The following is a 144,179-nucleotide window of genomic DNA, read 5'->3' on the forward strand; positions in this document are numbered from 1 at the left end:
CTCCTTCACTAGTTTTGACATAAACCTGCGCAATACTCCCACTGCATGTGCAATGTCTAGTCTAGTACAGACCATCGCATACATCAGGCTACCAACTACACTTGCATATGGAACACGGGACATGTCCTCTTCCTCTTCTTGAGTCTTGGGACACTGTTCAGCAGATAACCTCACACCTACAGGAATAGGAACCTTCACCGATTTACTATCTTGCGTATTAAACCTCTGCAGTATTGTCTCGACATACTTCCTCTGGTTTAACCAAAGCTTCCTCTTTTCCCGATCTCTTTTAATTTCCATGCCCAAAATATAGTTTGCAGCACCAAGATCTTTCATGTCGAATTTGGAGAACAACTGGGTCTTTAAATCCTGGATAATTTATTTGTCATTTCCAACCAGCAACATATCATCCACATACAAGACCAGATAAATAACACGGTCACCAATTAATTTAAAATACAAACAGTGATATGTTTTGCTTCTGGTGAAGCCAAGTCCCCGTATAAATGTATCAAATTTCTGATACCACATCCTTAGTGACTGTTTTAACCCATACAGAGACTTCTTTAACTTGCATACCAGTTCTTTCTTACTCTTCAAAGCAAAGCCTTCAGGTTGCTTCATGTAAATTTCCTCTTCCAGATCCCCGTGAAGAAATGTTGTCTTCACATCCATTTGTTCTACCTCAAAATCAAAAGCAGCAGCAATAGATAAAAGTAATCTAATAGAAGTTACCTTGGCAACAGGAGAAAAAATATCACCAAAATCAATTCTCGGCACTTGTGAATAACTTTTTGCTACCAACCGAGCTTTGTATTTCTCCACCTTTCCTTCTGCATTTGTCTTCCTCTTGAACACCCATTTGCTGCCAATGGGTATCCTTCCAGCCAGCAACTCCACTAGATCCCAAGCTTCATTTTTATGAAAAGATGTCATTTCATCAACAGAAAGTAGATGGACTATACCTTTCTAGCTTCCTTCTTTCTCGAACTGATCTTCTCACACCCAGAGTTTGTGGCTCTTCATCTTCTGATTCCTCCTCTGTTGTAGAGTCTGATTCTTCCTCCTTAAGCTCAAACTCTATCTTCTCATTGTCCTTTAGTTGGACTACATTTTTAATAACATATTTCACCTCTCTAAACACCACATCTCAGTTGTACACAACCTTCCTTGTTACTGGGTTCCAAAGCTTATAACCCTTTAAACCATCCTTATACCCAATAAAGATGCACTTTTCAGATTTACTATCCAACTTGGTTCATTTCTCCTTTGGAACATGCACATATACATCACATCCAAATACCCTTAGATGTGAAAGAGATGGTTTCTTACCAGTCCATACCTCTTGTGGAGTCTTATCCTCCAACGCTGATGAAGGTGATCTATTGACCAGGTAACATGTTGTCTTCACCGCCTCTGCCCAGAATTCATGTTCTAACTTAGCACCATTGAACATGCTTGTTGCACTTTCCTTCAACGTCTTGTTCATTCTTCCTACAATACCATTTTGCTTAGGTGTGTATGGAGTAGTCTTTTGTCGTGCTATACCACACTTCTTACAGAATTCTTCAAATTCTTTACTGCAAAACTCTCCACCATTATCTATCCTCAACAGCATTATCTTCTTCTCTGTCTGGTTTTCCACCAGGGTCTTAAATTCTTTAAACCTGTCAAAGAGTTCAGATTTCTTCTTAAGGAAATATATCCATGTATTCCTTGAGAAGTCATCTATAAATGATACATAGTACACAGAATTACCCAGTGATGAACCTTCACGGGTCCAAACACATCACTGTGCACAGGTTTTAATATGTGTTTTGTCATTTTACCACCAGAGGGGAAACTCACCCGATTCTACTTCCCATATACACAATTTTCACATAAATCAAAATCCAGAGAGCTATTACTCATACCTTCTACCATACCTTTACCATAAGTATTCGAAGGCCCTTCTCTCCAATATGTCCAAGCCTTTGATGCCACAGCATGGTCTTCTCTATAGAGACCACTAGATTTAATCTATTCCACCTTCAGGGACCACAAATCTGTTGCACCCATCAACAACAATGTTACCTTGCATCTTGTACAGAATTCCAATCCGAACTCCCTGCATCAATACCAATGCTCCCCGAACCATCTTACAGGTATCCTTCTCGAACACTGTTTTTACACCTGCATCATCCAGATTTCTGGCTAATGCAGCAATATGCAAAACACCCAGAAATGTAACCCTTCCACCTTACAACTTCAACTTTGCTTTTCCATGACCAATGATTCTAGCCTTCCTGTCATCCCCCAAGAAGACATCACCACCATCATATTTCTCATACTCGCAGAACCACTCTCTATGGGGAGTGAAGTGAAAGGATGCACCTGAGTCAATCAACCATGCCTCGTGATCTACATGTGTATTTGAACAAGCCAAGTACACATCCCCACCTTCATCTGAGGTGGTTTCCGCGTCTGCAGAAGGGGCATCATTAGATCTCTTTCCTTTATCAAGAGCTTTAGATTTGCAGTCCCTTTTGTAGTACCATTCTTTTCTGCATTTCCAACACACCACCTTTACAGGTTTTCTGGGAGATTTAGATCTCCCACTCTATGACTTATTTTTGTTTCTATTTTGGGACCATCCTCGTACAGGCAAGGCATCACCATTCTGGCTCTCCATATTTTTCTGTCTCATCTCCTCCGTCAGCAAGGATGAGACTATTTCATCAAACTACAAGGAAGTTGTATTACTACCTATTGCAATAATCAGACTATCCCACGAATCTGGTAGAGAACACAACAAACTGATGCACTTATCTTCATCTGAAATTTTAATATCAACAGATAATCACTGACTTACCACAATGTTAAATGCGTTCAGATGCTCTGTCACCGAGTCTCCATCTTTCATCCTCAAGTTATACATCTTTTTCTGTAGAAACAGTTTATTCACCAAACTTAGATTGGCACAAAGTCTCTAACTTGTCTCACAAAGCCTTCACCGTAGCTTCCCCTGATACATTCAGCAATACTGAATCTGAGACACACAATCGTATTGTGTTATTTGCCTTCCAATTCAACTTCCTCCATTCTTCATCGGACACTCACGTCGGTTTAGCACCCGAATCTATCACGATCCATTGATCTTTATCCACCAAAAAATCCTCTATCTTGAGTTTCCACAACTCAAAACTCTGACCATTAAATTTCTCGATCTCTATCTTCCCATTGCTCACCATCTTCTTTCACCACCAGAATCGATCTCGCAGATCTCCCACTAAACAGGGTTTACCACAGGCCCGAGCGAAACCCCTCAGCAAGAAAGGTGACCCCTTGAAGCCAAAACAACTTTGATACCAAATGTAGGTTTTAACCCTATACAGAAATTACCTGCATGCGAATTCTAAAACACAAAATAAACAATGCGAGAGCATAACACATAAAACACATATACAAAGAGATTTTTCCCTGGATCCCAAAACCAGGACTACCAGCTTGATTTTTCATTATGTTCCTTTCAATGTTACAATACATATTTATATATGCCGAAGCATCCAATACCATGGACTGAAAACCATCGCGTCCAAAACCATGGACCGAAAACTATCACGTCCAAAACCATGTGCGAAAATCATGCACAAAACCATAAGTAGGTCCGCCCAACCTAATATAGGGTCCAAAAAACAAAATTTTCCGAGACGCTGCCCTAGACCCCATAAACCGACTGTGACCACCCCGCTACGCAATCGGCACAACAAAGTGGGGGCTCCGGCCCCCCTCTAACCCCTCGGTTAACTACGTGGGCTAGTCGTGGAAAGAATATAACACAACCCCACAGTCGGTGTATTGTGTCATTTGATCTCTACTCCTTCAATCAGTCATATGTACCATTGCCCATATGTCAAAACCATACGTTTGAAGGTGGGCAATCCATTCCTAAGGGTATTTTTTTCATTGTGCAATCAGGTCCTTATGCTTGTTTTTCATTGGGCATATTGGGCATGGATTATTGTGTGACTTGGAAGAATGAAGGGTTTTGACTATAGTTTTGTTCTATCACCTTAAATTGGGGTTTAATTCTTAATCCTAGTCCCATGGGATCTCCCCTATTGGCATATGGCTTCAAGAAGGGCACTACTCGGGAAACCTCGATTTTTGTAGCATGGTCTCATTTTCCCATTTTACATTTTCCACTCATAAGCTTTATTTAATCATCTTCCCTCTCTGGGTCCACATGACCACTGAGTCCACAAGGCACTGGTACACCCCTTCCCCTTGTCCACATGTCTAGGTCGACCCTAGAACTGTTGTCCTAGAAGTTGATGCGGCGAAAAAAAATGTTAAAAGTGTATCATGGCCACAAGCAAGAAACAAAAGAAAAGACTATCATCATAAAATGCAAAAGTTGGTCGGTATATTTAATATAGCATGTGGGAAAAAGAAAAACATGAGCTCTAGCCATTCGTCATGGCCATCACCCTGGCTCCTAGGGCCTTTGAGTGCCCCACACATCATTAAGGAACCCATGCATATCCCAACCCCTTGTGGGCAATAGAGTACCCCACCTTAACAGGGTAATAGTTGTTGCATATCTTTCACAACATGCTCTTATTTCTTAGAGCCCTGAATAGTAATACAAAGAAAAATCATAAAAATCCAAAAGGCAAATAATGAATGGTGCAAAAACAAAGGTCAGGGTAACTCATATATTCACGATTACTCCCTCTTACATCTATACACCTGATATGTGAACATCCCTCATCATTACCATCACTGAACCCATGGCATTTGGCTTTGAGGCCCTTGGGTCCCCATCCATCTCATCATTATTCACACGACCCCCATCAATTAAATGATGTACCTTGGATCTGTGTTTCCCTTTAGGGGATGTGAACACCTAATAAGATTGTTTATTATTCACTTTTACATAGGGAGGTAACATTATTACAAGCTTAAAGCCCCAAATTTTGAAGGGAAACCCATTACGAGATCTCAACGTGCCCCTAATTAACAAGTTTGGTTCATTTAGATGCACTAATGAATTATTGTACCTGATGGTGAGGAAACACATTGGATCTTATATGTAATTGGCAAGTGGTTTCATCATGCGCTAACCAACTTAAATGTGCCCCAAGGGGATGCGTTGAGAACCAACATCATTTCATGCCATGGGCACCTTCGACAATTTGTTCATTGCCCCACATTATTCACGAGATGATGCACTTGGACCAACATGCTCCAATTGGCTTAGTATGATTATGGCAATTGATCCAAGGCCCATAGGAGGTTTGTCTCACCTTTGAGACTTGAGAGGGAAAGCACCATCATTAGAGCCCTCATCTGGAGCAATGCACAGGCTTTTCTTTTATCTAGAGACCCATGAGACCATTATTTGTGCCCCAACCCCACTTTGAAGCCCCAGATGGTGTATTGCTTGGAAACCAAGGAGCCATCCCCCTGTTCAAGATTTATAGAGACCTCTCTCACCTCTTGGAACAAAAAGGACACAACGTGGCCCTCCTATGGCCTTACATCAACATGACATCACCATTTCAACTAGCTTTTGGAAGACTAATTCATAATTTGAAAAAGCTACTTAGTTAGCGTGTGACCAAGGCATGCTCTTGCACATTATTTCAATACTTTGGGGGCTAATTAGGCTAATTCGACTTAGTGAGACTCATATAAATAGAACTCACTCTCATTTGTGAGAGATCATCATCATACTTGATTTAGTTATCTTGTAAAAGAACTCACTTTTCCTTTGGAGCTATTATAGACTCTTTTGATGCATTTTGATGTGTGGAAGATGATTCGCTTTTCTTCTTTGGAGCTTCTTCTTGAATGATGGATGGATATATTGCATGTCTCTTTTTAAGTGCTTGGTGTTATGAATTTTTTCTTTGAAAGTTGTTTAATGTATGGAATTGATGCTCTAGAATATGTGAATTTGTGTCCTAATTGTTGAAGATTAAATTCAAAAAGCTTTTCTAGTAGAGTATTGTATATGTTATCCAATGCAAGGCATGTAAAGAATGTTCCCTAGTGAATGAATGTCTTTGAATTCTTCATGAAACTCCATTATATTTTGAAGAGGGTAAATGTTTGAAATTAGTACCTATGGAATCGACTTCGAGCCTCCTTAGAAGACATTTTATCTAATCTTAAGCATCTCAAGGCTCCATTGCCCAAAGGACTAGTGACTAGTCCAAGGATTTTGGAGATCAAACAACTCTTTCTCCATATTTTCTCCTCCTAAATTTCAGTCCCCTAAAGGTAAGGCTGAAATCTAAAGCTTGTAGTGAAATTTTAGGGAACTCAGGTTCTAGGCTACCTATGCTCCAAGTTTGGTGGACATCCGCCTGAGTTTCATCTATAAAATCTCTTGTCATAGGTGCTACTCCAAGAGTGAAAACCTACGTCTTTGTCTCTCACCGTGGGGACGTCTTTGAGGGTTGTACAAACCTAATATTCATTGGAATAAATCATAAGAAGCCTTTTCTTCTCTTGGGCCTTGACCTTGTGAATACCTATGAAATTTTAGGGAGCTCAAGTTCTAGGCTACCTATGCTCCAAGTTTGGTGGACATCTGCCTAAGTTTCATCTATAAAATCTCTTGCCATGGTTGCTACTCCAAGAGTGAAAACCTAAGTCTTTGTCCCTCGCTATGGAGAATTCTTTGAGAGTTGTATAAGCTTAGTATTCATTGGAATAAATCATAAGAAGTCGTTTCTTCTCCTGGGCCTTGACCTTTTAAATACCTAATACCACCGAAAAACCTCAAAATCCTAGGCCTTGTGGCTTCATTTCTAGGGTTTTTCCTAGAGAGCGGTTCCCTTTTTTGAAGCCTCGTACCTTTATTGAGCCTCTCTTCGAATGAACTCTAGTCCATCACCTTGAACCTTCAAGCCTAAAATATATATTATAGGTGATCATAATAATACCAAGACTCCTCCCAAAATATATATTATAGTTGATCATAATAATACCAAGACTCCTCCCATCAGTGAAAGTCCGTAAAGATTAGAGGGCTTTTGGCTATGGTGATAGTGGGTCATTGTCCCATTGTTGTCACTTAGTCTAATAGCACCATTTGGTAAAACAATCTCTCTCTCGATATATATATATATATATATATATATTGAATATCACATGTCAAATGCAATATCAATATTATTTTGAAATATATCTTGTCAATTTTATATTGAGTAATAAATACAAAACAATTATAGATAAAATTACAATTTTTTTACTTTCAATTACTTGTATAGATATAAAATTAAAATAAAATTTAAAATATTTTATTTATGACTTACAATAAAATAAAATAAAAAAAAAATATATATATATATATATATATATATATTACCATTTTTTAATGTCAATATAAATATCATTTTATTATTTTAAATGTTGCAATACAATATCTCACTTATTAAAGCATTATTGTTTCTTTGGTTTATTTAAAATTAAAAAAATACTTTACTGCTACAAACCATACTTAATTTGAAAGAAAAAAAAAAAAGTGCCTTGCTATTTCATAATAGTTTCCCAACTTAACAATGATTGAGAAAATTTAATTATAAAGTAGTAGATTATCTCTTCACATCAAATTTAATTATAAAGTAGTAGATTATCTCTTCACATCTTTTAAATTAAAAGGTAATGGATGGATTTTGTTAATTAATATATACTCAACAAAGAAACAAATAAAACATTCAAACATCAGATAATAAAATAAAATAATAAACAAAACCCGGAAAAACGAAAAAAAACCAAAGAAAAGATATTACCAAAAAAATAATTAAGAAAAAATAAATAAAAAAACATTCAAACATCAGATAATAAAATAAAATAATAAACAAAACCCGGAAAAAGAAAAAAAACCAAAGAAAAGATATTACCTAAAAAAATAATTAAGAAAAAATAAATAAAAAATAAAAAATAATCCGATGTAAAATATTAAAATTGTATATTAATGATCAAACAGTTAATTAATATCATTATATTCCGTCATTTCGGATTATTGCCTCGAAAATGTGATAAAAGATTTGTCGCTTAATATCTTTAATACATTTTATTTGAAATAATATTTTAATTTTTAAGTTTGATAATTAATATATACGTATATGTTTTTGATAAGCTTAGACAGTATCACTGGCTGGATTTTTTCCTGCAAAAATGAGTATCCATAATGGTAAAGTAAAAGAGAGAGGATTGATTACGTACTTAAAGAAAGAGATCTCAAAGAAGAATTCCATTGGAAAAAAACATTTCAAAAAACTAGCCAATAAAGGTAAAAGATCTGAGACTACAATCTCTGATCGGTGCTTATTCTAATGCGAGGTAACCTGCTGCAGAACAAGACAAAAACATGATGACAAGCTTCAACCACATTTACAGAACTCTAATAATGCCTCCTGTATTCATAGTAGTAAGTATGCAACATCTGAGAAAAAAAAGATGCCCTCTGCGATTCTTACGAAGATTGTGTCCTCTTCACAAAAATTTGGCACTATAAATAAAGAGATATTACAAGCTTCTACCACGTGTACAGAACGTTAGTAAAGCCCTCTTGTATTTATGCAACATCTGAAGAAAAAATAGATGACTTCGGCCATTCTTACTTAGAATGTGTCCTCTTGCAAGTTTAGAGTTGATGCAAGTACTCACACTAAGTACTGGAACCTCGAAGCCACAATCCACTACCAGAGACGAAAACTGATGACCCCAGCCAATCCAACTACAGAAGGCTACTGCACCATCCATCAAGTAGCTAGTAGCCATCATTGCATTATGCAACAATGGGAAGCCGACTGTCAATTCAAAGAAACCGCCAAAAATAGGTTGGATGAAACTCTTCTAGGAATTGTAGAGTTCAGTCATGGAAGGAAATACCTTGCAGCAGAACTCTATCAGACCCCATTTCACAACAATCCATCTTACCAAATATTCTTGCTTTTACAAGAAACAGCTTTCCTTGATATACGGAATACCAACACCATGGGTTTTGTATCGTATCTGCTTGTTTACACTGAATTCTTCCAAGAAAAAAAATCAAGTTGAATTGAAATAACATTCTAATCACAGTTTTTCTACAGTTATAGCACCATGAAAATCTTTTTCCTGCAAGTTACGCAGGTACTCCATATTGTAGCTCAAAGATGCCACTCCAAGCTGTTTGTCAACATCAACATAGTTGTGTTCTTCCAAATGAGGTAGGCTCAATGTCGATTCCCCACCTTTCCGATATCTTTTCAAACCACAATTCTGTGTGTTTATGCAGCAAGCCCGACTGCTAGATTCATTTCCTGAATAATTAATCCTGGGCATGCACATCTTGCCTTTAGTTCCTGATGCTTTCACTACCTGTACATTTGCATTGTCAACAGAACCCACCTCCGATTCGTCATCGTCACTGTCAATCTTATCAGGTGTAACTCTGTTTTGAATGCCTCTTCGTCTCAAAACAAAAACATTAAAATAATAGCTAACCAACTCCTCAATCTTTCTTGAAGGTAAGCAGGTTGGCAGATAGTTCCAGAAATTCTTTTCAAGCGAGGCCGGATTTAATCTGACCAAAGCCCAAAACTTGCGCTCCTCTTCCGAGCTCCATGATTTTGAGACACTTTCTCCCATATCATCAAATCTCCATGATGAGAAAGCAACACCTAATTCTTCCTCAAGTTTCTCCCTCTCCTCTTCCACATGCAACCTAACACATTCTATAGAACCTTGTACGGAACAAGAGCACCTATCAGATCTCCCCTTCCCAATTCTCTCCTCATTGACTACTTCACGGTCTTTCATGGGCCAAATTGGGTTAGGTAGCCACCTAGAACCATCCATGTTCTCATTGAAACTGTAATCTTCATTCATGGCTTGAATCTGTGACTGCTTTGGGAGATCATTCCAAACAGGTACCTCTGCCTGGAATTCTGGTCCTATTGAAACCTTTTTCCTCGAGATGTGCTCGAAACTGCTAAATCCATAACCTGCTGTGACATTGAGAATAGTAGGCAATTTTTGAGAATGTTGTTCCATCTGATGACGGTCAATAGGGATTGAAGAAGCCATGCCGCACCGTGTATGAACACCAAGCAGAGATGAAGCTACACAAGAAGAGGGACAATGTGCTAGTTGATGGAAGTCATTTACCGGCACAGGCATTTCGTTAATCATTTGTATATCCAAGTCTTGGCTCTTGGCCTCTGCAGGCTCCTTGTCATAGGTTGGATAAATCTTCTGTTTCTTCTGTACAGAAAACAATGTGAAAAAATTATTACAAGAATCAAATAACTAAATCTCTTAAGTACAGATTTAAAAGAACTGAAGGTAAAAAAATTAATAGCACATATTTTTGAAGCAAGAACTGTAACCCCTGCAAAAAGGTGCCTTGAAATCCTCAAGATCAGAGAGGATATGTAATCGCAGAAATCCGTATCTTATCTCATTAGACTCTTTTCAACTTTAAACAATGTAAATGTCTTGTGATTTAAAGGCATGCATGCTGCCTACCAGAGGTTTGAGAAATTGCTCAGGTTGTTTCCCTAATTATGAAAGACGAAGATTATTAAAACCCATACTGAGGCAGAAGCCCTCTGTAACAAATGTTAAAAGTCCAGGCCTTAGAAGGGATTACCATCGGGTTCTACAAAACGGGAATCAAAACTGTCTTGGACATTTTCAATTCAAATACAAGAAACTGGGATCCATGGCCTACGCTGAAGGAGAAGTTTTACTTCAAGCTGAATAACACAGATAAATTAGTCCTTGATCATGTAGAGTTTATTCAAGGGAGTAGTCTTTAACGCGACTTTTTGAAAGCCTTTTCGGCGATTTTTTCCGGTGAAAATCCGGCAGTAATTTATTGGAATCCAAGTTTGATAGCTAATTTCTGCACAATGAAACCGTCCCAGGGGTTTTTCAGGGTGCTGAATCCGAATATGCAGTTAAAAAACCATTTTAACTGCAACAAATCATGATTTCATCTCAATTTCTTCCGCCGGATTCCGTCACCGGAATCTCAAAAAGTCGCATTATAGACAACTCTATTCAAGAGCCTTTCTTATGAATCGGAATTTTTCTAAAGCTTTTAAAAGTATAAGCCATCTCATGGATATCAGATTGGCAGAAAAGCTCATTTGGGATGTCCACCTAAATAAGCTATGGAGGCTTTCATCCAAACAATCAACCTGACCCTATAGATTTAGAACAATGTGGAGCAATTTTTCCAAGTCTAAGAAGGCTTTCCCTCGTATCTCATCTTGGGAAGCTTGGCTATCGGCCATTGTTTCACTCACCTGGCATCCCCATTCAAAGTGCCCTTTCTCCAGTGAGCTAGAGCTTGTAAAACAATTGTTTTGGTTCCATCTTTCAACGGAACTACCAGGCAATTTGAAAGTAAGGAAACAGGTTTTCTTTTTTTGGGCTCCTCCCTCTTATGAGGCGCATTTCTATGCCATCAAAATCATCCAAGATTTGCACCCACCCTCGTCCACATCCCACTCCCAGGTGTTGAGAAGGGGTATATTAGAGCCAGGTTTCAACATTAATACAAGTCCTGATCTGTAAACTAAAGTCGATATTCCACGAGACAGCTCAAAACAACCTATCTTAGAATGCTACAGCAAATACTATGAGTTAACACTCTTCTGTGAAGTGATTGCCTATGATCAATTATAATAATAGAAGCATACTGCTTTTAATACGGAAAATTGAGAAAATAAGAGAAAAGCTATAACAGTAAAAATAACACGTCATTAACATTATAAATACAAGATGTACCCCGGAGAAGCCCTTGAGGGTGTAAACTCTAGTGAGAAATAAGGACTGAGCATTAAAATAAGAAACAAACTAAACAAAAAAAGGCTCACTATAAAGCAAATGGGCACTCTGGATTAATGATCTGGATTGCATCATTATACTATTTGCCATCTATCTTGATGTTTTCGAAGTAGAAAAAATGGAGGAATCAGCTTGCAAGGTCATTTTGACAGCAAGACCCGTTTTGGGAAAATGGGGATTGAAATCATCCAAAGGCATTTTGAGGCACCAAAGAGCACTTTGTGGGGTCAAAACTTTCACTTGCTTTAGCTCAAACCCCTTAACACTGGCTTACACTCAAAGACATTTCCAACAATGCAAAAATCATGTCAATCAAAGCTCATATGCAAAAATTATGCCTCCCCGTTAGTTGACCTACCATGTTGACCACCATGGTACAAGAGGATGCCATGTCAGCCCCCATTACTCACCCACATGGGGTTAGCCACTAGAGGTCTTTGAATAAGATTCTAGAAAGCCCAAAAACATAATTCTAATTGAAGGTTTGGGAGGTCAAAACCGTACCCCTAGATGGCTATCGAGCTACATTAAATATCGAGCCACTAGAAGAACTCGGGGTTCCATTCTATGTCATTGTATTTTGTTCCATAGTTGAGCAGAGCAATTAGGAGTCGTAGTTTAGAGAGCAGAACAAAAGGAGATAAGATTTTGTAGTAACCTTACCAGCCACATACAGTACCTCTTTCTTTATATTTGCATATTTCCATTCTAGAAAAAAAAGAGCAGTGGCCTCACCTTCTAAGTGGGTTTTCTCCTATATAGATTTCCCAAGGTAAATCTTATGTTTATTTGTGCATGGTGTGTGAATATTTTTCTATTCTCTAATTTTTGCATTTTAGCAATTTCATACATTTAAGCATAAAAAAAGTAATTAAAAAACTTGAGCTCTAAAGGAAATTAACCTTCACAATAGACATTTCAGTGTTTTATCATAGTTGTTGTGACAAACTATTTCAGTGAAATATCCGTAGTAATTCATTGATCATATTGGTATCAAAGCAGTTTTCTTTGGGGTATTTTGTGGGAACCTGTAGGGATCCAATAACCAGTTTAAGAATAAAGTCACAGAAGCCTATCCATGGTCAATGAGTATATTCACAATAACCATCAAGATCCAGAAGGAGAGAGATTTGTGAGGGTCGAAGCACAAGTTTCCCACATCAATCGCAATATGAACCTCCTCATGGTAGCTCTAGCAAATAAGCTTGGACCCTTCAAAGAAGTCAAAGATTCCAATGTTCCACCAAGGTTCCGGGACGAGGGGGCGAGGGAGCGAGGGGGCGCGGGAGCGGCCTATGCAAAAGCTCCCTACCATTTTTTAGGAAACGTGGGGGAGCGTCAGGGTCTTAAAAATTTATAAATATAAAATATAGTTTATTAATTGAGTCCACTATGACAATTTGGGTTGAATTGAAAAGCTGCAAAGCATGATGATTGATATGAATTCCTGGAGCAAGAAAGCAATGAATTTGAAAATTTACACAATCCTTCTTAGAAGAAAACTTAAACAAAGAGAGAACCGTCCTTCTTAGAAGAAAACTTGAACATAGAGAGAACTCAGAACTATAGTGGATTATGTATAATGATTTTGAGAAACTGGACTTCTAAGTTCTTGACATATTAGTTAGGCAGGAAGTAGATTTGCAACTGATAATATTAATATATGAATAGCCTATTTGGCAATGCTTCCATAGGACTAGCCCATAGGTCTGATATACCTTCACAATTCTGTTTTAGATACTGCTAACCTAGAGAAAAAGTATAAAAGAAATCATTTTTGGAACTTGGACTAAACGGAACTTGGATGCTTTTTCCACAGGTAAAGACCATAGGCCTAATATGGTAATAGGCTGACTGTCTATTGTTTATTCAGTTCCCAGGTAACCATTGCGACAGCCATAACCTTGTGCCATAGATTTTTCCATCGGCAATAAAAATGATAGACATGTAAGTGGAAGTTACTTTCTTCTTTTCATGTTGTTAGATTGCTTAGTTAGTTTCCATTTTACAGATCCTGCTGGTTTCTTTCTTTGAGCGAATGTTTATTTTGAACCCTTTAAGTTCTCATGGGATCAAAATTAGATGTCAAGGCAGAATTTTGAGAAATCATATAGGAAAGTAGTTGGGTGGCTGGTGGAATATTAACATTCTGTATTTTAATCAGGTCTTATTAAGTTATTATATCAACAATATTATATTTCAGTCAGGTCTCATCAACACAACGCATGGTAGTCAAGGAGGCAGTCTTTCAAGTTTTTACAAGTCGGATTTTTCACCCATACTTGTGGTTAATTGGTTCCTGGAAACAAAATAGTCAGATCCACTTTTCAAAACATGTGACAATAGGCTCTTTTCCTAAACCTACTATCACCATGAACAGGGCCCATATTGAACCGATTCAAGTTCTTGGTTTTCCTAGCTTGCACTTTCAACAAATTGTATTAATTCACTGACTTTTTTTAGGTAATTTACCTTTTGTATACAATTCCTAATACAATCAATAATGATACAGACACTGTTTATTAAAATCTGAACAGTGAAATCCAACGCTGTGAGTGGAGCGCTCAGCGAACTTGCAAAGGTTGTGAGTGTGTTGTTCATGGTTCAAGGTGCCGTTTTTATAACACGAAACAACGATTTTCACCCTAAATGTTAATTAACTCTTAATTAAAGATTAAGTTCAACATTTAGTTAATTAAAATGGTTTTTAATGCATTAAAGGTGTGCCACGTCCCCTCACGTCCCCTCTCGTCCCCCCACGCCCTCCCACGCCCCCCCACGTCCCCTCTCGTCCCCCCACGTCCCCCCACGTCCCCCTTTTTGGAAACGCCCCCTCAGGGAAGGGAAACGTTTCCCTGGCACGTCCCCCCGAGTTTCCTCCATTTTGGGAGCGTGGGGAAACGTCCCCTACTCGTCCCGAAGTCCCCGGAGCGCGGGGGTGCGAGGAAACTAGACCCCTAGGGGGGGGGGGGGCGAGTCCTCGTGGAACACTGGAAGATTCTAACTCAAAGATTGGATTAAGGGGAAATGCAGAGATAACAAAGACCTCGAAAAGGAGTTGAGGAAAGAAATTGAGAAAGAGAAACCTAGTTCCAGTGCCATTAACCCTTCACAATTCCTACTCAACATAAAAGCGAAAGTAGGCATAAACCCATACCAAGGTGAGATCGATGCATTAAAAGTGAATCACCAGTTACAGCAACTAGAGGTTAATTCTAGCATTCACCATACAGATGAAGAACAAAAGATATCAATTGCCACACGAAAGTTAGAGGGCCATGCTTTAATATGGTGGGAAATGTGAAATTTCCACGAATTCGCCACTTGTTAGCAATTTATTTGCTTACGGCAAATAACAATTAAATCAATTACGAATTCTTCACAATAAAAACGATGTGGAATTATAAATTGGAACTGAAAAATAGATGCACACAGACAATAAAATTGCCACCAATATTTTTGGACTAAACGTCCACAGAAAATTCCTAAAAGGAAAACTAGTGCATCAGATGAGGGTTTATTTTATTATGCAACAAATATAAAGAATTACAATTGTTGACCATCTTGGCTTAGCTCAAACAATTTTTCTCAATTGGAAAATATACTGGGGAAATATTTTCCATCACAGCAACTCTCCCCAACAAACTTGTACTTCCCAGTTAATTCACACAACTAGACTGGAAATGCGCACTAGCTGCTCAGATGAGGTTGATATGCCTCTGGAACTCCTCTAGATTAGTCGTCCTGCCTGTCTCTGCCTTTGCAAACAATTTGCTAGGCATCCTGTGACTTTATCCCGTTACTAGCATCTGAATCGATCCCTCCCCTGACAACTTGCACTGTAAAATTGGGCAACTCACATTACAGAATTCAGCCTCCCTACAGGATAATTTAGCATTCCTTCCTTGATTCTAGAAACTAGAAAACCAACTGAGAATTTCTCCAAATATTCTCCCTTCTGCAAACCCCTGCTACTCTCCTTTCCCTGGCTCAAACTGCGCCCTCACTAAAAACTGCAAATTGAATACCTCAATCTACCTTACTCACAATGATCATGTTGATGTTATCCCCAAGCTCTTCGTCTTGCTCTTATAATCTTCTTGTTGGAGTCTCAATCGCCACGATTTGATCTCCATCGACGGCTAAGATCAATTAGACTTCATCAACAGAATTCTCTGGAGAAATCTCGAACAACTTTAATTAATTAACTTTAATTTACGACTTTTCCAAAGTTAGACTTAGAAAATAATTTGATTATGGCAAATTAATTTAATTAAAGTGTTTCCCAAGCTTATCTCTCAAAACCTTTTCTGGGTTTTGGAGATCTCAAGTTCCTTGGCCTCTTAGCATCAGAAACTAGAACACATGTCCAATGCTACCATATCCATCACTAAAACTAACACTCCCTCTTAGCGAGGAAGGTGTTCTCCACTCTCAACTCCATTATCCATTCTACTCATCTCTCTTGATGAACAGCTTGTAGTTGGACTGGGCCACATCGCTGATGTCTGACATCTGTTGTACCTCCTTTCTTCACATCTTAAGGTGATCGAACTCCCTGTCACTGAAAATCACTGTGAACAAAAATATTTTGGCAAAAATTGTTCACCATGCTACTGTGCATACTTTGATTCCCCTGCTAACTCTGTAGCTGAATCAAATCTCGGATCTCACACTGTTGATACCCCTGCGTTGTTGCCACTATATTGCCTTTGCGTTGTTGCTACCATTGCAATTGTGTACTGATCTGCTCAAAACCTAAAGATCACGCTGCCATAGGGTTGCTCTCTATGAAGCTAGACTCCTAAGTCTCAAACTCATGTTGATCTACTTTGTCCCTGCAGATGGCTCTACAATTGTCCCTTGATTCTATGACTGCAACTAGTTCTGCACTGTCTCTCGAGTACCTAACTGCAACTAGCTCTGCTCTGCACTATCCCTCGAGATCTGACTATGCCTTGCTGACACCTTAACCCTCTTGCTACTCTGACTGTGAGCTCCCATAGCAAAGGAATTGATCCAAGTGAGCAACGACTAGATCTAATCTAGACTTCTGGTTGTTTTCCCATGGACCCTGCCCCTACTGTTAATCTAAGGCATCATGCTCCTCCTCCATCTAGAGGTATAGCTACTATCAATGCGAATTCCTCCAATTTGGAAGTCAACTCATCGATCTCTGCCAAATTTGTTGTCTGTTGCCCCTTCTTGTCCTCTTCTTCCTTCTTGGACACTAGGTGACGTAATGACCAAACTCACCACATCTGAAGCACTTGACCTTCCACAAGTCCTTCTTCGTCTTCTCTCCCTTTGAGTCTTGTCCCTAACTGGGACCCTTCTTCATCGTTCCCTTACTTCCAAGGGCTACGTTTTCTTCCTCCTTTTCCACTTTCGATCCCTTGCTACTGCTCCTTATGGTACCTTCTACGAGACTAAGCCTTAGCTACTCCTAATTGAAGTCTCTCCATAGGCGCTCCCATCCTAGAAGTGTGTCTCGCCCAGAAATAACTTGGATGAATGTACGCCACTCCTTGGAGAACCCGTTGAGTGTTGTGCAGACCAGCTCACTATTTGAAAGTTTCTCTCCTATAGCTGCAAGTTCATCTCTAATTCCTTGAATCCTGGTGAGGTAGGTTGTAAGTTTGTAACATCCTCGCCCTTTTGCATTCTGACAGACCTAAGCTTCTCCTTGAAAATTATTAGATGGATCCTCATACAGCTTCACAACGACATTCCATATGTCCTTTGTTGTATTTTTCTCTGCAATATGTGGGACAATGCTATCCCAAACTCCATCTAGGACCATTCTCTTGGTCTTGGCCATCTCTTTCTTGAAGGTTGCAAGTTGTTATGGATTTGGCGCCTCAGCCATGACCTTTTTCACGAGCTCCTTCAAGCCATGCTCATTCAATAGCAATTACATCCTGGCTTTCCATTTGCCAAAATTAGAGGCTCCATCAAGTTTGCCCTGATCTTTGAGACCTGTTGTGGCCATCTCTGCGAAACTCAAATAAACTAGAGAACTCCCTGCTGGAAATGCGCAGATCTGCTCCTACAATTGCCTCTGGTGTCCTTCCCAAGATTCACACTGCCTGTTGCTTCTACTGGGTAACTTGCTCCACCTCCCAGAAGTCCTCCGAAATCTGGCACACGCACCGCTAACCCTGAAACACATACTTGTTGCACTGACAAGTCATATGCGATATTCTGCTGCTAGGAATCACAACCTCCTTTCCTGCTACTAGAAAATTGGAAACCCCCTCAAAAATAAACTAGAAATTTTGCTTGTGTGCTTCTCTCTTCTTGCCTTGCGCGGATCTACAACTACAAACCCCTGCAAATTTCTGTGCCCAAATCTACTCTACAAATCACTGATTTGCTCACGAGAAACCTCTCTTTGACAAATCCACTGCCTGTTGCTACTGCTTCTAGAGCAAATCGAGCTTTTCCTTCACCTTGAACTGGAAATCGGTTTTCTTGCCCCAACGATTCGCGTTGCCTAGTTCGCCTGCGCAGATTTGGAAAAATTATGCTCAAATCTTCCTCTAAAACTACACAATTTCTCTTTCCTCAATTCTAAGCCTCTAATCTGATAAAAATGCTCTAATACCATGTGAAATTTACACGTATTCACTAGCTGCAATTTAATCTTCTGACTTGTTAGCAGTTTATTTGCTTAAAACAAATAACGATTAAATCACTTATGAATTCTTCACAACAAAAAAGTTGGGGTATTATAAACTGGAACTTAGAAATAGATGCACGCACACAAAATAAAATTGACACCAATATTTTTGGACTAAACATCCCCAAAAAAACGTCGAAGGGAAAATCAGTGCAGCAGATGAAAGTTTATTTTTTTATGCAGCAAATATAAATAATTAAATTGTTGGCCTTCCTGGCTCAGCTCCGATAATTTATCTCAACTGGAAAATACACTAGGAAAATGTTTTCCCTTAGCAACTCTCCTAGCCCCTCCCCAGCAAACTCGCACTTGCCAGCGAATTTGCACAGTTGGACTAGAAACGTGCATTGCTTTCTCAGATGAGTTTGATTTGCCTTTGGAACTCCTCCAGATGAGTCGTCCTCCCTGTCTCTCGTCTGGAAACAATTCGCTAGGCCTCTCGGGACTTGATTCGGGTACTAACAACTAAATCGATCCCTCTCCCAGCAACTCGCACTGGAAAACTAGGCAACTCACAACTCGCACTGGAAAACTAGGCAACTCGCACCGCATAATTCGGCCTCCCTGCTGGAGAATTTGGCCTTCTTTCCCTAATTATGGAAACTGGAAAACCACCTGAGAATTTCTCCGAAAATTTTCCCTGCTACTCTACTTTCCTTGGCTCGAACTGCGCCCTCACTGAAAACTGTGAACTAGGTAGCTCGATCTACTTGACAATGATCATGTTGATGTTATCCCCAAGCCCTTCAACCTGCTCTTATAATCTTCTCGTTGGAGTCTCAGCGGCCATGATTTAATCTCTATCAAGAGTTAAGATCAATTAGACTTCATCAATAGAAGTCTCTAGAGAAATCTCAAACATCCTTAATTAATTAACTTTAATTTACCACTTTTCTTAAGTTAGACTTATGAAATAATTTAATTATAGCAAATTAATTTAATTAAGGTGTTTACCAAGCTTATCTCGCAAAACCTTTTCTAGGTTTTGGAGATCTCATGTTCCTTAGCCACTTAGCATCATCTGCGACTAGAACACTTCTCCGACACTACCATATCCAACACTAAAACTAACAAGAAAGTCATACAAAAACACTTACATTGGAGAGTGATATGCAAGAAACAAGGTGGGAGGACTTCAAAACCATTATTAAGTCCCAATTCTATCTTATCAAGTATGTAGAGGTCCAATAGATCCGGTGGCACTACTTCAGCTAGAGGCAAGAGAAGAATGTACAAGAGTACACCATGGAGTTCAAAAAGATGGTTATGATGCATGGTATCTCTCCTGAGAACCCAGGTGTGCTCCTTAAATACCTGGGGGTGTTGAGAAACCAAGTTGCTAGAAGATAATGATTGATTTCTCTTAACTTGATAATTACTTGTGAATTGTGTTGGTTTCTTATTTATTATATTCTTTTATTCAACAAGTAACTATACAAAACTTCAAATCATAAAAATCCCAAAGAGAAAGAACATAAGAAATTAGGCTCCAAGCCAGGGCAAAACCCCACAAAGGGAAAACACAAAAATCCTTATCTTATAGAAACATATCAAAATGAGATATCCAAGACCCAAGACCAAGACCAAGACTGCTACAAAGACCCAAGTCAGCGCTCCTTCAAGTCAACTCCTACAAGTCAAAGTCTACAAAAGTCAATGTTGGTCAAATTCACTGAAATCTGGTCAAAATCATAAAAAATTTGAGTCTATAGTGGAGGCTGAATTTCAGCCCTGTAATAGCCTCAGAAAATTGCAAGAATTTTGCACATGTGAACAAAATTAGGGCAAAAAACTTATATTTTCTCTCTCCTTTGACTTTGGTTGTCTTTCTTTTCTTGGCACAAAAATCGATGTGTTGTGAAGATGAATGAACGTATCCCTAAGAGGTCGAGTTGACTCATATATATACATGTCCAGGAACGTCAAATAGTTGCCTCTTAGGCGACTTGTCCAAGGAGAGCCAACTTGGTCTTGTGTTGACACTTCGACTCAAAAATAAAATTCTTTTTCTTTTTCTTTTTCTTTCAAAAATCCAAATGGGACTTGACTCAAATACATTACTTTTCTATAAGCATGAAAAACATGCTTTTACCAACAATAAAAATAATAATAATGAATATAATAAATATGTTGATGATAAAAATTACATTTTATTACATTATGAAAACCAACACTAGTTAGATTTTCAACACTCCCACTTGACTAAGGAGGTATTCATAATGACACAACAGGTACTCTCAAGTTGAGATATTCATATAAGAACGGATTTGGATTGAAAAGCATCAATGATGATTTTCATCATCATAGCCAACATTGTCAAAATAGCAAGGTCTTGACTTACAAACTCTATCTCTCCATTAGGTCAAAGCACAATGTTGGGAGGCATAAATTTGGACACCACAGACTCTCTAGGCACATACCCCACCCAGGTGTTCACCAAGTATGTCCTCACAAGACTATTTCCTAATCCATTGTCACAATATTTGACACCAAGAAATATCGGTCCTCAAAACTATTCTTATCTTGGATTAATATACTTGACGTACGGAAGTTAATCCTAGTCAAAGTACAAATCCTCAAAGAATATCGGTCCCATATGCTTATCCAATCCACCATTCTCTCTATCAGTGCCTTTACTAGGCTTATGGTTGTTAGTCATGGCAGTAGTACATGACACATGGAGAATATGGCGCCCACCCTGTAGGAATTTACAGAGTAAGTTCCTCAAATAGAACACCAAAGGACACCACTCACAAACAGATCACAGATCAATACACCAGTATTCTTGATGTGGTTAAAACCCTCAAAGAGGGAAACAGTGCACGACCTGAGCCAACACGGCCACTTCAGGCAATTTATTAATAAAAGAATAAAATTTACATAAGCTTCTCTCATGAACGGTCACCCTACAAATGACCCTCCATGCTCTTTAAATAGAGATCATGGACCAATCGGGTGTTAAGCCACAGATCAAGTGTCGGTAATACCGGGGAGAGACTGAAACGTCGGATCACTACATATCGTGACCGTCAGACTGTAAGTTACAAAAGTACATAGTAAAGAAACACACTTTACCTTACTTTACACTAGACCAAGTTATACTTAACTATTTCCTATGTGACGGAATATCTTAACATCCCCCCTTAAGAACAACTTGGGATAGGATTGAAGGATGTACAAATATGACACAATAGGAGAAGGAAAGAGGCATTAGAGCCTATCACCCCTTAGTGACAACTTCCTGAACTCCAACCATAAATCGAAGTTTAGTAAACTTCGCCTTTGTAAAGATATCTGCAACTTGATCATCGGTTGAACAATATTGCACTTCAAGAACATGGTCATGAATGAGCTTTCTAACGAAGTGCATGTGTAGTTCAATGTGTTTGTTGTGTTGATGTTGCACTGGATCTTTGCATAGTTGAATGGAACTTTGATTATCACACCAAAGTGTAGTCGGATGTTGCTGCTGAAAGCCAAACCCTGACATGATCTAACAAAGCCACAGGGATTCCTTACTATCTTCTACAGTGCCACGATACTCTGCTTCTGCTGAAGAAAGAGAAATGGCACTTTGTTTCTTGCAAGACCATGTAATAGGTCCAGAACCAAGAGTGAAGACATAACCTGCAGTATACTTCCAATCATCAGGGTCACCAGCCCAATCGAAATCAGTGAAACCAACCAATAGAGGAGATGCTTTTGCATTGTAATGAATCCAAAATTGAACTGTACCTCGAACATAACGAAGTATTCTTTTAGCTGCTTTCCAATGACTTCCATGTGGGTTTTGCATAAACCGAGCAATAAGGAACGAAAGGTCAGGACGAGTATGGGTCAGATACAAAAGTTTTCCTACAAGCTGACCGTATAATGTAGCATCAACTTCAGGGGAAGTACAAGTGACTGAAAGTTTGGCTCCAGACTGAAAGGGAGAAGGGGATGGCTTACAGTCTTCCATGTGAAAGTGGCGTAGAAGATCACAGGCATAATTGGACTGGGAAAGGGACATACCATCCTTGGATTGCAAGACTTGAAGACCAAGAAAATAATGCAAGTGTCCTAAGTCTGTCATTTCAAACTTCTTTTTAAGGCTGGATTTCACATCACTTATAAGGTTGGGATCACTACCAGTAAGAATAAGATCATCAACATAAAGAACAAGAATGATAAGAGACTTACCCACTTTCTTGGTGTAGACAGTATTGTCAGAATGACACCTAGAAAAACCAGTATCTAAAAGAAAGCTATCCAGTTTGGCATACCAAACCCGAGGGGCTTGCTTGAGACCATAAAGGGATTTCTTAAGCCGACATAAAAGGCTGGAGTCTGTTTGTATAAAGCCAGGAGGTTGTTCCATATAGATTTCTTCATGCGAGTCCCCATGCAAGAAGGCAGATTTAACATCCATCTGATGGACTTCCCATTTAAAAGAGGCAACAAGGGAAAGAACAAGGCGGATAGAGTTCATTTTGGCAACAGGTGAGAAAGTTTCAGTATAGTCAATGCCTTCAACTTGTAAAAAACCCTTAGCAACAAGACGAACTTTATGTTTATCAACTTTTCCATCTGGTCCAAACTTGGTTCTGTAAACCCATTTGCACCTAACAAGTTTTCGTCCCTTTGAAAGAGGAACAAGATCCCATGTATCATTTGCCAATAATGAACAATACTCTTCATTCATAGTTGCGTCCCAATCTAGATGGCCTGAAGCTTCTGCAAAGGTGTCAGGATCATGATTCGCTGAAGCTTGAGCTAGTAAAGAAAAGGCTCTATCGAACTGAGAATGTGTACGTCGCTGGTCTATAGGATCACCTGCAAGAGCACCTACTGCATCCCGAGTAGCACGGACCCATTTTGGAAGCTGATGAGCTTAAGGAGGATCCTGAGAAGGTGGTGGAGGATTGTCATCCTCGCTGTCATCATCTGAAGAAGAAATATTTTCAAAAGTAGAAGGGATGGAGAGAGGTGGCACATTCACCGAACTAAGCTCGTAGGCCGATATATTTTCAGCAAACTTTACATCTCTTCTAATGATAACATTTTTGGACTTAAGTGGAATAAGTCTATATCTTTTAACATCTTCAGAATATCCAACAAAAGTACATTTTTCACTCTTAGGTTCTAAAGCTTTATGTTTCTCATCTGGAATATGGGCCCATGCTTCACTTCCAAAAACACGAAAGGGACTTACATCTAGTTTAATTGAGCTCCATGCTTCTTCTAGAGTGATATTCTTTAAAACCTTAGTAGGAGTGCGATTTACTATGTAATTTGCACAGTTAATTGCTTCTGCCCAAAAATTAAGACTAAGTCCTTTAGATTGAAGCATACAATTAGCCATTTCCTTTAAGGTGTGATTCTTCCTTTCAGCTACACCATTTTATTGTGGAGTATATGGAATAGTATGTTACATTTGAATTCCATGCTCAGTGCAAAAGTTGATGAATTTGTTGTTAACATATTCTTCGCCATTATTAGATCTTAACTTAAGAATTTGATGTCCAAATTGTTTCTCAACAAAGGCCTTAAAGGCCAAGAACATGTTAAATACTTCACTCTTGAGTTTTAAGAAGTATACCCAAGGGAGTCTGAAGAAATCATCAATGAAAGTTAAGAAATACTTGTAGCCAGAGAATGAAACAACTGAAAGTGGACCACATAAATCACTATGCACAAGTTGTAAAGGGGTTGAGGCGTGCCAAGAGGCATGTTTTTCAAAACTATCCCGATGATGTTTTTCGAGTACACATCTGGAACAAACACCATCTCTGCAAGATACCATAGGAAGACCTGTCACCATATTTTCTTTACATAGATTTTGAAGGGAGCAATAGTTTAAGTGACCAAATCGCTCATGCCAAAGTTTTCTCACTTCATCATTATGAGGAACAAATATCGACGGAAGTGTTGATGACCCAAAGTTGTTAAACTTATACAACCTTGTAGAATCATCAGCAATGTCAGTAGCTAAAATCTGTCTAGGATCTCCTAGGTCCTTAATTACAACATCGTGAGGTGAAAATTCAACGGTTTTACCTTCAACTGAATGAGTTATCTGATATACAGATAGAAGGTTGCAAGATAAGGTTGGAAAGCATAGTACATCATTAAATTGACCATTGTCTAGATGAATAGTTCCAGTCCCTACAACACTAAGAAATTTGTCATCACCAACATATATATTTTTTGGTGTTACAATCATTTAAAGAAGAAAACATGGCTTTGTTTTTGGCCATGTGATAAGAAGCCCCACAATCAATGAGCCACTCATGAGAATGAGAAGAAGAAGATACATATAGTGCATAACCAGACCGAGATGCTTGACAACCACATGCAAAAAGTGTTATTCCTGAAGATGAAGTTGAAGTTGAAGAATGATCTAAATGGATGTTATGCTTCTCCATTGTTGCTTCCAAGGCTTCCATCTTCTTAAAGCATTTCGATTCTAAGTGGTCATCTCAATTACAAAAGTTGCAATGTCTATCAGTCTTCTTCCCTTTGTTTTTATTTGCCTTATCATTTTGTTGAAATGATTTTTCATTTTGAGAGTGAAATTGCTTAGGACCCTTGTTTGGTTTAGGACCATTCTTTTTAAGACACTGCTTCTTAGGATTCTTTGAATTTGGTTGCTGCTGGGCGGCTAAGGCTTTCTTAGAAGAGTTTCCAAGATTAAGAACACCAAGATGTAAGAGTTTTTCTTGTTTTCTTATTAAAGAATCACAAAAGGCATCAAAAGAGGGGGACTTGTAGTCTTGTCCTTAAGAGATAAATGCTTTTATAGTAGAATGGAAGGTGGAAACAAACACAGAGTGGGTTGGTCCCAACTTAGTAAGAATGGAATAGATAAGACTATCATCTTCTTTCTTAACCTTAACACCTTCCAAAAGAAGTCCAAGGGTCTTGAACTTGGAGAAAAAATCTTCAATGGAAGAAAAATTATTGGGGTCCAACATAAGCAACTCATTTTTGAGTTGATGGGCTCTAATCTCATTTTTAATTCAAAAAACTTTAGTAGGTGTTTCACTGCTTCATTATGGGTATCAACTTCTGCAATATGGAATCTAAGGTCTGGAGAAATAGACATCTCTATTAACCCACGTGTTTGATCTTGCCTATTTTCCCATTTGGCTGCATTATCTTCATCTTTAGGTTTAGTTTCTTGGCCTGAGGCTATTCTATAAAGACCTTTACTTCTAAGTAAATCCACAATGTAGAACCACCATTGGAAGTAGTTGGCGTTGTCAAGTATAACTTGGCATGGACTTTCCATTTTAACATAAATTGAAGCTGTAGATGCTGAAACTAAGTGTTCCAATGGAAAGATCTCGAAAAATTAGGCTGATTCAAAAAAAACGGCTCTGAAAACAGCTTCCAGATGAAGAAGTTATGGCTTTTCGAAAAAAAGTTGTTGAAGATGTCGACAAAGTGCGTGAATGTGCGGAAGTGAATGATAATGTTATATTTAAAAAAAATCTCCCCCTTTTCCAAACTTAATCTAATTAGCTCACTTTAAAAAAAAAAATTATGTGACCCACTTTTATAAATAAATGAAAGTCACTTTTATAATGGCACTTTATGAGCTACCCACTAAATTGTAACTTAAATAAAAGATAAAAGGACTTTAGAATTATAAGTAACTCACTTTTTATAATGGGTGAAACCACTTTTAAATTTAACTTTAAAACATAAGTTAAATGTGCTTTTTGAAAAAGTAACTCAACAAAAAGAAAGACTTGAACTCAAGACCTCTATTCTCATAAAGTAACTTTGAACCAAGTGAGCTAGTTTAAAAGGTTCGTAATTTTTGGAAAAGAGGAAGGGATTTTATTTTTATTTTTATTTTTATTTTTATTTTTTAGTCACTGAAGCTTTGGGGTGCGTGCTTACTTGAAAAAACTCTTTTTCCCTACAAAACAAAAAACCACACAACCCAACACGAACATACAAAAAAAACAAACCTTATGGCTTGAAGTTAGCTTTTGCCAAAAACTAAATATTTTCCTCAATGTTTCAGATTTTTCGAGATCACACTAGGGCATGGCAGAAAAGAGCATACGCATGAGAAATATCCTTCCTTTTTGTTTCTGATTTGCCCAGATTGCACAAAGTCATGGGGCAAAGAGCATACGCAGAAATGAAAGGTTTAGATCCAATAATAAAAAACAGAGAGATAAATAAACCGATTTAAATAGAGAGATAAATAGCTAAAACTGCAAATAAAGAATGTATACCTCCAGATCTTAAAATTGACGTAGCTAGGCCTACTGAAAACCTTTTCGCGTGAAACGAACGGGGTTCCTCACTGGAACAAATGCTCCTAACACAATAGTGCAGTCATCTCCGCCTAAAAGCAGTGAGAAACAGTAGATCTAGGAAACGACAGTCAAATGCATTTGTACAGACTTCTGATTTGGATCACCAACGGATACGGCCCTCAAATAGCTCCGATACCATGTAGGAATTTACAGGGTAAGTTCCTCAGATAGAACACCAAAGGACACCACTCACAAACAGATCACAGATCAATACACCAGTATTTTTGACGTGGTTAAAACCCTCAAAGAGGGAAACAGTCCACGGCCTAAGCCAACGCAGCCACTTCAAGCAATTTATTAATAAAAGAAATAAAATTTACATAAGCTTCTCTCATGAACATCCACCCTACAAATGACCCTCCTTGCTCTTAAATAGAGATCATGAACCAATCGGGTGTTAAGCCACGGATCAAGTGTCGATAATATCGAAGAGAGAATGAACTGACGGATCACTACATATCGTGACAGTCGGATTGTAAGTTACAAAAGTACATAGTAAAGAAACACACTTTACCTAACTCTACACTAGACCAAGTTATACTTAACTATTTCCTATGTGTCGAAATATCCTAACACACCCTCACTCCCTCTCAACTAGGGAGGAGATATCCACAAGCTTAAGCTTGTCTCAAAAATACCCATCCTTTTTCATAGAAAGGAACATTACCAATACATCAGCGATTTGCTTCGTCAAAGAAGACATTACTACTTCACAACTTCATCTTGCATTATGTCACGAATCATGATGCACTTTAACCTTCCTGGTTCTCTGACAATCATCACGTAGACTTGATTAATATCAAAATTGACTCCAACATGTCATTAAGTAGTTCTTCAAACATTATACAGAGTCATACTACTTCCAATTGATCGTACCAATCGCCACGTCTTTTGCCTCTATTGTGCTCAAAAAATTGCTACGAATTCTTCTAGGAAACCACACCAAATCTAGTAGTATCTCTTCTTGTTACCAAATCAATCAATGTTTCTGTAGATCCCAAGATGTAAGGTCCTTCATGTCAATTTCTGCTTCTAGCTCCCTTTGATATCAAAATTACTTCTTTTGCATAACAAAATCTAGCTTCCAAGAAATTGTTTATCAATAGTGTCAATATCTGTCAATGATGTGATCAAGGATTCGAACCAATCAGTTGTTGGATCAAAACTCTTTAGGGATGTTGCCATAAATCTGTAAACTATCATCCAACCTTCTTAGAAGAAATTTTTATAATAAGTATCTTTTAACTTTCTGCCCAAGTGTATATCTGAATCTTCATGTATCATGTTCTTCCTCCAACTCCCTTTTAAGATATCATCTATAATCCATAAGTCCCTTTTAGACAAGGGATTGCAAGGTGTTCATGAAACTCCTTTTTCATCTGAGGTAAGTGTACTTCTTCCTTCCACACTGCCATTCAATTGATTGTTTACAATATATACCATTAAATTTCCTAGATTCTTCTTGTAGAAATACTTTTGCTTTGTCCTTCTAGTTCTTCTATATGATCTGCTTTTGAAATGCCTTGTACTAGAAATATTACTTGACTTATTGTATGAAGTCAACCTTTTTTCTCAACTGAAGAAATCGTGCCTGGAGCAGCGCTCAGGCATACATAGTCCTGCCCAGAATTGGACCACTAGACCTGTGTGTACCAAACCTCCCCACTTATCCATTGGACCAACTTATGAAGTCAACTTATCTTCAATGAAATTTAAACGAATATCATGTTGGAGAAAAGTTGCATATTGACCTTGACTTTTCTATTGTTCTGCTTCTATCTATAGCCCTTGCTTGCTAAATGATATGATGATTGCTTCTAAATCTTCATGATTTTAATTGACTGTAGAACATTGTGACTGTGGAACACTGTGTAGACAACTCTATCTCTTCAAGACTATATGCTTCCTCTTGAAAGTTCATCTTCATGACTTCATAATTTACGAATCCAAAAAGCCTTTCATCCTTTAAATGTAAGTGTGAATACTACTCTAACTGCCATCTTCTAATAAGAAAAGAAAATGAACTTGCTTGCAAACCTGGTACTTGTTGTATTCTTCAATAGTAGAGGTCCTTCTTGTCTTCGACCTTGGGTTTCTTTTCAGCTCCTTCATCTTCTGCTATATGTGCTTCATTTCTTTCCTTCCTTTTATTGTTCTTATTATTCTTAGGGTCCTTGGGACAATCTCTCTTATAATGTCCATATTCATTGAAACCAAAACATTGAACTTTAGACATATCCCAGTTACCACGAGACTACTTGTTATTCTTGTTCTTGTGATGAGATCCAAATCTTCCAAACTTTCCAAACTTCTCCTTCGATTTAGCAGCAAATGCTTGAGAATGTTCATTATTGGGTTTTGCATCATCTTTAGCCTTCGACCTTGTTTCTTCTAAAACACATAGAGCCCAAAGTTCTTCAAAAGATGGAGCATCTTTTCTTGCATAAATTCCACTTGCAAAACCATTCCAAGTTGGAGGTAGAGCATTGAGCCCTGAAGTGATTAATTCAGAATCTGAAATGATTTCTCCAAGTCCTTGAAGTTGATCCTTTATTTTTTATATTTTCACAAAGTATGAGGCCACATCTTCATCTTTTGACATTCTTGTTCCATAGAGTTGATTCCTTGGAGAAATTTTTGGACCAGTAGTATTGACAAAATATAGTTTGACCCATTTATCATAGACTTCTTTGGATGTGGACGAATCTGAAACAAAAGAGATGAGATGATCTTTGATAGATTCAAAGAGGATTCTTTGAGCCCTAATTTCTCCCTTGTTGTATTTGGCTACTTCTTGAGCAATATTCTTGTCTGGTATTGGAACACTTCCTTCAACAAATTGCATGACTTCATATTCTTTAAGAACTAGATCAATTATCTTCTTCCAAGCCTTGTAGTTAGAAGCTCCATCAAGCTTGTTGCCTTCCTTACAAATAGATGTCATTTGGCTACGAGGATTAAACATAGAGTATAGTAGAGTACTTACTTGTCAAAGAAGGAGAAGTTGAAGTAAGAGTGCCTCCAAGAATGCTAATGAGAGGACAAGGGTGTTGATGAGAACTTGATGATATTTCCAAAAGCCTTCAATAATATCCTTGAGAGAGAGATGGTTGCTATGAGAATGTTTTCAACAAAAATATCTTCAAGCCTTCTTTGGAGAGATAATTGTTGCAATAGAGTCTTCAAGTATGCCAACAATTTGTGATCTTTCAAACTACCTTCCTTTCACCTTAGCTCTGATACCATGTTCAGAAACCAACTTGCTAGAACCTAATAATTGATTTCTCTTAACTTAGTGAATTTTGTTGGCTTCTTATTTCTTATATTCTCTTATCCATCAAATAATTATACAAAAATTCAAAACATAAAGATCACAAAGAGACAAAGAACAAAAGAAATTCAGCGCCAAGACAGGGCGAAAGCCCACAAGGGGAAAAACCTAAAAATCCTTCTATTATAGAATCAGATCAAAATGAGATATCCAAGACCCCAAACCAAGACCAATACTGCCACAAAGACCCAAGTCCGGCCTCCTCCAAGTCACCTCCAACAAGTCAAAGTCAACACTAGTCAAACTCACTGAAATCTAGTCAAAATCACAGAAATTTTGATTTGTAGTGGAGGCTAAATTTCAGGCCTGTAGTAGCCGCAAAAAATTGCAAGAATTTTGCACATGTGAATAGAATTAAGGCAGAAAACTTATCTTTTCTCTTCCTTGACTTTGGTTGTCTTTTTCTTTTTTTCCTTGGCACAGAAATCGATGTGTTGTGAAGATGAATGAACCTATCTCCAAGAGGTCGAGTTGACTCATATATATACATGTCCAAGATGGTCGAACCGCTGCCTTTCAGGCCAACTTGTCCAAGGAAGGCCAAGGGCCAACTCAGTCATGTGTTCACACTTTGACTCAAAAATAAATTCTTTTTCTTTCAAAAGTCCAAATGGGACTTGACTCAAATACATTACTTTTGACTCATAATAAATTCTCTTTGACTCAATTGACTCTATAAGCACGAAGAACATGCTTTGACCAAAAATAAAAATAATAATAATAAATATGTTAATGATAAAAATTACATTTTTCTACATGATGAAGACTGACACTAGTTACATTTTCAAAAGGGGGTCTACATGGCCATCTATGAAATCAAGTGATTCTTTTCAAGCCAAGGGCAGTGAACAAGGCATGTGTGGCACACTAACTGGAAGACATAAGCCACAAGAAAAGGTATCCAACACCAGGAAGCTTCCAAGGAGGGGAATAAGAAGCGGAAAGGAGGGGGATGATAAGAATACGGTAGCCGCCACACATTAATGCAAGGATCCCAACAACCACTGTACCATTGCAATATTGATAGTCACACTAAGGAAAAGTGATGGAAACTACATCCAAAGCTAAACCTGTAGAAACGCAAAATGCAAAGAAAAAAAATCTTCTAGCCATAAATTTGAGCTGTCAAGTCAAACGCAACTCCAATGTGGATGAGAAGATTGTCTACATATCAATGCAGAAGGAGGTGAATCTGAGTAGCCTTCATCACCAAAAATAAGAGATGACCAAAATCTTCCACGTCAAGATCTAGGTCAAGAAAACCATGGTAGATGCTCTATTCGACTTCATTTCATTGGCCAATCTCAGAGCAGTGAATATGGTAGGCAGGCTCGGATTGGAGCTTTGTGATCATCCTAGCCCATATATATTGGGATGAGTAAACAAGGATGCGGAAATCAAGGTAATGAAACATTGTAGGATTAAACTTACAGTGGGTGTTGAATTATTGATGAAGTGGAATTGGACATAGTACCAGTTGATGTGTGCGGAGTAGTGTTTGGAAGCCCCTACATGTATATGAGGGATGCAATCTTCATGTGGAGAGTTAACCAAAACCGCCCAATCAAGGATGGGAAGTCCTATATCACCAATGTGCATAAAGACAAGTAAAATATCTCATGGTAAGTTCCAACCAAGCCAAGAAGTTGATTAGTTCTAGTAATAAATATGTTTTCTTAAGAGAAAATTAGTCTGATAATCAATAGATAAGAGTAAAGGCGTCCCTAGAGGAGTTTAATAAAGAGAAAAAGCATCAGTTAGAGGAGTTGCTACAAGCATACAGCGAAGTGTTCCATGAGACTAAAGGAATACCACCCAAGAAGGAAGTGGAGCACAAAATACAAATATCGCCAAACTCCCCAATGTCTAATATTGGATTGTATAAAGAGTTCATCCTAAAAGCAAATGAGTGAACAAATAGTTGCCACAACTGCAAGGTGTGATTCGTCAAGCACCTCACCTGGTAGGTCACCTATCATAATTGTAACAAGGGAAGTGAAGCACGAAATACAGTTATTGCCAAACTCCCCATTGTTTAATATTGGATTGCATAAAGAGTTCATTCTAAAAGCAAATGAAGTGAAGAAGCAATTGTCACAACTACTAAAGCAGGGTGTGATTCACCCAAGCACCTCATCTAGTAGGTCACCTATCATAATTGTACCAAACAAAGATGGGGTTTGACGTATGTGTATTGACTATAGAGAATTGAACAAGATTACACCCAAGAATTGGTATGCTTTTCCCAACACCTATGATATGTTAGATCGGTTGCAACATGCAAAATACTTCACCGAGTTGGACCTCATATTGGAATACCACCAAGCATGCATCAAGGAAGAAAACACTTAGGAGATTACCTTCAAGACAAGGCAAGGTTGGTCATTCCATTTGGTTTATGTAATGCACTAGCTCCCTTTATGAGACTGATGAATGATGTATTACGCTTATATCTAGATTCATTTTTTATAGTATTTTTGGATGGTATACTAATTTACACTGCCAGCTGGGAGGAACACATCTCACATCTCATGCAAGTGTTAAATATTTTTAAAAGCAACAACTACCAATTAACATCAAGAAATGTGAGTTTGCTTGCTCATCAATCACTGGTGTTTTTGGGGTATGTGATTGGTGGAGGCGAAGTCAAAATAGATCTTGCAAAGATGGAGGCCATCATGAAATTGTCAATTCCTACATGTCACTAGAGTTCAAAGCTTTGTTTCAATAGGGCAGTACTTGTGAAAGTTCATACCTTCATTTCCAGCAATAGTTGCACCATTCCATGCCAGAACAATGAGCGGTGAGAGTTTTCGGTGCAGAAAGAATCAACAACAAAATTTCCATGAGCTAAAAAGTAAGATTAGTCAAGCACCAATTCTTGCATTACCAAATTTGTAAAAGCATTTCAAAGTGGAGACAGATGCAAGTGGATGTGCTATGGGAATAGTCTTGATGCAAAGAGGAAGGCTTGTATACTATTCTAAAATATTTCACAAGGTAGCTCTCAACAACAATACTTATGACAAGGAACTCTATGCCCTAGTTCAAGCTGTCAACAATTGGAAGCACTATTTGATGGGCAAGGAGAGCAACATCCACACACATCACCAACTACTATAGTATTTGCAAGGCCAGAGTAAGCTACAACAAACTACACATTTTTACAATAGTTTCATCTAATCATCAAGGATAAGAAACGCAGCACAAATAGGATAACAAACATGTTTTTAAGGTCATCCACTTCCAAGATTATAACTTTGAGAACTGTAATGCACGTGAGGTATTTTACCGAAGATGCATACAAAGAGGAAAATACAAAAGATGGGGACTTCAAGGATGTGTTTCAACAGCTACATGACCAAATTCATATAGAAGGTGACATCAAGGATAACTATCATTTCCAAAATGGGCTATTATACAAGTTTGACAAGCTATATGTTCTTGTTTCCACAAAAACTAGCAAGCCTAGTGCAAAGCCCCAATAGGCAAAACCAAACCTAATGGCAACAAGATAAGGGGTTATCAATGCCACTTCAACAACCTTTCTCCTGCTCATTAGTGGTATTTCACCACAAGAGAGGCTTCCCTAAATCACCTAAAGGATAATTAATTACTATGGCTCAAGTTGATATATAAGAGGTCTACAAGATGCGACAAAATATCAGCGAAGCCTAGAAGGCCTAGATGTTCTATGCCAAGTTTCAAGTACTCTATTCCTAGATCAAATAAATGGTTGTTATAAGTTAGGATTTTGTTGATTTGCAATACGATGTCACATAACAGCCAAAGAAAAGGCCTTTCAATGGATAATCAACAATGGGAGTAAGGCTTTCTAATAGACACCAAGGATTAGGGTTTCCTGATGGATTTATAGGTCTGAAAACATGCATAAAGAACAAATTAGGGATGACATCAGCCTTAAAGAGGAGGGTTTCACCACGCAACGATGCTAGACTCTGCTTTTATATTATTTATTGATGTGATTCCTACTTTATGAACCATAAACATTAAAGATTAACTCACTTTTTAGCAAATTTTCCACATAGAACCCTAGCTGCTAACCCTATGTATCTAGGAAAAACAAAGAAGGAAAAATTTAATAAATAAAGGGGGTTGATCAACACAGCAATGACTAGTTCCTTGTCCTAAATGGGAAAATGGAGTCTTCTAGGGCTAAATCTATGAAAATGGCATATTATAAAGGGGGGATGACTAGGACATCACTTTTAAAACTCTTAACTATTTTCCTTGTGAGGGAGAATTTAAATATAAGGAATGCACACTCCAAATTTCCTTATAGGTTTCAAAGAGAACAATTTTGCATGCTATAAAGGAGCAAGAATCAACACAGATTTAGCATTTAATCATGGCACAAAAAAGAAACCCTACTACATGAATACATTATGCCAAATATAGAAAATAGGCATGAAACTTACAAAATTCTTCAAAGCAACACTTACTAAATCCCAAGAAAACATCTCCATGCAAGAAACCATCTCCAAGAGAAACTCACACCATAAAAAGATCACATTTTTCCCAAGTTGAAACAAGGGGATTAATTCACACTCCTTTGAAGAGAAAAGTAAAGAAATGTGTGATCATGAAAATGGAATAAGGGAGCCACTATTTTTATGAGGCTTGCAACCCTTATTTTTACAAACTTACAAGTAAAGGTTGTAATACAAGTGTACTTTAGTGTTCAACAAGTAAGAGGTTATAAGCCAACCTCATAATAGCTCACAAACATAATACATAATGCCAAAATAACCCACACGTGTGGGAAAAAAAGCTCCTCCACTATGATGTCATCCTCCCAAGGAGATCGAAATGCCACAAGCAAGTGAAGAATAGGTCATGAGTGCTCCATTCTCCCAAAGAATATCTCGAAGTCAATGGGTACATCTCCAAAGGGCCTCCAAAATGATGACATCATCAGCGTGCCCTACATCGCCCTTCTTAGGGAAAAAGGTGTAATGTGGCGCCACTATGCTCAAGAATTGGGATCCATCAATGATGTGTAAGCCCTCCCCTGTCATCTCAATGATAACCATCATCATTTGGGCTCAAGATGATAACACCACCTGAAAAACACTTTCAAGATCAAGTGAAATCACCAATCATTAGGGACAATAACCATAAATTCATCATAGTTGACCATGCCTAATGTTAGGGGCACAGTAATACTTGACACAAAGCTCACCTTCAAATATCTAACTAGATCAAGTTATGCAGACAAGTTACTGTTGAAATTTCTAAGTCTGACACGTCAAAAATTCCTACTACATCATCTGGTTTATTTCACCTACTTGTTTATTCCATTAACAAGTTATTTATACATATAAATACTGAAAATAAACACAAATGTAGCCTCAACTCATATACATATCAGCAACTGAAATACTAGACAAACACACAAGGGACACTGTTATTTTTGGACAATCGTCCCGAAAAAACCCAACTTAGGAAAACCGGTGCAACAGTTATAAGGGTTTTGTTATTATGCAGATTTCTCGAATACAACTAGGGTGTCAAAATGGCTCACCCAACAGAAATTGTTACACGGCAATAATACCTCTTCTCGGAGACAAATATCCAGCCTCTCAGCTCTAGTCTACCCCACGAAAATGTTGAATTTTCTAAGTATATCCATTAGAAAATTAATTTGTATTATGTTGGTTTATTTCTTCTACTTGTTTAAATTCGAACAAGTTATTTAATACATTTAAATACCGAAATAAACACAATACAGTCACAACATCTACAAATCATCAACTGAAAGAAAACAAGCACACAAGTGACACCGTTATTTTTGGACAAATGTCCCCGGAAAAACCCAACGCAGGAAAACCAGTGCAACTATTCAGAGGGTTATATTATTATCCAATCTATCTGAGTACAACTGGGTGCTTAACCGGCTCACCCAACAGAGAAAATACACAGCAGTAATACCTCCATATTCGGAAACAAGTATTCAGAAAACCTGTCCCACGAAACCCTCTCTAGCACAGCTGAAGCTCAGAGATGGCCCTTTTGGCCTTCTGTTGACCTGCATCAACCCCGAGACTCCTTGCGTCAGCCCTATGAGGCACTGCGCAGCCTCTAGAACCCTCTACGTCACTCCAGCAGCCTCTGCATGGATTACGCAATCCCTCTGGCCTCTGTGTTGTCTCTGTTGGACTCTGCGTAGCCTACACTAGCTGTTGCTCTCGCTCTCTCTGCTTTTGCATTGGTCTCTCAATATTGTCTCTGCCTCTTTGCCTCGTACTCACTGCCCCTCATTGTTGATCACTAATTCAACTTTTCTTAGCAACCCCTCTCTAGCAAAATGAATAACTGATCACTCTGGTGTGTTCTCCAATTGACCCTCAAGCCTCTTATACTTTTTTCGTTGGTCCTTCAACGGTCGATATTAAATCTCTAATCAACGGCTAAGATTAGATTTGGCTTGATCCATGACTTTTGGAACCTTCTAACCCAGTTTTATATTAATATCCATTAATATTTTATTTTTCCCAAGTTTAGACTTAAGAACTCCATTAAAAATATTAATTATTTTAATATCTCCCAAACCAGGTACAATCTATCCAAACCATTTCTGGGTCTTGGAGATCTCATGTGCTTTAGCCTCACCACCAATTTTCATGGCTAGAGCACATCCGATGCTACCCCAAATCAAAACTCCCCCTTAGCGAGGACTGTGCTCTAGTAATACTCCGCACTGAGCATTACTCTGATTACATGGCACCGGTACCTGTGCTGATGCTAGGCCTCCCCGCCCAACATCCTCTGCACTATTGCATCCTATACTGTTGCCCATGGCCCTGTCACTACCACTGCATCCGTACGGCAGCTCCCGCTGAATTCGTGTTGTTGTTGGTCCATCCTCCCAGCACTGCATCTGCACTGCAACCTCTCTCATCATGCCGCATCGTGCTACTACATATTGCTACTACACTGCAACTCAATTACTGAGAAGTAAGTAACTGATCCACCCAACTTCTGACATCCCTATCAGGCTAGAAACACTCATGATGCTAAAGCTCCCTATGCAGCTCACAAGTGCTCCCTCTACTAACCTCTGCGATGCTGCAACAACTCCCTACATCTCGCACTGTTGCACACCTCTCTGTGCCATCCTGCACTAGTGCAACACTCCCGTGCTTCTCGCACTGTTGCAGCCTGCTAGCCTCGCGCTGCCCAGAGACTCCTACACTGTAGCAATCTTCGCCGCTTCATCCGCATCTATCTCTACCGACATCCGCCAATCCTGCTACTCCTCTTCAGGGCTCCTGTAGCAAGGTATAATCCAAGAGGTTGGGTACCTCAAGGATCCTGCCCCTCATCGCCTGTAGTCCTCCTGACTACAGCTCGATGTCTCCTCATTTCTTCTCAAGTGGCACATGAGCACTCATGGCACAATCGTCATCCTCCTCGACTTATTTCTCCGCCCTCGTTGGCACTACCTTCAAGTCAGAAGCCTCTCCCTTGTTCTTCTTCCTTGGACATTGGTTCGCATAGTGACTCAGTTCCCCACAATGGAAGCACTTGACCTTGGAGAGGTCCTTCTTCTTCCTCTTCTCTTGCCTCCTCGCAAATGCTAGAGTCGCATCCTCTTCCTCTTCCTTCTTGATCCTGACCCCTCTACCACTACTCCCTGCCTTGGTCAGCGATCTCTGATCTCTTCTTGACGAAGAGTCGCCCACATTTCTTCCCAATCCAAAAGACTCATCCTGCCCAGTATGCTTTGGACAAATACCTCCCAATCCTTGGAGACTGCATTAAGTGCGGTCCTCACCATCAATTCCTCATCCCGCGTGGCCCCAGTGCAAGTTAGTTGGTCACAAATCTCCTTCAATCGACCAAGGAAGACATTTTGTTGGAATTTCTAAGTCTAACTGTAAGAAACCCTTCACGTACTTTTTTGATTTATTTCTGCCTACTTGTTCTGATTAATTAACAAGTTATTTACCATGTAAATATTGAAAATAAATACAAGTACATGCTCAACACATTACAAATCATCAACTAAAGGAAACAAAACAAGCACACAAGTGACACTGTTGTTTTTGGACCAATGTCCCTGGAAAAACCCAATGCAGGAAAATTGGTGCAGCTATCTGAGGGTTTTAATTATTAAGCAGTTTCAAAATACAATCTGGGTGCCAAGACAGGGTCACACAACAGAGAATAATCTCAGCATTAGTACCTCTCAGTCAGAGACAGATGTTCTAGCTGAAACCCCAGATAAACACTCCAACAGCTCCCAGCTCCAATCTGCCCCACGAAAACCCCATCATCAGCCTCTAGGGACTGTGCCAACCCTTTCTGGCCCAACGTCAGCCTCTAGGGACTGCGTCAGCCCTTTCTGGCCCAGCGTCACCCTAGCTCGCCCTGCGTCACCCACACTAGCTCTCTGAGGCATTGCGCAGCTCCTGGCTGCCTCTTTGTGAACCTCCTCCCTTTCTCCCAGCTTTTGCGCCGATCCTCCTGGTACTATCTCTACCTCTCTGCTTCTATATTCACTGCCCCTCAACTGCAACTCTGATCACTATTTCGACTTCCTCAGCAAATCCTGCCCCAGAAAATCGAAATCTTGATCAACTCAGTGTGTCCTCCAAGTGACCCTCAAGCCTCCTTTTATACTTTTCTCGTTGACAATTCAACAGCAGAGACTAAGTCCTTAATCAACGGCTAAGATTAATTCTGACTTGATCCATGACTTTTGGAATATTCTGACACAGTTTTATATTAATACACATTAATATTTTATTTTCCCTAAGTTTAGACTTAGGGACTCCATTAAAAATATTAATTATTTTTATATCTCCCAAACTGATTAGAATCTGCCCAAACTATTTCTGGGTATTGGAGATCTCATGTGCTTTAACTTCTCCACCAATTTTCGTGGCTAGAGCACATCCGATGCAACCACAAATCAACAGACGTCTATTTGCTCTCCCTTATGCATCTGGTATGACCTTAGTTGATTCTCCAAGAGCATCTTCCTTTGCACGAAAGTATGCTGGTACAATGTGTCCTACATCTCCTTTGTCTTTTCCTTCTCGGCAATATGTGGTACCACATGATCCTTAACCCCATCAAGGATGATGCACTTTGCCTTAGCCATTGCCTCCTTGTACCTATCATTTACTACCGGGTCAACTAGGATAGCCATAGCTCTCAAGGCGAAGCCCTTGATGCGATGTCTGTCTAGAATGGACAAGATCCTGGCCTTCCAAACCACAAAGTTGGACGCTCTGTCCAACCTATCCTGATCTCTCAGCCCATTCATGACCATCTCTCTGCTCTTCTTTGTCGACTCCTCCGAGTCTCCCTTGGAAGTTCTCGGTTCGAATCCTACTGAGTCTATTTACTTCCCGTCTCGAAGTTCTCAGTTCGACTCCTCCGAGTCTCTCTACTTCCCATCTGGAAGTTCTGGACTCCCTCTGAGTCCTGATTTCCCTCCTGTAAATCCTTCTCCCAACATCAAGTTGCCCCACTCCAATCATCTGTGCAACTGCAACACTGATCCAGATTCCTTGGCTAGAAATCCGCCTCGGCAGCAACTCCCTCCACCTTGGTCTTGCCCTGTTAGGTATTGTTCTGACCACAGTACCCCACCAGCTTTGCTCCACAAACTACCCACAGCCTCCTATGCCCCAACAACTGAAGGATTGAGCCTCTTGGCTCTGTGCAATCCTAGCACCAGCAAAACAGCTCCCTCAGCCAACTGTGTTAGCCCGCCTGACCTCTGCGTGGCTCTGCGTGAACTTGTTTCTGCCCTCCTCAGCCTTTGCGCTACCTTTCTCTGGCCCAGACTAATGACGTAGTCCCTCTACATCACTCTTTCCTCTATCATTTTCTGCAAGGATCAACTCTGTCACTCAAGACAGCGGAATCTGCTGCAAATGCTCTGCTAAGTTGATGCCTTCAGTTTTCCTGTGATTTGCAACCACGCTCTGATACCATGTTGAATTTTCTTTGTCTCTCTATTAGAAAATTAATCTATATTTTGCTGGTTTATTTCTTCTACTTTTTAAATTCGAACAAGTTATTTAATACATTTAAATACCAAAATAAACACAATACAGTCACAACATCTACAGATCATCAACTGAAAGAAAACAAGCATACAAGTGACACCGTTATTTTTGGACAAATGTCCCTGGAAAAACCCAATGCGAGAAAGTCGGTGCAGCTATTCAGAGGGTTATATTATTATGCAGTCTATCTGAGTACAACTGGGTGCCTAACCAGCTCACCCGACAGAAAAAAATACACGGCAACAATACCTCTATATTCGGAAACAGGTATTCAGAAAACCTGTCCCACAAAACCCTCTCCAGCACAACTGAAGCTCAGTGCTAGCCCTTCTAGCCTCTACATTAGTGTTCTATTGACTTGTGTCAACCCCAGGACCCCCTGCGTTAGCCCTCTAAGGCACTACGTAGCCTCTGGGACCCTCTGCATCACTCTAGCAGCCTCTGCGTGGATTACGCAGTCCCTTTGGCCTCTGCGTTGTCTCTGCTGGGCCCTGCGTAGCCTGGACTGGTTGTTGCTCTCCCTCAATTTGCTTCTGTGTTGGTCTCTCAATATTGTCTCTACCTCGTACTCACTGCCCTCGCTGCTGATCATTGATTCAACTTTGCTCAACAACCCTGCTCTAGCAAAATGAATGACTGATCACTGTGGTGTGTTCTCTAACTGACCCTCAAGCCTTTTCTTATACTTTTCTCGTTGGTCTTTCAACGGCCGAGATTAAATCTCTAATCAATGGCTAAGATTAGATTTGGCTTGATCCATGACTTTTGGAACCTTCTAACCCAGTTTTATATTAATACCCATTAATATTTTATTTTTCCTAAGTTTAGACTTAGGAACTCCATTAAAAATATTAATTATTTTAATATCTCCCAAACCAGATACAATCTATCCAAACCATTTCTGGGTCTTGGAAATCTCATGTGCTTTAACCTCTCCACCAATTTTCATGGCTAGAGCACATCTGATGCTACCCCAAATCAACAAAAATCCTTTCAGCGCATCTCTTAGGCTCTGTGTCAACCCTGCTAGCCTCAACATACCTCCTGAACCCTCTACATCAGCCTTCTGCCTCTCTGCGTCAGCGCTCTAGTCTTCTGCGTCACTACGCAGGCCCCTCAGCCTCTACGTAGTCTCTAGTTGCCTCTGCATGGCTCCTGTTGCTTCTGCGTAGCTCTGGCTGCCTCTGCATCAGCCTCTTCAGGTACTGCGCCGACCCTCAGGTACTATCTTTGCCTCTCTGCTATGTACTCACTGCCCCTCGCTACAACAGATCACTTGTTCGAATTTTCTCAGCAAGCCCGCTCCCAACAATCGAACTCACTGATCAATCTTGGTGTATCTCCAACTGACCCTCAAGTCCCTCTTATACTTTTCCTGTTGAGTCTTCAACGGCCAAGATTAAGTCTCTAATCGACTGCTAAGATTAGATTTGGCTTGATCCATGTCATTTAGAACATTCTCACCCAGTTTTATATCAATACCCATTAATATTTTAACTTTCCTAAGTTTAGACTTAGGAATTCCATTTAAACTTAGGAACTCCATTAAAAATATTAATTATTTTAATCTCTCTCTAACCAGGTGGAATTTTCCCAAACCATTTCGGGGTCTTGGAGATTTCGTGTGCTTTAGTCTCTCCACCAACTCTTATATGTCCCAATCTTGATGAGCAACAAACTCCCTCATCTTAAAGGGGTAATGGAAAATATCAAAAACAAGCTTGGGCTCTTGGGCTATGCACCCAAATAAAGACAAATCAATAAATGTAATAGGCGCACCAGAGGGGTGCAACTCCCTTTTCCCTACTTGGGTGATGGAGTCTTAGGAACTTTAACCATAGAGTTATCAAAGTTTTGCATGGAGTAGGGGGAAAACCCTAGTTTTCACTTTCTAACCCTACTTATATTTTTATGAAAGGAGAAATTAACTAGAAAAAGGCTCATTAGAAGGTTTTCTAAGGAGCCAAGGATACTAGATCTAACATGCAATAGTTACCAAGAATTTACAAAAAACATTTGCATTTAGACAAGGAACAAAGTAGAAACCCCAACAATATTTCATTACATGTAAACCATAAAAGATATGCAATAGTATACTCACAAATTATCCAAGAACATGCCTTCTTTCAATCCTAAAAAGATGTCTCCACAACAAAAACTAGTCCCTAATAGCCAAAATCCACATAAGATTACATCTCCTCAAGCAGCAAAGTATAACAAGGCTAAGTTGAGCTCTTCTACAAAGGCTGAAATCCACAAGTGTGATGATGACAAATGAAAAGAGGTGATACTCCTTTTATATGAGTTCTATCACCTCCAGTAATCCCACTAAAATCCCCTAAACAAGTTTAATTTTGAGTATACATAAAGTAAAATTGGGTTACAAGCCAACCCATTTGCTCAACAATAAAATATGCCAATACATGGCCAAACATGAGCTGTAAGCCTCTAGAAAGCATGATGTCATGCCCTTTTAGGGCTCAAGATGCTCCAAAAGTGCACTAGAAGGGCTTAAAAAGTCTCCAAGTATCATGATCAACCTCAATCTGAGGAACGATCCTCAAATCAAGCCTCAAAGAATCTTCATGTGTCCAAAAGCCAGTGGCAAGCAATGTTGCACAAAGCAACAACATAGCAGGTGTGTTTTTTGGACGCGAAGAGTCTAAAGTGTCATTTTCTAAAAATCCTCAAAAATGAAGCATCCCGTAAGCGTGTGTATATGCATTTTGTTGGAAATATTGAGAGGGGGTGAATCAATGTTTCACTTACAACTAGTTAATATTTTCTTTTCAAAGCATTAATTATTTTCATCATCAAATTAAAATCATAAATGCACAAAATCAAAGACAGTAGACACCAAAAATGTTTAGGTTTAAACCCTTCCAGGAGAAAAACCACCGAACACTTCACTAATAATTTTATGAGCACATGAATGCTTCAGCTCCAACTGAAAATGGCAGCCCCAACTCCTTAGTACTCTAGAGAAAGAGTCATAGTTTTATGAGGGACCTCCAACTCTTGAAAGGATATTTTTACACCCTGTTTTACCAGCACCAACTGGAAGGACACTCCAACGCCCTACAAGCTCCAACTTGCCTTAGCACCACCCAACCACCCTTAAGTATTTTCAGGCTCCAACCTGAACGTGACTTCAACCACCTTCCTAGCACCACCCAACCACCCTGAAAATGATAATTAAATGAAAAAAGAGTTGTGGGCTCTCTCGTACCAGAGATAATGACCCACTTACAATAATCTTCAACAGAGCCCTTACAACCAATTTTCTTCAGATGTACAATGAAACCCTTACAAAGAAAAACCCCTTACAAATGACAAAACCCTTACAAAATCACAAAACCATACAGCAAGATTTGATGATGAGAGTCTTTCTTCCAGATAGTTGTGAAGTGTTAGAAGGAATAACACTGTATTGTTCTTTTGTCCCTTACTGCTTGTTGATGCCAATCTGAGACTACTGTGCAAAAGCCTTTACTTCAAATGATGAAACCTTTTCTTCAACTGATCAGTGACTTAAGACCACTAGTGTCAAATCACTTACTGCTGCTACAGAGACTTCTTTATACAGTAAAATTTAAATGCCAAGAACGATGAGAGTCATGAGACTGAAACTCTTCTGCCAAACTTCCTTCAACTCAGAAATCTTACTGTAAGTTTGATGCAATGTACAACTTGGATTATAACCAAACCTTGTACTGCAAAACTGATTTCATGCTTCTACATGATGGTTGCCAAGTATGCTGATATCAATCAGTGGATCAGCTCATAGAATTCTGACAACAAACCAGACTGCTAATTGATATCATACAAAGATCAGATTTTTCTTGATAACTGCCAATGATGTTGATATCATGTTTGCTCAAGGAGTTAACCCACCGTTGGATATAGTACCTCTTTGTAATTTAGAAACCCTCGTTCATACCTTCAGTGGTTTGTACACAAAGATACTCAAATTGTTCATCATCATAAGAAGAACTGAATAGGCAAGTCAAGGTATACCATAACTTCAAACGAAAAGAACAAATCTTACTTTACCTGTGTTAATTCCTCCGTTTAGGGTTGTTGAATTGTGTAGCTTGGGAGGTACTCCACAAGCCCAGATCTGGGGTTTGTGAGAAGTTTGGTCACAAAAGAAGTTGTGGGCAAAGAACCCTAGTGAAGGGGTTTTAGACCCAGATGGGGTTTAAAATTCTAAAAAGAAAATTAAAAAGAAAAATTTAGTTCCTAATTCTAAAGAGGTCAAAACCCCTAAGATCTAGAGGGTTCCAAAAGAGGCTTAGGAAATCTATTTAAGAGAGGCATTAGGAAAGGGCTAGATAATCGAATGAGAGGGAGCTCATTTGATAGCAAAGGCTAGAGAAGATGTAGCCAAGGAAGGAGGTCTGAGTACCTCAAGACCTCAGACATCTAAGGAGGCTGATTGGGAGCAAGAGAGGTCAGACCCAAGTCTGGAAGAAGGCTGAAATGTTCAGATTTATGGAGGAGGTTCTCAAGGACACTCCTCCTCAAAGAGAGGTCAGATCTGCACAAAGATGAGAAGACAGACCAGAGAAGCCAAATACCTCAGGTAGCCAAGTTGACCAGGAGCAGGATAAAGGTAATGTTTCTTATCTTTGTGTCTCATGGTTTGCGACAGGTTCAAGGAGGAGATTTGGACGAATTTATGAAGACAGATTCCGAGCACAAGAAGAGGAGACAAGGCCGAGGTCTTCTGTGGGCAGATTCTGGGCATAAACAGGATCAGATTCTCTGAGTAACAATCCCAAGAATTTATGTGTGTTTGCAGCTGGAGAAACCCTTGTTTAGGGAGGTCGAGTAGCCTAGGAAGCTTCCTAGAATAGGTCACATTCTCTGAGACAACTACGCAGAAGATAAGGGCAGTTTTTGAGGTTTTGAAGAAGTTTAAGTGCTGCTCCAATATGCCCTAGATAGGGCTGTCAATCTCAGAGATTAGGTGCCCAGATCTGATGTGGATTTGAGGCCCTAGCAGGACGTCTCCAGGGAGAGATAGATTGATCTGTTCTGAAGTGTTTAGGACAGAGATTTACAAGCCTAGTTTAGGGCAGATTTGTCATAAAAGAAGTGCATATGATCATTAGATAGCCACAGCATTATAGGAGTCCTTCTATGATTTAAAGAAAGCCAAGACAAAGAGCAGATGCAGGAAGACTAGTAAGGGCAGATCTATCCACAAGTTGATGGTGCAATCTCTAGTATCAGGCAGCATTGTTTCAGTACAAGTTTGGGTGGGGCAGAGCCCAAATTAGGCTCTGATCTGAACGTGTTAGTCTTGGATCAGACCTAAAACAGGTGTTAAGATCCCTCATGGAACAGCGCACAGGATAGAGGCTCAAAGGAAGGGAATTGAACAAGTTTAGATGGTTTGACGGGTCTCTTTCAAGGTGTGGAACACCAGAAAGACAAGCACAAGAACAGTGATTTTGAGTAGTAAAATCACTATTAGGTTGTGTTAACCACCAGTGGGGGACCCCCATAGAAGAATTTTTCTTCTACATATGTCCAGCCACCAGATAGCTCGATGTTCCACAATTCTCCACTACCTGAGCCAACCATTATGTGCCCTCGCCCATCTGTCACGATCGTATGTTTGAAGCTAAGTTGCACGAAACGGGGAAATGGCTATGAGTTTCCCAAACGGGCACGGGTACAAAAAGTGACCCCCCCAAATTTTGGAAACGGGGAAACACGAATATATATATATATATATATATATATATATTAGGACATTTAAGAAATATGTGCAATCATAAAGCATATATGATACATTCTAATTTATTACATTATAATAAAATTGTCAATTGTCAATGCATAAACTATAAGTCTCTAAATTTACATCACATTTACTCATGAATGATCACATAATGAAAATAGAAATATCCAAAATCAGCCACGAGAAATTTCTAATTTCTTGTCTTGTGCTTGATTGGGAGCCTCCTCCTACATAGTTGAACAACCTTAGTGCTCTTGATTAAATACAAGTTTCACACCCTAGTACCCTACATGCTCTTGATTATTGGGAGTCTCCCCTGCATAGAGGGCTTGGTTCTCTTGATTAAATACAAGTTCCATATCCTAGTACATGATAAAATCCAATGGAAACATTGCAATCCCCCCCATCCTGAAATTTTGAAAAACAGATAAGTCTGTTGGATTTTGAGTGAGATCTAAAATTCTACTTTCTCCATATGAAATCCAATGAGGGCGAAACCACTCTCAAACATCCTGAGTCATTTCATGATAATGTTAAAAATTTAAGTACAAGGATGAAAATGAAAAATAAAGGAGAACATCAGTTTAACATTACCATGAACTGCATATGCCTCAAACTTCCTGATGAATTGCATATCAACACTAAGGGCAAAAGTTCACTTTTATAACTTTAGACAGGCATCTAGAAGCAACTAGAAGGCATTAGAAAAACCTAATTAAAAATTAGAAGACAAATTAATAAAATAAAAATAAGTCAAGTTGCATGTGGAAACGACATCGTACAGCCCAGAAACGCGTTTCAGGCCGTACTGGCCACGTTTCCACCTCGAGAAACGTGCCAATACGGCCAAAAACGCATTTCTGGGCCGTACCATACGCGTTTCCATTTCCGTACGAAAACTCCTCCCCTGCCAGCGTTTCCTGCGACTTAGGTTTGAAGGCAGGCCTTACAACCCCGAAGGTATGGCTTTCATTATGTAATTAGATATATTTGCTTGCTTTTGTTGGACACACCTGGACATGGATTAGTGGGTGGATTCGGCAGAAAGAATGGGATTGGTTTGTACTCTTGCTCCCTTGTCCCAACTTGGCAGTTAATCTTGCATCCTAGTCCCTTCACATCTCCTCTATTGGCTACTAGTTTTAGGAGTGGCTCTACATGGAAAACTTTAATTTTGGTCGTGTGGTCCCGCTTCCCGACATCATATATTTCACTCCCCTCCGCTCATTATACCCCCTTTCCACACTTTTCCCATCTACGACCACATTTTTCCATTGGGTGCACAAGGAGTTAGCCTCCCCCTCCCCTTGTCCACACTTTGGATCGGGCCTAGAACGATGCCCCATAGATTGATGCAGGTAAAAAGAAAGTTAATAGCATAATTTGGCCACTTACAATAGGCAATGTACCACAAAAAGCAAAAGATGGTCAAGACATAAGAATTCAGCACATGGGCAAAAGCCAAGCATTTTCTCTACCCCCTATCGTTATGGCCATCACCTTGGTTCCTAGGGCCCTTATGTGTGCTCCCTACATTATTAAGGAACCCATGATTGTCCCAACCCCTAGTGGGCATTGAACTACCCAACCTTAAGGGGGTATTCATTGTTTTATCGTACACATCATGCTCTCATTCCCTAGAACCCCGAGCAAAAAGAAAAAACAATAAAAGGCAAAAGGCATATGAAGAAGGGTGGAAAAACAAAGGTCGAGGTAACTCATGTACCATGATTGCTCCCTCCTACATCTATACACCCATGTGTGGGCTTCCCTCATCATAGTTACCCTTGTACCATGACATGTGCATTGGATCCTTGCCTATTGCCCCACTCTGTTCCACCATTATTTCACATGACACCTGCCATTTGATGGATGTACCATGGACCTGTCACTCCCTTAGAGATTGAAACCACCTAATAGAGTCCTTTGTTAACGTCCCTCATGAGCTAGGGAACACCTGTACATTTTAAAGCCCACCTGGGGGGCATGCCACTATGAAGTGTCCACTTGGGCCCCTGATTTGCAAGCATATTCACTCAATTGCACTAACAAATTGTTGTACTGGAATGCGAGGAGACGCATTGGATCTTATACAAGATTGCAGGTGGGTCTTCATCTTGGGCTTGGCCTCCCTATACAGGATCCAAGCCCTCCAGAGGGCCATGATGGCACTTGTAGGGTGAGCGTCAAGAGCAATGGGCCTCCTCCACAGCAGAGCATTGATTGCCATGTCATGGGCTTCTTCAGCACCACATATTTCTTATTCATGCCCCAGTCATACAGAGATGATGATGCACTTGGACCACGTTGCCCAGCCGGCCACATACTTACACCATACACTTGGCAGTTGATCCAAAGCCTAGATGGGGTTTTGTCTCACAGGAGGAGACATGGGAGGGCTTGTATCATCATTTTAACCTTTATTGATGGAGCATTGGCATGTTTGATCCAATTGGAGACCCATGAGACCAGTGATTGTGCCCCACAGCCACATGGGAGCGCCACAGATGTTTTTCTTGGAAACCAAGGGTCCACCCCCTTCGTCATCACTTTGAGAGCCCTCCTCTTCATCTTGGCACATGGAGGGCTTATTTTGGCCTTCCAACGGCCCTTTGCACCATTATTTTATCATTTCAGCCTCATTTGGAAGGCTTACTTTGTACTTATGAGCTATTTGGTGGGTTTATCACCAAATTTAATGTTATTTGCTCATTAAAATATGTTTTAGGGGCTTATATAGGCTAATTAGACAAATCGGATTTGTGAAAGGCTCATATAAATATGAGAGACCTCATTTGTAGTTGGATCAAGTGGATTGGGATTTCTCTTTAAAAAGAATTCGTACCTACAATTGATGGACGAAATTGGATCTCTTTCATGCATTTTGAGGTTTGGATATTTCACTATCTTGTCTTGGAGCTTCTAATTGCAACTATGATAGATGGATATATTCGCTTTCACTTGTAAGTGTTATTTTGATGTTATTTATTTATTTCTTACATGATTAATATATGCAATGTCTTGTCATTATCCTAATGTGCCCTAATTGGAATGTGAATTCATGAAAACACTAGGATTTTGAAGTATTGCATGCATTACATGATAAGATAAGGTGAATGAATGTTCCTAGAGGCTTTTGTTGTTTCGCAAACCTTGAAACTACATCATCTCTTGCCAAAGCAAAGTATAAATACCTCTTGTAGCTTTGTTGTTGCCTCCTAAGGTTAGTGAAGAGTTGCATAGGTCTTCTTGGTAGAGCGAAGTTCCTTCATCAAGGCCAATATTGACTCCACTTCTCCCAATTGTCGAGGCACTGGGTCCCATTCCTAGTTGATCAACCTAGGAACCTTTTCTTTCACTTTTTCCCATTTTCTGCCCTAACCCTAGAAGGTCTCCAGGTCCTAGTGCGAATTGCATTAGGGTGGTCATCTTGAAGTGTGAATTGGCTAGATATTGTGCTAGGCCTTCCTATAAGTGTCCTCAAGCCTTAGCTCCAACATCAATTCTTTTCCTAGGCTTCCTGGGGTAGCGGCTTCCCATAGTTCAAATACTCTTGAAAACTCATTGGAAGTTAACCATTCCTTGACCTATCATATCCTAACTTGACCTAGGGCATCTTAGTCCTTTTTGATTTTGCAAACCCTAGGTCTCTCTTATGGTCCCAAATCCTTGTACGATCACTATCTCACAAAACGTATATCCCTTACACTGAATATCCCTTTCCCCTAGGTCTAGGTCGCCTCCTCATAAGCCTTTCTTGGAGAGCCCTTATCTTTCTTTTGAAGCAACCAAGCCATTATCTGAGCCTCTCCTTTGAATGGGCTTTGGAAATAACTCCATACCTAGCCATTGACCTTATTATTCTAGTGATTTCCTTCACATCGGGACTCCTCACATCGGTGTAAGACTATAAAGAGCATGAGGCATTGACTGAGGTGACAATGGGTCTTTGTCCTATTGTTGTCATTTGGTCTAGTAGTTGTCCCTTAGGTACCCCTCCTAGAACCCCTGCTAGATTGTGTGGTAACAGGTTTGCAAGTCTAAAAAAGCCCTAAATGAGCACAGACTACAAGCCTTACATCTAGAAATTTGATCAAATTGCAGAGAAGAAGGCAGTGACTTTGATGTCCCTAGATAACTCAAGGAGATGACTAAAGATGGGCAAATCTACAGTGCAAGATTGATGGTCCAATTTAGACAGAGTTGAGTTGGCATCTAAAGGAGCAATTTGGAGGGTTGACAGTAGGTGCCAAAAGAGCCCTAAGTGCGGTGCTGGAGATGGACATCAAGCCTCCTAGGAGTGGAAGCACTAGTGTGCTCAGGGTCTGATCTTTGAAGGACAATATAGGCAGTAAGAGAGCCAAATTGATAGCCCTAGTTCACTGTCCAAGGACATTTCCAGTGAGAAGTGGGAAACCTCCATGCCCTAAGTTTGTCTTCATTGGAGCAGTGCAGGAAGGCAATAGAGGGAAGAAGCCGCCAAGTGTTGAGGAGCAGCGATGAGCAGTTTAGGAGTTGTGAACAACTCACAAGAAGACCCTATGTCTTGATTCATCGATGGACTAATGATCAGCTAAAGGACAGATTGGCGAGCCGTGTTCAATGACCTAATGGACCGAGATCCATTGATAGAGGCATATTGGTGTTGTTGCAGATTGGGAGCAGATGTGTTCAAGACATGTGGACAGGACATGTGGACTTTAAGGGCTATGTGTGGCCACTATAAGCAAGTAGGTCAAGCGTTGTCTTGTTTAAGGTTGATTGGCAGTCAATGTGGTTGACTCCAAGCCTTAGTTTGTATTCTTGTATCAATGATTTTATGAGTGTCGTGATCCCTGGTATGGGAGCCCTAGACTGTTGTATTATAGTTTGTTAATATAACAAAGAAGGATTTGAAAAGATAAAAATTGTCATGTACGTTAGATGATTCACTGACGTGTGTTTTTCCGCTGTGAAAACTAGTGATGTTGTGGCATTTGAGTTAGTTGTGTCAAAGATTCTAAGACCCTAACCTAGATTCTCTCATGCCATGGAAAATTCAACAAGGATGCCAATGCACTACTACTTCAAGGGATAGAGGTCGGCGCTACAATGTATTTGTGTGCGCGTGTGTATGAGTGTGTTTGTGTGTGTCCTCTTTGATGGTTATGGAGACATTCAACCTCTACAATAAAACCCTTATACTCACAATGTTTAACCCGCAAATATGGAGGTATTTAGACTACTATACAAGGTCATGATGCAATGAGTTTTAGGCCTTCAATCCATGATGCAATAAGTTCAGAATATGCAACCACAAAATCATGCCCTAGTGCTTTTCTGTATGCTTCAAAATGTTTATTCTATCAACATTCCTCAACTAACTAGTCCATGCTTCAAGGCCACAACTCACTGAGCACTAAGCCACTTGAGAAGAGGCTCGTTTGGCTTCTGATCTGGGCAAATAACCTGCCTCAGTGGTGTCCTTTTTTGCTACTTGAAAGGTTGCAGATACAAGCCCTTATTCCACAGAATACACTGCCCTAAGAGGGTCAAGACTAAGAAAACTCTTGCTTGCAAAAAATTAAACGAACCCAAACAAATTCCTTACAAAAGATGCCTCTCATTTGATCTTCTACTTCTCCACATATCCGAGAACTTCAGAGCACTTTCACCCAAGAGATTTTCGTTTTGTGCATACATGGTGGGCTAATGAGCATTCACTTATATAGATTTTTTGAGGGGCTCATAAGAAGAGACTTGAATTGGTATATTACAAGGAGACTAAAATTTTGGAGGGAAAAACCACATTTAAATTTAAATTTAGAGCCCAAGGATGAGGCCGCTTAGCTTTTGGGATAAGATTTTAGATGTTATTTGGAGTTAAGCATCCCTTGTAACTTCAAAATAATCTTCGAAGCCCTCCAAAAAATATTTTAGGCATGATCCTTGATGAGAACCTTTATTTTTGTTTTGAATGATAAACTACCCAATGATAAGGTGCCACATCACCATCCTATGGGGATTTTATCCACAAACTGGGTTCTTCATTTTCAAACAAGCATAACTTACAAGTTGTAAGAGTTCTCCATGGTGTGCCATATACCACCGGAATCGACTCAACGAGGTGAATCCAATAAAAGTGATTTGAACTCGAAAAACTATGACTTTCCATGTCATTTTGCTTCAGCAAAGGCGGGGCTCCATTGGCTTCTACTTGGGTTGAAATCAATAACAACCATATATCATCACATTTATATTCGAAAAAACATCCAAAATGCCATATTAGTTGCAAAATATATCAAAGCATGCATACTTGTACATAAATCAAGATAAAAGTGGCATCTATAGTACATTAATGATTAATTATTTGAGCATCGACCATCTAAAATCTAGATTCTTTTCCTCTTGTCTAGCCTTTGCCTCTACATTAATTATCTATGGACATTAGTCAACATTACCCAATTTTGATCAAACTACCTAATCCAAGCCTTAAAATATGGTAGAAAAAGTTTAACATGCATGATCAATGATTTTGACTTGAGTGAAGGGTACAATTTTTGCTAAGGCCGTGACAAAAGAGTTCGACAATCAACACCACAAACACCAGGATACATATAAGGCTTAGTGCTCACATACCCTCATATGTGATATAATCTAATGAAATGCCACAATCCCATTGATCCTAAAATCCTAAAAACTGTTAAGTTTGCTGAATTTTGAAAGGGATATCAAATTCTATTTTCTCCATATGAAGTCCGATGAGGTTTAAACCACTCTCAAACATCCCATGTCATTTCATGGTAACGATAAAAATATAAGTAAAATGATGAAAATGAAAGATAAAGGAGAATGTCACTTTTACTTGAGAATTTAACATTACCATTAGGGAGCATCTAGAAAGAGTCTAGGGAGCATCAAGGGAGCAACTTGGGAGTGTCCATTAAGCACAATTCCTCACATAGCGGTTCCAAAATTCCAAGATCATGCAAATCCAACATGAAGAATGATTATGTTTTCGAAAGCACAGTTCTGAGTGTGCTTCGCTCGTTGTTCCACAAGGTAAATGGTTTCGAGGTCCGGTGCGTGGGCAAAGGGGCAATCCTTGTAACATTGGTTGTGGGTGCCCTGCATCATCTTTATGGGTGCCAAGTAGAAAACGTAGTGCACTCCCTCTCTAGCGTTGGGGCTCCATCAGGTGCAACAAGCCCTCCTCAATCATCCTGGGAGATAACCATCCTCATCTAAGCTCTAGATCAAAACATGCCCATCGAGTAGTGTCACGGCCAGCCTAGGGGCACACAAGGTCCACTAGTACATCATCAAGAATCCCCGAGGCTAAGTAAGAGAAGCTCAGGGTTTTGGTATCTGAGGGTGCTATGGGGTATCCATCGGATCCCAAGATCATCTAAGTGCCCAATGTTCTGCTAAATAAGGGCAACACTACATCTGCAAGATCATCATGCTCTCCAAAAGTGTAGTATGACCTAGGCATCATTTGGAGTAGGAGTGGAATAGGATGCCCTTAAGGTTTTAGCTTCTCAAAACCCCTTGGCAAAACCATCTCAACCGTTCATTAGAGACCATAACCATAGATGCATCTAAGTGGAGCATACTTAAGTGTTAAGGGCATAATGATACTTCAAACCAGGATCAGCTTCAAATATCTAGCTCGACCAAGTCCCGTAAAAGTGTTCCCTACCTTTGTAAGGGTCAACCATGCAATCAACCCTATTAGGTGTTTACATCCCCTAAAAAGTGGCATTTTCAAGGTTAACCCTTCAATATATAGGTGTTAGTGAGAATAGGTGGCAATAGAGGGGAAAGACTTCATGGCCAAGTGTCATGGTCAGGGGACCAGAAATGAGAGTCCACACCCTAAGTATATAGATGTAATGGAGGGAGCAATCGTGGAGGCATGAGTTACCCCTCTCAACCTACTTTTCCCACCCCTCTAGTATGCCTTTTACCTCTTGTTTATAATGCTTTTTAATGGTGCATAGCTCAAGGATCAAAGATTGCTCTATATAGCATGTGTTTTAACCCTCACGATGAGACAATGTCTCGCTCATTAGGGTTGGAACATGCAAGGGTTCCATATGATGAGAAGGAGCATCAAGTGCTTAGGAACTGAGTGATGACTAATGAGGTGGGTAGAGCTCATGCTAAGATTTTTCCCACGCACTTACTTTTGTCCTGACCATCTTTTGCATTTTAACTTTTCTTTTTATTTTGTTGTGACCCATTTTATGCTTTATCATTCTTTTAGCTACATCCTCCAAGGCAAAACTTTCCATCTCGACTCAAAGATGTGGATATGTGAGTGTCAAATCCCAGTGAACCAATGATAGCTAACCCGAAGGATGGAAATGGTATAAAAGGAAAGATGTGACATGGAGGGTATTTAGTATGGAATGGGTAATGGGAATGCTAAATCAATCCAAGTTCCCCATGTACTTCCCTTCCTATAACCCTAATTCCATAAAGGTGGTCCCACTGGACTAGGGCTAAGGATTACCCCTACTGGTAAGGTGAGAGAACAAGTTTATAGTTAAGATCAGTCAATCATCCAGATCACCCCTTTATCCGTGTCAAAATGCCCAAAACATTAAGTAAAAGCACTTGATTGCAAGATGTTTAAACTTTAAAGTACTTGTTGAGTGGTAGCCCACCTTCATCTAAGAGGAATGTCGAATGGCAAGAGGTGCATGGCCGACGCAAATGGCAGAGAAAAAGGCACATCATCATCAATGAGCAATATGTAGGGTTGTTCGCTAGTTGGTTGGCTATCCAAGATAGGAGAAAAAGTTCTCCTATGGGGTTACCCATTTTGCTGGGTAATAGGTCCCACTAAACTTGAGTCAAAGACTAGCCTACAAGGCAAAGTGAGGGAACAAGAACATTATCGATATCAGTCAATTATCCAATTTTCCCCTTGATCCATATCAGTATGCCCATAAAGATTAAGTGAAAACACATGTTTGCAAAAATGGTTAAAGCACCTACTGATGGACAACCCACCTTCCTTCAAGAAGGTATGCCAGATGAGAACGATATCTCACCAGAACAACAAGTGAGAGATTCTGGCATCATGTTATGTGTTGATCATAGGGTTGTTAACTAGCTAGGTTGTCCAAGGAGAAGAAAAAATTTCCCTTGTGTGTTGCCCACTTTTTGGTGGGTAACAATTCCTAAACTTGAACAATTGCAGCTTGTCAAAGAGGCTCACACCTTGAGGGTTGCAAGACATTTTGGTGTTGGTAATATAGTTGCCAACTTACAAAGGTATCTGTACTGGCCAAAAATTCAATAATGTGTAGCATATTGTATTAAAAGATCTTGGGAACAAGCTTGGGAATAGGAAGTAAGATCTATACCATCCCTATTAGTACCAACTAGACCTAGGGAAAGCATTTCCTTGGATTTTGTGTGACATTTAGCAATAACCAACAAGGGACATGACTATTTGTGGTAGTTGACAGGTTAGGCAAGATGTCCATTCTCATGCCTTGCAAAAAGACCATCAGGGGCAAGAAACAACAAACTTGTTCTTTGAACAGCGTAAGTAAACTTTGGGATACCAAGGAGCATCATCACATACAAGGATACCAAATATCTTAATGCATTTTGGAATATAATGTAGGAGAAGACGGACACTAAGTTGAAAAGATGTACAACGTTCCATCTAGATACATATGCGCAAATAGAAGTAGCAAGCATCACTTCGATGAACCTTTTGAGCGGTGACAATCAAAAACATCTGAAGACCCAGGATGAAAATATGATCTATATACAGCACTCTTATAATAGAGTAGTCCACACTTCTATTGATAAGTCATGTTTTGGAACTCCCTTAAAATATCTTCCCCCTTCACACCCTTAGATGTTGTATATGGACAACTAGTATGAGTGGAGGGCCTCACAGGAGATACATTAAGAGAAAAAAAATGTTGCAAATATTAGGTAAATCCATTTGCAAGTGCAAGAAACTCATAAGAAGTCAAGGAAAAATATAGGGCCAAACATGATCAACACAGAACAAAGGAGTCGTTGGGAGGAGGGCCTCATAAGAGATGTATTAAGAAAAAAAATTGTGGCAAAGATTAGGCAGATCCAATTGCAAGTACAGGAGACTCATAAGAAGCCATAGGAAAAATATAAGGCCAAACATGATCAACACAGAACAAAGAAGTCATTGAGAGTGGGAAACATAATTTGATTATAACTAAACAAGGAAAGACTACAAGGTCTTGGTAAGAAGATCAAGGCTTTTTGTTATAGTCCTTTTCAGATATTGGAAAAGGTTGGAGATAACACATACAAGTTCAATTTATCCCCACACATGCACATTTGCTCAAAATGAATTGGAATTATGATTATACTAAGAGGGGACGGGGATGAAAAATATAATGGCCAATTTTAACAATCAAAACATTTCAATGCATGTAAAATGTCAACCACATCAACAATAGAAAAACACCAGATATACGTCAAAACCCTTATGGGAGAAAACTACAAAACTTATTTATATGAACATCCCCATAGGCACCAATCTACTATTAAATTAATTTACATGCACCAACCAAAAGGAGACACCAATCCCCTAAAATGATTTACTGGCACCAACCAAAAGGAGACACCAATCTCCTGAAATGATTCACTGGCACCAACCAGAAGGAGACATCAATCCCCTTAAATGATTTATTAGCACCAACCAAAAGGAGACACAAATCCCTTGAATGTCACAAGGTCTAACAAAATTGTGTTTTGCACTGCATAATCTTGCACACGATACTAATTCTGATCTGTTGGACACTACACTCTATTCTTGTTCTCCACAACTCAAAATTCAGACAACAGTCTTGCATATTTCAAATTGCATCACATTTACAGAGTCCACAGCTTTTATTCGCACTTAGATTTGAAAAACTTCCTTGTCTAAGTCAAATGTCTTATTTAGATTTCATCCTAAGACTTCTTTCCCATTTGCCTCCACAAAATTTAAATTTCTCGATTCTTCTTCTTTATGTTTGATCACACTCACTCTCTCCTTCTTCACTCCCACTCAAACATCTCTATCTTAAGATATTTATAACATAGACCTGGTCAAAGCCGACACGCCATGGGGATCCAATCTGAAATCTGGATCCATTGACTCCAGCTCTAAGTGGCAGGGCCATGCTTTTAAACAATTTATCGAATATCGGGTTTGTTCTCTCCTTGCTTGTTACATGCCAATATGGAAATATACCAAGACCAAAGTTCCAAGACACAATATTGCTTTAAGCCCTTAGGTGTTAAAAAACTCCATTGTAACTTTGTATCATTAGATATCGAGTAGATTGGGCTCACTCCTCGCTACATGTTGAGATGTCGATGAACTAAGATTTCAACTTCAAGACCAAGGTTCACCACTACGAGGCATCCCTTTAGATAGGTCACCTAAGGATATGTCGAGTTCAAGAATCAAGGTGACAAGACAGGCTTACAGAGGACAACTCTTCCTAAGAACAAGGCTCAGCGAGTGAGATAAGACAATTCACATCCTCTAATAAGGCCAATTTAAGGCAAAAGTGATCTAGGGATTGAGAAATAGCAAGCAAAATGGATCAACCTAGAATCAAGAGGCCAAGATAGGGTTTTCAACCATGAATTTCAGCAATCAAATGGAACAAGAAACCTTCAATAAGCCCCCAAGTTGAAGCCTAGGGCAAACTAGGGTTTCCTAGGGAAAAATCTACCTAGGGCACAAGAATTCAACCTTAGAATGGATGGATTGGCCACTAAAGGGAGTTGATTTTGAGGCAATCAAGGCTCCCTCCAAAGTTGAATCCTTCCATAAGCCCAAATTCCTACTCTAGGTCAACTTGTACCCTAGCCCTAGCTAGCGGTTTGACCTTAAAAGGGCCGAAAAAGAGATTAGGAGAGTGAAAATAGGTTTTATTGTAAAATTAATGAGATCAACCCAATGACAAGCCCAGTGCCTAATCCTTGGGATGATGGAGTCTATGGGGGTGAAAAACTAACTAAGCCTTGGTAAGGAGTAGGGGAATTTTAAAGCCCTAACTAATACTTTTGAGAGGGATCAAGGTCACTTAGGAGAGTGAGTTTAAAGGTACACCATGGGGATTGCCATTCACATTCCATACATGAGTAATGCATACAATGTCATTATCTAGATTCTATACATTGATTTTCAACGATAACTAGCACAACAGAAAAACTCTAAATAACAAATCATTCCATGCCTTGGACACAAGAATAAAAATTATCAAATTAAAGGCTTACAAGATAAAATGCATGAACAATCGTTTATTGATCCAAAGTAACATCTCCAAGACCAAGAAATAATTCCAAAATGCCAAAATACACCATAGAGTCACATCTCCACAAGAATCCAAGAAGGCCGAAATTCTCTAAGAGGGTTCAAATATATCAAAAGTGATGATGATTCAATACAAATGAACTTATCCTCTATTTATATGACAATAATATGCCACAAGTGATGATGATTCAATAAAAATGAACTTATCCTCTATTTATATGACAATAATATGCTACAAGTGATGATGATTCAATACAACTGAATCTATCCTCTATTTATATGAACAATTAGGACTACTAATTAGCCTACAAAAGCCCCTAAAACAAGTTTGATGATAAGTGTATGGGTTACAAGCCAACCAACTAGCTTTAACATAACATGCCCTAATTAGCCCACAAGTGTCAGTCATAAGCTCTCTAGGGCTGATGTCATCCAACGTAAGTGCTCCAAATGCCATGTCCAAGGGTGATCAGGTGTCCAAGGTGGGTTGCCCCTAAAATTCACCTAATTGCCTTCTATGGAGTGTCAAGATCCAACTAGGGCACCACAAAGTGGTCTCCTAGGTCTCCAACTTCTAAAAGTGGCCTCCTTTGCTCCTTCGTTGAGGACTTCTTAGGTGCAAAAAGCCCTCCCTAGTCTCTCAATATGAGATCATCCTCCTCTGGGCTTTGAATCAACTGCCACCCATCAATATATGTCAAGGTCAACCTAGGAGTATACTAGGTCCAACTATACCATCTTGAAGAATAATTAAATCTAGTACAAAGTCATCCAACGTCCTAGGTGTTGGAGGTGCTTTGGGACATGTGCCATTTAATGTTGCTGCTAGGAGGCCCAAGAGCCTCAACGCTTCACATGTTTGTGCCAATATGCTTCTCTGAAGGGCATGTGTACATGTGGAAGAGGTGTCCAAGACCCGGGCTACTGAACCACCTGACAAGAATCCAAAGGATTATAGTGAAAGTAACCAGTGATCACAAACAAAGATCATTAGTGCATCCAAGTGAACCAAACTTGAATGTTAAGGGCAATTTAATACTTCAAACAAGGATACCCTTCAAAAATCAGGACCCTAATCTTGCAATAATGTTTTCTCCCTAGGTAGCGGTTACTAAAGGTCAACGCTATTAAGTGCTTCCAACCCCTAAGGGGACGTGACATTTCCCTGGTCCACCCTTCAATTGGTAGGTCTTAGTGAATAGTAAACGAAGTGGATAAAACTTCATGGCCAAGTGCCATGGCAAAATGGACCTGTTACCCACCATTTTGTGGGTGATATCCCTAAGAGAAAAAATTTCTCCAAGATGGTCCTCAGTTGGTAGCTAGTAGCGCCTTGCAACCAACAACTAGCTTGTTGTGCCATTTCTCCACCACCTAAGCCAGCCTTGTGGTCCCTCACCCATCTGCCATGATTGTATGTTTGAAGGTGGGCCTCCCAAACCTAAAGGTATTCCTTGTCATTTGGTAATTGGGTATTATAGTTTGCTTATCATGAATACTTTTGGGCATGGATTAATGGGAGGATTCGGCGAAAAGAATGGGCTAGGTCTGTGCTCTTGTCCCCTAGGTCCCCTTTGGATGTTAACCTTGGATTCTAGTCTGGTGGGATCTCTTTTACTGATCGTTTGGCTTTAGGTATGGTACTTCATGGGAAACCCTGATTTTGGTTACGTGGTCCTGCTCCCTCATCCACATATATTGCCCCCTTTCCACTCATTATAACCCCATTCATCAATTCTCCCACTTGGGTCCAAATTCCTCTACTAGGTCCACATAGGGTTAGCCTTCCCCTCCCCTTGCCCACACCTTGGTTGAGGCCTGGAATGATGCCCCAAAAGTTGATGCAGCTAAGGAATTAAAAAAAAATAAAATAAAAAATAAAAAAAGTAAAAGCATAATTGGCCACATTCAACAAGAAAATGCACCACAAAATGAAAAAATGATCGAGACAAACACATTTAGCACGTGGGCAAAAGCCAACACATGAGCTCTACCCCATCATCATGGCCATCACCTTAGTTCCTACAGGCTCTATGAGCCTCCTCCATCATATAGGAACCCATGATTGTCCCAACCCCTGGTGGGCAACAAACCGCCCTACTTAAAAGGGGGTATCCACTGCTATATCTCATTGTTCACACATCATGCTCTTACCCCTTGAGCCCTGCGCAGTTAATTAAAGAAAAAGCATAAAACGCAAAGGGCATATAAAGAAGTGTGGAAAATTCAAGGTCGGGGAACCTCATGTACCACTATTGCTCTCTCTTATACATTATACACCCAAGTGTGTGCTTCCACTTTACTAGCTACCCTTGTACCCTAGCATGTGGCCCAAGGCTGCCCCTTTTCATTCCCTACTCCATTCACCCCTCTACCACAAGCCACCACCTTCTAAAGGATGTACCTGGGACATATTATCCCCTTTAGAAGTAGAAACCACTTAAAAGGATACTTGGTTAAACCCCATTTGGAGGTTGGAGCCATTAGCACACGCCAGAGCCTATTATGGAAGGGCATGCCATTATGAAGTCCCCACCTGTTGTCCATGTTTGTAAGCTCGTTTACTCGATTTTCTTGATGACTTCTTGTACTGGAAGGCTAAGGGACGCATTGGATCTTATGCAGGATTGCAAGTTGTCTCCAACTTGGGTTTGGTCTCCCTATACGGGAGACTAACCCTCCAGAGGGCAACATTGGCACATGTAGGGTGTGTGTTGAGAACCATGGGCCTCCACAATAGTAGATAGCACTCCACGGATCCCCAGAGATGTTCAAAGATTGCTCAAGATTCACCCATGAGACGAGGAAGATGCACTTAGTTCACCTTTGCCATCCAACCCCACAGTTGTACCAAGCACTTGGCATATGACCCAGGACTTGTATGTTGATGTGGCATCACTTACACCACCATCTGAGCCCTTACAAATGGTTTACCGGGCATCTTCGAATTACTTGGAGACCCATGAGGTCACTTGTCTGCCCTCATAGCCATTGGGAGCACCACAGGTTTATTATATGGAGAACAAGGGGCCAACTCCTTGCACTCTTACTTATGGAATTCCAATTCACCATTTTAGCACTTGTGGACTTCATGAGGCCCCTCAAAGAGCCCAACGGCATGCATTACTGATTATTCGACCTCTTGGGCGGCTTATTATTTTGTTTATGAGGTAGTTTGGTGGGCATGTCACCAATAGATAGTTATTTGCACACTATTTCAATTGGTGGGCTTGTCACCAATAGATAGTTATTTGCACATTATTTTAGTTGGTGGGCTAATGTAGGCTCAAATGAGGTAATTCAAACTCCTAATCAGTGTATAAATGGGAGAGACATGAATTCATTTTGTATCATCATTTGGATTGGATCATTCTCTCTCTTGAGAATTTCACACTTATTTCTTGGAGGACGAATTAGAGCATGGATGAATTTTGATGTTTGGATTGGATTTTCATATCTTGAAGCTTCTTGATTGGCAAATGTATTAATGGTTGGATATATCCTCTTACATGTAAGTATGATATTGATGTTATTTTCTTTTACTTTGTCACATGTATTGATCATGGGATTTTCGCTATTTTAGGGCTAATCGTTGCATCCATTTACCTCTTCATTGTGGAATTGTGTTTCTATATAGCATATCTCTATGTATGGGCCATGTTTGTTGAACGAATTATCCTAGAGATCAAAGTTATCTTGATAAGCCATCTTCATACATTTGCAAGAGAAGTATAAACGCTTTAAGGTCACTTTCTTTATTTGCCCTAACATTGGACGAAGTAGCCCTTAGATCCTCCTTGAGCTAGAAACAAGATCCTTCTTCATAATTCTTCCTGACTCCACGTCCCCAAAAGGAATTAGGCACTGATCCACCATAATTTGATCACCTTAAAACCATTTTCCCCTCTTTTCTAGGTCTGACCACGTTGGGGCACCTAGAGCATCACTTTCCTGACAAAGTAGCCATAGAAAAAGTTCGATCTCCTAGCCTCTATTGCGTTGGTGTGTCCTCAAGGTCTCCTCCAAATTTAAAGGAATTCTGACAGTGGGATTGTGAGATACCCCAAGCCCTAGCCATGAGATCAAACTTTGCCCTGGTGTTCCCTAGGCTAGTACCTCATAGGATCAATTTGACACCTCCAAGTGAAAATTCTTGTTTTAATCCTTTCCCCTTCCATGTCTAGGTTAGATCATCATTGGTTGCTAAACTCCCTCCCCTTAACCTAGGTTGGGTCCCGTGTGGTCCCATACGTTTGAAAAGTTAATTCTTCAAGAACCACTTGGGAAACCAAGTTCAATAAGGATTTTAGGTATTGGGAAACTCCTTTACAGGGCATACTCCTTAAACCTAACCCTTGAATCCTCACCTCCTTCTCCTACAAAGCTTAGTACCTTGCTTGAAGAGCAAGCAAGCTCCATTCTTAACCTCCTTCAAGGAAAAGGATCATTAATGTCACTTCAGATCCATTTGTTGATCCATCCTTCACAAGTGATTTTAAAGGCCTGGGACCCGCAAAACTCTATCGCTATTGGCCCATTTTCCTTTGCAACACACACATATCCAATCATCTCCCTTTTCCTTTTGCGATATCACAAAGTTTCCCGCTTACAACAATAAAGCTCTGTCTCCCCTCACCGATTGCAATAACTCTTCCCCCCGCCGATTGCAATATCACAATCGGGGGTCGCACAAATCATAAATCCCTCCTCCACCGATATCACAAAGTTTTGTCTCCCCTCGCCGTTTGCGATATCGTATAAGTCATGTCATCTCCCCTCCACCAATATTGCAAGTACTCCCCGCCGATTGCGATATCGCATAAGTCCCATCATCTCTCCTCCGCCGATATCACAAGTTCATGCTGCTGATTGTGATATCGTAAGTTATGTCTCCCCTCGCTAATTGTGATAAGTCCTCCCCCGCCGATTTCTCTCCTCCACCGAAGCTCCTTGCGATTGCGATGGATGCGATATTTTATATATTGTAGTTTGTTACATTTTCGGGTCTAGACCGTCGGCAAAACATTATGGAATATGGTAAAAATACCTCCCTTGTATTGCGATTGTGATACCAACAAGCCCGGATCAACAGCCCAAATCAACGAACAATAAAATGTCTATTTCACTTCCGCCAAGTGGGATGGCGAGCGTATTTTTCAGTGTATGGGTCAGCAACTGAGGTATTAAATGAAGGCATGGAGCAGTGGGAGAGCGATACGGGCTAATCCTGTGGAAACCTCTGCAATAAGATCATGGTGAGCCCAGGGATCATGGTGTTAACAGGATGGTGGATTTGGTGATTGGATTCACCCCCATTTTCATATTCCCATCAGAGTTGTGGATAGCACCAGTGATAGGTTGGGTTGACAAGGGCGTAGGTAGATTTCATGAGTTGTCATGGCATGTTGGGTGTACATGGGATTGTAGGATGATTAGCCTACTCTGGCAGGAGTTGGTAGGAGGAGGTGGCTTCGGCTGGCCACCAGACAAGGTATTGTATGGAGACGATGCTCTCTCACTGGGATATTGGACACCAGAGCTACTGAGGATAGGCTCAGTAGTGTTATTCACGTTAACATGTGAGGAGTTAGGCCGCTTAGGTCTATCTGGGCAGATGAGGAGATATAGCTCACATCGTGGAGTGCTTACCAGTGTAATGGGTAGTAGAGATGGCAACCCTGACATGATGCAAGATGATGCCTATGGACTCAGTCTTAGACCTCGATATCCAGTGGTGTATGCAGCGGTGCACAACAATATGCAGAGGAGCACGAAGGTGTGCAATGGTGCAAAGTGGTGTGCAAGGTTGCATCGTGGTGTAGGATGAGCGGTTCACATCTTAGTGCATTCCCTCATAAAGTGACGGACACATCGATATAGGAGGGGTACCAGTTGATCCAGGATGATGCAACAGCATGTAGCAGGGTCCGACAGTGCATAGAGATGTGTGATTGGGTGCAGTTGTAAGCCAGGAGACATGAGGATATATGTTCATATGCAATAGTGTGAGGGGTTGCACTGTGGACAGCGGGAGTGCTATTAGCAGGGATGTTCCTTGACGAGGATGTCAAGCATGTCATTGGGGTGGAGATACCCATGTTGGGAGAGCGGATCAGTCATCGGACGGCCCGGGAGCGTCTACACAGGTTCTTAATCATACCCATCAGAACCCACTCGTTGGCACCACAAGCAGTTGAGGGGAGGTTTGTTGTGTTCGATCCAAATCCATAGTGTGGATAGCAAGACTTGGGGGATTTTCTTGAGATGACGCTATGAGATTTAGTGCCTCAAGGGCACGATAGATATTCATTCTACAGTGGAGCAAGGTCGATGTGCGAGTTGATAGCCACATATTGGGAGATGAGGTGATCTTTTGCAGGGGTTGTATATCGCTCATCATTGAGCCTACACCTGAGGATCTGGTCATGGGGGATACATGTGCCACTCTTTCCACAGGGCATGTTAGGATCTTGCATGAGCAGAGGACACCATGTATGATTGAGGCAACTTTCCAGTGGGTGTTCAGGCTCCAGACATTGTATTGGCACATTATCGAGAGGGTGGATGGTAGACTTAGTGGTGATGGTTGGTAGGAGCAAGATGGATCCACATACACTGAGTCAATTGCGAGTATCAGAAACCCATCTATTGGCTACATTCAAGGGATAGCTATTTGGCACATGTGGTTTCCAACAGTCATCAGTACTATGCAGTGGCAGGCACAAGGAAGTTTAGCATGCATCAGATTAGTTCATGATATATGGAGCATATATATTGATTACATGCGGGGACTAGAAACGAGGCACGAATGGATTCCAACAGCTATTAGAGCTATGTCACAGCAGGTCTGGCTATGGGATCCAAGGATTCAGTTGGTTGATAGATCACTTTGTCTCATGATGAGCAGAGTCATGGCAGAGAGTGATCTAGTTCAATCCTAGGATGCCACATGGGAGAGTGAACAAATCTTGTAGCACCCAGTTTTGCAGTTGCTTGGGGACAAGCAACATCCGGGAGGGGAGGACTGTAATGTCCCTTCCTAATTGTTTTCCTAGGTGAGGAGAAACCATTTTTGTCAATTTTGTTATTTTTGACTTAATGTAATTTTGATGGAAGAACTTAGGAGAAAGGGGGTCGATGTGCCTTTTAATGGATTGTGGGGGCCACTCACCCACCCAAAATACGCACCCCTTGGAGGCAACTCGATTTTCCTAAGTGGGGGATCGAAATATTTGATGGGACCCACGTGGGGCCCAAGGGAGCAAGAATAAATAGAAGGAAGTGAGCAAAATTTGGGGCCTTTTGATGATTTGAGAATTTCATTGTTGCTTTGGTTGTTTAGCTAAGCTACAAGTGTTGTTCAGCACAGGAGCTTCCCAAGGAGTGAAGCTCATCCCTCTCTTCGGTGGACTTCGAGTGCCACCCTAGGAGGGCTTTCTTTCCCATTGGAGACAGAGAGAAGATCACCCAACAGTGGAGTACGCTGCCTTGGCTAGCAAGGACGCAGTTTGGGAGTAGCTGGGGACGCAGTGGTAGAGACTGCGTATTTAGTGGAGGAGGGAAGTCAAGGAATTTAGCTAGGAAGGTTGCAAGAGGTATTCACATCTAGTTGCCACGTAGGAGAAGAGAGATTACAGCAGGAAGGCCAGTCAAATACTCGGTCGAGCTACTGGTCAAAGGGTATGGATCATCCTCACTCAAGACTGCATAGTCACTAGTGGGGGTCACTTAAGCTTAACAGGAGAATCGGGGAGCTGGGTTGTGGGGAAATTGGTGGAAGTCCGATTTGGGGAGGTTTCCTGACTTCGTGGAAGCAAGTTACAACAGTACCAATTACATGGAGTGAGTTACAGTATTGGAGGAGGGCCAATCCCCAAGGGGTCGAATTTGGAGGGTCTAAACCAGAGCAAACCCTTTCTGGGTTTGTTTGGGTTTTTGAAAAGGATCACAGCCCTAAATTTACAAAAAAAATTGGGTAGTTTTGAGGGGCCAAATCAAGGGGCCAAGTCAGCCAACAGTGTAGAAAAATTGGGACAATACCCAAGGAGTTGAATTTGGAGGGTGAAAATTAGGGAAAACCCTTTGTGGGTTTTTTAGAGAGGAGCACATCCCCAAAGTTGCAGAAATTTCTGGGTTGTTTTGAGGGGGTAAATCAGAGCTTGAATCAACCAGCGGTGCAGTTTTGAAGGGATAGCGCAGTTTTCTAGGCGCAGCAAATTCACAGCAATTGGGTACTTTGTATTGATCACCTGAGGCTTGTAGCTTGCCTTGTGCAAGCCTAGGTGCACCTCATCCAACTTTTATTGTACTCCAATTTATTTATTAATGAAAAATGAGTCGATTTGGGTATTGATGAGAAATTTATGTTCATATGTTCCTTGCTGAAATAAAATTTTATTGTGAATGTTATTACTTGCCTTTGTTATCACTGCAAATCTTCCATTAGGAATATTACATAATGTGGGTCAACTTGCCATTTCTTAATACTACAACCAAACAGGGTTACCAAGAAATTTGAGGTGATCATCTTAAGGGCCTTTGGTCAAAGTGGGGCCTATAAAGATTAAGATTTGTACTTGGACACCTCTTTCAGAAAGAGAGCAAGCATATCTAGTTGTCATAGAGAAAGGTGGTGGAAATGGAGCCTCTTGAATCACAAAATAGGCAATGATATCAACCTCTCATCTTATGGTACAGTGGGTGACAGAAAATGATAAACACATCGATCTTTGGCTCCCATGAGTGACAAAGCAAGCAAATCCTCTCCAGCGAAAAGAGGTGGAGAACCCACCTAAATCTAATCCAAGGGGATCCTAAGGTCATGCATCCAATGTTAACGTGTTTAAGGAGGTTGGACAATATGGCCATCCCACAACTCCAAAAAAATGTTCCAAGTAATATTCCATCTTCAAGGTGAGACCCTAGAAAGGTGTGATTCAGGTGCTTTGGAATCTGGATATACCATTTCTAAATGTCCTCTCTAATAGTTTAATTCAAATCCTATTTAGACAAAGAGAAGTGTCCTAGCACATCTAACAAGTAATTGAAAGCGAGTAAACACTCTAGAGAGATGGCCACAAACTAAAGCCAAGAAGCCTCCAAGAAATGATTATGGAAATGCCCACAAGGGTCAAGCAAGGCAATTGCATTTATAGAACAAAGTGCAAAGTGCAAGTAGAGATTTTAAACCCTTGTAGAGACCGAATCCCCAAAAAATCAAACATTGTACAATGGAATGACATTAGACATAATATGACCTCAAAGTAAAAGGGACGAGCTTTGAACTCTACCTAAACAATGTTCTAGGAATTGTTACCCACCAAAAGTGGTTGTCCCGATAGGAGAAATTTTTCTACCATCATCTCTTCCATCTGATTGGCCAGCAGCCCATGAAAGCCACTATTAGTCGATGACGATGTGTTATTCATGTCACCGCCACCTGCATCAATCATATGTTTCATCACCCATTTGGCAAGAGCACATGTTGGAAGGTGGGCTTCCAGTCAAAAGGTACTTTATTCATTTTGCAATCAGGTGCTTATGTTTGTTTGTATTTGGGTATTTGACATGGATTATGGGGTAACCTGGAAGAAAGAGGGGTCCTGACCATGATGTTGTTCCCTCACCTTAAATGTGGGGTTAATCCTACATCCTCGTCTAGTGGGACCTCCCCTAATGTCCCAATGGGTAGAGGAGGGGCACTACTTAGAAAACCTCGATTGAGATAGCGTAGTCCCATCTCTCTCTATTCCATACTTACCATTTTCCAACTTACATTATGAACCCTATATTCCACGTCCCTTCTTCAGGTTCAATTGACCATTGGTTCTCTGGGATTTGGCACCATGCATCCTCATACCTGGGTAGGGCTTGAACTTTTCCCTGTGAGATTAATGCCAATGTTGCATTAATCGTTATCGGGATAATATCGACGCGAGGAAAAAATCGGAAAAAATCGTAATTATAGGGAAATAATCGGAAACAATCGGGAAATAATCGTTCGGTACAAAAATATTCATTTTTTTCATTTTTTTTAATATCTAAACCATCTACAACATAAAATAAATACATTGACACATAAATATGATAAAAGAACTAATATATAAGATGTTTAATATCATTTCTAGTGCTAAAATCACGCATAACATTGAATCATGTCCTGAATAGTAAGTCCTGACTCCTGAGTCCCAACTCAGCCTCAAAATATCAACAAAAAATATGATAATGTATCTCATCATGTCATAATGTCATACACAATAAAATGAAGAAAATAACTAAAGTCTAATCCTATTGATTTCCTCTGCCCCTCTTGCGAGAAAATGCCACAGCTTTCCCTTTCCCTCTAGATGTAGATGTTGGTGCCCGTGCTGGTGGAGATGGCGGTGGAGTCTGATTTGCTCTAGAAGCTGACGAACTAGAAGTAGGAGCTATAGGAGGTAGATGTTGTAGATCTGATTTAAAAATATAAGAGAACACAATATACCCAGAAATAAGATAGTGCTCCGATACCACTTGTTATATATCTGATCCAAAAATATGAGATAATGCAAATATACCTAGAAATAATATGAAATGCTTCTTTATTGATCAAACCCTTAAGGTAGGGCAACACCATACATGCACTCCTTAAGGAAGGAGAACACTCCACAAGCCATATGCCTGTTCATACAATAATCCTTGACTATTCCTTGACTTGGAGTCTCTAGCCTCCATATAGGCCTCATACATACAATACCATGGTTCCCTCATACCATCAACTAATACCATGGGCCCATTACATTATTACTAACTACTTGTGGTCCCTTACATGATATGGGTTAACCACCTTATTTATTACTATGGCCCATCCCATTATTACATTATTACCTTGGGTACCTCCCTTGGTACCCCATATTATCCCCCTAGGTATATAACATTCCACCCCCCTAAGCATGTTTCGTCCCCGAAACATGGGAAGAACACAAATAATAAGATCTACTCAATAGGGTAGTCCACTGGTACCATGAATGTGCATCTAGCCATCCAAGAGAAAAGTGAACCCTCGATCTCGTTGGTGCCTCGCTCGCTTGAGATGGAAGTTGCCCATGGCAGCTCTTCTGTGTTGATGTGTAGTAGGTGGATCTTCTCTCCTCGCTATCCGTCATACAGGGGTTGTTGTCCTTGTGACTACTTGGTTTCCATCTTGATGGTTGTCTTGCGGGGTGATGTGGGTGATGATATGTTGAAGTTTTAACCCACGATGTCTTTTGCTTTAATTCACCCTGCTGTGGTGCCTGTTGTGGTGTCTTCTTTTCCAATATGACTTCAACCACTGAACCCTCATCAGATGTGTCAGCACCTGTTACCTTCTCGGCTTCAGCCTCTGTTTGTGTTTGATTGTCGACCATCGACTGCTCATCATCTGATATGTCATTCCCTGGAACATCTTCTGCGTCAACCTCCCTGGACTCTACCTGTTTATTGATGGAAATATCCTATAATGTAATTTTCTTCTTTTTATACCAAAGCTTCAGGAATTTCTTTTGCACATTAATATTGACAGTACCCACAGATTCCATCCAAGGATATCCCAAAACAACATCCATGTTATCCATATCTGCAGTATAAAAATCACAATGCAACACATACTTATCCATAGAAAGCTTCAAATCTTTATAAACTTGAACATCCTCATTATCAACCTGTATGTTTTCAATGTGTTTTGTTAGAACTTGCAATTTTTTTGCCACATTAACATTGATGAAATTATGCTTGCAACTAGGATTTATAGAAACAATGATCTTCTCTTTCTGAATCAATCCATGAACATGCGATAAGGAGACACCTGTAGCAAATAACCTCTTATGTGTCTCATTCTCCTTTTTTCTAGCCCGAGACCATTTGTCCAAAACGAGTTTTTCAAATTCTGCATCTGAAAGTTTGGTCAACTGCTTCTGGTCAAGTGATAACCACCAGTTTTCAGCCTCATCTCTCATATTAAGCTTCATTAGAAGCTTCCAATATGTCCCATGTATGGACTTGTATCTCTGTATGAATTCTTCAATAGTAAGACCATCATCTTTCCCTATAAAATATAGCTTCTCCATGAAGAGGGTTTGAGAAAAATTCACTTACTTGGCGAAAATTTGAAATTGTCACAGTTTCGCCAATATTGCTCAGAATCCCTATTATGACCTGTTTTCAGAAATGGAACAATCATTCTGCATCTACCCATGTGATAGAAATCTTGATCTCGGCACTTAAATTTCAGATCTGCGCTGCAACTCTCCCGCCGTCACCAAAATTTCTGCAAAAAGAACTGATTTTAAATCAGCGATATCTCCCTCATCCGGACTCCGATTCGACTGATTTTTTTTTGAAATCGGGTAATTTTTCTCAAACAATCCAGATCTACAATTAGATTTTGCAGATCTTCCACCAGGACGTCCAGATCTGCGCCGCAAACTCACTGCCCTGAAAAATTGTCCGCAACCCCACTGATTTTTAGATCAGCGATATCTCCTTCATCCGGGCTCCGATTCAACCGAATTTTTTTTTGAAATCGGCTATTTTTTCACAAGGAATACAGATCTGCAATTAAATTTTGCAGATCTTACACCAAAACGTACAGATCTGATCTGCAACTCGCCACCCTTGAAACCCTGCAAAAATAAAAAAAAAAAATCTCCACGGTTTGCCCAAGAAAGTGCTTTGATACCACTGGTTGTAGATCTGATTTAAAAATATAAGAGAACACAATATACCCAGAAATAAGATAGTGCTCCGATACCACTTGTTATATATCTGATCCAAAAATATGAGATAATGCAAATATACCCAGAAATAATATGAAATGCTTCTTTATTGATCAAACCCTTAAGGTAGGGCAACACCATACATGCACTCCTTAAGGAAGGAGAACACTCCACAAGCCATATGCCTGTTCATACAATAATCCTTGACTATTACTTGACTTGGAGTCTCTAGCCTCCATATAGGCCTCATACATACAATACCATGGGTCATTACCATGGTTCCCTCATACCATCAACTAATACCATGGGGCCATTACATTATTACTAACTACTTGTGGTCCCTTACATGATATGGGTTAACCACCTTATTTATTACTATGGCCCATCCCATTATTACATTATTACCTTGGGTACCTCCCTTGGTACCCCATATTACCCCCCCTAGGTATATAACAGTAGACCACGTCCTCTACTGGTGACAGTGGTAGCCCGGGCAAGTGGTGTCCCCTCCTCCTCCTGTTCCTCCTCCTCCTGCTCCTCCTCCTCCTCCCCCTCCACTACATCCTGCACTAACCAATCATCAGCAGACTCCATGAGAGGCCCCTCGGCCTCAAACCTCCATGCAGCAGTAGTGTCAATCCCATCCAATGAGATGGCCTCCACATCAAGTGTCTTCTCAAGTTTCCTCACCCACAATCGAAGATTGTAGTAGACATGGACCATGTCATTAAGGCGCTGGGACTCCAACCTGTACAAAGACCATGAAATAATAATTAATAATTATAAAAAATATATATATTGTTTAATGAATTCAAAAATTTATTTGGAAATTTGCAATATTTTAAATGTTCTAGTGTTAACCTATTGCGCTTCTTGTTCTGTATTTTTTCAAATACACTCCAACTGCGCTCACATCCTGAGGAGCTACATGTTTGGCTGAGGATGCAAATGGCAAGCTTTTGCAGAAGGGGTACCCTGCCACCATACATTTTCCACCATGCATCTACAACAAAATTACAAATAAAATTTTAAATAAACATAAGAAAAAAATGGAATTTGAAGAGACAATGAAATTTGAAACAAAGTTACAAACTAAAAAATACCTGGCATTTTAATCGTCCTATCAGTGACAGCCATGTCAAAGCCAAATGTGCCACCTGCCATCCTCTGTCTCAATTTGTTTAGAGATCTCTATACGTTGTTCTAGAGATCGCACCATCTTCTAAACACAGGGTAAGAATCCATCCATGATCTCAGCATCAAAATCAAACCCACATGCATAAGAAAATGCAGGGTTCCGGAAAAGCCCAACAGCATGAATGGGACGATGGAGTGTGTTGTTCCATTGCTCATCAATCACTCCCCATAGGAGTTGTCTCTGAAACCCATCATCTCCCTTACCATCATAGTAGGCCCGAATGGCTTCTTTGGCCCTATCCATGGCCTCATACAAATAGCCCATTGCAGGCTTCTCACCATCAACCAACCGAAGAACCTTTACCAAAGGTTCAATAACGACGCACACCTCCTGCACTCCTGCCTAGAAGTCTTCCCGGTATGAAACTAGTCTGCGGCCTCTCCCTCTGCTTTGCAGCTCATTGGCAAAGCACGCCACTCACCTGAAAGAAACATTCTCTTCACATCCCACATAGAATTCAAGAGGGATTGAAGAGATATGAAACTGGTGGCAAACCGTGTAATGGCGGGGCACACCAACTCTTTGTTGTTGGTGAATCTTCTCATCAAGCTAAGCACAGAGGTATGGTTATATATAAATTTTGTAATGCTTTTGGATGAATCAACAATATCTTTGACAAAGGGAATTTTCCCCATGTCCTCCAACATCAAATCAATACAGTGTGCAGCACAAGGTGTCCAAAATAAAATAGGAGTCCTGTCCATAAGCATCCTACCTACAACAACATAATTTGCAGCATTGTCTGTTATGACTTGGACAACATTTTCTACACCCACCTCCAAAATAAACACATCTAGCAAATCACATAAAGTCCTTGCATCTTTGATTTGTGCAAATGCATCAATAGATTTGATAAACATAGTCCCCTTGGGACAACTAACCAAGAAGTTTATAAGGGTTCTCCCCTTTTGGTCAGTGCAACCATCTAACATAACAGTGCATCTTGTTTGTGCCCATGATGCCCTAAAATCCTCCAATCTTTGGGTGCAATCACGCTTTTCATTTTGAAGAATCCGGCCTCTGAAATCATGATAAGAAGGGATTTTGTACCCTGGGCCAACAGTTGCAATAGCATCAACAGCAGGCTAGAAAAATGGATTATTCCTTAGAATGTTCAAAGGAATATCACTCCAGAGGAGAAATTTTGCCAGCAACTTGTCAGCTTGTTCTTTCTCAGTGCTTTTTAGCATTGAACTAATAGATGGTTGTGAACCAGGTGTGGTTCGAGGAACAAAAAATGATGTGGCAGCTACCGGATTGGTTGATGTTGCAGTAGAACCAATGCCACTTGCTTCAGCTGACCTTTTTAGTTGCCTTTTGATTTCTTATTTGGCCTCTCTACTCTAGTCTAAATTTTCCAATGCTCTCATGGCTCTTTGGATAAGTTCAGAATTTGTATTTGTACAAGGCCCCACATCTTTTCCAGGGATTTGTGCAAGGTGAAATTTCAACCTGTACACCCCCCCGGACATAGAGTGGCCACACAACTTGCAAGTCAAGTTTAGTCTATCATTCGGAGCATCAGGTTCACCATATTCCCATATAGGATCCAATTTCCTTGGCATGTTTGTTTTTGAACTTTGAAGTTGCAAACTTGAATGGTGTTTCGGTGAAGTTGTGAACCTATGGGAAAATAAGGATTACAATTTAGTATTTACAAATTTACAATTTAGTATTTTAATTTTTTATTTTTACATTGTACAATGAAAACCCAAGTTACCCAACCAAAAACAACCATTCCAAAGTTCAAACCCAAGTAACCCAACCAAATGGCAAAAACAATGAAAAAAACATAAACAATGTTTAAAAACAATGAAAAAAAAAAAAAAAAATCCCGTAGTCATACCAAGTTACCCAACCAAAAACAATGAAGAAATACAAAAACAATCTTTAAAAACAATGAAAACTAAAAAGAATTGGTGCCCATACCAAGTTACCCAACCCAAAACAATGAAAAAATACAAAAACAATGTTTTTAAACAATGAAAACAAAAACAAAAAAAAATTGATCCACATACCGTTTCTATAGAGAAATTGGTCTCCTCCTCTTGATTTTCTCCTCTAAGCACTTGAATCAGCTTCAAACCCTCTCCAACAACATCTCCCAGCGCTCCTCTGCCCTCCGCGCGCGACTATGCAAATGATTTCATAAAAAACCCAAAAAAACATTATAAAACCTCGCTGCCGGAGACCCCCACGATAATTTCGATATTTATCGCAATAAATTCAAATTTATCGCAATAATTTCAAATTATCGTGATAATTTCATAAAAATCGGCCAAAAAAAATTACCCGCGATAAAATGGTTTTCTTGAAAAAATCGTGATAAAACGATTTTATCGTGATTTTCACAACATTGATTGATGCAGCTAAAAGAACAAGAAAAAGCATATGATGCCCACAAGAAAAAACAAAAGAAGATCAAAATGCAAAAGATGGTTGGGGCATACACATTAGCACATCAGCAAAAGCCTAGCACGAGCTCTACCTCACTCATTATGGCCATCACCCAGTTCTCGAGCACATGTTACTCTTCATATTATGAGAAGGAACCCTTGCATGTCCCAACCCTTGATGGGCGATAAGTTGCCTCATCATTAAGGGGGTAATAATTGTTATACATCATACAAAGCAAGCTCTAGCCCTTTGAGCTATGAGTAGTAATACAAAGAAAATCAAGAAAAAGTAGAAGGCGCACAAGAGGGATGGGAAAACAAAGGTCAAAATGGTAACTCATGCATCTGCAATTACTCCCTCCCTGCATCTATATACTCAAGAATGAGGAGCCCATCATTGTTGGTCCCTTTGACCAGGGCACTCAGCCATGAAGTCTTGTCCCCTTTGTTCCATCATTATTCACATGACACCTATCAATTGAAGGGTGGACCATGGACATGCCACTTCCCCTTGGGGGTTGGAAACACCTAATAAGGTGGTCTATTAACCACTCCTACCTAGGGATGTAACACCGTTGCAAGTTCAAAACCTTAATTATAGAAGGAAGCCTTATTTGAAATGTCAAATTCCCCTTAGATGCAAACATGATTAAATGTACCTAATAATGTAGTTGCTAGCACTGAATATTGTGTAATTGTCAAGTGGTTCCACATCCATGGCTTGGGCAACTTAACTAGGGCCCAAGTCTTCCAGAGGAACAAATTAACACCCACTAGTGAGAAATTGAGAGTCATGGGACTCCAAGCAACAATAAAGCATCATACATACCCATGCGCACCTCCAACACCCACAACGTTCCAACACTTTGCCCTACATTCATGACATTTATGGGATGATGCACCTAGACCTAGCATGACTCCAGTTAGCTTAGCACTATTAGAGGGATAGCAGTTGATCCAAGACCCAGAGGAGGATGGTCTCACACTTCGAGACACGGGAAGGCTAGCACCACCTCGAAAGCACCAACGTTGGAGCAAATATAGCTATTTTGGCCACCTGGAGACCCATGCGACCACATTTTGACCCCAAGATGCAATTTGGAGACCCACAAAGAGCAATTGACAGAAATGTGAAGACCAACCTTCACATCTGATTCTAGAGGGATTCTACACTTCACTTGGCACCCTTCGCCCTCAACGCATGCCCTAAATGGCCTATGCATGCATGACATCAACACATTCTTCCCTACGGCTCACACGTATGGGAAATAATTTGTGTTTTGTCATTGGCTATTAGATCGGCTTGTCACCTAGCTTGTTGTTGCATCATTATTTCATTGTTTTAGGGGAAATTAGGCTAAAATTAACTTTGTGGCTCCTCATGTAAGTAAAGGAGAGATCATTTGTTGTAAATCATCATCACAACTTGGAGATTTCGGCCTCTCTCTAGAGAATTTCGACCCTCTTTTCTTGTGGTAGAGATGTGACCTATGAATGCTCTTTGATATTTGGAGCAAATAATTTGTCTTAGGAGCTATTGTCTTGGATCAATCGATGGATTATCTTGCATGTTATCTTTGTAAGTGTTCTTATTATTGAATATCTATTTTATGTATGTCTAATGTATGTAATATACTGAATGTAGTGTTTTGCTATTGTGCCCTAATTTGATGAATATATTGAATAGTATCTAGATGTCATTATTGCATGCATTACTCATGAATAACATGTGAATGAATATCCTAGTAGTGAACTTTAACTAGCTCTCCCATCAAACTTCTTGATCCATTGCATAGGTAATCGTTAGGGTTTCTGAAGCTAGGGCATCAACTATCTTTCTCCTTGGCAACCTTTCACTCATTTAATGAACTCATAGACTCCATCCACCCAAGGATAAGGGACGGCCCCTCCTTTGTTGGTGATCACTAACTTTCATTTAAAAATTCTAGTCTTCTTCCTTTCTTACCTAATTCGGCCCCTTTAAGGCCAAGTAGTTAAGCTATGGTTTGGTGCGAATTCTAGGGGGAAAGGAATTTTTGGAGTTACCGAGCCTAAATGCCAAGAGGATAGTGGTTGCCACAAAATCCCTTCTTTTGGTAGGCATTCACTTCAATTTCGTCCATAAATTTCTTTGCCCCAGTTACTAGCCCTAAGCTAACCCAGTTTGGGCTCAACTTCAACTTAGGGACTTCTTGAGGGTTTCATGTGCCTTGTTCTTGTTGGTAGTCTTTGTTGAAAACCCTTTCTCCTTGCCTTGACCTTTGGCCATCCCAATACTCAACCTACCAATCAAGCCCTGGGTCTTGTACTCTCAACCTTAGGTCTCTACAAGGAAAGAGAATTAGCTTCTCATTGAAGCCTTGGGCCTAACTTGTGTCTTTCTTATGGAAGGCCTTACCAAGTCACCTTATACCTTGACCTTAGAATTCTAATTAGGTGACCTTCTCGCATAATGGGACTCCTCCCCATCAATGGAAATCCGTAAAGAGCAGGGGGTTTTGGTTGTGGTGACAGTGAGACACTACCCCATTATTGTCACTTGGTCTAGTGTTAGCCTTATAGGATACTCCTCTCCAAGGGCTACTAGATTTTGTGGCAAGAGGAACAATTCATTTGCATCATATCATGTAGGTCAAGTGAAAGGTCTAATTCTCTCAGTCCTAGCCCCACTGATATTTAACAAACTTGGTCCCTAGATTTCTAAACCATAAAGGACTATGCACTTGATGATCACATGCAACAAATGCATCTTGGATGAGAGGTCCTTGAGTTGGTTACAGAAGCATTCTCTCAAGGAGGAGAAAGGATCTATATCCTTTGTTGAGTCATAACTAAAGGGCATAACATATATTGAATTGAGGCTCCAATAGCTAGACCCGAAAGTAAGCATAGGAGGCAGTGATCTATATGTCTTCCAATCAATAGTAGAAATGAAAGTCAAAGACAACACTTTCTGACATGTATCTTGAGGAGTCTAAAATAAAAATGTCATCAACAATGAGGAGCAGAGATGGACACGTTAAAGAAGACACGCATTGCCCTTCCAAATATGCTCACAATCAAAGGGTTCCAACTCATCAATAATATCCCAAAGAGAGTCAATAAGAGGGGGAATCCATACCTAACTCAAATGGTACTCTAGATGAAAGCAAAAAGACCATATAATATACAAAGACAACCAAGAACTAATGTGTAAAATCTTTTGATGATGACCAAGAGGATATAAGAAATGCCAATGTCACAAACTTTGAAACAAGGCCCTGCTCAACACCATATCAAACAGCTTCCAAGAGCAGTGTACAAAACAACATAGGACTTTTGAGGACGATGATAAGCCCCTCCTCAATAATGGCCCTAAATGTCAAGATGTGGTTAATGATCTAGTTCTCCATGATGTGGCTAATCATCTAGTTCTCCATGGAGAAGCATGCCTAACTTTCGCCTCCATGTTACTTACTCTCCAACTCATCCCAGAGTTGTAGATGAAGAAATGTAGCATATAGTTTTAAGAATGTGTACCCCACCACAATTGTCTAATAGTGGTTAGAATATGACTCTCCAATTTTAAAATCAAGTGAATAATGTGGTAGCACTATTGTCACACAAACTCACACTCCTTGAGATAAAGTCTAAAAGCTCAAGTGTGATCCATGCGAAACTCAAGAGGGGGGCATTGTCTCCTCACCAACCCTCTTATCACTTCAAGTCAACTCTCCTTTGGCTCACAGGGTGTTTCCCTATGTTAAGATTACTAGGGTTTTAGACAATGGGTTTCAAAGTTATATGAACTGTAACCCAACAAAATAGTTTTGGTAAAACTTTAGGATATGAAAGTTTTACGAGAGGACCAGATGCCACTATCATTTCATAAGGCATATGGGATCAACCAAGTCTCCCTTGAGTAGTTCTAAATGGAATAAGTGTGATGAATAGGGTTGCCCACTACTAACCCTCGTAGATCCTGCTATTGCTTTTTACAAATTTCAAAATAACTTCAAGGGAAGGTTCTCCACTAGAAATCTTCCTAGGATTTACAAGATAGGATCTATTCAAGAACAATATAAAGAGAATGCACACTCAACACTAGATAAGCACATTTGCATTTAATACATTCCACAAATAAATCCACAAGACTTGGAGAAACCACTTACTCAAGAAACCAATGCTCATCCATAAACCCTAGCCATGAATCATTAAGAAATTGCAAAAGTCATCCAGAAATCAACTCCTCTCAATGAGGCAAAATAGCCATTCATCCGTAGCACAAAATTCAGGAGAAAAGTTCTCAAACAAAATTTCATATATTTTAAACTTTACAACCACGAAAAAGATTCTCTTAAGGGGAAGTGGTAGACAACAATGTAAATATTATGGGCTTTAGGGGCACTACCTTGATGTCAAATCTCCAAGGATCTAAGACACTCATCAAAGACAAACATGGAAACATTGCTCTAAAGTGAGTCAAAGACAAAGCAAGCCACCCCCTTGGAAACTCCCACATTATCAAAGTTACAAGTCTCATATTCATATTAGGCTAAAGCCCAATGATAACCTTTAATAAAAGGTAGTGTTTACATGGGACTCACATATCTTTGCATGAGGAGTTATGAACTGGGGTTAACGCCACAATCAAGGGCCATGGTTTGCACTACACTTATTGAAACATGGTTTGCACTACACTTATTGTCCTCTTAATGTTCAAGTGGAATTGTTGCAAGTATGTGGAACACTTCTAATGGCAGTGATTTTGTAACTTTCTCTATGTTTTCATAAATTGTAGGGGCCTCTAGTCAGTGTGATTGATTATTTCCAATCTCATAATATAATGCTTCCACTATCAACATGCCTACACAATGGAGTACATCTTCTTATCATAGGTGGTATACCTATAAATAATATCAAAGAGTATCTTGCTATGATAGGCCATCAAATGTCCATGTTGAGTGAGGACTATACCAATAACATAGTCGAAGACATCTATCTCAATCTTGAATGGTTGTTAGAAGTCTAGCAGAGTGAGGACCAGTGCCAAGCAAAGGTTGCATTTTAGATCTACGAATTCTTTCTATTGACTCAAACCAAGAAAATGTGGCTTTAGCTCAGCCCCTTTGTCACTTGGATTAAGGGTCAGGCAATATGAGATAATACCAACATGAACCTACAGTAGAAATTGGCAAGGCAATCGCATATGACTTGGATTTTGGCTAGGACATGCACCCCATGTCCATGCACAGTGTATCCTATATACCAATTTCTCTACAAGCCAAATGAGATTTTCTCTAAATTGGCAATTTGGCATATAACCTGTGTTGTTGCAGGGTGCTCGGGATCTGCTGAATGTGTTGCAAATGTTCTACCCAAGCATTGTTGAAGATGAGGATGTCATCCAAATAATCAACCACAAAAGAGATTGTGAACAACCACAAAATATCATCCATCATCCTCATCAATGTTCTAAATAATTAGTCAAGCCAAAAGGCATGACCAACCACTCAAAAAAGGCTTTAGTCAAGCCAAAAGTAAAGACTAGAGTACTTTATACCGAGTGCCCAAAGAGGAGCAAAAGACGATGTTGGTGAAAAATCCAACAAACTTTTGATGGGTTTCACAAGGTGAGGGCCAAACCTTGTAGCAACAATGAGAAAGATTGCCACTATCACCTCAACAATCTTCCTCATGTTGTTTAGTGGATTTTCACCACAAGGGAGGCCTCCCTGTATTCACCCATAAGGATAATCTAGTTATAAGGCTCCAGCTGATGCAAATAGGCTAGGTAAAGATACCTTATGTTGGATAAGGCTCAATTCTTCTTCACAAGGGAGCAATGCATCATGCACCTAGACTAGATAAAGACCTCTACACACTAGGATTTATTGATATGCAATGATAAAGGAATACATATACACATAGAAGTCAAGAAAAGAGTTTACATAAAGATTAGATCAACAAAGCAACAATGTTAACCCATACAAGGTTCAAGTTGAATCTCAACTAGGGTTTAGGGTTTCCAAGAAACTAAACTGATGGCGTCAGCACTATTAAGGGAAAGTTTACCACAATAAAGGTTAGATTTTGCATTTAAAAGGTATAGGGAGGTAAACCCTTAGTTCTTATCCACAAACATGCATCCAAACTACCCTACAAGCAATTTGGCCCTAGAAAAATCCCTAGTGGCTTGCCTTTAAAAGCCTAGGAGATATAAAACGAGAAAATATTTTAATTTTCAAGATTTTTTATCAACACAAATTTACCAGTGTCTAATCCTACTTGGATTGGAGTTATAGGGCAAATTTTGGAGAAAAAGGACAATTCAATGGAATAGGGGGAGGGGGATATGTTTTCCACTTGTGGAACCCTAATTATCTTTTTTGTGAGGAGAGAAAATAAATAGATGATGCACACTAGGAGTTCTTCGATGGATTTCAAGGAAGAAGATGCAAAAGTTAACCAAGATTTCCAATAAATATAATGTTTTTAGTTATGGAACATAGAGAAACTCTAACATTAAATCATTCACATGTAAAACAATGAAAAATCGGCAATAATCTTACAAACTCTTCCAAGAAAAAACCTTCTTTCAATCCCAAAAAGAAATCTCCAATACAATAGCGAATGCTACATAAAATCACATCTCTACCAAGCAATGAAATAGACAAATATGATTCGCACTCCTCTAACAAAGGTTAAAATCTCAAGTGTGATGATGAAAAAAAGTGGGTGAGTTATCCTCTATATCCCTCCACTTTACAAAATAATATTAACCTACAAGCCCTAAAACAAGTCTAAATTTGAGCGTTTGACAAGAAAAGGGGTTACAAGCCAACCACATAGCTTATAACAATAAAGTAGTGCCATAAAATCCCACACGTGTGGGTTGATATCCTTCAAAAGCATAACATCATGCCTTTTCTCGCCATAAATGGTACAAAAATGGATGTGATGGACTAAGGAGATGTGCCATCATCATAACAAACTCCAAGTCCTCATGAAGACCTTAAGAAATGCCTCCATGTGTCAAAACCATGCTCTCGATTCCCTATGTCACCCTCTCAAGGGCTAGATGGGTGACATAGAATCATCTATGTCCAACCTTAGGGCTCCAAGTGTAAGTACAAGCCCTCCCTTGTCATCCTAGGAATGGCCATCATCATTTGGACTCCAGATCAAGTAATGCTTTGTCAAGTAGTGTCAACGCCATCCTAGGGGCATCCTGGGTCCACTAGGTACAACATCAAAAAAATCCAACACCAAGCAAGAGGAGCTCAACATTTCAGCATCTAGGGGTACCCTGACGTGTCAATTATCAACTAGAATCATCAAAGTACCCAACGCTCTGCTCTAGAGGACAACGCCACAACACTACATATGCAACGAAAACACTGCTCTTTGCAAGGTGCAAAATAGCCTATGCAAGCTATGTAGTGGAGAGATGTAATGTGCCCTAAAAATCCCCTGACCTTATGTGAGGAATCACCCTGCAAAACCATCCCAAGATGAAGTGAAAGACACCAATCATTAGGGACAATGACCATAGATGCGTCATAGTGGACCATACTTAATTGTTAAGGGCATAATAACACTTCAAACTAAAATCACCCTCAAATATCTAACTAGACCAAGTCTTATAAAAGTGTTCCCTACCTTTGTTAGGGATTCATAGATGGTCAACCCTATTAGGTGTTTTCAGCCCCTAAGGAGAGGTACCATGTCCTAGATCAACCCTTCAATACATGGGTGGTTGTGATAATAATGGCAATAGAGGGGGAGGACTTCAAGGCAAGGTGCCATGGCCATGGGACCAGCTGATGAAGGTCCATCATCCTAAGTGTATAAATGCGAGGGAGCAATCATCGAGGCATGAGTTACCCCTTTCCTCGGCCTATTTTTTCCATCTGTCTGGTGCGCCTTTTACTTATTTTTGATAATGCTTTGAATGGAAGCATAACTTAGGAGCCCAAGCTTGCTTTTAATGATTTAGTGCTTATTTACGCCTTAATGATGAGTCAGCTTCTCGCTCATCAGGGTTGGGACATGTAAGAGTTCCTTCATTATGTGTTGTAGCATTAAGTGCTCAAGGAACTTGGTGATAGCTAATGAGAAGGGTAGAGCTCATGCTAGGATTTTTCCCAAACGCTAATTAATGTCTCGACCATCTTTTGCATTTTAACTTTATTTTCTTTTATTATGGTCATTTTATGCTTTTAACGTTCTTTTCGCTACATCAACCTGTAGGGCAAAGTTGACCTAGACTCAAGGATGAAGATAAGAGGATGCCAATCCCTCTGAACCAATGACCACAAGCCCAAATAATGGAGATGAAATCTAGGGAATGGTGGGAAGTGGTAAGTACTGAGCAAATGTAGGGTTGTCAACTGGCTAGCTGTCCAATGGAGGAGAAAAAATTCTCCTATGGGGTTACCCACCTTTTGCTGGGTAACAAGTCATATTACGGTTCTAACAAGCAATGGAAATTTCAAAACCCCCCAACCTCAACAAGCCTATCATTTGAAATTCCATGGGAAACACCATCAAGGTGAAGGGGAATCTCGAATTAATGATCTAAGGTCTCGAATGACCACTCACTTACCCTTTGATGAAGAATGTAACTAGTGTCGATCTTCATAATTGTATTCGAGTCATAATGAAATATATTTGTCAAAATAAAGAAAAAGAAATTTTATTATTAATGAAATTGACTTATTAAAGCATGGATTTCGTGCTTGGGTCAATTGTCTTTAGGTCAAAGCCTCAATTGAAGGCTTCTAAGGTTAAAGCCTATTGAATGATGACCCACTTTCCTTCAAGAGGAAGGTCGAATGGTGAGAGGTGTCTAACCAATGCAAAATAGTGGAGAATCATGGGATATTATCATGTACTGAGCAAATGTAGGGTTGTCGACTAGATAATTGTCCAAAGAAAGAGAAAATTTTCTCCTATGGGGTTACCCACCTTTTGGTGGGTAATAAGCCATATTACGGTTCTAACAAGAAATGGAAATGTCAAAACCCCCCGACCTCAACAAGCCTATCATTTGCAAGTCCATGGTAAACACCATCAAGGAGAATGGGAGTCTCGAATCAATGATCTAAGGTCCTGAATGACCACTCACTTACCCTTTGTTGAAGAATATAACTAGTGTCGGTCTTCATAATTGTATTTGAGTCATAATGAAATATATTTGTCAAAAGAAAGAAAAAGAAATTTTAATATTTAAGAAAATGACTTATTAAAGCATGGGTTTCATGCTTGGGTCAGTTGTCTTTAGGTCAAAGCCACAATTGAAGGCTTCTAGGGTTTATGTCAAGTGTCCTTGTCCATGTCATATTGAAAAGAACCCTTCTTGGGATTTATATGTCAAAGAAGAAATTTATTTTATTGTATTTTAGGTCTTTTAGGCCTCCTCCACCAAGTCGGCCTACACAGGAGCAGCAACTCGACCTCATTTGGCACACACACTCAACATGTTCGATCTGCAGTGTTTGGGCTAATAAAGAAGAAGGAGCCCAACATCTAGCTATAGAAGCCGAGATATCTCTCTTATATCACCCGTGTGAAGTTTTGGATTGTTGTTGGGAGAAGAAATTTTGCAGTTGTTGGAGAGAACGAAACCCTGAAGTTGTTGGTGAAGCTGGGGCCAAAATTTCTAGATTGATGTTGGGCTATAGTTGCTAGACAAAAAGAGACTATTGAAGGTTGTTGTATCTCACGGGAAGGCTGACTTGGTGAAGGAGGGAAGTTCGTAGGTCTATGGTTTTGGTCTATCTCATTTTGAATAACTGAAGGAAGATTTCTTGACTAGGTTTTCCCTTACATAGGGGTTTTAGCCCTGGCTGAGCGCCTACATCTTGTGTCCATGATCTTCATGTTTTTTGCTTTGATGATTGCTTGATGAAAAGAAGATAAATAAGCTAATAAGAACGTAATAATATCACAAGTAATAATCATCATAAGAAATATTTTTGCCTTTCTGATTTTCTAACATGGTATCAGAGCTAAGGTAAAAGAAGGAAGAAAAATGCAACCTGAAGATCCAATCAAAGGAGAATAAGGAGTTTCAAGGTCATGTAACAAGGAGTAGAAGATATCAATATGACAAATTCAATGAAAGGAGAGAACAAGCTAGAAGGAACCTCTAACTACAGGGCCTAGGAAAAGAGGATAGATCTTATTCTCAAAAAGAACAAAGTTTTGAATCTTGTTGAAGGAAAAATCAAGAAGCCTACAAATGAATCAAGTGAAGCAGAGTAAGGAAAGTTTAGAAGAACCGAAATAATGGCTATGAACCTAATAGTGGATGGAGTTAAGGACAACAACCTAATCCCATACATACCCAACATAGATTCCCCTCGAGAAATGTATGAGGCTCTTTCCAAACTATTCATAATCAAGAACATTGGTTAAATAACAAGTCTCAAGAATGAATTAAGGACTATTAAGATGACAAAAGATGACATTGTTTCATCCTACTTTATAAGAATATCTAGAATCATAGATGAACTCCAAGAAATAGATGAAGTTATCCTAGAAAAGGAGCTCGTAATTACTGCTCTTTTAGGACTACCAAAACCTTGGAGTGTCTTTGCATCAAGACTTAACAGTTGGAAGGATACACCAACATTTGAGCAAATGTGGAATGTATGCAGTCAAGAAGAAGCTCGAGTATTGTTGGTAAACAACAAGAAGGGGGATGAAGAAGAAAACATCTCAAATGCCTATTCTGCTCATCACAAGAAGAAGGGAACCTTCAAGAAGTTCAAAGGACCAAAGAAGAAAGTTGCCCTATCAAAAATTGAATGCTATAATTGCCATAAGATGGGTCATTATAAAAGCCATTGTCCTGAGAATCCAAGGAATAAGAAGAGAGATAAGGATCAAGAAAATATTCACAATGAAGCACCACCAAAGAAGAATTAGATTGAGGAATCAGAGGTCGAGGAATTATATTACTAAGTCCTATCCTACATATCCTTCTTAGTCTTATATTGTTTTCCTTTATGTTTTGATCTTTACATATTGTAGGTCTAACATGTCATGTTAAAAACATTTTTGAATTATTTTGATAAATTATAGGTATCCCTCAAGATTGGATTAAGAGGGAGCCTTCACCATTTTACTAACGATAAGTATCTTATTCTTTGTTTCATCTTTTTATGTTTGGTTTCCTCCTCAAATCAAGACTTCTTCGTATTGTATGCTAATAACCTTTTTCTTTATATTTTCTTTGGTTAGGAAAGCTTGTTGAATGCCCAAAGGTTATGGAGGAGACTTCAAAGGATAGACTTGAAGCATGGAAGAAATTTTGTTGCAAAGGAAGCCCTTTAAGAATGATGTCCTACAAGGTTTGTTAAGAAACAACTCAAAGGTATGTCTTAGACTATAAGCTTTGTTATAAAGTTTTCTTCATGTGAAAGGTACGACCATTCTTCTTTTTGAAATTTGCTTTACATTACTGACATTGTTATGTCTAGGGTTTTGAATCACAAAGATTCTTGTTAGGGTGATTAATCATTAGATTGAATCTACCCTCATGATATTTTTTGATCATTCTTGTGTAACCCTAACTCTTAGGGTTTACTATAAAACCCTAGCCTCTTATTGCTAAGGGTACGTCAATATTATGAAACCCTCATCTACTTAGGGTTGTTGATGAAATCTAGAATTCCTATTCCTTTGATGTTTTGGTATTGTTGTGATAGAAACCCTAGCCCTTTAGGGTTTGTTGTTAATGTTTAAGTCATGTATTGAAACCCTAGATCTTTAGGGTTTGGTAATTTAGGGTTTATGAACTAAACTATGTAATATCTATAGCAAGATCCTAGGAATGAAACCCTAGGTGTATGTTCGTATGTTTGATTAAAACCCTAGCTTGGAAGGAAAATTGTTGTGTTTCTAACTTTGATGTATTAATGTTTATGTCTTGGGTTTACCTAGTAGATATTGATGTGAAATGCATCCTAGATATGTATATGCAAGTATGTTGTCCTAATTGTTAATGTTCATGTTTTAGTTTGTGAAACCTAGGGTCTGTAAAGCTCTAGTAGAAATTGATATTCTAGGATATGATATTGTTTTCAATATGATTTAGTCTAGGGTTTGCAACAAACCCTAGTAAAAGTTTGTCATGTAAAAGCATATTGTTGAAACCTTAGATAGTACTATGATTGGATTGTTATTGAATCATTGATATCTAAGGCTTTGTGTCTCGAAGATGGAATCTAGGGTTTACATTAAGTCATGGTAGAATCTATCATATATCTCTAAAAGTAATATTGAGGCCCTAGATATAATGAGATTGATATCTTGATTGAGTTGCTCGAAGTCTTGATGATGAAGTCTAGGGTTTATGACAAAAACCTTAGCAAGAAGTTGATGTCTAGCATGTAAAAAGATGTGTCTCGTGAACCTAACTAGGTTTAGTTATTTGATGTCTAAAGTCTAATGCTTCCATTATAGTATTGACATGATTTTGATATAGCTAACTTCATGCTTTTGTATATATTTTTCTTTGTTGTACTTGTTGTTTAAGTTGTGCAGGTAAAAATAATTTTCAAGATATTGAAGATGTTCGTAAGTAAAGTTGACTTGATAATATTGGTAAGCATGGTGAAGGAAGTTATGATGAACGTGATGCATGCCATAAAAGGTTCTTCGATATTATAAAAGAAGGAAGTGGTCAATCTCTCTAAGTTGAGAGGGACCCTGATAAAAGAAAGGGTACATCTTCCCAGTTGAGAAGGAGGGCATATTATATTTTGAAGTAAGCAAAGGTATTATCGATAAATGTTCATGAAGTTGCAAACAAAAGACTTGAAGATGTATTTGGGGCTACTAAAGAAATGAAAGAAGAAGAAAGCTTCCAACAAATTGTAGGTTGGATGATTTGATGATGATATAAGTAGCATTTGAAAGAATGAGGACCCCGAAGGTTTGTGTTTACTTGTATGTATATTTGAAAGTTTATTATTGATTAGGGTTGTGTTTGTACAGGGAAATCTCTCCATAAGAAGGTTGAACACTCTGAAAGCATGCTTGGACAAATGGATATATCTAGTTTGATAGGGAGAGTTGAAGCATCTAATGGCGGATGCTTGGGAGGACACATGGTCGACCTACGTGTTGATGTCTAGATCCCGAAGAGGGAAGGTGGCATTGGTCTTAGAGCTCTAACCTTGGATATGCACCTAGATCCCTGGGTTGACGGTTAGCAAGTAAGCTTGATGGTACCTAGACTGGATGAAAGCTGGAGTCCATCTTAATCCCATCCGAATAGAATACCCTAGTCAGGTTTCTAGTCTGCAGCACTGAGTGTGCTAGAACACTTCATTGTTCATTTTGGAGATCTTCCATGTACCTCAGTATATATGTAATTATGAATACCTCCCTAGTTAAGAGGGAGTGTTGAAGAATGTAACTAGTGTTGGTCTTCATAATTGTATTTAAGTCATAAAGAAATATATTTGTCAAAAGAAAGAAAGAATAAATTATTATTAAAGAAATTGACTTATTAAAGCATGGGTTTCATTCTTGGGTCAACTGTCTCCAGGTCAAAGCCTCCATTGAAGGCTTCTAAGGTTTATGTCAAGTGTCCTTGTCCATGTCATATTGAAAAGAACCCTTCTCGGGATATATTTTTCAAAGAAGAAATTTAATGTATTGTATTTTAGGTCTTCTAGGCCTCCTCCACCAAGTCGGCCTCAAACTAGACAATTTGGCCTAAATAGAGGAGCAAAAACTCCTATATAAAGGCAACAACTCAACCTCATTTGTTACGCACACTCAACAAGTTCGATTTGCAGTTTCTAGGCTAAGAAAAATGTGAATTTCAAGGGAAAAACAGGAAAAGTATAGTAAAGAAGGAGGCCAACATCTCGCTAAAGAAGTCAAAATCTCTCTCTTATCTCACACATGCGAAGTTCTGGATTGTTGTTGGGAGCCGAAATTCCACATTTGCTGCGGAGGTCAAGATTCTAAAGTTGTTGGTGAAGCTAGGGCCGAATTTTCTAGATTGATGTTGCGCTATAGCAACTAGACAAGAAGAGACTATTGAAGGTTGTTGTATCTCATTGAAAGGTTGACTTGGTGGAGGAGGAAGGTTCGTAGGTCTAAGGTCTTGGTCTATCTCATTTTGAATTACTGAAGGAAGAGTTCTTGACTGGGTTTTCCGCTACATAATGGTTTTAGCCCTAGCTAAGTGCCTACATCTTGTGTCCATGATCTTCATGTTTTTTTGCTTTGATGATTGCTTGATGAAAAGAAGATAAAGAAGCTAATAAGAACATAATAATATCACAAGTAATTATCATCACAAGAAAAACTTTCTTCTTTCTAATTTTCTAACACCCTCCTCCTTAGTTGCTATCACTTGCTCCCTAAAATGCTTGAGCTCAACAAATTGGCATATTGTGATGTCCACATCAAGAAAGATTATATGTCGGAGGGAGGAAATCGATCTCTTGGACCTAAGGGCTCAAAGACAATTCCCTTAAATGATAGAGCAAAGAAATATTATCAAGTTGGGACCCATCCAAGCTCTTTCGAGATAGATATCATTCAAGTCAAGGGCGTCGTGGCCTTTGGAGGAATAAAATGCCCAACTGCAAAGGATCTAAAGCAAAGGTCGAGGTAGGGAGTCCACAAACCCTAAGATTGAGCTCTTGGCTAGCATGATGCATTCCTACAAATTCTTGGCATAACAATTCCACTTCAATAAACATGGGGGACTTTTCCTTCTTCCAAACCACTTACACCCAAGAATTTGGAGTCTGCTATCATGTTTCTCTCTTATTTGAATAATATCTATCGGTACCTCATCTCCTCAATTTTTTTTATAGCTAAGATTTAAGATTATATTGCGGGGGAGGCATCAAGGAAGAGTTAAAGATGTAAATTTTAATGGTATTTCATCTCTATGACCAATTGTTTGAGATCTTAAACCTCCAATTGTGACTTGTGATTTTCAAATTCAAGCTTGTCCATTCTCAACAACAAATTTGGATGTGTTATGCGCTCTAAGATAATTATGGGGATGAAGCCTATAGAAATTTTTAGCATTTGTCGTAACCCCTCTGGTTTAGGTTTGTTTTGTATATCATTGTTTAATGCCCAACCCCATATTTAAATGCAGACACAAACATAGATACAAATATAAACTAAACACTGCTAGGCTACTCTACTTCACTTTCACTATTCAATTTTCAACTGACAAGAAGATAGAAAAAGCATTCACAAATAAATGAGACACTAGGATTTTTGGTCAACTCTGACCCTGGAAAAACCCACAAGTGGAAAACCAATGTGAAGGAGAATTTTATTATGCTTTTCTTAGGAAAATTTTACACAGCAAAAAAACTCAGGGGTCCTTATCTCCAATTTAGAACTCTACCCAACTCCTTGGATTTTGTACCATTGTCTAGAAATTAGTGCACACTCCAACAATCTCTGCCACTAGGAATGTGTGCCACTGTCAACAATCTCTAGCCTAGATTTTTGAGTTCTCTTCCTAGAATGTCGTAAAAATTCAGGCCTCCAACCAACATTAAATGCACTTGAAAATCGTGTTTGTAATCAGCAATCACTGCCTCGAACTGTGTGCTTCTGCTGACAGAATTTCTCCTTGAAATACATGTCAATCAGCCCAAAAAAACCTCCTAAAAATTCAGGTTGCTCTCCTAACAATCTCCCTCGAAAAATCCGCTAAGATTCTCTTTAGTTTCAGCACAAGAAACAATTGTCGTAAGCTTCTCAACATGCATGCCACTTCCCTGTGCTACCTCGACCTGTGTATTGTCTCCCAGCCTTGTGATTCGAGCTTCTTTAAACTTTGTTGTTTGTTGTACCTCTATTTCCCTTCAACACTTGGCTATCACAACCTCCCTCTCCTTCACTTTGCTCTTCACATGAAGAATAAATGACCTCTATTACCTTTTTCCCTTTTTAGTCTCTCATAATGAGGAGAAACCCTAACCCTTTGATCTATGGTTAAGATTAGATCTTAGCTCTCATAAATCAATGGTGGAGATCTAATCTTCACTAAACCACTTTTTCATGTGTCACCCCCTCATTAATGACTTCCCTAGTCACTTTATAACTTTAAGTTATACCTTGTACCTTTTTCTCATAAAGTCACTTTAAAAACATAAAGTGACTTTAATAATATAAAGTACATAGTACTAAAGTACCTCATAAAGTGACTTTTAAGTCACATGACTTTAATAACTCATAAAGTCACTTACTAAAAAGGTGTTTTCATGTGCTTTCCTAGGCAAAAATGACTTTAATAATATAAAGTACATAGTACTAAAGTACCTCATAAAGTGACTTTTAAGACATGACTCTAATAACTCATAAAGTCACCTACTAAAAAGGTGTTTTCATGTGTTTTCCTATGAAAAAGGCAAAAAGCACTAGGAAACACCTCCTTGGTACCTTTTCTCAATAAAGCCAAGGCATCGTGTACTAACACAATTCATGTCAAACTATAATCCCCACGTTGATTGTTATAACCATCCACCTACAAGCCTCCCTATTTTGTTCATTGTTACCATTATCCTACTATTTATTGTTAGGGATATCCCTTTGTATTTTGTTGTGGCCATAAGTTGACAATTAGTTGTTAAGCACTTCTTGTAGTTGCTACAACCCCCCCCAAAATTTTGCTTTCATTTAACTTTTGAAGCCCCCTAATGATCATGCGAACTGTCCTTTTGAGTCATTAAAGTCATCTTTGGCCATACTTTCTTCCTAAATGTCACAACTACTTGCTTTCACATGCCTAGCCCTTGCGCATCTCTTCCAAGAAAGCCTTATGCACTTCTCGGAAACAGTGAAGCGCACTCCTTGCCACTAGACAGAGCGTACTTCTTGTTGATAGTCAAGTGCGCACTCCTGGAACTCAAGCAAGTGCACCTCTCGCTGATAGACATTGCACAATTCCCAGAGATAGTCATTGCACAATTCCCAAAGATAGTCATTGCACAGTTCCCGGAGACTAATTGTGCACTCCTTGTTAGCAGTGATTGTGCACTCCTTGTTGACAATCAGTGCGCAATTCTTATTGACAGTGAGAGCGCACTTCCTTTAAGTCAACACTAGTACACTTCTAGAAGTAGTCAACTCATCCTTATCTCCTAGTTTTTCAACATGCACTGAGCGCACTCATGAACCCTAACCCTAATTGCATGTGTGCTCTCCATATATAAAGAGACCAACCTAGAGCTCATTTCACATTCATCTTTCGCTTTTGAGCTTTGGCACTTTTGGAGGACAAGGAGCATTCTCTCACAAGTGCGCCATCATCTGAGTAAGTTTATCAGCTGTCTTTTTTGCTTGCTTTTGCTTTCACATGTGTTGTTTTTGTTTGCTCTTTCTTTTGCAAGTGTTGTTTTTGTTTATTTTCACTCTTCGATGTGTTGCTTTCGCTTGCTTTCTCATATCTTGTTAAAATCACCTTGGCACACCTTCTAGAGGCAACTCCAACACACTTTTTTACACTAGTTGATCATATCTATCATAAGAACATGTGTTGGACACTCTCCCATGGCATAGTGCACCTTTTGATTGCAGTCAACACTGGGGTCACAAAGACTTGCACCCTAACTGTCGCACTTGAAGATAAGTGTCATTTTATTGTCGCTTCAATGAATATATGTTGGTTTTGGGTACTGTGCATATTCTTGTCATAAGAGTGATTGTATATGTCACTATGTGTATGTAATCATGTTTTGGACCTATTTGAGTGCTCTTACTCTCTCTCTCTTGTCCCTTTGTGCCCATCTTGAGAACAACTCCCTTCACATTGAGCATTGCGCATCTCTAGAGCACAGTCACTCAACCCTTGCTGCTTACACCTGCCCACTACCCAAAGCCTTGATCAGCCCTGGCTTGTGTTGCGCATTGCACACTCCCAGTGGACAATAGGGTCATTCCTTGGCCCTTGCAATGGCAACCTACGCAATACCAAAAATCTCCTTCTCTATCATTGCGCATTACACATCCTCAGTGAGCAAGCATGTCATCGTTGTCTCTTGGACTTGCCCTCTGCGCAAAGCCTTGATGACCCTTCCCTCCATTGCGCATTTCACAATCCCAGTGGATGGTAGTGTCATCCCTTAGTCCTTGTAGTGGAAACCTATGTAATACCCAAAGTCTCCTCCTCAATCATTGCGCACTCCCACTGTGCGGACCCTCACCTCTTGCCTCCTACTCTCAGTCATTGCGCACTGTCCCATCACAGTTAGTATCTTACACGAGCAAACAAGATAGAATGGGTGAATTTGGGACTAATATTGTCTTGTCATGAGTGAACTTCGTTTGCAGGTGCTACCATCCTAACATGGCAAGATGATGTTCAAGGAGGTCATTAAAGAGAGGTTTCAAGAAGACACTTGTGGAGATGAAACACAAGTGTGCAAGCCCCGGAAGTGATGATTGATGCTATGTGATTCATTTCACTAGTTTCAATCCCACTTCTTCACCCCTGTGAGCATCACCCGATGCAATGAGTGCTAAGTGAACTATTCAAAAATCATGAGAAATTAGTTAGTTACGACTACCTCTCATGGAAATGGTCATACGTGAATGACTTACTTAACGCAGTTGAATCCCAAAATGATATCTAATATAATGCACTGCGTAAACCCCCATACTTAAATTTAAAAAGAGTCAAGGGATCTCTACTTGAATGGTTCATGAGGCACAATACTTGCTAAGGTTTTGCAAATGGGGTAGCAAGCTAAGTGGGCTTGATTGTGGGGAAAACTCCACAGTTAAGCGCGCTTGAGCCTGAGGAGTTCTGGGATGGGTGACCTCCTGGGAAGTCCTGGTTACCGGGTGCAAGCCCCGGAAGTGATGATTGATGCTATGTGATTCATTTCACTAGTTTCAATCCCACTTCTTCACCCCTGTGAGCATCACCCGATGCAATGAGTGCTAAATGAACTATTTAAAAATCATGAGAAATTAGTCAGTTACGACTACCTCTCATGGAAATGGTCATACGTGAATGACTTACTTAACGCAGTTGAATCCCAAAATGATATCTAACACAAAGGTGTTATCATGCAAGAGCAAAGGAATCTTGGACCACGATAAAGAGATGGAAACTCATGTTGACTTAGAAGGTTCCAATACTTATCCAGACCCTTTGGAGGGTGAAGATGAAGCACATCTCAGATCAATCATGAAGAGTTGAAGACATAGCAGCAAAGAGAAGAACTTGGAATTGATACATTACAATGAAGTCTCATGTCATAGTCGCCAAATTGTAGCTTCACAATGTGAAAACAAGAGCGTTATTTTGTTCTATGTATTTTTGCCACATTATTGGTGGAATGTAATTATGTCATTTCGAAAATTAGAAAATGTAAAATGTGCGGAAGCCAAAGGTCACACATGGAATGTGAAAAGTCACTAGGAGCTCAAAAGTCATATGGGAGCTCAAGACTCATGAGTGAGGTCAAGAGTCAAATGGGAGGTGAAAGGTCACTCCATTTGTTATAAATAAGCCCTCATGCCTCAAGTAAATGCTTTTCACCTTGGCTTCTCAAACTAGGCATAGGAGAGAAGATCATTATTTTGAGAAGCAAGTGGTGGCTTAATGTTCCACTATTGGGACTAGTGATGCATCATTGTAATTATGTATCTTGGAACTTTCACTTAATATTTGAAGCTCTTTGAGCCAGCGCACTTTCATGCATGTATCATGGATGTTGTAAGACTATTCTTTTAATGTTTATGATATATGTTTGTGTTCATATGTACTAAAGAAAATAAACTATTTCATTGGCTTTGGTATACATCTTGTTGAATGTGCATTCTACTTGCTTTCATTATCGTTGTTACTTTGTGAATTATTTTGCAGATTAATAAAGATTCATTCTATACATGTGTGTGCCTTTATTAGGATAGTATTATCATTTTTCTTCTAAAGGCTCACTATTTCTTTTCCCTTCCGTGAAATTACTTAATATACATTGTAATCGGTGTTTCACAGAGCTAATTTACATGCTTATCTCAAAGTATACGTGTGCGCTCTTATGTGTTGATTGCAGTCAAGGTAAATCTCTAAGTATAAATGGCAATCAGGCCTTCATTCCAGATGGGGCTCCTATCCCAAATGATGTGTGGTCTAATTGGGACTTCATACCGGGGAGACCCCCTACTGTTGGCAGCGTCTAGGAAGGATTCCATGTGTTCGTCATTATAGAGGAGGAGTTGTTGATGGAGTGTAAGTGGTGTGATCATGTCTACATTGGATGAGCTATTATAGGTGTTGGGTAAAGAGGGTGGGAAGGAAAAGAATTACAAGATGGATATGAAGTAGAGGACAGGGATAGAAATTTGGAGAAGAATGGAAAAGTAAAGGGTCTATGGTGAGGATGGTCTTGCTTAGGATGAGAGTGGGTACTATTGCGGGGAATAAAGTCAAGAATTAAGTTCTCTTTTCAAGGTTAGTTCATTCTTGTGAAGCCATGCATCAAGTAACTAATTTAATATATTCAACCCTCCAAGTACATGCCTTCAAGATCTTTCAAAAATATATAAAATGTTTTTCTAACAAACAATAAAGAATGTCAAATATATATATATATATATATATATATATACACTCAATTTGGGATTATCTTATTAGCACAGTTTTTCCATTACATTAATGGCAAGAGACCATACACTAGACTATTGTTCACTAATCAAATATGCCACGACTAATAAGATATATCTACATAGTTGACTAGAGGCAACCATTTAAAACAAACATGATAAAAGAATCACTAGGGAAATTTAAAAACTAAAAAAAACCGTTGAATGTGAAGATATGTAATTGATTACAATTCAAGATAACTTCTAGGAGCTAAAATTTACTATCTGGTTAATTTATTCAAAAAAAATCCAAAAATATTGGTCAATTCAAAATAAATATTCACTCAAATTTCTATATAAAATTGTTTAACATTTTGAATAGTTTCATAATAATATCACCAAATTAATATACTTAAATTTAAGAATAAGACGTTATAATTTTCCATGTTGCAATAAACTCTTCCCCAAATTATTTGGTTTGTTTTAAGTCTAATATAATGGATTTCCTTCATCTCTTTTCCACATCATGTTAGCTCCCATAAGTGTTTACCCTTGAGGCCAAATTTACCTCTTGAAACACTTGCTTTTGTCATGCCAACCATTCGTAAATATTGTTGCCCATCTTCAATACGATTTCCATCCCAATCAATTCAAGTTGGTGCCCTACAAGTCTCAATAACTTCCACATAACAATCATCAATTCACTTAGCTCTAAATCTAGAGTTTTAAACAGATCTCGAAACCCCCCTCATTTGAGAAAACGCCCAATTTCTCCTTTGTTGTCTATTATGTGTAAATAAAACTTACAAACTAAAGTGCAAAAATAAATTGCCCATTGCAAGGAAAAGACGCCAACAAAATTAAAAAGCAAAAACAATCCACTAAAAGGAAAGTTTCCCTTCAAATATGTAAATATGGAAGTGACCAATCCAATGAGATGTGATGGTACACATTGAAAAAAATATGCAAAACTGAAACATCTACCATAAGTCAATCACTGACAAAATTTGAAATAAGGAAGCTCAACAAAAAGCTAACCAAATGCACTAAACAAACTCAAATCATCTAGAAAGCTAAGGTAGCCATCTAAGATTTGCACCCTGGAGTGGATGGTACTCGACCATAGGCTAGAAATCAAAGCAAGGTTTCATCCATTAATTCCAAACAACATCTCTATGTAATATGTTGGAGACAAGAGACAATCGAGAATATTTTCTAGGATCCTGGATCGCAACATGTTTCTAGGCATGAATTTCAACAAAAATCTTTTATCTCCTTTTATTGATTTGCTTAAAAAAACTCCTTTCATTGATTTGCTTAAAAAAAATAAAGAAGTTTTAAGGGACACTTGAATGAACAAACAACATGGAAAAACCATAGACTGAATGACAACGTGTGGTCATCTTCGACAAGGATTCAATTGATTTCCATCTGGGAGGCGTTGGCCATCAATGTCAAGTTCCATAGATTAAAGCTTGTTATGTCCTTCTAGTAAGGATGCCGACCCTTTAGAAATTGGGACTCTTTGGAGATTGGGACTAAAGTTGACACGATGCTCCTTGTTGATATTCATGAATTCGTGCTCATTTGTAATTTTTTTCCCCTTCGCATAAGCTCACCAAGGTATTAGTGTAATATAAAATGCAATTTCTTTAGAAAACCAAAATGGACCATCCAACATGGGATAATAACGACATCCACAAAATTGAAATAAAAATATAAACTTGTCACCATACACCAATGATGCATGCAAAAACTAAATTGAAGAAGAGTACCAACATTGGCACTCTCAAAACTAAAATTCAAGACGTGACCATTTCACTATCATATTATGACACCATATGACTTGATTGGAAATAAATTTGCTTGTTGCAAAGTGGTGACCCCCATGAATTTAAAACAAACCATTAAAAAATAGAACAAAGATCAACAAGTGCAAAATTAAAAAGTGGAGACAAGCAATTAACCGCAAGGAATGGTACCGAGACAAGTGAGAATGCAAAAATGTATTATTGTATAGTTTGTTACTAATATAATACCCTACAAGATAATTAAGAGAAACAAAGTCGGCCATGCAAAACTCGAGCAGTCAACTAATCACAAAGTTATGAACAATCAAATCCATACTTTGTTGAAAATGTAGCTATGGAAGGTCTTCTGGCTTGTGCCTTAGCCAGTGAAGACCTTGAATTAGTATTTCTCTAGCATGAATGTGAGTTCATGTGTTAAATTGGCAACTAGGGCCAAACTCCATGTGCGTCTTCTTAGTTATGGCAGTTGATATTTTTCTTGGATTCCTCTCATCGAGAGGTGTAGGATTGATCTAAAGATCATCCGATTCCGACATGTATTCATAGAGATATGAATTTATTTGTGTTATGTGACAATTCGTCAAGGTCGGCCAGCTACCAAACTACCCCCACTTGTCCTCAACGTTTCACCATAAATAGAAGAGATCTTCAAGTCATTTCACAATCATCTCTTGTGATCTCTCTCCACTTGTCTTTGGGTTTTGGTGGCAGCGGACATCTAAAGAGCATACGCTGCCCTAGAGGAGATGCCCTAGACCTTAACATTGTCATGGAGGAGGCTTTAACGCAGTGAGGAAGGCTTCCATAACGCAGCAAGGAGAGATCTAATCGCAGGTCTAGAAGAGACCCTATCCGTTGTCCTAAAAGGCTCCCATACGCAGTCCTAAAGGAAGGAATCCAACCTCACCCTAGCCGCAGTAAAGAAGAATCTTAACCACAAAGATCTGGCCATTGTCCTAGCCCTAGATGCAGTCCTCTGATCCGTAGTCTCAAGAGGCCTCTATGCTGCCCTAACCGCATCCTTAAAGGTGATATAATCTGCAGTCAATAAGGGTTCTATGCAGCAACAGGAGGATCCTTATACGCTGGGAAGAGGATGCCTTAACTAGCCCTAGACACAACCAAAGAGAAGACTATTCAAGCATGCCCTAGCCGCAGTCATGGAGGAGTCTTACCACAGCTAAATGATGCCTAATCTGACCTCTGATTTGGACAGGGACAGCATCAAGCTTCAAGCAGATAAGGAAGGTCTGAAAATCAGTGTGAGTGGCTTGTATGACGTGGAGAAGAGTGTTGAAGGGTATGCGTTGAAGTCTGTCCAGCAAGGCGTGCTTGGACAGCATATGTTAGGGTTGTGTTGACAATAAATGCAAGAGCATAATTGTTGTATGTTGCAGACCTTGATTTAGAAGCTATGTACAGTCACTTGGATGGAGCAAGGGGTGTGAACTTGATGAAGGCTATGAACAGTGAATTCTGTGGAAGAGAAATCACTGTGTTGAAGACCTTGGTTGGAAACCTTTGGAGCAGCAAAGGGGACTGTTAGAGGGCAGATTAATATAGGCCTATGTTCAGTGACCTTGGTGGAGCTCCGTCATTAATAGAAGGTAGATTGATGAGCTGATCATGTAAGAAAATATGAAGGTGTAGACTTCCTTGTGAGCAGCAGAGGTTTATGCTGCTACAGGAAAACTGTGTTAGGCCACAGGCCATAACACCACAGTCAATATTTCGTATGGGTATTTGAAGGCTCAGATCACTAGCATAATACATGGAGCTGTCATACTGCTGAAGCCATTAGAGGGCTGTATGATGCTGCTGCAATATGAGATGGACAGAGCTATTGTCATGGGTTGGTATTATTGCATTGAGGATTAGTCAGCTAGCCAAGTGCAGCATGGTGATGGAATCACCTTGGAGAATCAGTTGAAGAATGTTTGCCTTCACCCGAGTTCAGAACTGCAGTCCATGTCATCAGATTTGCAACCTCGTTGTGTCATCTTCATGGTGAAGATCTCTGATGTCTGATCTTGACAAGTCAAATTGTTGACTTCTAATGTATATGTATTATCTCTCTCTCTACTGAACTATTGAAGAATATATGAAGATTTGATCAAGGGTTTCCCCACATTGGGGTTTGTCCCTGGCTGGTGCCACATCTTGTGTCCTCTTGTGTTGGCTTGTTTTCTGATGTTTATGTTTATGTTCTATTTGCACTTTACAATCATGCTGATGTGATTGCTAATATGGAATTGATAGTGAACCTAAATGGAAAAATTGAAGTAAATTGTTCTAAGCATAGAACATACCTAAAATTAACATCATGAGATAGACTTCAGTGATGATAAGTTGATTACAGTTTACTGGAATGGTCATCAAATTTGCATGCGTAGTGTTGAAGCTTCAGTTCGTTGGAGTCTTCTTCAGTTCGACTACAATATGAGGTGGCAGTTACAAGTTCAATTAGGTTGAGTTAAGACTTCAAAGATAAGTGAAGAGAGTAAACCTTCGCTCGCTTCCATGAATTCATGAATTGAGGTGGGCTAAACCCTAACTAGGATTGTAAGAAGCATTTATGTTCAAAAGTTAGTTGTTCGTAGTCTCAGGCGGTGTATTGGCGGGCTCTTCTATCTCTGGGGGCGCTATCTCCAGCGGGTTTGTTTGTCTGCAGCGGGATCTATCTCTAGCAGGTAGGTTCTAAAGCAAGTTGTTATCTAGTCTCTTCTCTATATAAGTGATTCGCCATTGAGCTTGATTTCTCATCCGGTCCAGAGAAGGTAGAGTGGGTAGTTGGTTAGATCTAATACAGATCGTACATGGGCGATAGTTGGAGTCGGCGGCTCTCCTAGGGTTACTTCATCTGGGATCCCTGGGGAAGAGGATCAAGTTGGCCCTTGCGAACAGCTTGATGTACTATCTCCCTTCAACCCTTTGAGCAAAATGTGTTAAAAGGAAAAAAAAAGCCAGGCCATGGACCGACCCCATCGTCTCCACCACGTAGGAACTACGAGATCACCCCAAGGGTGCCAAAGACATCCAGGGGTCACAGACCAACCATATACCCACAGTGGAGAACGCATTAGCTGTCCGCTCCAGTTGGACAGGAAGGGTCGGAGAAGGGCAATCATTCCGGACACGGCCTTCAAATTTTGGAAGATCAAAAGGTAACTTAGTTGGCATAGCGGGCCAACCAGGGTCATGATGGAAAAGTCACCTAACGTAATATAGTGGGCTAAAATAGTACAAGCAAGCCATAACTCCATAAATCTACTCCGCTACTATTGAACCCACTGTATTAAGTAAAGTCGTTGCATAATTACATATATAATATATGCTGCCTTGTAAGCTCTGCAATTGAGGGAAAGAAAGATGGGCGGAATCATATTTGAGGGGAAGAAATAGAAGTGGAATAGACAAAGATATCTGTCTTGCGCCCACTTATTTCTCGGGCACGCTAACTCATATATAACGTATTAACCCATATCATTTCGGTCACTAGCCAAGGTCAAGCCAAGGAGATAAGTAAGTGCCTCCATAACCCGATACCCCAAAAGACGCCCACTCCATAACACTAATCCACCACTACTTGAGCCCATCAAGAAAAGGCGTTCGATGTATACTTCTAAACATAAGGCAAGGTCCTGTAATGTTATAGGCGAACCTACTTGAAGAGTAAGGCCCCCCAATTTGATTCTGGTCCCTATTGAGCGCCTCCATTCCTAATTGACTATAAATGACCCTTCCTTTCCGAACTATTGACCTGGCTTTCAATTAAGGGGCCTGACATGAAGTAGTTGGGCTAAAATAGTATAGACAAATAGATCTGTCTTGTGCGCACTTCTTTCCCCGGCACGCTAACTCATCCTTTGTAAGGCACTTGATTCTGACCAATTCAAAGTAGTTGGGGGCCGTGAGTATCATTTCGGTAACTAGAGCCAGGGATTGCTTTTTCTAATTTGCTGGATAGATCGATGTTTCGAGTGGCTGGGGGCGAGGCGCGGTGCACGGAATGAACCCATACCCATACGGACGGGGTGGACGCCGCGGGATGTCATGCTTTTATTTATACTTAAATGCTTATATATGTTGCACCCAGTATATGTGCGCTTTATTTTGATTGATAGATCTCGAATCGATTCTAGTTGATTCTGTCTCTTGATTGCTAGATACACACCCGTTTTACTACGCACTGCCCCCTTAGTTCACAAGCTCGGACGGACATAGCCGATCTTGGTTGGCCTTTCACCCCTAGCAATCAAACGAGCTCCTCCCCGTATTTGATATGCGGGTTCGGTAAGGCCTTAAGGAGCTCTCCTCCCGGCTAGATCAATCAAACTCAAAATAGGACCGGCAGGGGCTCGACTGATAAGGAGAGGATGCGTAAGCATGACTCGACCAATGGGAGAGGTCTGACAGGGTGAGGAACGAACGCTCGACTAATAAGGCCGCCATCGCTCGACTGATAAGGAGAGGATGCGTAAGCATGGCTCGACCACCGGGAGAGGTCTGACAGGGTGAGGAACGAATGCTCGACTAATAAGGCCGCCATCGCTCGACTGATAAGGAGAGGATGCGGAGCACGCTCGACCAACGGGCCGCCATCATGCCCCCGGCAGGGTGAGGGATTTATCGCTCATCCATCATATGGATGAGGGTGAGCCTGTCGAGCGGGGATAGAGCAAAACGGCCATAATGAAGACGCTTACTGTATGCTCTGGATTCGATGCATTTCCATCGTAGTGTCAGTGATTTATTTGAGAGGGGCCACCCAATAAGCATCAAGGAAGCAAGCCAGCAAGCCAGCCCAGTGGATCTTTCAAATGAATAGCCTCATTCTCATTGTAGCCTGACAGACTTAGGTGCTCGACCAAGAGGGAGAGGATGCGCAAGCAGGCTCGACTGTTAAGGAGAGGACCCTTTAGGGGGCTCACTATTCATATGGTGAGGAGAGGTGCTCGACCAAAAGGATGCGTAAGCAGACTCGACTGTTAAGGATACGTAAGCAGGCCCTTTTTTTTACTTATTTGAGAGGGTCCACCCAATAAGTAAATTGAACCTTTAGGTGCTCGACCATAAGGTCCGTCAGGGGCTCGACTGTTAAGGAGAGGGAGAGGAGAGGTTTACTCAAAGATTGCCTTTGGGTCCCGAACTCCATATGGGGAAGGAGCGTTGTGGTTTGCGGGGTATTGATCATTCACATGGACCCACTTTTCATTCCATTTGTGGTAATTTGATGATCTATAAACCGTCCTTAACGAACCCATTCGTTGTCATTTTCCTTCCTATTTAAGTGAAATAAATTATATCCATGGGACATAATGGTATCGGTTGGTTGACACGAGTTATATGAAATCAATATATGCTATAAATATTCTATTTATTGGGATAAAACAAAAGGGAGAGGTAAGGGGGGGTTTCAAATAAATGAAAAAAGTACTGGCATATAGTAGTGAAAATGTGCCATTTGAATTAGAACCCATTCTCTAAATACACAACTTGAATGGATTTATTGGGTGGGCTTGGATACTACTCTCCTTGGCCACTATACTTGGCTACTCCACTTGGTTACTCAGATGGGATACTCGGGCCAGGCTAGTACTAGGTTCAGCAAGGGCTGGATAGAACTCCCTCCCATTAACGCTGGCTCTAGCTCGATCAGGCTGGCTCTGGGGGAGGGCGGGAAAGCTTATGGTTTCACGTGACTATGACTTGTAATGGACAGATTTAGAACCCCGAGGGAGAATACGGGACATATTCTTATACGTACAAGACCTACCCTTGCTACACCTAATGGTGGTATATCTTATATAAATAGATAGAGGTAAGGAGCCATCCCACCAAGAACTAAGCGTCCATTCAATAGCCATCTTCTATCTCCATCAGCCATTCAGGAAGAGGTAAGCTTGCATTCTTATCATAAGTGTATAGTAAGAAAGAAAATACTCCTCTCCCTCTCCCGTTGGTCGAGCCCTCTCCTCTCCTTAACAGTCGAGCACCTAAAGGTCCTCTCCTTAACAGTCGAGCCTGCCCCTATCGGGAAACAACTAATGGGTCTGGATCTGCAAATGATTATAGATCGTTCACATATGGAATGGAAGAACTTGGTGGAATTGAAATGGAATAGATTGGAAGAGAACCAAGAATCTACTATGGATAGATGGGAGGATGAAAAAATTAGAAGACGAAAGGATTTTTTGGTTGGACGCATGAAATTGGCTAAACATTTCAGTCCTCAGTTAACTTGAATCACAATTAGAGGAGATCAAGGAGCAACTCGAGCTAGTTAATTGAGAGCTAGTCCAAGAGTAACTGGGGCTTGCTCCAGTTAATTAGGAAAGGAAACTCGCAATACTAGTGTGAACTGGTATTCGACTAAGCCTCCTTGCATGCATCGAATTTTATTGAGAAAGAGAAGGACGAAGGCAGAATAATAATTGATCATTCTTTGTTGTGGAGTGCACGTGAGTTGAGGAGCAAGAGTGTGCATGGATTGAGGCGCAAGGATCAAGATTCGCAGAACAAGTCAAGACTACCTTCAGCAGAGAACAATTGCGTGCAGAGCCGAGAGTAGTGATCAAGAGCAAGCCGAGAACAATTGTCGAGCTGATAATAGTGAGGAGAAGCCTAGCGCTTTCTCAATGACAAATTGTTGGTTGCAGTAGCAACACATTGAATTTTAATAGATCCATTTGCTCAAAGAACAATTAATAAAAGACCACAACAATGAACGTAGGTTTTCCTGTTTGGGTTTCTCGGGTAAAACAAGCATGTCAATTTTGTGTGCATGTGTTTTTATCTCGATTATTTTCTGCGACTTATTGAATGTTAAATAACTTTGTATCTAATGAAAGTTAAACTTGGTTTCAGTTTTCAGTTGCCTTGATTTTTCTATAAATTCATCTAAGTAATTGCAAAGTTTTCTATAAATTCATCTAAGTAATTGCAAAGTTTCAGGAAAATTAACATACTTCATTCGAACAAAGTGATATTTATAGTATATACATGTGAGATGGTTAGACTAACCACGATTAATGTGCCATTAAATCACTTTTGTACCTTTAAAAGTACAATAACTATTCATTCTAAGTACATAAGACTAAATCTTTCCTGATATGGAAACTAAGGACTCTAATCTCGTGCATTCAAAATACAAACCATAACGTTGAATGAAAGAAAACCTAAGATCATAGCAAAAATTAGGACTTAAAGTTCTTATCAATTGCTCTCAACAGTAAAACAGATAAGACTCTAAAAAGCTTAGAACAATTGTGGATGTGGATCTAAATAGGCAGAAGATTCAGGTGAAAGTGCCACAACCATTTCGAAATTAGGAATCGGGGTTGCCAAATTTTAATTTTTTACATAAATATATATTATATTAAAAAATTCAAAATTTTATAATCTTAATATTTAGATGCCAAATTGTCACATTCTAGCATTTAAAAGTAATTCAGAGTTTAGTATCAATTGTTTTGAATATTCAGATTTTACTGTGACAAAATCAGCAGGTCTATATTGTAAACAAAATTCAATAATTTTAAAATTGCAAACAAAATTCATAATTTTTAAAATGTAAACAAAATTCATAATTTTTAAATTGTAAACAAAATTCATAATTTTCAAATGATAAACAAAATCAGAAGTTTAAGAAAGTAGTCATAACTATGAATCAAAGTATTCAGCTAACATATTCATAATTTCATATAAAAAATTAATATATTAAAAATGTCAAAGTTATAAAAGAGAATTTATCTAAAAGGCTCTATGAAATTTAGTAATCGTGTTTCTCTTTTCCTCAGTCTCCATATCCTCCTACTGAACCTTATCCAATCAGCCACAACAATTCATACAAAAACACTATGCAAAAAGTAGTATCATGGTGCACACCAACAACAAAAACACAACTTACTCTCCATATCTCCCAACGGTTCATAACAAACATCATGCGAAAAAAAGCAATATCACAGTGCACACCAACAACAAAAACACAACTTACTCTCCACATCTTCTAACTAAACATCATCCAATCAACCCTCAACTGATCATAAAAGAATTGAAAATTCCCCACCAACAACAAAAACACAACTTACCCTCCGCATCTTCCAACTGAACATCATACAATCAGCACCTAACTGATAAACAAAATTATTGTAAATTAGCCGTTATTTATTGTAAATAAAATTCATAATTTCTAAATGATAAACAAAATTAGGACTCAGCAAAAAAAATTCATTATAACTATGAATTAAAATCTTGGGCTAACATAACCATAATTTCATATAGGAAAATTAATATATTAGAATGTTATAATTATAAAAATGAAATTAACAAAAAAAAACCTCAAAAAATTTAGTAATTTTATTTCTCCTCCAACTGAACCTCCTTATCCAATCAACTGTCAACTGATCATAAGAAACACCATAAAAAAAACAATACCATGGTGCACACCAACAGCACAACTGGCTCTCAGCATCTTGCAACTGAACATAATCCAATCAGCCCTCAATTGATGATAAAAAGCCCCCTACAAGAAGAAGAAGTACCACGTTGCACACCACAACACAAGCAAAAGAACTTCTCATAACCATCTCAGTTGAGCATGTCTCATCCTGAACACAAGAAGGCAGTTGGAAAAAAAAATCGAAGATAAGTTTGCCATACAAGCATTCAAGGAGGTACAAATCCCCATATTTAGGATTCACATCCCACACATGTGAAGTCCCCTTTTCTATAATCATCGAGAGTAGGTGAGTGAATTTAACATATCTTAAACACAAATTGTATGAATAAAAGTATATTGATTATATATATATATATATATATATATATATAATAAAATAAGATAAGAGTTAATTTAAGTGATATAATATTCATTATAATTTTAATAAAAATAAATTAAATAAAATTTAATTTAAATTATATTATATTATATTATATAATATCAATTAAAAAATATTAAGTTTATTAAAAAGGTTTTCGACGATAATTATGTCAAAATTCATTTGATGTGATTATCACAAAAGACTTTCTTAATAAACTTGATATGGATCACAGAAGCTTAAATTCAATAAAAAAATATTATAAGAAAAATGTATATAAATAAATAATATGATTTAAATAGATAATAAAAAAAGTGTCAATTGGAGTATTTTGGATGGTTAGGTAGAATGGCTAAAAGAGAAAAATGTTTTCTTACAAAAAATAATAAAAAAAATATACAAATCAACTACAATAAGGCATCGTCGAACGAGACGAAGGAATTGGCCGGAATCCAAGCAAAAAAAATTCAAAAAATCTTGCACTAGCAATGTTCGAATCATGTTTTCCATGGTGGAAATGGATTCAGCACCATCAAAAAACATTTGGTTACCCAAAATCTTAAAGTTTTATAGCTATAACCTGAATTTACAAAAACCCCTGCCAGATGTTACCAAAATCTTACTAAAATTTCAATGATTTTCAAAGTTAAAAAACAATCTAGTTAAGCTACCACCTATTAAAAAATGAAAAAATAATATTTAATTTAATTTAAATTATATATTTATATCTATTAAAAATTAAGATATAATAAAATCAATTTAACTTACAATTATAGGTTAATATTTATTAGAAATCAAAATATAACTATAAAGTGGAAATAAAATTTATAAAGTACACAAGTCAACTCCCAAAATACTTCTAAAAGTGGTTTTTGCCTAACATAACATATTAAATATCCCTATTTCCAGGACATCATTCAAAATATTTAAATATTTCCAAAATGTCAATCATTTTATAGCATATCTAACTTTTTATTGTTCAGTAAGGAATATGAGTGCTATCATTATCACTTTCGGGATATCATTCATTTTTGACATGAGTGCTATCATTATCACTTCCGGGATATCATTCATTTTTGACATATCCAACTTGAACATTTCTAGATACCATTCATTATTTAGTGTATCAAACTTTTTAGTTTTTACTATTTAAAATGGGAAAGGGGTACTACCAAGCACGGTCATTCCCATACTTAATTCCATATAATCCATTCATTCTTCGAAGTGTTCTATTTTTGATGTTTACCATGGAAAAGGGGTAAGATAGAACACTATGATTCCAAAGTGTCATTCATTTTCTTTGGCATATAAAACTTTGTATTATTTAGCATGGGAAAAGATAGTGTAAGACACTGTTCATTCTTTGATGTATTTAACTTTTTATTTTTGAGCATGGGAAATGGGTATTATAGTGCATAAAGATCTAAGACACTATTCATTGTTTGACCGATTTAATTTTTCTTTTTTCTTTTTTGTTGTGGTTGAATGTGAGTAAACATTTCCAAAAATAAGAAATGGTATTAGAGTGTATAAAAATCTAAGACACTAATCAATATTTTACTGATTCAATTTAAAGATTTTTATGATGTTATTTATTTTTTTTGATAAATATTACATTTTATTAAGTAAATATTTCCAAAACTTCATTTAATGGTTGGAATATCTAATTTATTAAACATTTCCAAAACTTCATTTAATGGTTGGAATATCTAATTTATTATTGTATTTAGAACTTTAGATTGGACCAAGTGTAGTGTAAGAAGGTATTTTTTAAATTTTTATATTTTCTGTCATAGAAAAGAGAGAGGAAAGTCAAACAAGCATCTTCACTCTACAATCCATCAACCATTACGTTAAGAGATGAAAAAGTTAAGAGTACATGGTAATAATTTTTTATTCTAGATAACACAAGTTATAACTTATGACAAGGCATTGTATTCCTCATCTGATTTATAACTAGACAGCACAAGTTACAACTGCCAGGATAAGCAAGCAAGCATATTCACTCTACAATCAATCAACCATTAAGCTAGAGATGAAAAAGTTACGCCTGCATGATAATAATTTCTCATTCTAGATAACACAAGTTACAACTGCCATGATAAGGCATTGTATTCCCCTCTGCTTTATAACTAAATAGCACAAGTTACACTGCCATGATAAGGCATTGTATTCCCTAATTGGTTTATAATCAGCATAGATCCATCTTAAATACGGATCTAACATGAACCAAGAGAGATTCAATTTCTTCACTTACAAATTTTTTTATAAACAGACATTATTTAAATATTTTGTATAGCTATTTGATTTTTATTTTATTTTTAGATTTATATTTAAATTTATTTTAGCCAACATAAACAAAATTTTCAATTTTACTAAAGATCAACTTCATTCCCGAAATCTTGTTGGTTTAGAGACAAAAGACCCCTCTGCACAGGAATTCCACTACTTAATTTATAAAAGTACACCTATTCTTATTGCACTTTTAATACTCAAATCAACAAATTACCATATAAATTTATAATTAAATTTATTTTATTTTAAAGTCGCAGTAATATTATTTTGAGGATACAAGACCCTTCGACTTAAAAATTTCACTATTTAATTTATAAAAATGTATATACCCAAACTTATCTTTATTTGAAATATCAATTTAAAACAACTAATTTAAAAATAAAGAATAATTAATTATAAAATAAATCTACAATTAAATCATATTTAATTATTTCAAGGGAAAAAATTACAATTCTGGTGAAACTTGTGGATACCCTGAGGACATCGGTTCAATCCTGGCATCTCCACCGATTTAAACAGAAAGAATAAGCATAGTAAATTTTGCAGGGTATGCATGGAAAGGAAGGAATAGTCAAAAGTGGGGCTTTTCAAAGTTTCGTACCAATACATGTGGCGCTATTTCTTTCTTTAAAAATAAGAACCATTTCTGGATTTACTGTAGCACAGGCGTAAAGATTCTAAATCATATGTATACTTTGCCAACCATGGAAAGACAAATAAAGATAACGAAAAGCAGGTCATTCATTAAAACCCATATTGCGGCCCATTTGAATGAGGTCCGAGAAAACATCTGCACAGCCTCACGTGCTATAATCTCTATTCCCCAAAACAGAGCAATAAATTGAAGGAGATTTTGTTAGGATTAACACACACTACCTACCGGAGAATATTGCTGGTGGTCGGCCTCGTTGAAAACCAAAAGCCTTGCTCTTTCAGCTCTCTTAAAGCACTCCTCGGCCCACTTCTCCCCATACGACCAACCCCGCAACCCTCTGCCAGGGCTCGCAGCAACGCACCTAATCCATTCCAACGTGCCGGCAAGAACATCATTATTAGCCTCGACCCCGCCACTCCTCGGCGGTTGCTGAAAGGTCACAATCTCGCCATTATTCTTGGCCGCCCTGAGCTTGTGCAGCCATCTCTCCGCCAGCTTCAAGTACTTGGCAAAGACGAGCTTCAGGATAGGCCCGCAGGAGGGCTCCAGGCCCAAATTCTCGGCCACGGCGCCCCACTTGCCCTTTTCCGTGACGGCCTGGTAACCGCCCAGGATTCGAACCCGGGCGGATAGGTCGTAAAGATCGACGCGCTTGCCTTCTGCTACGAAGACCGGGAAGGGCCTGGAACGCGCCTGGGGATAGCCTTTCAAGAACGTCATCAGAATTTGATTGAAAATCTGCTTCTGCTTCTGCAATTCTTGCTCACTGCCACGACCGCTGTTGCAGTTGGCCATCTTGCATGGGATGATTGGGTCGACCACCGATCGATTCCTCGGCAATGCAAGAAAAATTCCAATTCACGATATGAAGAATTCTTCCCTCCTCCTTCGCATGGTTATTTTTCGTTTTTAATTTATTTATTTTTGAAGGACGCCGCCGTTTTTCTATGCGGTATTTACTCGGCCGTGGGATTTACCTTTGGTTACCGTGGTGCATTAATCTAAACCGAATCTTGCCAGTCGTACGTGGTGAGGGTATGCGAGGGATATGTTCCCCTTACTTTTTAATTGAGATTGTCTAGCCACAAAAAGCTCAAGTAATCGTGAGGGTTTGTGAGGGGTATGTTTCCTTACTTCCTACTAGAGATTGTTTAGCCACAAAAAGCTCAAGTAATCATGAGATGTATATACATACCATAGCTATACATGGAATAATGCAGTATTAAATGCAATATATTCTTGGATTTTATTTAAATATATATTTAAAAAAATATTCCCTAGTTAGTTATATGTGGACAATTGAATACTACATTAAATCTCATATATTATTATTAGATTATTTCAACATTTATTAAAAAAAAATTATTCAAAATGAGATTACAGAGTAAAGTTAAAAAAAAAAAAAGAGTATGATTAAAAACAAGATCGTATAATTAGAGTTATTGTAGTTTAGTTTAATTTAGTTATTAATTTACTTTGTATTGTTATGATGTAATTAGTTTAGGTTAAATGTAATTTGTCTAAAAATTAGTCAAAAGCATTTTGCAATATTGTTTCTTTTCCAAAATACTAATAGAATAGAATTTAAAATCTTTAATCATTATTTTAAGAATTAGGTGATAGCCTTTGCGTTGCAAATATGGAGAACATCTCATGTAGTGAAGTTTGGTTTGGTATCCTATGTGGATTTGAAGATAAGGTGCTTGTATTAAAAGTAAAGGAGTTAATTATAGTGGCTTCTTTGAAAAGTATGTTGACAAAAGAGTGAACCGAGTAGTTGATTATGCTACAAAGTTATGTTACAATTGGCGAAAAAAAAAAGGTAATCAAGATATATATATTTACATAAAAATTGATTCATTATCTTTGAAACTTCCATTATAGTTTTTACATGAAGTGTTTTTATTTCACAAAGGTTTTAAAAAATAAATAAAAAGTTGAAAATCATCCCAACAAACATTAGATTACTTTAAAAAAAAATCAAATAGAAAAACGATTTTGAATATTATTACTTCATATCCATTATGATCATTATAGTCGCTAATGAATTAAAAAAAAAATGCTTACAAACACATTATTTCTTCACCTCATCTCAAGGATTTAAAATAATAGTGATATAGTGTGTACTTATTAATTAAGTGACTCTTCAAGGGGCATTGTTGATTCTCAATTGCTGAGATAGATATTTCTAATGACCTTAAATGGGTGTGAATCGTAACATTATGTCACTTGAGCCTATTGATTTTTAAAGGTCGTATTAGTAGTGTTCCCTACTGCTTAGTTTAATTATTGAATTTTGAAATATATGAACCAAGTATTTATGACATATATTTGGATGGTTGAGCTCCAATTTAAAATGTTTTTTTCCCTGGTTGATTGTGTGTAAAAATAATGAAGACTTTATTTTTTCTTTTTTTATTGTCCATGTTATTTAATAATTACAAAAATCATTGGAGCCAATGCATATTATTTCATGTTCTCATCATTAATGGAAATTTATATATGCTTAGCATGTTCTCCCATGTGCAACTTTATTATTTATTTGCAAATATAATTGGAAATTTGTATTTGATGATTTTTGTTAAAAAGAAGCACATGGAACCAATGGAATCTTTGTTATAAGATTAATTGCATGACAATTAATAATGTTTAATATAATATTAATAACCATTCCATTCAAATCAATGTTAAATTCAAATTTGGTGTATTATTTGATAAAGATACTTTGAATGTTTATATTTATATATACATATAGAGAGAGAGAGCATGTTCACTCATTTTAATAATACACAATTGGAGATTTGTATTTGCTTAGCATGTTCTCCCAATGTGCAACTTTACAAAGATAAGATATTACAACATTTCTTCTATACGAGATTAACACAACTAAAAATAGTTAAAAATGTAAAACAATTTTACAATAAATACATAATTTTAATATGAAAAATAATAATATTTTTAAAACACTATATTTTAAATTGAATTCTAATTATAATACATATTTAAAACAAATTCAAATACAATATAAAAAATATGCACCATTACAATATCCTATTTCCCAACAAAAAAAAATAATATAATAAATTAAAATTCTTATACAATATCCTATTCCCCAAAAAAAAAAATTAATATAATAAATTAAAATTCTTATAAATATATAAGACAAATTCAAATACATTAAAACAACTATACCTTATCACAATATATTATTCCATTGAAATATTAATTAAATTATTAAAAAAACATAATATTTTATTTAAAGAAAATAATATACAATAATAATTTGGTAAATAAATAATGATAATAATTTAATGTGAAAGTTCTATAACATATCACTAATAATTGGATAAATAAATAAAGATAACAATTTAATGTGAAATACCATCTTCTTTGTACCCATCTATGATATGACCAAGTAATGGATACCTTATGAATAAGAGAGGAAGCTACCAAAGACATTAATATTTTAATGCCACTTAAAGAAAATCCACGAGACAAAAACCGCCCACAACATGGGTACAAAAGTGATTTAAAAAAGATTCTCCACACCTGCAACATCAAGACAAAGAATTTGGAAACAACCGAAACCATTGGAAACAACACCAACCTCATGAACAATAGGTGATTGAGAATCCATTAAAAGATTACAAACAATGTGACTTTAAAATTCATTGAGAATCCCTCAAGAAATAATGTAATTAATAATAGTTTATTTTTCTAGAATAATGCAACATTCATGGTAATTTGCACCACAAGGTTGATAAATATAAAATAATATAATTTTAATATTTGATAAATATAAAATAATATAATTTTAATATTTAAAATAAAATATTCTTGATCCTTCCACGTGTACATACATAATCAAACCTATCATTGTCTAATTCCATGCATACTCGTTGAAAGAATTGTATCTATAATGAACATTGCGCCTTTCAAAAGGAACTAAAGAAATATCCATGATACGCCTTTCACTCTTCAAAGTCCTTTTGTTTTATTATCCTTTATCTTTGCCTTCATTTTATGCAAATGCTGGCCATTATTTCAGACTTGCCATAATAACTACCTACGTATAGACTTTGAGAAAGCAAAAGATCTTTGGAAACTTATAACAATCAAGAACCAAGATTACAGTCCTCCCTAGTATACATAAATGCGTCGCGCAGGTGAAAGTACAATATTTTTTTTCAAATTCGAAGGCATTGTACATCATATTAATTACTTCCCATAGTACTTAATGACTGCATTTTCAAGCCCAGATAAAAACAAAGGAGTTGAATATTAAACAATATCAAAGAATAATGCGAACTCATTTTTGTTCTTTTCCGCTGGCTCTGCAACCCCCGGTTTCCAGTTGCTTCTCCCAGGCAGAAGGAGTGCAGAAACCCAGCAAGCGGTTACCTTAATTCCTTCACAAGTGATCACAGTCGTAGGATGAGCATCGGGTGAGGCCTCCATCGGATGATTGTCATGTGGCATTGGTGATTGATGCTCATCTGGAGATATGCCTCGCAATTTTCGAAAGTCACCCGCGACATACGAGTTAGTATTGATACTTAATGCTTGCCTACGGAATACATTAACTTTTACCTAACCTAATAAACATTACAATTAATTCTGCTACAGAAGCATTCGACTCTATACATAAATTTGTGTTGTGTGTTTGGTTCATGCCATTGGGTCGTAATAAGTTAGAGTATCTACATAACTATAATTAATAGAGTAATAATATGTGGTGACATCAAAGTATTATGTGTGTGTGTGTGTTCAAAGAGAGGGACCTTGTAAATTAGGTAGACGAGCAGGACAACTAGATGTTTGATATGAAATCTGCGAGTACGATCCACTGTGAACTGCTGCAAAGTACATAAATATAATGATGGCAAAATAAGAGCTCGTGCCCATTAACCAATCAAAATTGAGAAAAAATAAATTAAAATTTTCTCTAATGTTTACATTAAAAAAAAAAAAAACCACTTTGATTTTTGGTCAACTTAAATTTAATTTAAAAGTCAACGCATTTTGAATGCATTATTAGTTTGCTACGGCAGGAAATAATAATAATCATCAAATAATTCAATATTAATATATAGCTTTTATTTTTATTTTTTTGCTAAGCAAGAGACGTTCCTTCAAATTCATTATACCAAAAATAAGTTACATTATGTACAATTGTCTATTAGCACTGTGGACCCCGCAAACGGGAGTGCTTACCGCATAAGTCCAGATTCCCATCCCAACAAAAGTTATCACTTAACCCTTAAGAAAACCTAAATCCCGCTCATTACCCTGCCATCTGACCCCAGACTTGCCTCTTAATTGTGACCGTTCATTCCAAGTGTTTAATCCAACAACAGAGGAGGAATTCGCACCGAGAAGATGCGCACTAGATAACGCCCCATCCCAATCAACCTGCACGATCATTTCTGATCGTTGATTTACTCCGCGGAATCCAACAGACGAGATCCATATCGCATTGAGAGTCTGCCCGAACTTTACCGTGCGATGAGGGCGGTTTACCGCACCATCCCTCCGCCACGCGTCGGAAGCTGTATGGAATCGCTTCCGTTTCACAAAATCCTCTTTTTGATTGAGAGTGGTGCGATCACCTCCAAACCGCTCAGGAAGTGTTTTTGCCTTCCGACTGGTGAAACCATGGGAAAATTGGTTGTCGGTAAAATCCTGAACCCCATCCTTCTTCTTCTTATCGCTACTCCTTAATCTGGAACCGTGATTTGTTCTGATCTTTCCCTCTGGAATACTGAGCACGTCGTTCAACTCCTCCTTGTCGTTACTATTGAGTCTGAAACCAAGATTTGCGTTGATCTTTTCGGGACATATCCAACCGCCTAACCTATACCGTTGATTCCTGAAGTTGATATTATCAGTGCTGCTAAAGCCTACCATAATCTGCCTTCCACCTACAACCTATTTGACCAAAATTAGAGAATCTAGCCGAGAATTGATCATTGAGACCTTTCCTTTTTAGCTTTATCCCGAAACACTTCTCTATCCTCTTCTGCCTGGTTATGACAAAGAATTTTTAGGTTTCCTTGTGGCATTACTTGCCACCCTGTCGAAACTCTGCGTTCCTTGCAGCTTACACCTTGGTTGGCCAAGATGTCTGCCAGTTTGTTAGCCTTTCTGCGCACATGATTGAACCTGACTGAGTTTAGCCCCTGAAGGTGACCCTGAATTCTCTGGAATACCCGGATTAACTTCCAGTGTTGTGAGACTTTCTCCGGCTTTGTTCCGCAACTAATTCTTTTTACCGAGTTAACTACTAACTCAAAGTCGGCTTCTATGATCACATTTCGGCAGTTCTCCTGCTTCAAAAAATCTAAGCATTGCTCCATCGCCATTAATTCTGCCATGTTGTTGGTGGCTCTTCCTAAATGAAAATGGAAGAGGAAGAGGATGCTACCTGCTTCATCCCGAAGAACCTCGCCAAAGCCAGCAATTCCCGGGTTGCCTTTTGAGGCTCCATCTATGTTGTATTTCAAAAAACCTTTCGGAGGAGGATGCCAGAACTCCTTTTCAGATTCCATTTTGCTTGCTTTTCTGTCTAGGCCTTGTGGGATGATCCCCTACATACCTAACTGCCTGAGAGTTCTCAAATCGGCTTCTAATGGAGGATTTTTGGGGAGATTCCTAACTATAGAGCTAACCATCTCCTTAAGCTGTATTAAGATCTGATCAAACAGGCGAAGAGTGGGATTCTTTTCATTTTTGAAGATTCTCTTATTCCTTTCTTTCCAAATGTTCCAAATAATAAAGCTTGGCATAAGAGCCCAAGCTAAGTTGAGAACTTCATTATCCGAAAAATGTCTTCTCCATCTGCTTAGGGTGTTAGTAATACTCTCTTTGTCCCTGTCAGACTGTTGGAAAATGGTGGCAAATGAATCCCATAACCTGGATGTGAAAATACAGTTGTTGAGAAGATGTTCCATTGTTTCCTCTTGGGCTTCACAGAGCTGGCATCTGGAAGGTCCTAGCATACCCCTCTTTCTAATGTTGTCCCAAGTCAAGATTTTCTTGTGATGAACCAGCCACATGAAGAGTTTGATTTTCATCCAACCTTGATGTCTCCATAGGTTCTGCCAAATCCTGTTCGGAGCCTGGGAATCCAGCTCAAGGAGAATACCTTTTGCTTCCTTAATATTGAAGATGCCTTCGTTGTTGTATCCCCATCTGAGTTGGTCCTGCCCTCCTGATACCAAAATCATCCTTTGTTCCAAAATTTTCTCAAGAGCCTCTGCTTTTGTTTTCAGTATTCTATCATTCCTGCAATCTATATTTTTCCATGTCCTCCATTTTCCTGTATTGTGAGTATAATCCCAAAAATCTTTCACTCTTGTCAAACCTTGGGTATCTGTCTCATGCTTAAGGTTCAAAAAATCCTCTTTTAACAGTATTGGTTCTTGTTGCCATTTATCCTCCCAGAATAGAGCTAGATCTCCTTCTCTGATTTCCCAAAAGCTGTTTCTTTGTACTAAACCTCTGTTCTCCCAGGCTTTGTTCCAGATAGCAGAGCCCTTTATATTTCTAGACATCCTTATGAGATCAGTGTAATGCCAAGAGCTAGCATATTTTTCTTTCCATATGCTTGCCCATTGCGCCTTTGGATCTTTAACCCAACGCCACCAGAGTTTGGCCCCTAAAACATTGCTTAGGATCTCCTGGTCATCCAAGCCTAGGCCCCCTTGATTCTTGGGTTTATAGATCTTTTCCCAAGAGACCAAGGCCCACTTCTTTCTAGTTTCCTCCCTGCCCCAGAGAAAGTTTCTTTGGATGTTTTTGAATTGCTGCAAAACTCCTTTTGGGGCAGGTAGTGCTGAAAGCATGAAAATTGGAATTGATTGGAGCACTGCCTTTGTCAACACGAGTCTACCAGCCAGATTTAAAGATCTGCTCATCCATTTTCTGACTTTATCCTGCATTTTGTTGATCAACGGTTCCCAAATGCTCTTGTGCAAGGGTTTCACAGTTAGAGGAACTCCCAAATACTTTGAAGGGAGGGAATCCCTCTGAAAGCCTAGAATTCTGGAGATATTTCTCTGAATAGCAATGTTGGTATTAAAGAAAAATATTTTGGATTTGGAGAGATTAACTTCCATACCTGAAGCCATGGCAAAGTCATTCAGTATTTGTTTGTACGCTCGAGCCTCTTTGACTGTGGGGATTCCCTGTAACATGGTATCATCTACAAATTGTTGATGTGTCAAAGCCTGACCATTCTCCTTCAGTTGAAGACCCTGAATTTTGCCCATTACTCTGGCATGCTTGATAGACCGACCAAGACCTTCCATCATGAGTATGAAGAGAAAGGGAGAGAGCGGATCTCCCTGCCTCAGACCTCTTGAAGGAAGAAAAATCTTAGAGGGAGAGCCATTAACCAGAATTGAAAAGCTGGAAGAGGTCACCAAGGCCATGACCCATCTTACCCAGTTGTGATCAAAACCAAACGCCATTAGCACTTTCTTGATATAGGTCCAGTTCACTTTGTCATAAGCTTTAGCTATGTCCAGTTGCAGGATCATACCATCTTTCCTCTTGCTGGTTAACGAGTGAACCACTTCATGAGCTTGAATGATGTTATCCAATATTTGTCTGCCTTCAACATAACCTGATTGCTCCCTCGAAATCAGAGTAGGAAGCAGAGGTTTGAGTCTGTTGGCCACTACCTTGGATATTATCTTGTATACCACGTTGCATAGAGCTATGGGTCTATACCTATCTGGTGTTTGTGCATTTTCCTGTTTAGGGATCAGGGAGATGAAGGAGGTGTTGAGCGCCCTCAAGATAGTTCTGTTCACCCTAGAGTCCTCCACCACATTCAAAATATCCTCTTTTACAATATTCCAGCAAGCTTTGAAGAAATCCACATTGAAGCCATCCGGGCCTGGGGCTTTGCCATTCTGCATATCTTTGAGGACCCCACTGGTCTATTAAGATGGAAATTGTCCTCTCTAGACACCAGCTTAGGTATATGCTTAGTTAAGTCCCTGATGAAATGTTCTCTTTCTGAATTATTTTCCTGAGCTATTTCTCAGAAGTGTTGAACTAACTCGCCTCTATATCCTCATGGGATTGTAGAAGATCTCCATCCTCATTTTTTATTGAAGAGATTTTGTTGTGTGCTCTGTTCGCCATGGTGGATCTGTGAAAAAATCTAGTGTTACGCTCTCCTTCTTTTAGCCATTGGACTCTAGATTTTTGTCTCCAAAATATTTCCTCTTGTTTACACAAGTTCTCCCATTCTTGATGATGTTTCTCCACTAGATCATTTTTGTCTTTATCAAAACCTTCCGTGATCATAGCTTGGTTGAGTTCCTGCATTTTATTTTCCACCGATTTCTTTCTTGCGAAAATATTGCCAAAATTCTTCTTGTTCCAATCTTTGAGCCTCATCTTTATGTGCTTTAATCTTTTATGTAGCAGGAACATTCTAGTTCCCTGAATCTATAGATCTTCTGCCCACCATTTTTCAATATTGCTGATGAATGCTGGGTGTGAAAGCCAAATGTTCTCAAATATGAAAGGTCTATTCCGGTGGGTACCTATACCCTAGATCTCCATTTGAACTGGCCAGTGATCTAAGCCTCCAAAGGGAAGAACACTCGCTATTATTTCCTTATCTATAAGCATAAGGTCCTCAGAGATAATGAATCTATCCAACTTGGATGCTACATGAGACTCTCCTCCTCTCTTATTGTTCCAAGTAAAGAGGCCATTGTTTGTTTCAACATCCACTAGTTTCATATTATCTGTAAAGATTTGAAAAGCTAAAGAGTCTTTACTTAGTGCTCTGGTTCCACCTTTTTTTTCAGAAAGTGATTTTATCATATTGAAGTCCCCTCCCATGATCCAGGGTATTCCTGCATGTCTCTCCCTGAGATTCGCTAGGGAATCTGTAAGCCTGAGTTTCTCCTCTATCCTTTGAGGGCCATACACATTCGTGACTAGATAGGTGCCCCTATCCCCTACAGGCTGAATAACTACTAATAAATAATTCCTTGAAGCCTCAGCATCAATTATGTCAATTCTTTGAGGGTTCCAAAGAGTGAGAATGCCTCCTGTTGTGTTCTCTGCTTTAACTTCTAGAAACTCAAACCTATTGAGCCATTTACCATGTATTTGTCTTAACTTTTGAATGGAACATTTCGTTTCCTGGATGAAAATTATATCCGGAGCTGCATGTCTCATTCTATTACTAAGCGTTCTTTGTTTTCCTTTACTGCATAGATCTCTAATATTCCAAGATATGAACTTCATAATTAAAGATTTGTAAAGGAGTATGTAATAGACATTCACTCACAGTAACTAAAATCTGAAATACAGAAGCCTGAAACATTAAATTGGTACTTACCTTAACTGCTGCTGATCCTGCTACTGCTGGTGAATCTGCTGCTGGTGATGCCGTGGCTATTTCGATCCAATTTCCGGGAAACCAATTCCTCCCAGCCAGACTGAGCAGATCGCTGCTCAACCCAGTAAGCTACTCGCAGAAGCTTACTGCTCCCGTGCCCAGAACCTCAGGCCGGCTAATGCTCTTCCACTGGTAATTCTTAGTCCTCTGGTGTGAACTCCTAAGTTCAGCTCCTGCCCTCCATCCCCCTTTTTTTTCTCCCCCTTCTTATCGGTTCAGATTAGTGATTTATAATGGCAGGCTTGGCGGTGGCCACCCTCCTGCTTACGGCCACTGCTCTTCTCCCTCCTGACACGCCTCCGCATGCAATTTAACTCACAGATCTTTTCTGGCAAAGGGCGCTCTGCTATAAATTCTCAACAGGTTGGACGCGCCCTTTTAATGATCTGTAATGAGTTTTAGGTAGGCTATTGCATAAGTATTTTTATAAGTCCGGCATATAAATTTACATATAATTTATAAAGTTCCATTTATATACTTTATAAAATTTATATTATAAAATTCAAGTATATATTTTGTAAATTTAGTATATATATATATATATATATATTATAAAGTTTAATTATATATTTTATAAAATTTTAACTTATATATGTTTATAAATTTAAATTGTATTTATAAACTTAACATATTTATTGCTTACATTTCATCACATCTGTTTTATTATAAAGTTTAAAACCTTATATAATGGATCAATTTAGCGGGGTCGTTACATACACCCCCCTTCTGAGAACTTCGTCCCGAAGTTTAGAGTTTTAGGTTCAAGGTTTTAATGGACATGACCTTTCCTATCCAGGTCCCCAAGCTATTCAAAATCATCCTATCCTTCCTAATCTCTTCCGCTCCCATCCTATCCGTCCTCTACTGGAGTATGTCGTGGCGTCAGTTTCACTGATCTAACCATTCATAACTCTAAGGTGACAGCGTCGGTTATACCGACCTGATTCTCAGTAGGCATCCGGCAGTCATCATCACACGTCTAGGGGAGCGTGACTCGCACAGTCCTCCCATGACTCCAGGGTTCGGAGGATAAACGGTGGGTAACACCTCCACCCCTCCCAGAAAAATTAGGGCTACTACCCTATCATAGAATCACTTTGAGCTTTAACTGATCTGAGGTTCTGTCATCACGTGGTCATCCCGGAAATTGGATCATTTATCTGCAATCATAGTTTATCTGCAATCATACACTTACCCATGCATTTGTAAAATGTGCATCAGCATATTCAAAATAACTCATGTATTATTTACATATGATACTACAGCATAACATAATTTGTCATATTCTATGCATGTAGTTTGACTTTTATTTAGGATGTATTCACTTTCTGTCTTCCATTTCAGTTGCTCATCCTTAACATGCATAAATAAAACAGATTTATATTGTTTCAATTTCTATCAGAAGTAAAATCATTTAACGGCCTTTAACCTTACCTTGACAACTATAATTTAGTAAAACGAACCACATATATCATTTTGGTATCCATGTACCAGCAGAAATTTAAACATATATTATGCCATAAGGTTTCATGTTTATCCATAATCATTCAAAATGTTTCTGTGTCTCTGACTGTAGTGAAGTAAATATATACTAAACATAGTGTAAAGTTCTTCAAAATGGACATAAATTAGGGCATCTCTGACATATGTCCTCTGTATTTTCCCAAGTTGCTGATCCAGGACTATACTTTCGCAACATGTCTTCAAGTACTTGATTTACTCTTTCAGTGTGCCCATCAGTCTCAGGATGGTAAGCAGTGCTTAAATTTAACTGAGTTCCTAAGGCTGTCTGCATGCAAGTCCAGAATCTAGAAGTGAATCGCGAATCTCTATCGGATATAATCTTCTTAGGTACTCCATGAAATCTAATAACTTCATTTATGAATACTCAAGCTATGTCAGCAACATCGTCATCCTTGTAAAGAGATAGATATCGAAGAGTGAGATTTTCTCTCAGTTTTCAAGGAATGAATTGTACTTAGCTAATCTTAAAATACTAGCTTTTATGTGTTAAAATTTTACTGGTTTGCTCATCTTTGCATCGATTTAAAATGGAATTATAATATTATTCAATCTGATATAAATCTCTGAGTTATAAATCTGTTTATGCTCATACAAATTCTCTTGAGTAGTATCATAGTTGAGAGAAAATTTCACTACCCCTGCTATCTTGCAATACTGGACCTATGAAGACTATTGCCAAGGGACAGATTTGCCACTGAACCATTGGCATTACTACTTGAATACCATCCCAAGCTGGGGTAATGATATGACAAAGAAGTCATATGCATAGGAGCAACTCTCCAAACCTCCAAAATTTTATGTCCAAAATCTTATGGGAGAACAATGAAAAAGCCATGTGCTAACCATATACTACCTTGTTGTCTAGAGGTGAGACAAATTTCAGCCCAAGATTTCTACAAGAAAGACACTTTTCTTATAACCGCATATACCTTACTAGATACTCATCACTAGCATCCTTGCTAACAAGGGAAGATCTACACATTAGAGCCTCCTCGCTAACCTCCTTCTTAGTTCCAGCAGGATACACTATTGGAAACACTACAATAGCAAGGATCCGGGTGCTTATCTCCCACCACCATCCACTCATGGGTGCAGGTAAATAGCTGTCCTATGCAATAACAATCTTTGAAAAAGGCAATAGCACAGAAAAGGCAGAGGTTGGAAGAAACAGAGGTCTCAATATTTTCAATCTGGAGCTTTTATCATCAGCCTCTCTTGCACAAGAAACATCGTCTTCTGGTGTTGCACCTACCACAGCTGGTAAGAAGGATAACATTTTCTCTCGATTCATGGAAATAAAGAATAAGAATTTGAAGTTAAAGCAAGATGCCTATAGTGAACCATGGAAGTAGGACTCAGGATCAAAAACAAGATTACTCTCAGCCCTAGACTCCGAGAAAGGACAATTAAAAATGGCAGTTTTCAAACCTACGTCTCAGGTTATTAAAACTACATAAGACTACAAAGCAACCAAATTGACTATTGATTTGAAACATATTCATCTGGTTTATCAAATGGATCTTCACAGGCAAATAGGAGAAATGTTACGCAAAAGCTTAGCTAATACAGCTACTAATGCTTTAAAATTAGAAAATATGTTAACCAAAGGACCAACCAGCTGAAACAAGAGAAAATTTCCACGAAAACAAAACAGATGAGAATAGAAAATTTGGAGCAGATTGTAATCAAATTGGGTGCAAATCCAAATGATTCCTCTTCAATACAACCCTTGATTAGACCAAGAGTTACAGATGTTCAAGTGCTCAGGAGAAAACTCAAAATATTAGCTCTAGAACATGTCCAAACACCAGAGACAGTACAGAAAGAGAAACAACAATTGCTATCCCTTATTATCGACCAAAATAAACAGACATGAAAACAGGATCAAAAGTTAAGTAAAAGAGAAGAGTGAGCATATATGTGCAGCAATCACAACTGAAGCAACGACTACAGAGGGGGATCCATCAGAGAAGTTAGCAGAGACTTTGTCACGTCTAAGCATTTAATACCAACAAATTGAAAATCTCAAAAGATGCTTTCTATAAAGAATAATGAGATAAGGGATTTCAAGGATGAATTAGTAGATAAAAATGCGATCATCAATAAGGAGGAAGAAATAAAGGCTAAAATGAAAAAAGAATTTGACTAGTTCAGAAACCAATTAACAGGTACACAGTCACTGATTGAAGCCTAAGAAGTTACTTTAATATGAAATAATTAATAATGTTTCTGAAAAGTGGGAATCAATTCTTGTGATTGGAGAAGAAGCACTGTTGTTACAGAATACAGAGCGGTCAATTAAGACAGGTTCAGGCTCACTTGGGAGACAAACTACAAATTGCTATTAAACTGGTAAAATATTTGAATTCCAGGAGTAAAGAACAACTCAGAAAAGCAAGTGTGCAGGACAGGACTGTGGTGTTTATGGAGGCCAACAAAATAATTATGAAAAGGAATTTTATACAACAAGTACAAGATAAATCTAAGTTGGGCAAAAAGGAGGTTGATGCTTTTAATGCAAAACTTCACATTTTGGAAGCAATGGGAATGCCATCCTGCTGGGATAAGGAAGGAAAATTATTACCTCCAAATGTTTACAGGTATCCGTTCCTTAAGTCAAGGCAGATTCAAGTGATTTCTTAGATATGACTGGCAAATTGAGTGGACATGATTAGTGGATAAAATGATGAATGACTTTTACATTCATTGACAATTTCAAATGGTGTTTCCTACTGTACCAGCGTATCAAAATAGACTGAGTTCGATTATTTTATAATTATCCAACCGGATCAGAATGGGAATGGTTGATCAAATTGGGTCCATAAGTTTCTCAACCACTACAACAGAATTCATTATTCAGCTAAAGTAGGACAGATGATAGCTTATGATTGGACCGAGGAAGACATTTTCTATTTGAATATTAGATCCTAGAAAATGCCTTTGGTAACAATTAGTTGTTATGTGCTTTTTGTAAAAAAAAAATTCATGAATAACTTATGAAATGGGTTCATTTTTGGAGAGAAAAGTTTCTAATTTGTATTCAAAGACACTACTTTCATAAAGCTTTAATCAAAAGATTCCTCATTCAGCATATGATAGTTTGTTCTCTTTTGTGAATGATTGTTTCTTGTAAGTTTCATACTCTATTTCATGTGAACATTTTGAAGTTATATAAAACACCTGAGAGGTTAAGCTGAGGATCAGTTTCCCTTATATCTCCCAGCAAAGTTATATTTTATACTGAGATCTATGATATAATCAGGTTGTTTGTATCATACCTCTCCAGACATAAATTGTTGCCTTGATTTCATGTGACTAAATTCTGTTCTTTTGTTAAACCATTATAATATTACTCTGTGTATTTTCTGCTATATCAGATAGTTGATATATTCAGGTGAATATTGAAGAAATCTGTTATATTTCTTTATTCTTCTTTCATTACTTTCAGCTCACTTAGTATCTGTCATAGTTGGAAGTAAGTCTTTTGGTTAAACATCTGGAGGGGGTTGTCTTTTACATCAAAGCAAGATTTTAAATCCATATGAACCCACACATCCTGGTGCCTTGGCATAGTTTCCTAGCCAGAAGTTATCATCAAGGGAACAACACATACCATAACTAGTTCATAATTAAGAAACTTTATTAAACATACAATTCAGTAATTTTCAGAATCTTGACTCTTTTTTCCAAAAGTGGATTAAAATAAATAAATAAAAACAAGAGAGAAAACATCAATGATTAGCTAGGGGCCTTGCTTCATTGCTGATTACATCAAAGCATTTTGAGAAAACTGGTCAAAGATAGATCATCAGAGATAGATGGATTATCTTTCAGATTAGGTATTGTCATCTCATTTGGCAGTAAAAGCTAAAATATGTCAGAAAGGAGCATCAACATTCCTAAGAATAGAACATAAACTAGATTTAAGAATAAAATATTAGTACTAAAAAGGTTCCAACAGGTTCCACGAGCAAATTTTGACTATTTTGAGGTGGCATGAAGAAATCAGTATATATATATATATATATATATATATATATATAGAGAGAGAGAGAGAGAGAGAGTCTACAGTTCCATGCGAAAGGTCTTGACTGCCTCCCTAGGGATTTAAGATGTAGTATGGGCCATGTCTATATGTTTCATATCTGAAAACTGAGAATAATGAAAGGGACTAGCACATACAGCAACATGAGATTAACAGTTCTGCCTAATGATAAGTTGTATTCAATCAGCACATCTTTTGTCCCAGATGGTGATAATGTACACATATTAGCCTGTGCATACTCTTCTGTAGTTTCAACTATATGATGTGGAACCAAATTAAACCCACCCATTGGCTTCCTTGAAATCTGTTTCATTTCCTCTTGAGACAAGCAATCTCCCAAATCTGAACTCGAAGATATTCAAGTCTTCTGAATAAAGTACAACCCTAGTGGCACATAGGAAAGCCACCCACTGTCACCTCAGCAGCCTTTCCACTCACTATAGGCTGGCTCTCCTCCAGCTTAGGTGGGGGAAATCTAAGATTATACCATTAACATTTCCCTTTGCTGCAGATCTGAAAATCATGGTAGTGGAATGAAGATGTTTTAACATTTAAAATGGTGGAATTCTCAAGAATGAGCACCTATCCCTGGGCAACAGAGTTGGGGTAGCACTAAATAAGAGGGTTCAAAATATGAAACGCAAGAAAATCAGCAAGGCTATCAATGATATGATCCCATGTGTAATTTATAAATACATTTTTATTACACACTGCTATAAATGATGAAAAAAAAAAAAACCTCAACTGTAAAAATTTATAAAAAAAAATAAATTTTAAACTATGATATTACTATTGATCCATAAATACATCCTAAAAAATTAAGCTCATTTATAGGAAGCCACATTAAAAGAAAAATAAAATCTCATTCTGATATGAGATTGGCTACACTGGCGGGTTTTTCAAACGAAAGTCCTAATATAACACGAATTTAGAAGGTGAAACTTCCATTTGGCAATGGACTGACATAACGCTCCTGATTTATGATTAATAGTGCAACTTTTTCTCAGACGAGATTTCTTCACAATTAGAAAACTTAGTACTTTTCATGAAAGTGATGAAAATTTTAACCATCACATATTAAAATATTAATGGATAACCAAAAGTAAAACACACATATTTATTCTCTTGTTAAAAGATGGTAGAATCCCATAAAAGTGGAATTAATTTGATCCTTCAGCACTGACGTCGTATGTTAACTGAATTGACGAGTTAATCTCATGAATCCCTGCCATTCTTTGCTTCACGTGACCTTCAGATAGGGCCTCGGTTGAAAGGCCAAGCAACGGATGGGATAACGGTAATTCCAGTCTAATTCACAGCTTGGAAGCCATTTCCATAATTTTGAATCTAAATAGTAAACGCAAACGGTCGCAGTCGTTCCCTGTATTGATATGAAGCAAATGCAATCCCCCATTCCTTGACACAAGAATTCACTGAGACCTTGTCTTATTTGTCCATTCGAGTCCAAATTCAGCTCACACTTTAAAGATACTTTAAAGAAACTTCAGCGAATGAGAAATTTTTTGAAGATTATGGCTCAATTCACTGGACGTGGATCAGAATACCGCCGTCCGGCGCTTCCGAGGCTTTAAAGGGGAACAACGCAAGATCGTGCTGGACCTCTTGATCCCAGAACTTCCTTCCGATTAAACGCTTGATCTGCGTAAGGGTGGTTTTCGGATTCATCGATGCAGAGGCCGCCGCTGCCGTGCCCAGAAACCGCTGCTTATCGCCGAAGCACATCATCGTCGGGGTTTCCCGCTTGGATTCATCGTTGAGAATCACGTCGATGCCGCGTTGCTTTGCTACAGCTACAACGCAGTTCTCATTCCCAATGTCGAGACCGACAACGCTCATATTTACAGGAAATTCAAGGCAAAATTGCTCAAAATATCACGAATTTGCCCTTATAGAAAATGCAGGGGAAAATTGCTAAAATATCAGAAATTCAGCCTCGGTACAGTGAAGCTAAGCTCATAACTAGCGAATTTTATCGCAATTTCGTCAGAATTCGTAACCTGACTCGAATTCGGACAATTCGAGGTCAAAATGATAAAATTTGAGCTCAGAATAGTCGTCTTGACACAAAATATGCTGAATTTAGCGGTCTGCGAAGGAGTTCGACGACAGATACAGAGGTTTATACGAAATTCTAGGTGTGAAGGGCCTGTGAGGTCCCGAAGGGTTTGAACGCAGCTCTGATACCATGTGTAATAGACATTCACTCACAGTAACTAAAATCTGAAATACAGAAGCCTGAAACATTAAATTGGTACTTACCTTAACTGCTGCTGATCCTGCTACTGCTGGTGAATCTGCTGCTGGTGATGCCGTGGCTATTTTGATCCAATTTCCGGGAAACCAATTCCTCCCAGCCAGACTGAGCAGATGGCTGCTCAACCCAGTAAGCTACTCGCAGAAGCTTACTGCCCCCGTGCCCAGAACCTCAGGCCGGCTAATGCTCTTCCACTGGTAATTCTTAGTCCTCTGGTCTGAACTCCTAATTTCAGCTCCTGCCCTCCATCTCCCTTTTTTTTCTCCCCCTTCTGATCGGTTCAGATTAGTGATTTATAATGGCAGGCTTGGCGGTGGCCACCCTCCTGCTTACGGCCACCGCTCTTCTCCCTCCTGACACGCCTCCGCATGCAATTTAACTCACAGATCTTTTCTGGCAAAGGGCGCTCTGCTATAAATTCTCAGCAGGTTGGACGCGCCCCTTTAATGATCTGTAATGAGTTTTAGGTAGGCTATCGCATAAGTATTTTCATAAGTCCAGCATATAAATTTACATATAATTTATAAAGTTCCATTTATATACTTTATAAAATTTATATTATAAAATTCAAGTATATATTTTGTAAATTTAGTATATATATATATTATAAAGTTTAATTATATATTTTATAAAATTTTAACTTATATATGTTTATAAATTTAAATTGTATTTATAAACTTAACATATTTATTGCTTACATTTCATCACATCTGTTTTATTATAAAGTTTAAAACCTTATATAATGGATCAATTTAGCGGGGTCGTTACAGAGTAGCCGGTAAGATCTTTGATGTTATCTAAATTTATCATGAGCTTTCCACATTCCATCAATATCTCGTTCTGCTTCTTTCTGCCTCTCTTCTTTCCTGGGTTTCTAGGTGCTAGTCTCGGAGTAGATTTTATCGTTTTCACACCTTCGTTACTCAGCCTATCCATGTTTTTCCCCCTCCGAACCCTTTTCCTGAGTTTTCCATAAATACAACTACTGTATTCTATTGAGCTCTTCTTGAGGTAACAATTCTACCCCACCAGTTGTTCCCTGAATCAAGAACCCTTCCAGATCTAGGTGTTCTCTTTCAAGAATCTCCTGTAGCTCACATTCCTCCAGTTCCATTTCACTCTGGGTCATTTCCTGATCCATCTCTGGTTCTGTATCACTCATCATAATCCCTTTCTACTTATCATTTTCCTGTGTTTGTTCACGGTTTCCTTCTTTCTCCTTCTCCCCCGTGCTCCCTTCCTGTGCTTGATCTTCTGTTGTTCTTTCTTCGTCCTCTTCAAGAACTTGGAACTAGTTCTGCCTAACTTGTTGTCCCTCATTTTGCTATTGCTTTTGCCACCTTTTCCTTTATGGACCACCTTGTGAAAGTTATCCGGGTCTTTCATTGTATTAGTTTTGCTTTTATTCTATGCTTTACTAAGAGGGCAGTCTCTGAGAAGATGCCCATGTTCATGACATCTATGACATCTGAACGGGATATGCTCATAGTCCACCATTTGTACCCATTCTTCATCAAAAACTTCCAATATTACCTCATCTGGAAGAGCTCTGGATAGATCCATCTCAACACATATCCTTGCAAAGGAAGTATATTTTCCCCTTCTAGTAGATTTTGATGCTTTGACAAACCTGCCTAATTTATTGCCTATGGCAGCTAACGATTCAGGTTGCCAGTAATCAAGAGGTAGTGAATAGAGTCTTACCCAGACCGGGACCGAAGTAAAAGTTTCTTGTTTCGGGACAAAGTTCATCTTCCATGGCCTCATATAGAGACCTGCTGCTGCGTAGAAGTAGGGCCCTCCTTCAAACACTCTGTCTTTATCCTCAATACTTGTGAACACCACGGTGAAGAAACCCTTTGACCCAAGATGTAGATCAATGCTCCCTTTAGGTTTCCAGTGGTATTTGATCCATGTTTGTAAAGCTTTTTCTGTGGGCCATAATCCCATGAATTTGCAGATGATTGCATAGGTTTGCATGTGATCCCTGTGTGCTTGCAGCACAAGATCGTTTAAAACTACTCTGGGTGTTATTTCAGCTTTGGGTTTACAAGGTCCCTTTTGTTTTTTCTCTTTTGTTCCCTGTTTTTTGTCATCTTCCTCCTTGTCTTTAGTGCTACTGTTCTCCTTCATTTTGGCGCCATCTGCTTCCTCTTCCATGTTACTTCTTCCTTCTTCTACAAATCCTCTGACTTTTTCTGGGGGCTTCTTGCCCTTATTGGCCACGGCCTCCTTGTAGGAGGGAGTAGAGCTCCCTCCTCTGCGTCCTTCCATGGATGAAATCTCCAGCAACAAATCGAAACCCTGGTTGTTCGCTCTCCCTATTTACCTCTCTTTGATATTTCACTTTCATGTATAGCTTTTATTTATATAAGAGATTTTGTAAATTTTATCAAATTAAAAGATTTAAATATTAAATTAAAACATAAAAAATAAAATAATTTTGGTAAAATAACAAACTTTATATGAATTTCATAGTTAAACATAAAATGGAAAAAATTACAAAACTAAATTAATGTTAATTCTTAAATTAATGGCAAGAAAAAAGGAACTATAATCATGAATTATGTATTATAGTAATATAACATGAAATGTAAAATATTCATTCTACAATCAAAGCATTTTAAGTACAATATTATATATTTAATTTGTGTTACTTTTAACGTTAAGACATGGTATATTTGTTGATAACAACATGTTTAAAAAATTCTGTACGGAAATATATAGAAAAATGTAAGCGGTCGGGTGTATGAGAAGCTCTGAAAGAAGAACAAGGAAATCGTAAATCTACTAGGAAATCTTTGCAAGTCTTGGAAGTGTGAATCCCATGAACAAGCCAAAGCGTGAGAAGAGTTAGTCGTGTATTAGATTGAACACAGAAATCTGTCAATGCATTTTTTATTTTACCTTTTTAATTAAAAAGTTAAATATAGTGAAAATGAGTTTAATGGTTAAAAATATGTATCTTTTTCTAAAAGATTATTTAAAACCAATAAAGTAAAGATTGTATTTGGCTAGTCATCCCTATTAGACTTAAAGGATAGACATCAATTAAAATATATCTCCAGCATATCTATGCATTTGTCAAATCACAAATTCTTATCTCAAACTTCACATAATTGAAAAAATATATATACTAGCATTTGCACCAGATGTTGCAAGAGAAACGCCGTAAGTTTTTGTACCCAAAGGTGTTCCCCTCAAAAGTGCAGTATATGAGTCCTTGAGGGTCAATATTCTATTTAAACATATTCACGCAAGGCCTCAAATAATCTACCCATATTCTGAAGTAACAATACTCAGACAATTGTCTTTTCGTTGGCTTTGCCCTTAGAGGATACATTTAAAGTAGCATATTTTGAAGTAAAAATACTCAAACAATTGTCTTTTCGTTGGCTTTTCCCTTAGAGGATACATTTAGAGTAGGATTATTGTTGATATTCTCAGGTCAAAATTGGTTGGTTGCAGGGCATGCTATCAAATGAAACTATTGTAATTGCTAAAATTGGGGACTCTTGGTTTAGGTTTAACTGCAAGAAAATTGTGAGTAAGTTGAACATCATTTCACTCGTGTTGATTCAAAAATGTACAACAAGAAATGCTAAATTTAGAAAGTGCTAAAAATAGATTTGCTAAAAATATCAGTTTAGCCAATGAGCATTTTGGCCACCTTGGGTGAGAGGTGAAACTACTAAAAATGGAATCTTCTAAAAATAACATTTCTAGGTCCCTTCCTATTTTTAGCAGTTCCTGGTCGAACTATAGGAAGTAAAAACGAATTTGGTCTTAATAGCAGTTTAAAATATTAATTAATTAATCTCCATGAGTTAATTAGTTATAGAAAATAAACTCGAAGTCTTTGTGAGACCATGCAATTATTTTCTCTCTTGATTTAGGAATTTATCCCTTGATTAAAGGAGATAAGGTTCAGTTCTATATTGAGACGATCAGTTGACTTAGTTTAACTTAGTCAAGTTCAGTTAGATTAATTTAACAAGTTGTTAAATTAATGAGATATAGTTTGTTGATGCTTGCATGCATCTGACAACTCTTATTTTCAGATAACTGAGCATTTTCTCATGGAAAACTGATGCATGGCAGTTCAGACAGAGACCCAGTTGAGATCAGAGAAGGGACAGTGTACTATCAGTTGGATGAATATTTTTCCTATAAAGGAAGCTCATCCATGATGAGGATTTATCTCCTTCAGGTTAATGCAGTTAGATCAGAGGTTAGTGAGTGTGTGAAGAGGCCAATTCACACAAGTGGTAGCATTGGACCTTAAGGAAAACTGCACAAGGAAATAGGAGGCTTGGAGGGTAGTGGAGAAGGTTTGTGAGAAGCCTTTGACTGTCTATGAGCAGTAGAGGGATTGTACTTAGAGCTGGATAGCTTTTGAGCTAAGGCTTTGTGCAATCCGGACTATATTTCCACTTGTATGATAATACAGAGATGGGGTTTTAGGTAGGTGTTTTCCCTGGGTAAATTCTTTTGTGTTATGTGTGATTGATTCCTTATTATCAGTTATATGTGTTCTTATTGATGTTGCTCATGGTTGATTAAGCTTCCACTAAATTGTTTGTAGAAGTAGATCAAGTGTTTTGCTTTAGTACATTACATTACCAGGTTGATCTACAGGTGGGAAATTTCTACATGGTATCAGAGCTAGCTGATTTGTAGAAAAAAGTTCTACATGGTATCAAAGCTAGCTGATTTGTAAGAAAAATTCTACAAAAATTCTACATGGTATCAGAGCTAGCTGATTTGTAGAAAAAGTTCTACATGGTATCAAAGCTAGCTGATTTGTAGGAAAAATTCTACAAAATTCTACATGGTATCAGAGAACAGGTGATCAAGGAGAGAATAGTATACTAAGAGGAGATTTCAAAGTTTTGAGTTTTGGGCCGAGAGTTTTCAGAGCAGATCTGAAATTTTCTGTACAAAATTTTCAGAAATAAATAGCAGATTTGGATTCCTTGCGGAAAAATACAAAAAAAAAAAAAAAAAAAAAAAAATCGACTAAATTGGAGTTCGGATGATGGAGATATCGCTGATTTAAAATCAGCACTTTTTCTAGAAAATTTCGTGACGACGAGAAAGTGGAAATAGAATGGTGTGCTAGCCAAGAACCTATATGCACTTGAGGTACAAGATGCATGCAAAGCCTTGAGGAGTAAGGAAAAGGTTAGATACTTGGTGGTTGGGAGGGAGAGTAAATTACCTCTCAACATGCAGCCATAGAAGAAGTCTCAGACAATTGTGGAGGAGCCACAATTGGTGAAGCAGCTTCAGGGGGTTGTGGAGCAGCCACAACTAGAGAAGCTGAGAGGAGATCGAGTAGAGACATCTACTCATGTAGATACCTCCAGTAGGGGGAAATTCGAGCCAAGTGGGCAAAGGGATCACATACTGCCATACCTCCAGGTAGGAGGTTGGGCGATGTGGAGTGATCGTCCCAAGGAGGAGGGGCAGGATCCTTGAGGTACCCAACCTCTTGGATGAGACCTTGCTACGGGAGCCCCAATGTGGAGTAGCAGGAACTGACTGATTGGGTAGAGACAGATGTGGATGGAGCGACAGAGAGAGCTACAGTGTAGGGAATCCCAGGACAGCGCAGAGCATGCAGGCTGCAACAATGCGAGAGGCACAAGTGTGTTGCACAGTGCAGGGTAGCACAGAGAAGGGTGCAACGATGCAAGATGCATGGAGGTGTTGCAGTAGCAAAAAGGTCAAAGAGGGAGCACTTGTCAGCAGCAGGTAGAGCTTCAGCATCAGAGTATGTTTCTAGCCCAACAGAGTGGTCAGTTGGGAGTTTTTTTGTTCCGAGTGTTGTTGGAGCAACCGCACTTGGTAGATGTGTTGCATGCAGAACATTCAAGAGTTATAGGATCAGGTTTGAGAGGAAGCCTTTCTTGTTGAGAGGGAGTGTTGAAAAATGTGCAACAAGAAATGCTAAATTTAGAAAGTGTTAAAAATAGATCTGCTAAAAATAGCATTTTGGCCACCTTGGGTGATAGTTGAAACTGCTAAAAATAGAATCTTCTAAAAATAGCATTTTTGGGTCCCTTCTTATTTTTAGCAGTCCCTGGTCTAATTATAGGAAGTAAAAAGGAATTTGGTCTTAACAGCAGTTGAAATATTAATTAATTAATCTCCATGAGTTAATTAGTTATGGAAAAATAAACTTGAAGTCTTTATGAGATCATGCAATTATTTTCTCTCTTGATTTAGGAATTTATCCTTTGATTAAAGGAGATAAGGTTCAGTTCTATATTGAGAGGATCAGTTGACTTAGTTTAACTTAGTCAAGTTCAGTTAGATTAATTTAACAAGTTGTTAAATTAATGAGATATAGCTTGTTATGCTTGCATGCATGTGACAACTATTATTTTCAGATAACTGAGTATTTTCTCATGGATAACTGATGCATGGCAGTTCAGACAAAGACCCAGTTGAGATCAGAGAAGGGACAGTGTAATATCAGTTGGATGAATATTTTTCCTATAAATGAAGCTCATCCATGATGAGGATTTATCTCCTTCAGGTTTGTGTAGTTAGATCAGAGGTTAGTGAGTGTGTGAAGAGGCCAATTCACACAGGTGGCAGCACTGGACCTCAAGGAAAACTGCACAAGGAAATAGGAGGCTTGGAGGGCAGTGGAGAAGGTTTGTGAGAAGCTTTTGACTGTCTATGAGCAACAGAGGGATTGTACTGAGAGCTGGATAGCTTCCGAGTTAAGGCTTTGTGTAATCCGTACTATATTTCCACTTGTATGATAATACAAAGATGGGGTTTTAGGCAGGTGCTTTCCCCATGTAAATTCTTTTGTGTTATGTGTGATTGATTCCTTCTTATCAGTTATATGTGTTCTTATTGATGTTGCTCATGGTTGATTAAGCTTCTGCTAAATTTTTGTAGAAGTAGATCAAGTGTTTTGCTTTAGTACATTGCATTACCAGGTTTATCTATAGGTGGGAAATTTCTACATGGTATCAGAGCTAGCTGATTTGTAGAAAAAGTTCTACATTGTATCAAAGCTAGCTGATTTGTAGGAAAAATTCTACAACTCGAGTGGAAACACCTTTGTAATATAGGAGCCTACTTGTTGAACATCATTTATCTGGAGTGGAAACACCTTTGTAATTTAGGAGCTTGATCATTGAACATTATTTCTCTAGAGTGATCCTGTATATTACTTAGAATTTGCACCTCAATTGCTAGGGTAAGAATTTTCAACTTGATCACTCAATATATTTGCACTTGGCTTTGTTGCTTGCTTTCCCTCTAAATTGTGTTCATTGATATTACTTTACTACTCTCAGGACTATAGTACAATTTTATCCCAACTCAACTTGTTATGAAACCAACTCACAAAGAGATAGAAAAGAAAGATCAACGCCTTAGAATTTAGCCTCTTCGAGGGGGCAACCTCCTTTACATTACATAAATGAACAATTCTTGGATGATTCAAATGAAAAAAACTCCTTTCTATATATAGGATTCTAAGGAGTCACAATATAACCTAGCCGACCTAACAATAATAATATAAAGCCACAAAAATAACAATAGAGGGATTCTATGGGGCACAATAATAACAATATTAGGACAATAAGGGCACAACAATATTAATAAGGGATACAACTACAATAGTAATGGGGTAATCACTAGTATTATAGGGACCTAACATGCCCCTCTCCTTCAAAAAAGTGTTGTCTTCAACGCTTGAGTAGTTCTGGATGCTTCTGTATAAAATTCTCATCCTCCAGGGTGGAATCTTCAGTGGATAAGTTCTTCCACTTGACGAGATACTCTGAAATTGATCGATTTCGTAGTTGTCAAGTTCTTGTTTCTGTGACTGCTTTCGGTTCCAATATAATTTTTCCTTCCTCATCAAGCTCTGGCAATATTGTTTGAACTGGGAGCTTGTCGCCGATAACCTTCTTTAAACATGAAACATGGAAAACTGGGTGCACTCGAGAAGCTGTAGGAAGCTCCAATTTGTATGCCATAGTTCCAATCTTTTGCAACACCTTGTACAGACCATAATACTTTGGTGATAATTTATTATCCTTCTTTGCTTGCTTGAGGGACATTTCTTTATATGGTTGTAGCCATAGGAATACCCAATCACCTACATCAAAACTCCTTTCGCTGCGATGTTGATCTGCCTATTGTTTCATTCTATTCTGTGCCAACATGAGGTTATCCTTTAAGAGTTGGAGGACTTGTTGTTGATGTTCGATGAGATGTTCCACTGCTTGAACCTTAGAATTTTCTCTTAAATATGATGTGATGGATGGTGGCTGATATCCATAAAGTGCCATAAATGGGGTCATTTTTGTTGCTGTATGGAAGGAGGTGTTATACCACCATTCAGCCAGAGGCAACCATTTGACCCATTGTGTCTATTTATCATATACAAAACAACAAAGATATCCTTCCAAACATTTGCTTACTATCTCAGTTTTCCCATCTAATTGAGGATGATAAGATGAGCTATGAGCTAACTGAGTACCAAGACAAGAAAATAATTATGTCCAAAAATTTCCAGTGAAAATGGGATCTCTGTCACTTACAATAATCTTTTGGTTTCCATGTAGCTTTTGAATTGTTTCCATAAATGCAGTAGAAATTGTACTGGCTTTAAATGGATGTGATAATGCACAAAAGTGTGCATACTTGGTAAGTCTTTCAACTACCACCATGATGACACTCTTTCCCTCAGAATTGGGTAAACCTGTGATAAAATCCATTGAAACCTCCTCCCAACGTTGGCTTGGAATGGATAAAGGTTTTAATAGACCCGAGGTCTTAATTGTTTCAACTTTATTTTGTTGGCAAACCAAACATTCCGCCACAAACTTTTGAATATCTGATTTAAGGCCATCCTAGAAAAATTCCTTCTTAACCCTGTGGTAAGTTTTTAAAAATCCCGAGTGCCCTCCTAAGGGAGAAGTGTGCAATTCCATAAGAATCTTTTGTTTGAGTTGGGAATTCTTACAGAGGTATAAGCGATCTTTGTACCATAACGAATCATTTTGCCAGCTAAATGCATCAGATGTACTGGAATCTTGTTGTAACTTTCGAATAAGTGCCCACACTTCTTCATCATTCTTCCATTCCTCCCTATCTTCGTTTATCCAATCTGGTTGGATAATAGAAATGGCGCACAATAATGCTTCCACATCCTCATCCTTTCTTGAGAGTGCATCTGCCACCACATTTTGCTTCCCTTTTTTGTAGATGATTTCAAAGTCATAACCCAACATCTTTGTGACCCACTTTTGTTGCTCTTCAGAGGATAATCTTTGTTCTAAAAAGTATTTAAGGCTATCATGATCCGTTTTTACCTTGAAGTGTCTTCCCATTAGGTAGGGTCGTCATTTCTTAAGTGCATGTAGTATTGCCAACATTTCCTTCTCATAAATAGCTTTGTGTAAAAACTTTCCCTTGATCGGATGACTTTCAAAAGCAATGGGTTTTTCATCTTGCATTAAAACAACACCAATTCCATTTCCTGAAGCATCACATTCCACAATAAAGGTTTTTGTGAAGTTTGGTGTAGCTAAGACCGGTGCTTGGCACATTGCCTCTTTAAGATGTTCAAAGGCCTTTGTTGCTTCTGGAGTCCATGAAAATGCATCTTTCTTCAATAATGATTCAAAGGGTGAGGTAACGTGTGAGGAGACGACCCGGTAGGGGGCTCGACCAACAGGCTCGTTAGGGACGGAGTCAGTCACTATTCATATGGTGAGGGTGCGTAAGCACACTCGACTATCAAGGAGTTAGAGGTGCTGCTATTCTCTCATAATTCTTAACAAACTTGCGATAATACCCTGTCAACCCGAGAAATCCTCACATATGCTTTATGGATGTGGGGATTTTCCATTCCTTAATGGCTTTAATTTTGCTAAGGTCTACCTTAACTCCTTCATGAGATACAATATGACCCAGATATTCCACCTCTTGTACTCTAAAGGAACATTTGGATCTTTTTGCATATAATTGTTTCTCCTCCAATAGTTGTAGCACCCTGTCAACATGTTCAACATGATTCTTCCAAGACTTGTTGTAGATTAGTATATTATCAAAAAATACTAACACAAATTTCTAAGGAAGGGTTTGAAAATGGAATTCATCAAACCTTGAAATGTAGAAGGTGCATTGGTAAGGCCAAAAGGCATGACCAAAAATTCATAATGACCCTCATGAGTTCTAAATGTTGTTTTCGGAATGTCTTCAGTCGTCATTCTGATTTGATGATATCCTGAACGAAGATCCAACTTGGTGAAGTAAATTGATCCATGCAATTCATCAGTAATTCATCAATGACCAGAATGGGAAACTTATCTTTAATAGTGAGCTTGTTGAGCTTCGTATAATCTGGACACATGCACCATGATCCATCCTTCTTGTGCACCAATACTACTGGAGCAGAGAAAGAAATTTGACTAGGTTGAATTATACCAGCCTCTAGCATTTCTGCAACCATACTTTCAATTTCACTCTTTTGGGCATAGGGATATCTGTACGGCTTGATGTTTGGAGGAACACTTCCTGGAATCAGATGAATAGCATGATCATGATCATGAATAGGTGGGCGACCTTTGGGAGTCTCAAATACCTTGGAATGATTGTCCAAGACTTTTTGGAGATCTGGAGAAATAGATGATTCCGATGTGAAAACATCTAGCGAACATAATTGTGCAATTACACCTCTTTTTTCCTTTTTTAGAAGCTTTGTCATACCGTTAGAGCTGATTATCTTTCCCGGTTTCCCTGCAATACCCCTTAATTCAACTTCCTTTCTTTCTGCAGAAAATTTCATGAAAAGTTCTAGAAAATTAAAAGCTATTGTACCCAAGGATTGTAGTCATTGGACTCCTAGTACAACACCAGCACCTCCCATTGGAATGGAAAGCATTGGGCTAGTCAATACATATTCTCCCATAGATAGCTTGATATTATGTCCCTTTCTAGATCAATTTATCGTTCCTCCATTTGCAACCATCACTTGACACTATGGTGATGGAGATAGGAAGCAATTTAATTCTTTTGCTATCTTACAATGTGGGTACTTCCTGAATCAATCAACACTATTACCTTTTTCTTCTTGATTTGTCATTCTATCTTGATGGTTTGAGGAGTGGTAATTCCAGCCAATGCATTACAAGATATGGTCGGATTCATTCTTCTTTATCTAGGCTTTGTTCCTGGAGCATATCCTCTTCTTTTGACCTTTCTTGCTCCTTTTCTTCTTCCTCTTCACAGTCTATGTAGAATAATTTCTTCTCAACACACTTATGACCTTCAGTGTATTTGCTATCACAACTGTAACAAAGCCCTTTTTCTCTTTTCTCTTCTAATTGTTGTGGTGTCAACCTTATAGGTTGTGAAGACTAGGGGCAACAACACTTCCATCTTTATAGTTGTGAGTGGTATGCTTCCTGGTTGCCATAATTTTGCTTTCCATTTTTCTTGCTAACCTGAATGCCTTCTCTAATGAATTAGGTTCCCAAAGGCGAACATCATGTTGGATATTATCCTTTAAAGTCCCTATGAACACATCAATCATATGCTACTTTGGAATATTTTTTACCCTTATGTTCAATTTTTGGAACTCCTCAATGTGCTCCATTATTGAACCCTTTTGTTTAAGACTTATCAATTGGCTAAAAAAAGTGTTGTTTTTTGTATCCTCATAATGTGCTGTCAATTCTTCCATAAAAATTGCCCAAGTGATAATTTGTTTATGAGAGCAAAGCCATTGATACCATACAAATTGATTTGGTTCCAAATATAGAGTTGCAATATGTACCTTTTGTGTGTTTTGCACATTATTGAGATCGAAAAATTGCTCCATCTGTAACATCCATGTTGCGGGATCCTTGCCATCAAACTTCCTCATATCGATTTTTGGAATATGGTGGGTCTTTGGTCCAACATTAGAGTCTATGAAATCATGATTAACATTTATTTTGTTCTCATCATGAGTTTCCTTTACTATCATTTCACCATTAGTAAGAATTTCTTGTAGAAGCTTTGTCAAATTTGTCTTCAAATCTTCCATGCCCGTCTTCAAATCTATCTTCAAATCGTCCATATTAGCTTCCATGTCATTCATCTTAGCTTCTATGCCTTTCTTTAAACCATCCATCTTAACTTCTACATCTTTCTTAAACCATCCATCTTAGATTCTGTTACTTTTTGTGCAAGTGACACTTGTTGCACTTGGTCTCGTAATTTCGATATATCATGTTGCATTTCTTCCTCTTCTTCATGAGTCATGCTAGAGATTTCAGGTTGCTTACTAGGTGTTTGCATTTTCTTTCCTCGAGGCATCAAGTACCGATAATAATGCTTTACTATGCCCTTTGAATTCCTTCAAACTAATTTTTCAAACCAAGCTTATGCAAAAATTTAAAAAAAACTACACACCTTTTTTCACTTTGTAAGAGCTTGATATTGAATCTGATTTATCTCTGTACTTTCGGATCATCCAGTTCTGAAATTGCGACCTGTAGTAGCCCTCTATGTCCTCTTTCCAATGCCACCAGTCTGATCCAAATTGGATTCTCTAGGGAAGAGTTATGTGAAATCTCCCACAATGACCTGATTATAGACTAGTTAGGTAGAGTGAACTTGTACAACGTGTCACGAGTCACTGTTTCGACCTTTGGCTCTGAAAATATATACAAGAAACTAAAATTCGTCCTCTTTCTGTACCTTCTTACGAAATTTCAATCCGATGCTCAGAGAGAAACTTATGACGATTTTCCCTAGGTCACCTGTTTGGAATGTAATTCAGGAGTTTGCAAAAAGATCAACTTCCTCAGATCATATCTCCGCAAATATAGTGCGAAAGCTCTGAAATTCAAACCCGACGTTCAGTGCGATTTCATCTCAAATGGTTTTTTTTAGCTTCTGAAACGTCGCAGAAAAGAAGTTATAGCGAAAATGCCACGATGACCTATTTGGAGCAGCGAAACCCTAGAATCCAAAGCTTTGATACCAAATGTTATGAAACTAGCTCACAAAAAGATAGAAAAGATAGATCAACACCTTAAAATTTAGCCTCTTCGAGGGGGCAACCTCCTTTACATTACATAAATGAACAATTCTTGGATGATTCAAATGACAAAAACTCCTTTCTATATATAGGAGTCTAAGGAGTCACAATATAACCCAGCTGACCTAACAATAATAATATAAAGCCACAAAAATAACAATAGAGGGATTCTATAGGGCAGAATAATAACAATATGGGGACAATAGGGGCACAACAATATTAATAAGGGATACAACTACAATAGGAATGGGGTAATCACTAGTATTATAGGGATCTAACACAACTTCTGAAATTGTGTTCATTAATGTTATATAATTACTCTGTTAGTCTTGGGACTATAGTAGAAGCTTATCCCAACTCAACTCATGAAAAGTGAATTAACTTGTCCTCCCTGATCATGATTTCCTCAATTAGTTCTCGATTGTAAAAATTTGAAGCATTTTCTCCCCTAGTTACAAGAGCTCCATTCAGTTTCATCAAAATTAGCATACTTAATGGCAAGTTTTACAAAATCAGTGAACAACTCTTCTGGAAATTATAAATTAACTATCTGTTTAGAAATAATCTTATTTTTTATTTACTTATATTTTAATATTATATTATTTTAGCTCTGCAACCTGCGAGATCCGCATTCTGCGTGATCTGAAGCCTGCGAGCGCGTCCGCTTTCTGCGCGTTCTGAACCTGCGAGCGCGTCCGCCGAGGGCTCTGCTGCAGGCTGCGGCCGGCCTGGCTGGGTCTGCTGGCTCTTCATGGAGGAGCTGACTCCCCCATAGGGGCCTCCCTCTCCTCATCCGCCTTCCGCCGCTGAGGCCTTCAAAACCTTGCTGGCCTCTCTGCCCAAGAAGAAATGCATGGAAGCTGCAAAGTTTGTGAAAAAACTAGAAGATATCCCTGAGATCGCTCTTCCGCCAGAAGGACCGATCCAAGTAGCCTTGTCTCTGGCAGATCGTGCTCTGGTTGGTCAGTTTACAGGACTTTGGCCTTCCCCGAAATCACTAAGAACTGGGTCGCCAGGAACTAGGCACCTTTGATAAAAAAAACAAGGTAAGAGGTTACTTCCTCGGAAGAGGATATTTTTTGTTTGAATTCTCTGCAAAAGAGGACAAAGATCTTATTTTCAGGAATGGCCCTTACTTCATGGGCCCTCAAGGTCTGTATTCAAATAAATGGACGCCAGACTTCAATCTGGCGGTGGATGTGCCTACAGCGGTCCCGGTGTGGGTGAGACTCCCCAACATTCGAGTTCACTGCTGGAATTGGGATTCTCTGAAGCACATAGGAAATACCCTTGGAAAATTTATAGACAAGGCCAACAACAAAGATCAGTACGACTATGCCAGAATCTATGTGGAGGTAGATCTGGAGGTCGGACTACCGGAAGCCATCAAAATAGTTGTAGGTCCCTGGACTCATGTACAGAAACTGGATTATGAGCAGCTGCCATTCAAATGCCGGAAGTGCCACGTCTACGGACACTTTGCTAGAGACTGCCCGTCCAAAGGGGTGGAAGAAAAAGGGAAGGAAGATGGATGGAACCAGGCAAAGCGCTCCAAAACTTCTCACAAGAAGAATGAAAATGTAAATGCTAAAGCTCCTAAAGCGAGTCCTGCTCAGAAACCATCCATGGAAAGCCAAGGAAATAAATTCGAGATCCTTGGATCTGAAATCATGACCACCCAGGAGACAGAAATCCCAAAGGAGGCCTCTCCATCTAAAGCCTCCCCCTCCACCAAAAGTGTACCAGAGAGATCCAAGGGGAGGATATCAGAAGAGGAGGAGGAAACCCAAGAGTCCGAGGAATCGGAGGAAGAAGGGGAAATAGGTGAATCACAGTCTTCTCCTAGAAGATCTACAAGAGGACGCAAGTCAGCAAAGGAAAAAAGAGAACAAGAAACTTATAAGGACAAGCTCCAGGGCAGCCAGCAAACGTTAGAGAAACTCCTAGCAAAAACCCCGAAGATGACGAGGATTCAATCCCAAGGCTCCAAGGGAGCCCATCACAGCAAAAATAAATGATGAAGATAGTCTCCTGGAATTGTAGGGGAATGGGCACCAAAGCCAAGGAAGAAGCAATGAATAGTTTAATAAGACTGGAAGCCCCGGACATTCTTCTCATCCAGGAGACTAAATTGGAGGACTCAGCTTTCCTCCAAGCAAGCAAAAAATTTTGGAAAAAAGACGGAGTGCATGCAACCTCTGCCCGTGGAGCTTCGGGAGGACTTGGGACACTCTGGAATCCTAATAAGTTCTTATTAATCTCTGAGTCCCTGAATACTCATTGGATTTTTTTTAAAATGCAGCATTTAGAATCTAAGGAAATTATTTGCCTGTTCAATGTATATGCTCCTAACAATGCAGGTGAGAAAAAAATATGTTGGGACTCCATCAAAAGCCTGGCAGATCTAGAGAATCTGGAAAATATAATCATAGCTGGAGATCTCAACCTCACCCTCCTCTCGTCAGAAAAAAGAGGAGGTAGTATCGTCAGGGATCTGGCAAGAGAATTAGCGGAAGACCTCATGCAGGATTGGGATCTGATAGACATTAAGCCGATTACTGGTAAGTTCACTTGGTCAAATAAGAGAGTTGGTCCGGGTTACATAGCGGCAAGACTTGATAGATTTTTGGTTCAAAGTTCCTTCCTACTTCTTGGACTAGAGGCTAGAATGCGCATTCTCCACAGCAGTGTTTCAGATCACAAGCCCATTAGCCTAGAGCTGCTGACCCCCAAGGATCTGGGGCCTATTCCTTTCAGATTCAGCTCACTCTGGACCAGAGAGGCAGACTTCATGGAAAAGGTCAGAGACTGCTGGAAAGATCCAGTCAAGGGCTCCGCTTTTTTTGTTTGGGAGGAAAAACTTAGAAGGGTAAAAGCCATGCTGAAAAATTGGGCTAAGACCTTGCCCAACCCTGCTGCTGAAAGGAAAAAAATCCAAAGCGCTCTAGAAAATCAACATCTCCATCTAGAAGCAGCTGAAATTACTAAAGCTGAATTGGAAAAGGAGGCCCAGCTGCAGCAAAATTTCCACAAGGCCTGTCTGGCAGAAGAAGAATACTGGAGGCTCAAGTCCAGGAGTCTTTGGCTCAAATCTGGCGATAGAAACTCCTCCTTTTTCCATAAACAAGCTCAAGCTAGGAAAGGCGGCAATTCCATCTCTGAAATAAAAGAAGATAACTGCACCCTGAAGGATTTTGCCAGCATCAAAAAGGCAGCCTCAGAGCATTTTGAGAAGCTGTATAGGGAAGACATAGAGGCTGGTCAAAACGATTTTCTGTTGGACACTGTCCCCAGCCTTATCACTCCCAGAATGAACTAGGCACTTGAAGGCAAAATCTCCCAAAATGAAGTCAGGGAGGCCCTCTTCGCAATGGACCCCGATAAAGCCCCGGGACCGGACGATTTTACTCCTAGATTTCTCCAAACCTGTTGGCAAATTGTTGAGAAGGAGTTCTACAAAATGATCCAGAAGTCCCAAGAATGTCAGAAAATTAGAGGTTGCACAAATTCAGCTTTTCTCACCCTCATCCCTAAAGAAAAAGGTGCAAACTCTTTCAGCAGATTTCGCCCAATCTCCTTATGCAATATTGGGTACAAAGTGATAACCAAAGTGATAGCTAACAGGTTGAAGAAAATCCTCCCCAAAATCATCCCAGAGAACCAAGGTGGTTTTATTCATGGCAGGCAGCTTGTGGACAACTTCGTTCTGGTCCAAGAGGCAATTCATTCCAGCCTTCACCGAAAGGAAAAAGGTATGGTTATTAAACTAGATCTTGCAAATGCTTTTGATCGTGTTAGGCACAGTTTTTTGTTTGATGTGTTGCACAAACTGGGGTTCGGTCAAAGTTTCATCAAGTGGATTAGAGCCTGTATTTCGGAACCTTGGATTGCCCCCCTGGTGAACGGTAGGGCTGCTGAGTTCTTCAAAGCATCTAGAGGGCTAAGGCAGGGGTGTCCCCTCTCACCCCTCCTATTCGTGATACAGGCTTCTGTCCTCAGCTTCTATTTAGAGAAAAAACAACAAGATCAAGACATCGCTGGCCTGTGCATTGCAAGAGGGGTAAAGAGCATCAACCACGCCCTC

General features: G+C 38.9%; 1 protein-coding gene across 1 annotated transcript; it reads right to left on the reverse strand.

Annotated features, from left to right (window-relative positions):
* Positions 1 to 8,950: 8,950 nt before the first annotated feature.
* LOC149155798 (AT-rich interactive domain-containing protein 2-like) lies at positions 8,951 to 109,682 on the reverse strand. The gene is made up of 2 exons (XM_089444526.1): positions 108,979 to 109,682; positions 8,951 to 10,245 (listed from the first exon to the last, which is right to left on the reverse strand). Exons 1-2 carry the CDS (start codon positions 109,546 to 109,548, stop codon positions 9,076 to 9,078), a joined length of 1,740 nt encoding a protein of 579 aa, XP_089300652.1. The 5' UTR covers positions 109,549 to 109,682; the 3' UTR covers positions 8,951 to 9,075.
* Positions 109,683 to 144,179: the final 34,497 nt, after the last annotated feature.

The sequence above is a fragment of the Pinus tabuliformis genome, chromosome 9, assembly GCF_031772625.1.
Source record: "Pinus tabuliformis cultivar Carrire ecotype Pingquan chromosome 9, CPIR1, whole genome shotgun sequence".
Taxonomy (NCBI): Eukaryota; Viridiplantae; Streptophyta; class Pinopsida; order Pinales; family Pinaceae; genus Pinus; species Pinus tabuliformis.

Coding starts and splice junctions, on each gene's coding strand:
- LOC149155798 (XM_089444526.1), bottom strand. CDS start 109,548: ATGGCCAACTGCAACAGCGGTCGTGGCAGTGAGCAAGAATTGCAGAAG. Junction 10,246..108,978: donor ACCACCAGCAATATTCTCCG/GTAGGTAGTGTG, acceptor TTTTCTGTACAG/AAGAAACAGAAGATTTATCC.